This window comes from Natrix helvetica (genome assembly GCF_964273705.1).
Source record: "Natrix helvetica genome assembly, chromosome: W".
Taxonomy (NCBI): Eukaryota; Metazoa; Chordata; class Lepidosauria; order Squamata; family Natricidae; genus Natrix; species Natrix helvetica.
In genome coordinates this window covers 9,133,122-9,277,300 of record NC_138555.1, presented here as the reverse complement: position 1 = coordinate 9,277,300, position 144,179 = coordinate 9,133,122, and the positions used below count along the sequence as shown (strand labels likewise).

General features: G+C 45.9%; 1 protein-coding gene across 1 annotated transcript; it reads right to left on the bottom strand.

Moving 5' to 3' along the window:
• Positions 1-36,791: 36,791 nt before the first annotated feature.
• On the bottom strand, positions 36,792-97,248 carry LOC309400387 (NEDD8-conjugating enzyme Ubc12-like). The gene is made up of 6 exons (XM_081968841.1): positions 96,800-97,248; positions 95,613-95,707; positions 46,179-46,217; positions 43,327-43,430; positions 41,891-41,954; positions 36,792-38,440 (listed from the first exon to the last, which is right to left on the bottom strand). Exons 1-6 carry the CDS (start codon positions 96,906-96,908, stop codon positions 38,300-38,302), a joined length of 552 nt encoding a protein of 183 aa, XP_081824967.1. The 5' UTR covers positions 96,909-97,248; the 3' UTR covers positions 36,792-38,299.
• Positions 97,249-144,179: the final 46,931 nt, after the last annotated feature.

The following is a 144,179-nucleotide window of genomic DNA, read 5'->3' as shown; positions in this document are numbered from 1 at the left end:
ATCCAGGCTGCAGCTGAGTCTGCTCTAACCTTGCCCTTCCCAAGTGCCAGACGCCTGCCTGGCTCAGGAGCTAGGAGGCAACGGCCAGTTCCCACTGCCCTCCAGATTGCCAGCATGAGCGTGGCTCTCCAGAAGCTTGGCAACAACATGACAAATTTTTTTGGCTCCGGTCAGCCAGCAAGAAGAAAGAGCCGCCATCACCACCATCTTCGCACATGCATGAGCATCCCTTGGATGTTCTGTTTTATAAGAAAATGTGTGCCCTGACAGGCACTGCCCTGTGTCTATAAAGTCAATGCCGTATCTGCTGAAGACTTGCTTTAAAAAAAAATGCCACCAAAAATATTTTGGAAGGTTTGAAGATGCAGTGGTAGCAATTCACTCTTAATCTTCACAGCTTCATCCTATTTAGTCTCCGATTTTTGTAGAGTCTGGAAGTTTAGCATCTCCAAATTCAGCAGATAAGGACAGACAGCAGAGAATAGAATATAAACAAAATGTTAACACTTTCTCAAACTACAGTCCCAGTGCTTGGCCATAGACAAGACTAGATTACTGCTGTTGCAAATGAACATTCCAGTTCTTTTGTACAGGTAGTCCTCAACTTACACCAGTTCAATTAGTGACCGCTCAAAGTTACAACTGCACTGAAAAAATGACTTATGAGCATTTTTCACATGACTGTTGTAGAATCCCCATAGTCACATGACCAAAATTCAGATGCTTGACAACTGGTTCATACAGTAGTGGCCAAAATTGTGGAAACCTTTTGGGAAAAGTGTATTTTTGAGATTTGATGGCTAATAACACCACTTTTTTAAAGTAGTACCATAAAAGTATATATCAATGGAAAGATAATTTAATCAAGAATGTAATGCAACAAAGTTTGTTCAATTATCTGTATGCTATGAAAAGGTATAGCGAAAAAGAAAAAGGAAGCACATGTTTAGATTGGTATCAGGTAGCTTTCTTTCATCTGATTGTAGCCAATGAGCATGGGTGGTTAGAGAGCCAATCAGGTGTCATCTTTTTTTGGCAATGAGCCAACTAGATCATAGTAGGATTCAGTTATTGATGTCATGTATTGAAGCTGAGAGGAGGACATTTGTCAGTGTGTTATGTGATCGCTATCAAGTTGGTTGGGGTTTTTTGTGTTCTTTCATTTAGTGAACTTGTAAAACATAATAACATTAAAGTAACGGTGCAAAGAGTTGACTGGTCACCCAGAAAGCGATGTAAAATAGTATTATTAAGTGAACAAGGTACAGTTAGAAAGAAATTAGAAGAAAAATGGGAGGAAACCTAACCAAAGGTGACATTACTAAGTTTTTGAAGAGGTATAAGGAGACTCAGTCACTACAAAACCACACTGGTAAAGGCAGGAAAAGGTGCACTACAGCAAGTGATGGTAGAATTAAGAGACTGTGCCTACGTGACAGAAGAAAATCATCTGGTTGTATACAAGATGAAATGGCGCAATGCAATGTGAAGTTGAGTGCAAGGACTGTTCGGCGCAGACTGCAGGAATTTGGCCTAAAATCTAGAATTCCACGAAAAAAGCCACTTTTATCTCCACTTTTATCTCTCAAACAAAGGTTGAAAAGACTAAACTGGGCTAAAACCCATGTTACCTGGACAGAGGATATATGATGTTATGGTACTACTCTCCCCCCCAAAAAAGTGGTGCTATTAGCCATCAAACCTCAAAAATACTGTACACTTTTCCCAAAAGGTTTCCACAATTTTGGCTACTACTGTATTTATGATGGTTGCAGTGTCCTGGGGTTATGTGATCATCTTTTCCGACCTTCTGACAAGCAAAGTCAATGGGGAAGCCAGATTCACTTAACAACCATGTTACTAGCTAAACAGCTGCAGTGATTCACTTAACAACTATGGAACCATCTTTAAAGCGCTCCATGGCTCAGGACCTAGGTGCTTGCGGGATCGCATCCTACCACACACTTCCCTGCGACCGATTCGCTCTCACAGGGAAGGACTCCTCCGGGTGCCGTCCACTAAGCAATGCCAACGGGCGGCGCCTAGGAGTAGAGCCTTCTCTGTGATGGGCCCAACCCTCTGGAATGACCTCCCCCCCGATGTCAGAACCACCACCGACTTCCGCTCCTTCCGACAAAAACTGAAGACTCACCTGTTCCGTTTAGCTGGCCTGGCCCATTCATAGTTCATTCTACCTCCTGGCAGATATTTTAATTGGGTATTTTTAGGGTTATTTAAATATTGTTTTTAACTGCTTTGCTTTTTGTACAGTTTCTTATTGCCTCCTCTTTTATGTTTGTATTTATGTTTGTATTTTCTATCTTGATGTGTTTTATCTGACTGTACACCGCCCCGAGTCCCTTTGGGGAGAGGGGGCGGTATAAAAGTCTAAATAAAAGTAAAGTAAGTAAAGGAACAAAAGGTCATAAATTGGAGCAAAACTCTCTTAACAATTGTCTCACTTAGCAATAGAAATTTGGGGCTCAATTGTGGTCATAAGTCAAGGACTCCCTGTATGTAAATTTTGCCATGCACAGCCTGCTGCACACCTCCTTTTGCTCCATCACTTACAAAGTTGTTCCTGTCTCTGTCACATATGCATGACTGTAGCACAAAATGCCCCAAGTATAATATTAAGAGCTAACCAGAAGCTTCTGGGAATCTTGAAGGAAGGTGGTAATGACAGCTGACCTTCAACATTGTCTTCTTGGCTCCTAGCATGTGCCATAAAGAAACATGCCTTATACTATCACAAAAGGAGGTGATAAAAATGACAACTGAAAGAGGGAAAGGGTGAGGAAGAGATAGAAAAGTAGCATTTCTGTTTTACCACCAGCAGTTAAGCACCATCTTGATAGGGCTTTATTATGGCCATGGCCTATTAGCTACTGAGACATTCCAAGGCTGAATAGACAAGCATATTTTAGTCTCTAAATCATTTTTATAGGTTAGAGGTTAGAAACATTTTTGCCTTTCTGCAATCCTGAATCCTTAACTATTCTCAAATTATGACATCTCTAGATTAGGTGAACAGAATGTATAGTGGTTCATGGAGGCTAGGTTATAGGCTTAAATTTTCAGATGTATTGCCCACATCTTCAGAACAGAAGCCTAGAAGCTTCACATACATAAATGCTTCAGTCAGCTATCAGTGCAACCCCATGAAAATGGGAACACATCACACCACTTTTTCGCTTGGCGGTTCATTTTTAACAGTTGTTTTAGAAACCACTGGCATAAAACAGTGTTTGCACTGAAAAAAGAAAAGTAAGGAATGCAAGTGAACTGTCTGTTGCCAGAGAGACATTATCTAACAAGGCCAAGTGATGATGAATGTTTTGACCGAAGCAGACAGCTTTTCCCAAAGCAAAAGAACTGAACTCAGTTGGTGAACTATGAACTGTGGGTGGCCTGGAGGGGAGAAGGGGAGTTACCTGTGTGGGTTTTTATGGGTAAAATCCCAGAACTGACTGCTTCTGCTGTGCCTAGATGGATTTTTCAATAAAGCTACACTCTTGGTTAATCTAAAGAGCCGGGAGTTTCTTTTGTTGAATGTGCCAAATGGGACAGTTGACATTAAGTCAGTTCTCACAGTAGTACCTACCTGGATCCCACCAGGAGGCCAAAGACCTGAGATATCAGCAACAGGCAAAGAAATGGAGGAGAGGAAGAAGCCGGAGGAGCCCCTGGCTCAAGAAGCCCTGGTGGTACTACAGACCTGGGCAGGGGTGCAACCAGTAGACACGTGTCCCAAACTGAGGGCTGAAAGGCTAGAGCCACAGTTGGTGAGTTTAAGGGAACGACTGCAGGATGCCCCATACCAGGGATTGAAGACTTGCTGGGCGGTGAACATGGGAAAGGCGACAGAGGCAGAGGACCCCCTAAGCCCCGCGGAAGTTAATGTGACCTGAGGGAGCAAATGGAAGGTGAGGTGGCCGGTTTGAGTGGGATGAGCTGGTCAAGTGGACGCTGCCACCTGCAGCCCATCAATGGAGCAGCTGGCAGAGAGGTTCGGAGGCCTGGAGATCAAGGGAGCAGCATCACTGGGAGCCAAGGCAACTGTGGCTGGGACAGGGGGAGTGAAGTCACTAACAACCCCATCCCCTCCCCTACTGCAGCCAGTGATGCCAGCATCTGCCGGGACGATTGGGAGATTTCACTGTCCTTACTCCCCGCATGGCAGTGAGCAGCCCCGGTGGCTCAAGCAAGGGTTGAGGCCCCTCTGTGTCCCCTCCCGGAAGCAGCAGTGGTCCTACCACCTGGGTACATTGTACATTGTGGTGAGAAACAAGCGACCACTGCCCCTCGTCACCATTCAGTTCAATGGGGACTCAGGCAAACTGGCTCACTTCTTAGCCCAGACGTGGCACCACATGGAGCACTATGGAGGAATGTACCCAGACTATGCAACCCAGATTCATGCAGTGGCATCCAACAAGGAGGGTGGTGCGGCCAGATGGCTGGTGTGCCTGGATGATGCTGGGCACGGGACCTGGGCAACCTAGATGCATTCGTGCAGATCCTGGCGGCCTGGCATGATGAATCCCACATCTTCACCCTAAAGGAGGGAAAACGGCCGGTAGCAGAGTACATCCAGGACTTCTGCAGCCTGGTCTTACTGACTGGCCCGAACACATGTTGGTCTCCTACTTTTGAGGAGGGCTAGATTGAGAGCTGCACCAGAACTGCATACCCCGAGGGGTGCTGTGGAACTTGCAAGCGTCGTTCCGAGTGGCCGGTGAAGTGGAGATCGACCTGATGAAGTTCCAAGAGCACACTACACAGGAAAGCTGGCCCTGCAGAGTGCTGGAGAGATGCCCAGGCTTAAAGGGGAAAGGGGAGAATGCCCTCAGCCAGAGGAGGCAAGTCTCACCAAGCCCCAGGGGCCAATGTTCCCTCTAAGCTGTGCGGGTGCGCGGCCGCGCACTTGACAGGAAAACACCGTGCAGCAGTTTCCAACTGCAGCGCAGTGATTTCTAATGTCACAGCATAACACAGCACAACAAAAACTGCTGCTTGACCTGCCTCCCCATGAAAGCACCCACTCCCAGCCTTCTCCTGGGTGGAGGTGGGGGGGAAGAAAGAACCCGGACAGTAGTGGATCAATGCATAGAAAGGGGGGGAAGAGACATGGAGGATTACACCTCCCCCATCACATATAATCCTTGATATGTGTCCTACTTTTGTGTTCCAAGGCAAGGAGTAAAAGACGACTGCTAGACGTTAATCTTTATTTAAAAACAACAGTAACTGACTAAGCCAAGATACACAATCTCCGGCTGGGAGCAATTTATACAAACGCCGACAGTCGGGGAACCAATAAAAGGAAGGTCTACGCGCGCCACCTACTGGTGGATCGGCTCAGTACACAACACCCCTTTCCCCTGGTTCGCGCAGACGTAGTCCCGTAAATACCCAGGACGCTGGCGCACGCGCAGAGATCTTCGCAGGGGAGGAGTGTCTGTGGTTGACGTAGGAGGATGGCTCGGTCCAGAAGGCAGGCGGAGCGGTTCCAGAGGCCCCGCCCCGGGAGGTGCACCAAAGTTACAAGATAAGTCTGCAGATCTAAACGTGGTGGGGGACACGGGTTCGGAGCTAGCTGCGTTGTTGTCGTTGGGCCGGCAGGCGACGTCGCTAGGGCCTAGTCTACTCGGAGTTGATGGTCTATCCGGAGACCCATCGGCAGTTCGCTGCCGCAGCTGATCTATGTGGCGCCACCACATTCGTCCGTCGCCGAGTAGGACCCTGTAAGAGCAGGGCCCCGTTATGTCCGCAATACTTCCGGGTACCCACTTCGGATCACCCGCGAAGTTCCGTGCAAAAACCCTCTCACCCACCCGAAAAGCCCTAGGAGGGGGAGAGGTAGGAAGAGGGGAAGAGGAATCCAGAGGGTGTAAACGGTCCAGGGTGATCCGGATTTTCCTGCCCAAGAGGAGTTCAGCAGGACTTTTGCCTGTGAGGGGGCACGGGGTGGAATGCTGGGAACGCAGATAGGTAGTAATCCGGGAGGATAAAGGAAGATTAACCATGCGGGCAAGTGATTCCTTGGCGGAACGCACAGCACGTTCAGCCAGGCCATTCCCTGCAGGGTGAAAGGGAGCGACTGGGGCATGGCGAATACCCAAAACTGCAAGGAATTGTTGGAATTCCTGGGAAGTGAACTGGGGGCCATTGTCCGAGACAATGATGTCCGGCAACCCATGGGTGTTGAACAGTGAATTAAGGATGCGGATAGTGGCCGCGGAGGTGGTAGAGGGCATAGGAAAAAGTTCCACCCACTTAGACCAGGCATCTATGACAAGGAAAAAGGAAGTGCCTGCGAGGGGGCCCATGAAATCTATATGGAGACGACTCCACGGAGCCCTAGGATGTTCCCACTCGCGAGCAGGGGCGGAGGGAGGGGCGGGACGGACCTGTTGGCATGGGGTGCAGCACTGCACCCAAGCCGTAATGTCTGCATCCATGGAGGGCCACCAGACATAGCCCCTGCCCAGGGATTTCATCCGGACTATGCCTGGGTGCCCTTCATGGAGGCGTGCAAGCACAGACTGGCGCAAACGGTCAGGAATGACCACGCGATGGCCCCATAGGAGGCAACCCTGAAGCACGGAGAGCTCTGTGCGGCGCCGGTAAAAGGGGAGAAAACGGGGTTCGACAGAGGAGGGAGGCCATCCCCTGCGAACATAGTTAAGGACAGCAGAAATGGTGGAATCAGAGAGAGAGGACAGGGCTATATCGGAGGCGGTAATGGGCAGATGGAGTTCGTCCAGGAGGTGGATGGACTCGATGGGAGCTGGGTCGGAAAGAAGCAGGGGAAGCGGGCAGCGGCTAAGAGCGTCAGCGTGGCCCATGTGGCGGCCGGGCTTGTGAATGAGGGAGTAATTGTAAGCAGAGAGAAATTCCGCCCAGCGCAACATGCGAGGGGAGAGGATGGGAGGAGTAGGGCGATCCCCTGCGAGGATGCCCAAAAGAGGCTTGTGATCCGTAAGGAGGGAGAAAGGACGGCCATAGAGATAGTGGTGGAAACGTTTTACACCCGCAACGGTGGCCAGCGCCTCTTTGTCCAGCTGGCTGTAATTTCGCTCAGGCTTGGACAAAGTGCGGGAGTAAAAGGCAATAGGGGCTTCCGAGCCATCAGGATAAGCGTGGCTCAGAACAGCCCCAACGCCGAAGGGGGAGGCGTCGCAAGCAAGGAGCAGAGGAAGGGACTGATCGTATTTTACCAGGACAGGTGGGCGCGTGAGAGATTCCTTGACAGCCGCGAGCGCCTGCGCTTCACGGCTAGTCCATGTCCAGGCAGCAGAGCTATCTAAAAGCCTATGGAGAGGCTCTGTGAGGGAAGCTTTATGAGGAATGAAAGAGGAATAGAAGTTGAGGAGGCCAAGAAAGGCCTGCAACTCAACCTTGTTAGAGGGAGTGGGGGCGGAGAGAATGGCGTCTATTTTGGAAGGGGAGGGATGGATGCCATGCAGGTCAATGAGGAAACCTAAGAATTCAACAGAGGGAACACCAAGCTGGCATTTGGAGGGTTTAAGGCGGAGGCCAGCTTTACGGAAACGCTGTAGGACGGAGCGAAGAACTTTGGCGAGTCCTGATCGATCCTGAGCAGCGATCAGGACATCGTCGAAGTAGGGAGTGACGCCAGGGATCCCATGGAGCAACTGCTCCATGAGACTTTGAAATATGCCAGGAGCAACACTAATGCCAAACTAGAGCCTTTTGCATTTAAAGGCGCCACGGTGGGTCACGATTGTTTGCGCAAGCGCCGTGGCATTGTCAACAGGGAGCTGCTGATACGCTTGCGCAAGGTCCAATTTAGCAAAAATCTTGCCCTGGCCGAGTGTGTGCAGGACGTGTTGCACAACTGGAACAGGATAGGGATGGGCTTGAAGGGCCTTATTGACCGTTGACTTAAAGTCCGCACAGATCCTCACGGATCCGTCGGACTTCAAGGGGACTACTATAGGAGTCTCCCACAAAGAAAAGTCCACAGGTTGAAGCACCCCCTTGGCAAGAAGCTTATCAATTTCAGCGTCTACCTTTGCCCTTAAGGCAAAAGGCAGACGTCGGGCTTTGAGACGGATAGGAGCAACAGTAGGATCAAGGTTGAGGGAAATAGGAGAGCCCGTATAGCAGCCCAGAGAAGAAGAGAAAACATCAGAAAATTCAGAAAGAAGGGAAGAAAGGTCATCCCCAAGGGAAGAAGAACACCGGGTAGAGTGGATCCCCGAAACAAATAGACCGAGAGCACGGAACCAGTCCATCCCTAGTAGAGAAGCTAGGTTTTTTTTTACAATTAATAATGGCAGACGCCCATTGAAAGAACCGTAGGTAACAGTAGGCGTCGCGCAACCCAGCAGCGGAATTGGGTTGCCCTGGTAGTCTCGAAGACGGCAGCAGGCAGGAGTTAGGTCACGTGTTCGGAAGTTAGGCAGAAGAGAAGAGAAGGTGCTCCAGACCATGATAGAACGGGCAGATCCGGTGTCCAGTTCCATGGAGCACGGGCTGCCTTCGATCTGAAGCGAGAGATGGATCTTACCACGTTCTCCCTGGGAGGAGGAGGAAGGGTCGACGACCCATTCCGGACAAGAGTCGTCGATGTCACCTAGGGAGAGAAAATTTTGGCGCCTGGCAGGGAGAGGCGGCGGCGCTGGCCAGTAGATAGAAGGCACCGTAGCAGGACAGGAACCAGGAACGGTAGAGCGGCAAACATTTGCTAAATGGCCCCGTTTACCGCACTTTCGGCACACAGCAGTGCGGAAACGGCAGGCTGAGCGCAAATGGCGGCCGCCGCAGCTGAGGCAATTCCGTGTATCTTTATGGCTCAAAGATTGCAGGCGGTCAATTGCCAAATCTAAGTCAGTTTGAAAAGAGTTAGAGGCGACAAGCTGGTTGGTGGCTGAAGAAATAGCTGGAGGAAAACGCCTCTGGTCAGGAGTGGATTGACCTGCCATTTCGTAAGCGCGAGCCTCATCGACAGCATTCTTCAACGTGAGGTCCGAGCGGGAGAGAATGCGCCGGTGGAGATTAACATCCTTTAAACCATAGATGAATTGCTCGAGGAGCGCTTCGTCTAGGTCGGCGAATTCACAAGTAATAGCGGCAGCTCTAAGCGCAGCTACGTACTGACTGATAGATTGTCCATCTCGTTGAACGCAGTGGCGAAAGTCTTGGCGCCTGGCAAAACGTGAGGGCGCTGGCTCATAGTGCGTTTTAAGTTTTGCCATGAGAAGCTCCCATGGCATGGTATGAACAGGGGTGGGGGCAGAGAGTGCACTTGCCGTGGCAAACATTTTTGGGCCACAGTAATTCAAAAAAATACCCCTCTTACGTTCAAGCGAGAGATTCAGCAGGTCATGGGCTTGAAGAAAACATTCAAACCATTCCATAAATGCCTCCCAGGATTCGGCCTCAATGCGGAATGAAGCGAAGAAAACTGTATTAGCCATAGTTCTTATGGTGTGAGGTTCAGGTTCGCTCACCTTCGTCGCCAGTTTTGTGTTCCAAGGCAAGGAGTAAAAGACGACTGCTAGACGTTAATCTTTATTTAAAAACAACAGTAACTGACTAAGCCAAGATACACAATCTCAGGCTGGGAGCAATTTATACAAACGCCGACAGTCGGGGAACCAATAAAAGGAAGGTCTACATGTGCCACCTACTGGTGGATTGGCTCAGTACACAACACCTACGTTCCACTCTTTTTAAAGCCTTCTAACTGATTAGTAATCCCTTCCCTTTTCGGAGAAGAAATAAAAGTGGGCTTAATCCGTTTCCTCCTCCCCGGGCACAATGGTTCATTCCCCCTGCAAGCTCTGCCTGCGGCAAACAGCCGGTGCCATTCGAGATGGGGGGGGGGGGAGAAACTACTCAAGGTGTTAATGGGGGGGGGGATAATAATAATCAAGAACTGTGCTCCCCCGACCTTTTAAGCTACTGGAAAAAGTGCTCGGATTGCCTGGTTTCAGCTCCGCTTTGGAAGCGGTTTCCTGCCTGCCACCTGGACGGAACCACTTGACCTGGGAAGCCGGGGGGAGAGGAGGAGGAGGCTAGCTTTGTCTCTTGTACACCCTCCTGGGGAAGCAAATGGTATCGCCTACTCTAGTCCCATTCATTTTTCGCCTCTTTGGCTCCGTCGACTGCTTGAGAGCATCCTCTGTGGAGCTGCGGCCTGGGAATCATGTGCTCTGCACAATCCTGTTATCTGTTTCTAGCATTTAAGCTAGATTCCCTCAGATTTATGGTCGAGTAGGCGTGCATCTATCTCAGGGGTCCCCAAACCTGGCAACTTGAAGACTTGTGGACTTCAACTCCCAGAATTCTCCAGCCAGCATGCTGGCTGAAGAATTCTGGGAGTTGAAGTCCACATGTCTTCAAGTTGCCAGGTTTGAAGACCTCTGATCTATCTACTTGCTTTCCCCTGTCCCCTATGCTGGCTGAAGAATTCTGGGAGTTGAAGTCCACACGTCTTCAAGTTGCCAAGTTTGAAGACCTCTGATCTATCTACTTCCTTTCCCCTGTCCCCTATACTGGCTGAAGAATTCTGGGAGTTGAAGTCCACACGTCTTCAAGTTGCCATGTTTGAAGACCTCTGATCTATCTACTTCCTTTCCCCTGTCCCCTATGCTGGCTGAAGAATTCTGGGAGTTGAAGTCTACAAGTCTTCAAGTTGCCAAATTTGAAGACCTCTGATCTATCTACCATGCTGCACTATTTGGAACCAATTGCGTAAAGCCCCTGCGACCAGCGTGACAAAGTGTACTCGGAATGGTTGTTAAAGACAGAAATGAGAAACTGTAAGATGAGACAGGCTTTCACTGAATAACAGTGTACATTACCGTAAACACTATACAATTATTTTAATATTGCAGACTTGCAGTATTATAAGTGATACTGATATTATATAACACTTTTAATTAAGTGGGTACCTTGAATAAACATAACTTTGAGTTTCAAATAACACTGATTTCGTTGTTGTCTTGGGTGACATCTGTGAAAAAAATTCAGGTGCTCAGGCATGAAAATGTGCCGCTCAAACACTATACTTTTCCGCTCACACTAAAAAAAAATTAGAGGGAACATTGCCAGGGGCCTGCTTTTACTGAGTAAAGGAGGGTCATCGAGCAGCCGAGTACCTCGCACCATGACCAGCAACCACTCCTCTGCCCATCAGCCAACTCAAGAAAAAGAGACTGCCGTAAAAATCGAAGGAGAAGACACGTGTGGGGCACCAATTCTTTGAGTTTTCTCCTCAGTCCAGCGAGGACAGAACTCCAACCAACCCCCCAAAGGGTCCAGTCTTCTACAAGAGTGACAGAGAGGGGGGAGACGACCCTTTGGTAAGTGTCACCATCATCCCTATGACTACCCGGGGGAGATTGTGGTGCCCACGGGGGCAAGGGGAGCCATCATGGCATTCCTGGACTTGGGTTGCACCCAGTGCATGGTCAGCACCCAGGTGGTGGAGAGGCTGGGACTGAGGCTAAGAAAACTGAGGCGACCCGTGGCATTTTCCCAACTAGATGGGTCAATAACAGGGGGTGAGCCAGCCACCTGCCTAACTGAGCCAGTTCGGCTCAAAGTGGGGACTCAAGTAGAGACTGTTAGATTTATTGTAGTCCCCAGGATGACTGAGCCCATGGCTAGCATGGTGGAAACGTGGCACCTCTCTGTGAGCTGGAATATGGAAAAGTGGCAGATGTGAAGGAGAGCCGTTAATTGGCAAGAGCCAGGGGAAGCACATGGAGCCACCCACGCACCTGCAGCTACAAAAGTGAATGCGGAAACCACAAATACACTAAGAGGAGACTGTGGGTTAGAGCGGCTAATTCCAGCAGAGTATCACGACCTAGCCAAGGTTTTTAGCGAAAAAGGAATCAGATGTGCTCCCACCTCACCAACCCACTGACTGTACAATAGAGATCATGCCAGGAGTCAAACTGCCTAAGCCAAAAATGTAGTCTATGACCCCCAGAGAGATTGACAAGCTCCAAGCGTTTATAGACAAGAACCTAGTGAGGGGGTTCATCCAGCCAGGGAAATTGAGAATGGCGGCCCCAGTGCTTTTCAAAGAAAAGGATGGGTCCATTAGATTGTGTGTAAACTATAGGGGTCTGAACTGCATGTGTGTGGAAAACATGTACCCTCTCCCCTTTGAGGGACATGCTAGGCTATTTGGTGAAGGGGATAATCTTCACAAAGCTGGACTTGAGGGAGGCATATTACCGAGTGAGGATTAAGGAAGGGGGCGAGTGGAAACAGTGTTTAATTCCCCCCTAGAATACTATCAGTTCCAAGTAATGCCATTCAGGTTGCCAAGGGCCCCCACCATATTCATGCAACTGATAAATGAGGTCCTGCATGAGCACCTGTACAAGGGAGTCTTGGTGCTCTTGGACTATTAATATACACTGAAACCCCTGAAGAACACCTGAAACTGGTCAGAGCTGTACTCAGGAAACTATTTATTTATTTATATTTATTTATTTATTTATTTATTTATTTATTTATTTATTTATTTATTTATTTATTTATATTTGGTGCTTCTAGACCGCCCCCTCTCCCAGAAGGGACTCGGGGCGGTGTACAGTCCATAGAGAATATCACAAAATACAATAAAAAATTAAATATGTACAGTTTGGAGGAGGTTAAAATGCAATTAAAAGAACTGTACAAAGCTAAATAAATATAATTTTTTTAAAATCCCTAAAACAGACACAACAGATTAAAAAACCCTAAGATAACCAGATAATAATACATTTGCCAGGAGGGACAGTTGTAATTATGCCAGGCCTGCTAATCGGAACAGGTGAGTCTTCAATTTTTGCCGGAAGGAGCGGAGGTCAGAAGTGGTTCTAATGTCGGGGGGGAGGTCATTCCAGAGGGTTGGGCCCATCACAGAGAAGGCCCTACTCCTTGGTGTCGCCCGTTGGCATTGCCTAGTGGACGGCACCAGGAGAAGTCCCTCCCTGTGTGAGCGAATTGGCCGCAGGGATGTATGTGGGAGGATGCGATCCCGCAAGTAACTAGGTCCCGTGCCATGGAGCGCTTTAAAGATGGTAATCAGCACCTTGAAACGCACCCGAAAAACCACAGGTAGCCAGTGCAGCTCGCGCAGGAGAGGTGTTACGTGGGAGTACCTCGTACTCCTCATCACAGCCCGCGCGGCTGCGTTCTGAACCAACTGCAGTCTCCGGGCGCGTCCCAAGGGCAGCCCCATGTAGAGAGCGTTGCAGTAATCTAGGCGGGACGTCACCAGCGCATGAGTGACCGTGCGTAGGGCATCCCGGTCCAGTAGGGGGCGCAATTGGCGCACCAGGCAAACCTGGTGGAACGCCCCCCTCGCCACGGCTGCCACATGGTCATCCATTGACAGCTGGGCATCAAGGAGGACGCCCAAATTGCGCGCCCGTTCCACAGGGGGCAATTGTTCGCCCCCTATGGCCAGCGATGGAATCAGCTGGCTGAACCAAGGTGCCGGTAGCCACAGCCACTCGGTCTTGGAGGGGTTGAGTTTAAGTCTGTTGTCCCCCATCCAGACCCCGACGGCTTCCAAGCACCGGGACATCACTTCAACAGCCTCGTTGGGGTGGTTTGGGGTTGAAATATACAGCTGAGTATCATCAGCGTAGAGGTGATACTCAACCCCAAAACCACGGATGATCTCACCCAGCGGCTTCACATATGTGTTGAACAGGAGAGGCGAGAGGACCGACCCCTGTGGCACTCCACAAGTGAGTGGCCTCGGGGTCGACCTCTGTCCCCCTGTCAACACACATTGCCTCCGGTCGGAGAGGTAGGAGCCGAACCACCGCAAAACGGTAGCTCCGACTCCTATCCCCTCCAACCGGTGCAATAGGATACCATGGTCGATGGTATCAAAAGCCGCCGAGAGGTCTAATAGGACCAGGATAGAGGAACAACCTCTATCTCTGGCCCTCCAGAGATCATCGACCAACGCGACCAAGGCTGTCTCTGTGCTGTGCCCGGGTCGGAAGCCGGACTGGCGTGAGTCTAGATACTCGGATTCGTCAAGGTGTTGTGGAAACTGCTGCGCCACCACATTCTCGACAACCTTCGCTAAAAACGGAAGGTTGGAGACTGGACGATAGTTAGCTAGCTCCATTGGGTCGAGTGCAGGCCTCTTAAGTAAGGGTCTCACCACCGCCTCCTTCAAGGCGGCTGGTAAGGATCCCTCACCCAATGAGGCATTCACCAGGCCCAGAAGCCAGCCTCGGGTCACCTCCCAAGATGCCAGTACCAACCAGGAGGGACACGGGTCCATTAAACATGTGGTGGGTCGCAGCCGTCCACGCAACCTATCCAAATCCTCGGGGGCAACAGAATCAAACTCCTCCCAGGATGGTCTCACAAGACTCGCTGTTGGCGGCCTGCAGGAAGCCCAACTCTATGTGAAGCTGTCCAAGTGTGAATTCCACCAGACCCGCTTAGACTACCTGGGATACCGGATCTGCAATGAGTGAGGGGAGATGGATCCTAGTAAGTAAGTAGTAAGGTAAAGGCAATACTGGAGTGGGAGCCCCCTTGGACCAGGAGGCAACTAGTTTCCTGGACTTCATGACCTTTTACCACCAATTCATCCCCACCTTCGCCCAGATAGCCCTACAAATCACCAATTTGCTAAAGACAGGGGGAGGGGGATCAAAACCCACCCCACTCCTGAATTGGTCCCTTCACTGCTTTTGAAAAGTTGAAGCGCCAGTTTGCTGCGGAGCCAGTCCTGAAACACCCCAACCCAGAGAAGCCATTTGTAATACAGGCAGATGCCAGCAATGTAGCAGTGGGGACAGTCCTACTTCAAAGGAATGCCAAAGGGGAATTACAACCCTTTGCCTACAAGTCTCACAAGTTGTCCAACACTGAAAGGTGCTGAGCTATCTGGGAAAAGGAGGCTTACGCAGTTTGATGGATTTTCCTGACATGGAGACAGTTCCTGGAGCATAGCAAGATCCTCTTCCAGGTCTGGACAGATCATAAAAAACTGGAAGTGCTGAAGGCCCCGCAGAAGCTATCCCCTAAGCAGGTCTGGTGGGCCCAATACTTTAACCTGTTAAACTTCACACCCCAGTATCTGCCAAGGGGAAAAATGTCCTTGCAGATGCCCTCTGTTGCATGCATCATCCCATCCAAGAAGTGCACAGCACTGGCTCTCACCCAACAAGTGACACCCTGGCCAGAGCCAGCACAACTCTTAGCACAACCCTTAAAAAATACCCTAATAAGAGATGAGTGGTTCCAGCAGCACAAAGATGACCTACCTGTGAGGGAGGGGCTGGCATGGAAAGGTGCCAAAATATATGTCCCAGCCAGCCAGCAGACTGGGATTTTACAAAAGAGTCATGACACTAGGGCAACAGGACATTTTGGGTTCATAAAGACCTTGCACCTAGTGAGGAGACAATTCTGGTGGCCAAAGATGAAAAAGGACATAGAAGGTTATGTGGCCAGCTGCCCTGTGTGCGCTTCAACAAAATGAATGCCCAGGAAGCCCCCTGAGTTATTGCAGCCAGTAGCCAACTGATGAACCCCTGGGAGGAAATCTCCATGGACTTTACTGTGGACTTGCCAGAGAGCACAGGGAACACTGTAATTTGGACCATTATGGACTTATTCTCCAAGCAGGCACATTTCATGGCGTGCCCAAAAATTCCCTCCACCCGAACCCTGGCAAAACTGTTCATACAATGTATCTACTGAGTGCATGGAATCCCAAAGTGCATCATCTCAGATTGTGGGGTGCAGTTCACTACAAACTTTTGGCAGGAATTCCTTAAGCTCATTGGTTCCTCACAGGGCCTTAGCTCCACCTACCATCCCAGTACCAATGGAACATGTGAATGGACCAAATCAGTGTTAGAGCAGTACCTGAGGTGTTATGTCAATTACCAACAGACCAATTGGGCCAAACTCCTGCCTTTTGCAGAAGTGGCATATCATAACTCTGTGCATAGTAGCATAGGATTTATACCTTTCAGGATTGCTAGTGGGGTGGAGTTTGTGCAGATGCCAGAGATCACTCAGGGATGACTATCCTCAGTGTCATTAGCTGAGTGGATGGAAACCTTAAAGGAAACATGGGGGGAAGTGTGCAGAGCATTACAGAAATCTAGGGAAACACAAAAGAAGCAAGCAAAACAAAAAGAGGGCACCACAGAGAATTCAAGGTGGGAGATAAAGTGCACCTGTCTCAGTGGTGGGTTTCTGCTGGTCCGCACCAGTTCGGGTGAGCCGGTTGGTCAATGAACCCGGAAGTATGTTCCTGTCCCGCCCCTGTCACTCGCTCACTCGCTCACTCACTCGCTCCCCCCCCACCCATCCAGAAGCCGCTCCATTGCTAAACCAAGCCGCAAGCCTATCCATCGAAAACAGCGCTGAGTGGGGTGGGGAATCCTCCCTTTCCTCCTCTCAGCGATCTTTTGCAAAGGGAAACAGCTCTGAGAGGAGGAAAAGCCTCCCATCGAAAACAGCACTGAGTGGGGTGGGGAATCCTCCCTTTCCTCCTCTCAGCGATCTTTTGCGAAGGGAAACAGCTCTGAGAGGGAGAAAAGCCTCCCATCGAAAACAGCGCTGAGTGGGGTGGGGAATCCTCCCTTTCCTCCTCTCAGTGATCTTTTGCGAAGGGAAACAGCTCTGAGAGGGGGAAAAGCCTCCCATCGAAAACAGCACTGAGTGGGGTGGGGAATCCTCCCTTTCCTCCTCTCAGCGATCTTTTGCGAAGGGAAACAGCTCTGAGAGGGGGAAAAGCCTCCCATCGAAAACAGCACTGAGTGGGGTGGGGAATCCTCCCTTTCCTCCTCTCAGCGATCTTTTGCGAAGGGAAACAGCTCTGAGAGGGGGAAAAGCCTCCCATCGAAAACAGCACTGAGTGGGGTGGGGAATCCTCCCTTTCCTCCTCTCAGCGATCTTTTGCGAAGGGAAACAGCTCTGAGAGGGGGAAAAGCCTCCCATCGAAAACAGCGCTGAGTGGGGTGGGGAATCCTCCCTTTCCTCCTCTCAGCGATCTTTTGCGAAGGGAAACAGCTCTGAGAGAGGGAAAAGCCTCCCATCGAAAACAGCGCTGAGTGGGGTGGGGAATCCTCCCTTTCCTCCTGTCAGCGATCTTTTGCGAAGGGAAACAGCTCTGAGAGGAGGAAAAGCCTCCCATCGAAAACAGCGCTGAGTGGGGTGGGGAATCCTCCCTTTCCTCCTCTCAGTGATCTTTTGCGAAGGGAAACAGCTCTGAGAGGGGGGAAAGCCTCCCATCGAAAACAGCGCTGAGTGGGGTGGGGAATCCTCCCTTTCCTCCTGTCAGCGATCTTTTGCGAAGGGAAACAGCTCTGAGAGAGGGAAAAGCCTCCCATCGAAAACAGCACTGAGTGGGGTGGGGAATCCTCCCTTTCCTCCTCTCAGCGATCTTTTGCGAAGGGAAACAGCTCTGAGAGGGGGAAAAGCCTCCCATCGAAAACAGCGCTGAGTGGGATGGGGAATCCTCCCTTTCCTCCTCTCAGCGATCTTTTGCGAAGGGAGGCTTCTCAAAATGGGACGCCCCCATCTCTTTGCGCCCCTCAATCTGTCTCTCTCTCTCCCTCTGCCCTCCCCCAATGGCTCACCGTGAAAAACTGGGGGGAACCGTGCAGAGGAAAAGGAGGAGGAAGGAAAGGGGGGAGAGAAACGGGGGAGGAAGAGAGAGAGAGAAAGAGTGACACACAAAGGGGGGAAGTTGGGAGATGCTCCCTCTAAATACTGATGCCCTCTGCTTTTGGGGGGAAAGGCAGCGATCTCAGGAGGGGAAAGGAGAGGAGGGTCCTTGGTGAAGCTCTACCCCCTATTCCCCCTATCCCAGTTAAGCCAGCTCGGTTTGGGACCCAGCCTTTCTAACTTCATTTGGGATCTTCTAACATCCAACTCCCACTCGGTCACATGGCCAACAAGCCACTCCCACCCAGTCACATGGCCAACAAGCCACTCCCACCCAGTCACGTGGCCTTCAAGCCACTCCCACAAAGCAGGCCACACCCAGAGTAGGTTCCAAAAATTTTTGAAACCCACCACTAACCTGTCTACAAAATTTATCAACCAGAGGCAGCCTTGTAAAAAGCTGGGTCCAAAGTATATAGGGCCTTTCCCAATTATCTGGATCATAAATCCAGTTACTGTAGAATTGCATCTGCAAAAAAAAGCCTTAGGCCACCCTGTATTTCACTGCAGCCTGCTTAAACCTTTCCACAGTTCGGGATTAAGACCCACTGTGGAAGCGCCGCTTCCTAGTCTGGTCAAAAGGAGAGGAACACAATGAAATTAAGGAGATTCTTAACTCCCAGTACCATAGAGAGAAACTGCAGTATTTAGTATTATGGAACGGCTACCTTGTACCTGATGCAGAATGGGTGGCAGCGACAGATGTGAAGGCAGCTAGGTTACAGGGCAATCATTCTTCTGTAGGGTCGGCATGTCAAACCCGACTCTACTCCAGTTGCCTGTACCTGCTTTCGCTCACAGCTTTGCCAAACAGTGACAGCAGGGAGGTTGGTGAGTTCCTAAGGGTAGAGGGAGGCTATGGAATGCAAGTGAACTGTCTGTTGCCAGAGAGACATTATCTAACAAGGCCAAGTGATGAAGAATGTTTTGACCGAAGCAGACAGCTTTTCCCAAAGCAAAAGAACTGAACTCAGTTGGTGAACTATGAACTGTGGGTGGCCCAGAGGGGAAAAGGGGAGTTACCTGTGTGGGTTTTTGCGGGAAAAATCCCAGAACTCACTTTGCTTCTTCCTAGATGGATTTTTCAATAAAGCTACACTCTTGGTTAATCTAAAGAGCCGGGAGTTTCTTTTGTTGAATGTGCCAAATGGGACGGTTGACAAGTGGGCCAAAATTCCTCCACGTGTGACTGATAGTCATACTGAAAAAGATTACTTTCAGTTATTGCTGCTTAAGGTGGTTCTACGAGCTATTGAATCATACAGTAGTGGCCAAAGTTGTGGAAACCTTTTGGGGAAAAGTGCGTTTTTGAGGCTTGATGGCTAATAACACCACTTTTTGTTTTAGTAGTACTATAAAAGTATATATCAATGGAAAGATAATTTAATCAAGAATGCAATGCAACAAGGTTTGTTCAATTATCTGCATTTTATGAAATGTTATAGCCAAAAAAAGAAAAAGGAAGCACAACTTGCTTAGATTGGTATCAGGTAGCTTTCCTTCATCTGATTTTAGCTAATGACCATGAGTGGTTAGAGAGCCAATCAGGTGTAATCTTGTTTTGGCAATGAGCCAACCAGATCACAGTAGGTGTCAGGTTCCGAAGGGTTAATGAAAACAGCCAAACACAGAAGGTTTGCAAATGCAGTTTCTATTCTTCCTCCTGCACGAATTGACCAACAAAGCACTAAGGCAATGAATAAATTGTCAGAGCTGCCAAACGGTGCTCCCCACTACCTTTTATAGTTACTTGGTAATTAGGATAAACTGCACCCTGCGCGTGCACACACCCATCCCCTTGTGACCCAGAACGAAAACCACCCAGCAATTAATCATGGATTGTTTTCAATCAGTTATCAATAGCTTTGTAGATTACTCAGCTGGACTGCTTGTGTAGTAGGGAAACCTAGTGAGTCTTGGCAGCTGGCCCGGTTTTCTCCCCTGAATGGCAGCTCCAGGCCTCTGGGCTGGCGGGAGCTGACATGCGCCCCCCTACCATGGAGACAGCATTTGGGGAGCTAAAAATTACAGTCAGGAGTCTAAGGACCCCTTCCCCCCGGTTTTGTGGGATGTCTGCAGTGGAATCTCGCTACCAGGTGGGGCGCCCTACAGTCCTTGCTATGAACCCAAGATGTCTCTGACAGGGGGTAACCTTTCCATAAAACAAGGTATTGTAACCGTCCCCTGTGCCACCTGGTATCTAGCATATTTTGCACTACATAGTGCTGTTCTCCATCTACAGTAACCGATATCAGATGCCTGAATTGATCGGAACCGGCTGCAGTGGAAGACTGGATGTGTTTTCCCCAGTAGAGGGGGGAGTCTTAGCTGCACTGTGACTGGGTTAACAACTTGCACGATTGGGAAAGTCCCAATAAATTTGGGCCTGAGTTTCTTACATGGCAACGGCAGCCTGAGATATTTAGTGGAAAGGTATACCCTCTGGCCTATGTGGAAAGGTCCTTGTGCCTTCCGCCTTTTATCGGCATTCTTTTTATATGTGGCAAAAGAGTGACATAACGCATCCCTCACCACTTTCCAAACTTTTTGCATCCGAGCTATCCACTCCTGCAAGGTCGCATCATCTGGGCGCACCTGAGGACACTCAGGAATTGGGACAAACTCCTGCCCTGTAGCCACATGATAGCAACTTCTAAAGCGTTGCCATGACTATTATCAGGTTAGCATTTGAGGGAGGATTCCATGTGTACCTTGGGTGGAGATATGTTAGCTCATTTAAACTTTATGAAAGGAGTTTTCCAAGAGCTACATGAAAAAGAACTTATTTTCTCAGAGTTACATCAAATTTACATCATTCTGTCATCACTGGATGAGTGTTACGATGATTTTGTATCGTCCCTTGAGGTCCTAACCCGAAATGAACTAACATTGACTGACATAACTGCATGCCTGTTGGAAGAGTCCAGAAGAAGGATAGAAAGAGAGCAAATGAGAGTGCAACCACTACAACATGAAGAGTCACCTTCAACTGCCTATACTGTTAGAAAATGTTTTTCTTGTGGGGCAAAGGGGCATATAGCTAGCTTCTGTAAAAATGCAAAACGACAGAATACTAGAAAGGCTAAGAAACATGCTAATGTCAATTTAGGTATGTCTACTTTAACTATCTCTAGAAATGCAACAATAAGCCATGATTCATGGGTTGTTGATAGTGGAGCATCACAGTGCATTACTAGAAATAAGAATTGTTTTATAAAAATGTCTGCCAGCAAGCAACATGTATTTTTGGCAAATGGTTGGAGGGTGAAAGCATCTGGTGAAGGTATGGCAAGGTGTTCAGTTGTAAATGAGCATTTATCCATGTTGTATATACCTAAACTGAAATTCAATTTGTTATCAGTAAGAACTCTAGTTAAGATTGGCTATGGTAGTAACCTTTAGGGGAGATAAATGTCTCATAGAGAAAGCAGGTAAAATGGTTACTGCCAATTTAAAGAATGGTTTGTATGTAATGTCTGATGAAAGTGTAGTTAATTCTGTGTATACAAATGCTAAACAACATGATGAATACATACATCTGCTACATAGGCGTATGGGGCACATTAATTTAAAAATGCTGCAACAAACTGTAAAGTTGTCAGAGGGAGTAAAATTAAAACCTTGCAGTAAGTATTTAAATTGTAATGTATGTAGTAAGGAAGAGCAGGGTTACACCAGCAATCAGATATAATGGGTTTAAAACGAAGGAACCTTTAGAAGTTGTTTTTGCTGATCTAATTGGACCTATAAAACCCAGTTTGGGAGGTGCCTGTTATGTTTTGAGTATCATGGATATGGTTTCTGCTATTTAATGAAAGACAAGACAGAAACATTTCAACAATTTTTTAATTGGCTGAGATTTGCGGAAAGAAAGATAAGTTACTGATAATGGGAGGGAGTTTACAAATTATAAGTTCCAAACTATGTTAAAAACAGCTGGTATTAAGTATAAACGTTCTGCTCCTTATAGACCTCAACACAATGCATTTGTAGAAAGAAGGGGGCAAAGGGTACAAGCTATGACTAGAACCATGTTAGCCAATTCAGGATTGCCTGAAGCATTATGGGGTGAAGCCATGATGTGTGCTAATCATTTACTGAACAACGTAGTAAATAGAATAGAATAGGAATAGAATAAATTTAATTTGTTAGCCGCTCCCTCTCCAAAAGGACTCGGGGCGGCGAACAATAAAAAACCCATACATATATACATATACATACAATACATATACACATACATACAAACACATACATGTATCCGGAGGAGGTAACACTCGTTAAAAGCATACAATAGTAATAATAGAATTAAAATTAACAATTAAAATACCCTCAGTTAAAATTACAAATTTAAAAAGATTGTCAGGAGCAATGGGATAAAACTATGGTTGAGCCAGGCCAGCTAATTGGAAAAGGTGGGTCTTGAGCTTTACACGGAAGGAGCAGAGATCGGAGGTAATCCTAATGTCAAGGGGGAGGTCATTCCACAGGGCTGGGCCCATCACAGAGAAGGCTCTGCTCCTAGGTGTCGCCCCCGACACTGTTTAGTGGACGGCACCTGGAGAAGTCCCTCTCTGTGCGAGCGGATTGGTCGCAGGGATGTATGGGGCAGGATGCGATCCCGCAGGTAACTAGGTCCTGTGCCATGGAGCGCTTTAAAGATCGTAATCAAAACCTTGAAACGCACCCGATAGACCACAGGAAGCCAGTGCAGCTCGCGCAGGAGAGGTGTTACATGGGAGTATCTGGTACTCCCCATAATCACCCGTGCGGCCGCATTCTGGACCAACTGCAGTCTCCGAGTGCATCTCAAGGGAAGCCCCATGTAGAGAGCATTGCACTAGTCTAGGCGAGACGTCACCAGCGCATGAGTGACTGTGCGTAAGGCATCCCGGTCCAATAGGGGGCGCAATTGGCGCACCAGGCGGAACGCCCCCCCTGCCACGGCTGTTACATGGTCGTCCATGGACAGCCGGGCATCCAGGAGGACGCCCAAATTGCGCGCCCGCTCCATGGGGGCCAGTTGCACGCCCCCGATGGCCAGAGATGGAAGCAACTGGTTGAACCGGGGGGCCGGAAGCCACAGCCACTCCGTCTTGGAGGGGTTGAGTTTGAGTCGGTTGTCATCCATCCAGACCCGTACGGCTTCCAAGCACCGGGACATCATTTCAACGGCCTCGTTGGGGTGGTTCGGGGTGGAAACGTACAGCTGAGTATCATCAGTGTACAGATGATATCCCACCCCGAAACCGCGAATGATCTCGCCCAGTGGCTTCATATATGTGTTGAACAGGAGTGGCGAGAGGACCGACCCCTGTGGCACCCCACAAGTGAGGGGGCTCAGGGTCGATCTCTGCTCCCCTGCCAACACACGTTGTGTCCGGCCGGAGAGGTAGGAGCCGAACCACCGTAAAACGGTGCCCCGAACCCCCAACCCCTCCAGCCGGTGCAACAGGATACCATGGTCGATGGTATCAAAAGCCGCCGAGAGGTCTAATAGGACCAGGACAGAGGAACAACCCCTATCTCTGGCCCTCGAGAGATCATCAACCAACGCGACCAAGGCCGTCTCCGTGCTGTGCCCGGGTCGGAAGCCGGACTGGTGCGGGTCTAGATAATCATTTTCCTCCAGGTGTCATGGAAACTGATAAGCCACCACACTCTCTACAACCTTCGCTAAAAAGGGAAGGTTGGAGACAGGACGATTATTATTATTATTATTATTATTATTATTATTATTATTATTATTATTATTATTATTATTATTATTATTGGCGTTTATATACCGCCCCCTCTCCCGAAAGGGACTCGGGGCGGTGTACAGTCCGTATCAAAATACAACAAATTAAAACATAGTAATAACTACATAAATACATGTATGAGAGGAGGATAAAATATGCCAAACTGTACAGCTAAATAAATAAATCGGTACAAAAGTTTAAAATCCCAATGTCATATCAGGTTGAATTTAAAACACTATCCCTCTAAAAACCAGTAAGAATGTGTATGCCAGGAGGTAGACGTTATAAATTATGCCAGACCAGCCAGTCGGAACAGGTGTGTCTTCAGTTTCTGTCGGAAGGAGCGGAGGTCAGTAGTGGTTCTAATGTCGGGGGGGAGGTCATTCCAGAGGGTTGGGCCCATCACAGAGAAGGCCCTACTCCTCGGTGTCGCCCGTTGGCATTGCCTCGTGGACGGCACCAGGAGAAGGCCCTCCCTGTGAGAGCGATAATTGGCTAGCTCCGTTGGGTCCAGGGAAGGCTTCTTGAGTAAGGGTCTCACCACCGCCTCTTTCAAGGCGGCTGGCAGAGACGCCTCGCCCAACGAAGCATTCACTAGGCCCAGGAGCCAGTCGCGTGTAACCTCCCAGGATGCCAGTACAAGCCAGGAGGGGCACGGGTCCAATAAACATGTGGTAGGTCGCAGACGTCCACGTAACCTGTCCAAATCCTCGATGGCAACCGAGTCAAACTCCTCCCAGAGTGGTCTCTCAAGACTCGCCTCGGACGTCTCCACTAGACCACTGAAAGGGACCCATTCCCTCCGGATTTGAGCGATTTTATCCTGCAGATATTTCCCAAATTCCTCTGCCCTGCCCTGTAAAGGGGCTTCCCGCGGCCTCTGAAACAGAAGGGAGCGGGTCACCCGGAACAGGGCAGCAGGGCGGTTATCTGCGGATGCAATAAGAGCGGCACAATGTCGACGTTTGGCCGCTCTCAATGCCACAAGGTACGTCCTTAAGTGGGTTCGTACCTGTGCTCGGTCAAATTCGGAGCAGGAGGATCTCAAACGACTCTCTAGGCGTCTCTTGTGGCGTTTCATCACCCTTAGCTCCTCGGTAAACCAAGGGGCCAGGGTGGTTCGTTGCCGCAGGAGAGGCCGCAAAGGCGCCACTCGGTCTAGGGCCCCGGCAGTCGCATTATTCCATGCGGCTACCAGGTCCTCTACCCGGGGGCGGGTCAGGTCTACAGGAGGTGGCCCAAGCTCCATCTGGAACCTATCTGGTTCCATCAGGCGCTTGGGGCGGAACCATCTAATACCTTCCGGCTCCGCCTCCCCGCAGCGGGGGGTAGCACCAGGGAAGTCATGTCGGAGAAGTGAGTGATCTGACCATGACAGGGGAGTGATAGTTAAATCCCCTATTCCCAGATCACTCATCCACTGGCCAGAGACAAAAACAAGGTCCAGTGTGTGGCCTCCCTCGTGTGTAGGGCCCTGAATCAATTGAGTCAGGTCCATGGCTGTCATGGAAGCCATGAACTCCCGAACCCCCTCGGACGCTTCTCCCACCAACGGCAGGTTGAAATCCCCCATCACTAGAAGTTTGGGGGTCTCAACCGCCACCGATGCGATCAGCTCGCGGAGTTCAGGCAGGGCCGCTGATGTATAGCGAGGAGCCAGGTATACTATCAGCAGGCCCAGCTGTCTCCCTGGGCCCCACCTCACGATAAGGGACTCACACCCGGATGTCTGCGACACAGTGGACTCCCTCGGCTCTAAGTCTTCCCGGATAATCACTGCTACCCCACCGCCCCTTCCCTGGGCCCGAAGCTGGTGGAATGCTCGATAACCTGGTGGGCACATTTCCACGAGGGGTAGAGCTCCCTCGTGGCCCAACCAGGTCTCAGTTATTCCTGCGAGGTCCGGCTCCCCCTCCAAAATTAGATCATTGATGAGGGGGGCCTTATTGACAACGGACCTCGCATTGCATAACAACAGCCTCAGGCCCTGGGTCTGTAGATCCTGACCACCTAGTGTGCGGGGGTTGGTACAAGCGACCGGGTGTGACCAACAACCACGGTCTCCCAACCGACTACGGGTTCTTAATCTGTCCTCGCACCTGCCCCTCCCTACGACCGTTGGTATCAAAAAGCCCTGTATAGGAATGATATCTTCCCTCTCCTCCCCCCTTCCACTCCTTCCTCTCTCGACCACACCTGGTGGCCTGGCTCTATCATCACTCCTGACCTGATCTACCCACCCCCCATCCCTGGAGCCCCTACAAATTCTTAAAAAACGATGAATTAAAAAAACCCTTAATTTACGCTTCCTCCACCTCTCTGGGTTAATAAACCCGTCCTCAAGGTGGGCCCTCGAGAGGGCCGGAGGCCAAACCTGCGAGAGGGGGGACTCCCGCAGCCGCAGTAAATCAGACCTCATGTGCGTGAGAATCATATAAAATCATATAGTTAAAACATAGGGGCAAGATGAATTACAGGTGCTGAAGATGGATCATGGTTTGTCGAAGAATTGTCCTTACCCTGGGTGGAAAGGGTAAGTTGGTGGGCTAGTCGACTAGCTGGATTTCTCTAGGGAGGGTCTCGAGATGGTATAGGAGTCGATAAAGCAAGATGTTAAAAGGCAAAGCCATAGACACGATGATAGAAAAAAATAGATGAAGTTTGAAGTAATGGCAAAGGAGTCAGTACTCAATAAGGGTGGAAGGGAAAAAGTCACGCCTTCAGCAAATGTCCACCTATCCCCCTGGTATCTCTCCTCCATGACCAGGCCCAGGAAAAAATGGACATTTGCCTCCTCGGGAGCCCTGCAACACATCTTCCCGGGGGCTATTGTTCTCAAAACCGAGCCCGCCATGGTTTCCTGAGGCTTTCCAAACCTCCTACAATGGCAGCGCTCTCTAGCCCCCCCGGACCTCGTTCTTCGTCTTATGACTCCCCTGAAGAACCAGGGGGGGTCATGGCGACTAGAGGGTGTGGCGCTCGGCGTCTCCAACAGCCTCCCAGCCGCCGCCAACGCCAAAAAACTCCCGCCGCCTGAGCTGTGTGGATTGCCAGGGTAGTCCTCACCTCCGACATTGATTTTCAGGCTTGCCATTCCAGTCTGCTTTGCTCCGGTGTGCTTTAGTCAGCTCCCCCTCCACCAGCCGCTTCACTTTGCTCTTCCACAAAATGTAGCGGTTCCCCGGCTTTTTGACCAGCGCCCCGGCCAGCACGCCAGCACGCCAGTCACCGCCATGACTCCGCATGCCTCTCCGCTCGTCTCTCTGCTCGGCGCCTTCTCGCCAGCCAGCCGACCACCCAATCACCCTGCCCGACCTGTCATAGCCAGGGCAGAGCCGGGGGTGGTCGCCGACAAATCCCCGACCCTCAGAATGAAGTCGAGGGTCGGCAGCACCTCTCCCGGCTGGGAGACCCCTCCGCAATTCTGCGGAGCTCACACGACGGCCGCCATTCGCCTCGGAAGCTCCTACTCCTACTGGAGATGTACCATTTACTCTTTGGCATGGTAGGAAACCTGATTTGAGCTACTTGCACACGTTTGGAGTTCCTGCATGGGTGCACATTCCAGCACAAAATAGTAAAGATCATCAACCCAGTCACAGTGCAATTGAAACTACCTCGATTGTTGGGGAAGTTACACCCAGCGTTTCATAGTTGCCTCTTGAAACCTGTGATTGGATCCACTCTGAGACCACTACCCTGGGAGACCCCGGGCCCTATGGTCATAGGGGGCCAAACCCATTATGAAGTTCAACGAATCCTCGATTCAAGGTGGCACAGGAGACAACTCCAATACTTAATCAACTGGAAGGGCTACCCCTTATCAGAGGCATCTTGGGTAAAAAGTAGGAATATCCAGGCTGATCGTCTTATAGCGGAATTCCATGCAGAAAATGCAGGCAAGCCTGGTGGAAGACTGCATCCCTAAATTATGTATCTGTACTCAAATTGTCTTTGTGTCACACAGATCGCTTTCAGGAAGTGAGGGGAGCCGGATGTCAACTTCTAAAGCGTTGCCATGACTATTATCAGGTTGGCATTTGAGGGAGGATTCCATGCCTACCTTCGGCCAGAGTTGGATTTCATATTTCTACAACCTAGTTCGTGAATATGATCTATGACACATGACAGAAGGAGGAGATAGAGGAGTAAAGTTCAAACACAATGAAGCGAAAGCCAGTTTAGGCTCCACAGAAGTCCGTGCTAAGATGTTAGTCCTAATAAATGAATGGTTTTTTTTTAACTTTGTCTCGAGGCTCGTAAATTAATTAGATCAGCTCTAGGGAACCTCACACATGAAATGGGGTAAACCCCGTACTTTTGTGCACTGCATTGTTATATGCAACCTCTGTAAAGGAAAGGAGTTCAGTCCAATCAGTTTGTTGGTACTGGACATAACAACTTAAGTAGCGCTCCACCATTGCATTTGCCCTCTCCGCAGCACCATTGGTAACAGGGTGGAAGGCTGTAATAAGTCCCTGTGAAGATCCCACAATTGCCACAAATCTGCACCAGAACCGGGCAGTGAATTGCACTCCCCCGTCTGAAATTATCTTTTTGGGGATGCCATGGAGTCTATAGACATGGGTAATAAACAGTTTGGCCAGCTTCCTAGCAGATGGAAGGCCGGTACATGCTACAAAATGAACCTGCTTGGAGAACAGGTCTATTATTGTCTAAATGACCTTGTTCCCTTGGCTGTCTGGTAAATCCATGATGACGTCCATGGCTATCTGTTCCCATGGCTGAATTGGATTTGCCACCTGCTGTAAAAGTCCAGGAGGCTGGCCAGGCCGGGCCTTCATGGTAGTGCAAACAACACAACACCTTACATATTACTCTATGTCCCTCTTCATGTGGGGCCACCAGAACTGGCAATTTACTAAATGCAGAGTCTTGAGGAACCCAAAATGTCCAGCCGAGCAAACGTGGCAGCGACGCAGCACGGCCACCAGTACCACACTTGGTACGTATAACTTCGACCCCTTCCAGGCAAAGCCCTCTTGCTGTGTTAAAGTTTGATTTTCTTGAAACCACTGGTCCATTGGGAGTGCTGCTTTGATTGCTCTGGAGAGGTCCTTCTCCTGGGCATACAGGTTTCGTGCCGGTGGGGCCTGTTGAGTGGCTAACACCCTAGGTTGTTAGGTCGGGATGATAGACTGTACTAGATCCTCCCTTTTATTATGATACTGTGGTTTGCGGGAGAGGGCATCGGCTAAGAAGTTCTTGCCCCCCGGTATATATTTTAATTGGAAGTTGAATTGCCAAAAATACAAGGCCCATCTAACTTGTTTTGGCGACAATCTTCACAGGGTGTGGAGGGCCTCCAAATTTTTGTGGTCCGACCAGACCTCGAAGGGTATCCCTCCCCCTTCTAGTAAATGCCACGTCAACAGGGACCACCGGACCACAAACGCCTCCTTCTCACAAATGGGCCAGTTGCGTTTGGTCCCTGTCAACTTCCTCAAGGTGTAGGCACAAGGCTGTAGGACTCCTTCATTGTTCTTTTGTAAGAGGACTGCGGCAAACCACCACATCACTGCTGTCTGCCTGAACCACAAATGGCTTAGTGGACTCTGGATGTTTCAGTACCAGCTCTTGTGCAAACAAAGACTTCAGATGCTCAAACGCTTGTTACACAACTGGGCTTCCCGGTCGAGGGTTTGTCGTGAGATGTTTTGTGCGGAAGAGGTCAGTTAGTGGAAGGGCCACTTGGGCAAAGGATGGGATGAACTGGCGATAGAAATTGGCAAACCCTAAGAAACTCTGCAACTGCTTGTGGGTTTTAGGAGCCTGCCAGTCCAACACCGCCTTTACCTTCGCGGGGTCTATCTCCACCCCTTTAGGTGAAATACGGAACCCAAGGTAATCCAGTTGCGTCCTGTGGAATTCACATTTAGACAATTTGATGTATAAATGTGCATCCAGCAGCTTTTAAAGCACTTGACGTACATGTTCCTCCATGGTCTTGGTATATATAAGAATATTGTCTAAATAGATGAGTACTCCTTGATACAGATGCTCATGCAGCACTTCGTTAATTAGCTGCATGAACACAGCTGGGGCTCCTTGCAGTCCAAAGGGCATAACCCGGAACTGGTAACTGCCTAGAGGACAATTAAAGGCTGTCTTCCATTCGTCACCAGCCCGAATGCGTACCCTATAGTATGCCTTCTGAGACCTAATTTTGTGAATATGCATCCCTCTGCTAACCTAGCCAGCATGTCCTTCATTAAAGGGAGAGGGTACAGATGTTCCACACAGACGGCATTAAGGCCCTGAAAGTAAACACAGAGGCGTAAGCCGCCATCCTTTTTCTCTCGGAAGAGAATGGGAACGGCCACCCTTGATCTAGCTGGCTGAATAAAGCCCCTTTTAAAATTCTTTTCTATGTACACCCTCATTTCTGCTAGCTCTTGTGGGGTCATAGAATACATTTGGGGCTTTGGCAGTTTAGCCCCAGGGAGTAGTTCCACTGCACAATCTGCGGGGCGATGAGGGGGTAAAGTATTACATTCCTGTTCTCTGCATACATCTTTTAAGTCTGCATATACCTGAGGGAATCGCTCCTCCCCAGCTGTATGTACCAATGGCACTGTAGCTCGGAATCCCACCGGACCATGGACCATGGTTTGTGCCTCATGAGGAGGGGGGTCAGGACCGAGGCCTATTCTGAGATGCCTACTACCACCACCCCACCACATTGTGGGCCCCCATTTATCCAACCATGCCAGGTCTAGTACAATCTCCTCGGTAATGTGCGGAACCACTACAAAACGCAAGACCTCCCGATGGGGCCCTATATGCAATACCACCTGATCAGTTACATGTGTGGCTGGTTGGCCCCCCAATAACGACCAATCCATCTGTTCAAAATGAATCGGCCTAGCCAACTTCCTGAGGCCCACCTCCAGACTATCAGTGACTGTGGCGTTCATTAAGCAACGATTACACCCTGAATCGATCAGGGCTGTACATTGTCGTTGCCTGGCTGCTTCCACCACTACCTGTATCACAAACGGTTTGATAGGCTTAGTTATCATTGGGTCGGAACCCTCCCCCCAGCTGCTGCCACCAGTACATGGGGCTGCCCTTGGGACGCGCCCGGAGACTGCAGTTAGTTCAGAACGCAGCCGCGCGGGCTGTGATGGGGAGTACGAGGTACTCCCACGTAACACCTCTCCTGCGCGAGCTGCACTGGCTACCTGTGGTTTTTCGGGTGCGTTTCAAGGTGCTGATTACCATCTTTAAAGCGCTCCATGGCACGGGACCTAGTTACTTGCGGGATCGCATCCTCCCACATACATCCCTGCGGCCAATTCGCTCACACAGGGAGGGGCTTCTCCTGGTGCCGTCCACTAGGCAATGCCAACGGGCGACACCAAGGAGTAGGGCCTTCTCTGTGATGGGCCCAACCCTCTGGAATGACCTCCCCCCCGACATCAGAACCACTACTGACCTCCGCTCCTTCCGGCAAAAATTGAAGACTCACCTGTTCCGATTAGCGGGCCTGGCATAATTACAACTGTCCCTCCTGGTAAATGTACTATTAACTGGTTATTTTAGGGGTATTGTTTTTAATTTAATTTGTGTGTGTTTTAGGGTTTAAAATTATATTTATATATACTGGCTCTGTACAGTTCTTTTAATTCTATTTTTAACCTCCTCCATTCTAACTGTACATATTCAATTCTATTTATTGTATTTTGATATATTTTTACATGGACTGTACACCGCCCCGAGTCCCTTTTGGGAGAGGGGGCGGTCTAGAAGCACGGTAAAATAATAATAATAATAATAATAATAATAATAATAATAATAATAATAATAATAATAATAATAATAATAATAATAATAATAATATTGAGCATATCACTCAATGGGCTGGAGTCAACTGGTATAGGAACTGGTTGACTCGTCCCGTGTGACTTCTCCTGGCTGCCCCTCACGCTCATCCTGGCCACCCCCTTTTTTTTCCTTGGTGTGCTCATGGATGCTGTAGGACCAGTCTCATGGCAGACTGCCACTCTATGCCCCAGCCTCCTGCATCGAAAACATGTTATGGGTGGCTGGATGGGCGTTGTCAGTCTAGCTGTCATCGGGGATGGAGGTTGCCCCATGGAAACCGCTGTGGGTTGTGGGGTTTTCGGGGCAACTCTGATACAACGCATCTGTTGCAGTCTTTGTCCTCGCCTACCCCTCTCCCTTCCTGGCTAATCCTCGTGGAACTCTATAGCTAATCCCGTGGTGGCCTGGTACCATGCAGTCAGTCTAGGTGGCAACCCTCTGTAGACGCAGGCCCGGCGTAGTGTTCGGTCAAGACTGGCTTTAAAGTAATGCACCACCAACCTCTCTGGCCACATCCTCACTTTGCTGGCCAGACGCTGGAACTCTGATGTATTCAGCTACCCTTGTTGTCTTGTAGCCCGCAATTCTGCTTCCACCCACTGGATCCTGGTGGTATCTTCAAACCTCTCCTGCAGTGCCATCAGGAACAGACCAATATCCGTGAGTTCCACAGCATGATCCCAATAGAGATCAGCCACCCAGTCAACAGCTTCTCCGTCCATCACTGCCATCATGGCCATCACCATGTCCCACTGCGACGTATACATTTGGCTGTAACGATCCATGTGATTTAACACCTGGCCTGAGAAAAGGGACACTCGTCCTGGGCTACCGTCAAAAGTAGCCTGTATTGCCGGTGGGTCCCAGCATCCCATCACTCCAGGCCCATAACCAGCTGGAGACATCCTCTGGGTAAGGAGAGGGTGAGGTGCATAGCTCTCTCGCGCCACTCGTCTACCTCAGGTGTCTTGGGCAGCTTGGGGTATACCTAGTCCGGGCTGCTGATCTCCTACTCTTGGGGCCCCCTTGGGCACCATACCATTCTGGATTGGTTATGCTGGACTGTCCAACGACTCCCCTGCCTGTTGGGATCCATGTTCCAAGGACCTTGCCGCACTATCTCTCCAACCACTGCCATGTCCATTATCTCGGAAGCCCACTGCCCCAAACCTTTCCTGCAACATCTGTAGAGTTGGGCTATCCACCGTGGTGTTGTAACTCCAATCGTCATCTGAGCTGCGCCTTTCACGCCACTGGGCAAAATGGGGTCCAGAAGAGGTGAGCTGGGGAGCATGGGGTGGTAAGCCTCTGTGGTCCTGAGCTGCTGGCAAGTCCAGACACCAATCCCCTGCATGGGCTTGGTCCACATCGGCCTCTAGAGGTTCTGCTGTAGGCTTGCATGCCACCAAGTGGTCCTTAGACCTTACATCCAATGGTGCCTCTCCTGCTGGCCCTGACAACAGCTTCTAGCACAGTTGTATCAGTTACCACAGCAGACTCCTCCAAGTCCTCAGCCTCCAACCCAAGCACTATACCTTAAGCCATGGTGTGAGCTCTGGTGTGAGCTGACAAAACTGTAGCGTTCCGAAGGGTTAAGGAAAATAGCCAAACACAGAAACTGTTTGCAAATGCAGTTTGTATTCTTCCTCCGGCACAAACTGACCAACAAAGCACTAAGGCAATGAATAAATTGTCAGAGCTGCCACCTGGTGCTCCCCACCACCTTTTACAGTTACTTGGTAATTAGGATAAACAGCTGGACTGCTTGTGTAGGAGGGAAACCTGGTGAGTCTTGGCAGCTGGCTTGGTTTTCTCCCCTGAATGGCAGCTCCAGGCCTCTGGACTGGCAGGAGCTGACAGTTATTGATGTCATGTATTGAAACTGAGAGGAGGACATTTGTCAGTGTGTTATGTGATCGCTATCAAGTTGGTTGGGGTTTTTTGTGTTCTTTCATTTAGTGAACTTGTAAAACATAATAAAATTAAAGTAATGGTGCAAAGAGTTGACTGGTCGCCCAGAAAGTGGTGTAAAATAGTATTATTAAGTGAACAAGGCTACAGTTATAATGAAATTAGAAGAAAAATTGGAGGAAACCTAACCAAAGGTGGCATTTCTAAGTTTTTGAAGAGGTATAAGGAGACTCAGTCACTACAAAACCACACTGGTAAAGGCAGGAAAAGGTGCACAACAGCAAGTGATGGTAGACTTAAGAGACTGTGCCTACGTGACAGAAGAAAATCATCTGGTTGTATACAAGATGAAATGGCGCAATGCAATGTGAAGTTGAGTGCAAGGACTGTTCGGCGCAGACTGCAGGAATTTGGCCTAAAATCTAGAATTCCACGAAAAAAGCCACTTTGATCTCTCAAAGGTTGAAAAGACTAAACTGGTCTAAAACCCATGTTACTTGGACAGAGGATATATGATGTTATGGGCTGCATCTCATTAGACCCAGAGGTATGTAAGAAGATCCTTGTAGGTCAGAGATTAGCTCTCTGAATCAGCGTTGGGTGACATTTGTAAAATGGTTGCTACAAAGCTGAAGCTTCTGGACTAAGCATTTGAGCAGGAGTGGTGATTGGAAGGAGTGATGAGACCTGGTGAGAAGATTTAAATAACCAACTGACAGAAATCAGACTTTGGAAAGGCAAAGAATCTTGTAAGTAGAAAATAACATTAATGGATAGATTGGGATTTTGGCGGAAAGAAAAGAAAGGAGGAAAAAAAATTGTGGTTTAAATCATTAAGCCCAAAGAGAACTGCTTGCTTTAAACAACTTGGAGACAGAAATGAGAATTGACTAACCCATCGAAATACAAACTTTGAATTTGGATCTGAAAAGATTGTGTCTTTAAAAGAGATTAACTGACAATTGGGAACCACACGGGAAAAGGAGGGGAGAACGGAAGCTAAAAATACCAACACCAAGACTTGCTTTGTTCGAGCTTGTTCTAATTTACATATCTTAAGCAACCCTAATCAATGAGAGGTGGAAAGTAACAAGAAAAAAAAATCAAGAAAAAGCATTATTTTTACAGTTTATAATTGTATCTTTCCTGGATTTAAAGCTGGATTTAAAAATATCAAGTTGTATTGCTGAAAATCCTCGAATTGAAAGAATACGGAGCCATTTGCCAGAGGGAAGAACAAGGAAAACGAAGCGTTTAAGGAGGGTTTGAATTTGTGGCTGTGGTGGAAAAGAATAATGTCTCCCCCTTCTCTTTATCTCCACTTCAGCTCAACTGGAATATAGGAGCTGGATCAGAATTGGGAAATAAGAAGAAACTGTAGAACTTAAATTATAATTAACTGTAACTTTCGAACTGGACATTATGGATAGTTGGGAATTTGAAGAAATATGTGAAATTATAAAAAAATATGCAGGAGTCATTAAAATTAAATTTAAATAGAATTTTGAAGTTAGAAATTAAGGAGAAAGAAGACGCGAGGGAAGAAGGGGAAGGTAGTAAAATTACAGAAGCAACAGAAAATAAAAAGCAGACAAAAGATTTCACTGAGTTTGACAGTGGTCAGACAGGAATAGAGAAGAAAGAGAAGAAAGGAGTGATAAGAGAAAAGAGGAAGAGAAGACAGGGAGACAGGATACGTCAAAAGACGCAGCAGTGGGTGATGGAAAAGTTTGAGAAGGAAGAATATATACCCAGTAGAAAGAAAAAGCAGCTTAGAGTTTGGGATAAAAGGCTCACTAGGAAGAAATGGAAAGAATAAGGTGGAAAAAAAGTGAAGATTGACAGGAGAGAGGAAGAAGGGAAACACACACGCACACACATATATATACACAGAAGCACATATATTAATATGAATGACTAGCTAATTGGATATTTAGAAATTACTATGTGGAGAATATAAAGTAGAGGTATGTGATTTACTCCTTTACATCATAGTTAAACTGAGTTGCTAATTGATTGAATATGACAATGAAAAGATAATCAAATATAAGTTAAAATATATGAAATATGGATACATATAGAACTTTTAAGATGAATATAAGTGAGGTGTATATTGCTTGTTATTTTATATAGCAGATCAACGGAATTGTAATAAGCATTGAATAGCAAGGATTGCAATTAAAAGATAATTAAATGTAAGCTAAGTAAAGATATGGAAAAATGGAGGGGGAACTTGAAATATACTTATAATGGAAAATTGAGTTTATAAAGAGAGAACTAAAAATTTGGGGCATGTAATGATGCATAACTAGACAATATTATGATGAGAAAAGCTGGAAATTGCAACCAGGTCCACACTTCGCCCAAAGAATAAGTTGTTTGGGGGGGTGGGGTGTTAAAACTATAATTGCTATATATGTATACTTTTTAAAAGGAGGATATATGTTAAAATTATTAATATGAAAGATGTTTATTGAAATGAAATTACTAACACCATCAACATTAAATGGAGCCCGCTTAGATGCCGAAATACACCATGTAAATGAGATGAAGAGTGTGGAAAAGAGGAGAGGCAAGAGGAAGAAGAGAGGGTTAGGAGAGCGGGTAGAGGGGTGGGGGAGAGGAGAGAAAGAAGGAGTGGAAAGAGGAGAGAGGAGAAGTAGAGAGGAAGGGGAAGTAGAGAAGAGGATGACAGAGGGAAGAAGCAGGGAGGAGGAGCGAGGGAGAAGAAAGTGATGGACAGGGTATAAATATGGTGTATGGAGAGCAGAAGAGCCAATGATAGTTTTTGAGGGTTGATGGTAAGACGAATTGACATATTGAATAATACAAAATAGTGCTGGTTATGTAATGGTATACATGTGGTTATTTGTATGAAAATGAAAAAATAAAAAACTTTAAATTCAAACCTCAAAAATACTGTACTTTTCCCAAAAGGTTTCTACAATTTTGGCCACTACTGTAAGGTTTTTCACACAAGGCTTCTCCATTTTGGCTTTCTTTTAGTAAAATAGATGACATGGTGTAATATGACGTGTGTTGTTCATCTGAGGTTGTATTTACCTACTTTTAACAACTGCTAAAGACTAGGTGATTTTTACTATGTCTTGATATGTAAAACCATAGAACTCACAGTGGGTGTACTTTTTCACATGACTGTATGTGTTTAGAACAAATAGGCAGTATGACTGTTAGGTAGGAAAGTGCATTTTTCTAGAGGAAGATTGTGAAAGGGATCTTGTCAGCAAAACAGGATTATGGTGGAAGGTCAACACCTTTGTTAGATTCTACCACAAAACAGTAATAGAGTCAGTTGTATACTGAGATGTCAAGATATGTATGCAGAGTATTCTGTAATTCTATTAATGGGATAAATGTGTCCAACTAGTGTCTCAAAGTCATGAGTTTTTCTTAAAACGTTTCCATCACCTCAGCACTCACCTCTAGTTCCTTCCATCTAGAAACCATCTCCAGTGATGATGCTATTTCCTGTGACGGCAGTCCCAACCAATACACATCACTTTCCCCTGCCCTCTCCACCAGTGCACCAACCAGGGAAGCTGGAAGCAGAAAATGAGAGGCAAAGGGCAAATTGGATGTGCTAATATTCCTTTAATAACCCGACACAGTAGAATTACAGTGGCTTTATGTTGGCCAGACTTCCAGGAGTCACTGGAAAGGCAGAGTAGAGTTCATTGTTGGCCAGGCCCTCGTAGACAACAATGGGATCAGCAGTGTCCCTATTACTTTTATTACTACAATTAGCATTGGTGGGATTGGTGGTGCAGAATGGAACAACTTGCTGCCAGCACCTCACCATGGGACACCTCGCAGGATAGAGATAAAAGTCCCCAAGCTCAGAATGATGTTTCTGTGTGTGTGTGGAACAATGACGCTTGTTTAGCCCGCCTTTTGGGGGTTGGGGTGTGTGCTGGAAAGTGAGGCAAGGAAGCCTTTGGAGAAGGATTGCAGGTGGGTTATGTGGTGTCATTGTTCTGGGCTGGATGCTTCAGAGGGAAGACCCTTCGCAGCGATGACCGTTGGGAGCAAGTCGCCCTGTCACCCTCCCTGCTTGCCCTTCTCCCTGCCTGGGAGCCGCCAGGGTCCTGTGCAGAATGGGGAAGGAGAGCTCCCTCTCCCCAAGCCTGGGCATGATTGGCAGCTCACCAGCTTGGATGCAGATAAAAGTTCCCAAGCTCAGAATGGTGTGTCTGTATGTGTAACAATGACTCCTGCTTAGCCCGCTTTTCGCGGGATGTGTGCCTGGAAAGCGAGGCAAGGAAGCCTTCGGAGAAGGAGTGCAGGCTGGCAGGAACTTCTGCCTCCCTTATGCCGGGCCAGCTTTGGAAACCAGAGTGGAAGACCCAGGCTCACAGCGAGTTGTCCCTGCGGTGAGTTGGCCAGGCAAGGTGGCAACACCGAGTTGTCAAAGACCCTTGGTGGTGGTGGTGGCTTTATTAGCTTTTACTTAAAAACTGGAAATACAAGGCAGTTGAGCCTAAAAGAAAAAAGGCTGATCCAACCCCTCCCCCTTGAGCCACAATACCTGGGGCCAGGTGGAGGCAGCTGAGCATCTTGCTGCAGCCCTCAAGTGCCTCCCCCATTTAATAGTTGCAGTCAGAAACCTTGGTGCCTAGCAGGAGAGAAAAGGAGAGGCAAGTGGTCTGCAGATCCTGCAGCTGAATAACACTGCAAGCAGGAAATGCCAGAGCACATAGGGAACCTACTGTTCTTAACTGCAAAACCACAGCTCTCAGAAAGACTGATGGGCACCAGGAATAGGGTCTCACAGAGTCAGGACCAGGTGGTTAACCCAACACAGTGGGTGAGACAAAGAAGCAACACTAACCTCACACTTGCCCCACAGCAACACACAGAGAGAGCAGTGATGGAGGTATAAGGATCTGGTGAGACAGTGGCTGCTGAAGACCCAGGCTGACAGGGGGCGGGGGGGGGGAGAAAGAGAAAGAAGATAGAAGGGGACCCCTGACAATTCCTGTGCCCCCCCCCCCCCCCCATGGCAGCAGTGTTAGCAGAGTCCCTTAGAAAAACTAGAAGGGAGATGAGGGGAGGGGGAGCTAATTTGTGCCTGGAGCCAGTCAGTTCTATTTGAGGCAGCGCTCAAAGTAGGTGGAACCAATGTAGCCGCCCCGCATCGAGCGCTGGACATTCTGCTCAAACAGGCGTCTGTTGTTCTGGAGGACTTCAGCAGCCTCTTTGTTCAAGGGGTCTTCAGGGTTTGGCTCCTAGAGAGGGAAGAGAACACCATTAAATGCCAGAGTCTTGTTGCAGTTTAAGGATGAGGACCTTGGATGAGGATAAGGAGTCCATTTTAATCAGGCTGTAAGAATAAGTGACAGCATCTTATTCCTATCTTAGATTCTTTAATTATCCCCTAAAAAGTCAGTTTTCACCCACTAAAATTTTGCCCTGTATTTGCCAACTAGTATAAGCACTACTCTAAAAGGAGGGATCCTTCCTAATTTATTGGGCTGTAAAAGTGAGGGCAGGAGAATTATACATTGAGACTTGTAAGACTGATTTCAGCCTTACCCGGTAGACTAGACGGAAAGTATCACCAGATAAGCTAATTCTATTTTATTGTAAATAATCAATATTCAACCGTTTATTGTCAGAGTACAACATGTGTACAATGAGATTGGCTGAGCCTCCCTTCGTGCTCCCCCACAACACAATACAACTCACACTGAAAGACAAAGAATCCCTAGCCCAGTGAATCCTAACAAACACCCAGTCCTATTGCACCATGTGAACTTACTGCACGTCGTGCCGGCCCCACAAGTCAATCATACTATGTTGTTGTAGAGTTATGTTCTGTTTCGTTCAGCAGTCTGACAGCCCATGGAGAAAAACTGTTCTGCAGCCTGTTTGTGCAGCTGTCTATACTTCTATATCTCCTTCCAGATGGTAGGAGAATAAAGAAGGGCTGACCAGTGTGTGAGTCATCCCTGAGGATTTTCCTCACTCTTCTAAGGCAGAGAGCCTAGTGATCTCATCTAGTGGTGTCAAAGAGCAGCCCACGATGTTTTGTGCTGTGCTCACCACCCAAAACTACATTAAAAGAATCTTGCAAGTCTCAAAGTATAATTTTCCCACAGTCATCTTTACAGCCTGATAATTTAGGGAGGGTCCCCCCAGAGCCTTTTGCTCTGCCCTCTGTATGCAGCTGTGGCTTATGTACCCTCTTTTCTGCTTGTTCTCTAGACAGCTTCTCTTCACCCACATATCATTATACCAATCAACTCAAAATTGTAAGATGAAGCAGACCCCCAAAATATGGAAGTTACCTTTGTGATGAAATAGAACTGCTTTTTGGAAGACAATCTTTCTTTTTGCCAATAGATTAGAAAGTTAAAATCCCAGATGAATTTTTGTACTACTTGTCATATAATATGTACAAGTCAGGCTGTACAAAAATTCAATTTTATACATTTAAAAATACATGTATTGTTTATATTTCTTTTAAAACAACATGGCACTTTATAATAACCTGATTTAAATTATACTTCGATGCTCTATAGATATATCAATACTAAAACCCAATCCATCCATCTTCTTTAAAATGGTGATGAAAGCTTACTTTTATAGGTGAAAAAGGACACTATGTTATTAATACAATAAGTCATTAAACATTAACACAATAGGTTTTGGAGTGCCTTTTTCATATAAACCATGAATATTTAGGCCAAAGGAACACAATCTGTTCTAAGCATTCCAAATTGCATTTCTCAAATTGAAATGACAAAAGTAGAAAGATATTAAATGCATTTGATATAAAATCTTTATTACCGTATTTTTGGAGTATAAGATGCACCGGAGTATAAGACGCACCAAGGTTTTGAAGAGGCAAATTAAAAAAAAAGTAGGTAAGTAGATAGAGGGATAGAGAGGGAGAGAAAGAGAGAGAAATACAGTAGGTAGGTAGGGAGAGAGAGAGAGTAGTTAGGTAGGTAGGTAGATAAAAGCATAGAGAGAGGGGGGGAGAGAAATAGAGTGAGAGTGTGTGTGTGTAGGTAGGTAGGTGGATAGAGAGAAATAGAAAGAGATAGAGAGAAATACAGTAGCTAGGTAGGGAGAGAGAGAGAGTAGGTAGGTTGGTAGGTAGAGGGATAGAGAGAGAAATAGAGAGAGACATACAGTAGATAGGTAGGGAGAGAGTAGTTAGGTAGGTAGGTAGAGAAAGAGAGAGAGAGAAATACAGTAGGTAGGTAGGGAGAGAATGTGTGTAGGTAGGTAGGTAGAGGGATAGAGAGAGAGAAAGAGAGAGAGAGAGAAATACAGTAAATAGGTAGGGAGAGAGAGAGAGAAGTTAGGTAGGTAGGTAAGTAGATAAAGGGATAGAGAGAGAGAGAGAAATAGAGAGAGAGAGAGAGAGAAATACAGTAGGTAGGTAGGCAGGTAGAGGGATAGATAGAGAGAAATACAGTAGATAGGTAGGTGTTTCTGCTGGAACAGCACTTGATCAATGTAATTCTCATCAATCATTTAAGAGCTTTCCAAAAGGGAAAAAAAAGTTTTTGCACTCTGCAAACCTCCCAAAAACATCTCGTTTCCCCCCCAAAAAGGCATGAAACAAAAAGTGGTGTTATTAGCCATCAAATACACTTTTTCCAAAAAGTTTCCACAATTTTGGCCACTACTGTACAAGCAAAATATTTATATTTTGCCCCAGCCCCACTAATGTTTTGGAGTGTGGTCCCAGCATGCCACTTCAAGTTCAAGTGTATTGCACAATCACATGGATATTTACTTCTTATGCCGTAATGAATTACTGTCTGGGTTAATAATTAAAAGTCTCAGTAAGTGGAACATTCTGAATTGTCAAATTTATGATGCCACCTTGGGAATACAGGGTTCCAAATATTATTTCTTTAATTTCTAATGTATTCCATAAAAAATAAATGCAGTGATGATTCACTGAACATAGTGTTTCTTAGTTAACATGCTTAGGATCATGCTAAGACACTATACTGCAAAACAGGAGGGAGAAGACAAAAGGGTTTTGAGATCATATTCTTGGATAATATAGTAAAGTCCCATTTTATTACAAACAAATGCTTTAAGGAGCCGTAATGGTGCATTGGTTAGAATGCAGTATTGCAGGCTAACTGCCCACAGCCAGAAGTTCAATCCTGACTGGCTCAAGGTTGACTCAGCCTTCCATCTTTCCGAGGTCGGTAAAATGAGGACCCAGATTGTTGGGAGCAATATGCTGACCTTTGTAAACTGCTCAGAGAGTGCTGTAAAACATTATGGAGCAGTATATAAGTCTATGGGCTATTTCTATTAATTGTGAGTAGTCAAGTTTCTTCAGGAAATAATAGTATTAAAAAGCTAAAAACTTCATTTAAATCACTCTACTTAAATGCAAACATTCTCACATTAGCTACGCCCTATAAAGTTTTCCAACAGTTTTATTTTGCAGATATTATCAAGTAGTCTTGTGTAGACAGCACATCAGACATATCTTTCCAAAATGTAATGACACAAACTTGATTTTATTTCATTCACTATCCCTCTAACCCAGTATACTAGATTCCTCAGGAGCATGCTGTGCTTTGCCTTCTGTATCATTTCTCCCCCAATCATACATTCATTCTTCCTGCTCAGACTGAGAAGGAAGGTAGTGCTCCAGCCTTAATGTCATTGCTTCACACCTTTCCACATATACTTACCAAGAAGAGATACTGCAGGCCATAAATTATAGAGTTTATTGTTAGTACAGGCTTCCAGTCCTCTCTGTGGGCCAAAAAAATAATGAAAAAAATGAGCAGGGGGTCAGGAAAGTTTACCCAACTAAAAAAAATAACAAAATAATCTTGTTTTAGATTCACATTGTTTAAAAAAAACCTTATGAAGATTGATCCAAAAAAATGAAGTCAACAGTTCTTAGAATCAGACCTTTAAAATATAAGACACATTTTAATTACATTTTCATGGTCCCACTGGCAATATCCCAAAACTAAAATTATTGACAAGCCTCTTTCAGGATTTTTTTCCTTATCGCCCTTTTAATTATGAAGGCATAACAGGATTAAAAAACAAAACAAAACACAAATATGTTCAACATTCCAAAATAAAGTCAGCAGTGTTCAGAAATACACCCACTAGAATGAAAGACTGCCTTCCTTAATCCATACTGTCTACGGCTGAGGGCAGTTCCAGTTCAATACATGCCCTCTTGCAATCTTCTGACAAGCAAAGTCAATGGGAAATCCAGATTCACTAAACAGCCTAGTTACTAACTTAACAAACTAGAACACACAATGTCCCAAGGGACGTTCATGTTAAATTTCTTAGAAAAACCACAAGAGATGAGGTTCTAGGAGCTCAAAGGGGAGGACCATTAAAATATAAGGATAAAGAAATAACCATTCTTAAGCAGATCCCAAAGAAAGTAAGAGATAAGAGAAGGAAACTTTCCTTCTTAGCAAAAAAATTATACAATAATGGGGTTTGGTTCAGGTGGTTGTTACCAGAAGGCATGTTGATTTTTTGGGAGGGCAGTAGAATTAGAATCAACACAGTTGAGGAAGCAGAGGCTTTCATTAAAAAACACAGTGCTCTCTTAGGAGATATGGGGGAGGCTACACAAGAAACAAAGCAGGGAGGGGCGGAGGCTCTGCCAGTGGACAGGGGGGGGGGGGGAGGGAGCAACAACAAGAAGACTCAGATCACAAAAGTGAATTGAAACATCATTGCAATTGTTGTTATAATGTACCTTTATGGAAGTGATAAAAAGCAAAACGATTGAAACATATTGAAGATTTTGTGTTAAACTTAAAACTGCTAATATCTATGTAAATGTTCATAATTTTCTACTTTTTTTTTTTGCGAGACCTGGGGGGGCTTCTCCCCCCCCCCGCACGATGTAGCTGTCAAAATGTTCCATAACCTTTTAACCCCTTTTTTCCTGTAAAACTTTTAAAACCAATAAAACTTGGACAATATAAAAAAAATGCAATGATTCACTTAACAACTGTGGCAAGAAAAGTCATAAATGGGGTAAATTCACTTAACAAATGTTTCACTTAGCAACATACATTTTGGGCTCAATTGTGGTCGTAACTCAAGGGCTACCTGTATTAGAACAACAGAACATGTTTTGTACCTGAGGATATTTAGGCAAACATTGCCTTCTAAATCTATGTTTGGGTGATATACCATAGTCTCACATTTGACTTTTGGGGGGTCATGCGGGTAACCTTGCCCCACCTGCAAATAAAACACAAAACAGAGACACACTGTCAGTTTTTAAATGTTCATTATGGTCCATTCAATATTCTTTCCAAAAATATGGGGCCATCCACATAGCGAACTAAGGCTTTCCCATTCTTCACTAATTTCCTCCCAGTAGATTTTGAATTTTGCCATATCTCAATGGTTGTTACTGTTGTTCAGTCACTAAGTCATGTCCGACTCTTCACGACCCCATAGACCATAGCACGCCAGGCCCCCCTGTTCTCCACTGCCTCCGGGAGTTTGCCCAAATTAATGTTCATCTCAATGGTACAAAAGATAAATTATATTTTAAAGTATACAATGCCCCAAACTAGAATGAGGAAACAGGAGAGGAGTTTTGGCTTCTCTATCTATGTATACAATGTAATGTGTCCAGATAATCGATGTTCACTACTCAATTTTATGAAGATTTCAAAATGTGAAGTATTTGTTTGCATGGCTGTTTCAATTACATTGCTTTCCTTGTTTTAAGAACTTGATTGTAGACCAATACAAAAACAGTTGCTACAACTGAGTTGCTGAGATTATGAGCTCCAAATCCTTATGAGTACAAACACTGACAAGGATCCAAATGACAACCATAGAGTAAAATAATGAACCATGCATACTACTCTGAAAATTCAGAAGGATGCAATAAAAATGCAATTGTTTCAAAGACAGTAGCTTTTTTGCATCATGCCTTAGTGCTAAAGGCAGGAAACTTAAATATTTTCAAAGAATTGAAAGTACTGGGTAGTTTTGAAAAGTTTCCAAGATCTTTCCCATAAGAATCCTTCCCTCTAATCACTTTATTTAAAACTATTTTAATACTTCATTTTTGTCTCTTCTTGGGAAGGAGAGACTTCTGTATGAAATTATCAGCAGAAACTTGAATATTAGACCTTTTCCTTTCTCTTCTGACAAACAGCCCCCCAAAATATCCTAATTTCTAATGATAGTTCTGACACACTGAGCAGATTTTTAACGAAGTTAAGAACTGCCAAAGGCAGAAATGGCAGATGTTGCCACACCGTGAGGTTTTTCTGCTTTCTTAATCTCCAGTTAAAGAGACAGATTTTCTAAAAACTTACACATTCCATTTTGGGCTGTTGGGTGTGTTACATTCAAATACATTTCAACACTCCATTTTTTTCTGCATTAGCATTATTTTAACCCAATTGTCTTGAGGTTTTCATAGAATCACTTTTTCCCCTACAGTGTATACATATTTTACCCTAAGCATTTTTATTAGAAAGATTGGAAAACGTTCTAAGCAATTTTGGGCTGTCCTGTGCTTTAAGCAACCTGCGCATTCAGACATGTATTAATATTCATTACTACTGGATTGTCTTTCAATGAAATCTGAGGCTATTGGGAGGTCAATACATATCTATGAAGTACTGTATATACTGAGGATAGACTAACCTGGATGCAACCAAATCAGTAGAAGGCTATGGAATATCTAGCAAGCAAGCAAGCCTATATTTCAGCCATGCAATATATCAAGGAAGCAATTTCTTCAGGTATTTTTAAGGAAAAAAATATAATTTGTGCAGAAAGTTGTGAAATCACACAGATGGTTGTCACCAAGATGCATCTGCACCTCAGGCCATTTTGGGGACATGTCATTTGAAGCGCAATGATATTTTAATTGTAGCAAACCACTATCAAATAATCCACAAGCCTTAAGTGCTACATATAGCTGTATAATATATATTCCAAACAGAATGTCCATTTCTTTAATATCTAGTTAACTTACAACTAATTTTAAAACACAGTTCACTTCAAATTTCTGAAAATCCATACATAGAAGCTGACCCAATGAGTCTCAGACAGTAACCATTAACAGTTGCTTTCTTCCATAATAGTTCAGTACTATTCCTTATTATTGCTCTTTTCAACATTTGTTTCATTCTCAGCAAATCATTTATTTCATTAACACCCTCTAACAGGCAAAAGATCTAGGACAAACTTCGTTGATGCCTCCTCCCCATCTTTAATCATATTTCGAAGCATACTTGGGACTCTGCAAAATTGCTCATTGAGTAATCAATCTACTGTTTGGAGTCCCAAAAACTTTAGGGACTTTTCCTAGTTCAGGAGCAAAACCCAACTCAGCTCTAGGTAAAAAAGAGTTAAGCACCCAAACACATTTGATTTTTGCAACCTACAGTTCCCAGCCTTTGCTCTGAATTGTTCTTATATTAACTCTTTTTGTTGAGTTGATGCCATTCATCCATATGTTGCTACCCAAATTACACAGAGATGGATGAAATGCGCTGAACAGTATTACCATGTTTTCCCCAAAATAAGGCCTATCCTGAAAATAAGGCCTAGTTAAGACCCCTGCCTACTCCATCCCACCATCTGGGACCTCCCAGGCCCTGACATCTGTTGTGGCACCGGACTTCTGTGGTCGCTTGCGGCTGGACATGTGGTGCACCGCACCGGTGCCACTGCTCACGGCAAGCCATATGGCTCATTGCGCTGGTGCTGCTGCTCGTGGTGGGAGGTCACATGGCACGTTGTGCCGGTGCTGCTGCTTGCAGCAGGTCACACGGTGCATTGCGCCACTGCCGCTACTCACACGTGCAACGGCACAATGCACCACGCAGTCTCCTGCCACAAGCGGCGGCACTGGCGCAACGAATCATGTTGCGTCCTGCTGCGAGCGGCTGCAGAATTAAGGCAGCGGCATGACAGGTGCCATTAGATGTCTTAGAGAAGAGACAGATTGCTTACCTTAAAACTGAACACAAACTTCCCGCCTTTATAGAATCCCTGTAAGGCAAGCATTGGACAGTTTAAGCAAGTATGGCTCCAAACAGAAGGAAATGACTCAGAAAGATCAGTTGTGGGAAAATGGGAGGTGGGCAGCATTAAAGTTACAACAAAGTAATTCACTTTCCAATCCATCAACTTCCCCATGTTTGTCACTTCAGCATACATCTACTTCACACTCCCAAATTCTGGACATACAGTCAGCTACCCAACCTAGAATAGGCTTAAAAGATACAGAAGATGGAGAATTCTTAGCTGCGCTAGCAAAGAAGCAAAAATGGTAGCAGATGGACAGGACATCATACTCAGAAGAGGACAGAGTCTTTATTTGCTAATGTTCTGACTTCTGAGTATCTGTGATAACAAAAAGCCTTGTCTAAAAACGTAAACAAACAAAAAACCCTGGGTATTTGGATCAGGCAAAGCTAGAAAGTTTTCATTGTGAGCCTTGAATGGGATTGCGCTTCGATATTCTGGACTGGAGAGTAATTTGGGAGGGTTTCCTCCCAAGGAAAGCTGTCACACAGATCCACCTTGTGTACATTTTGGACTGAAAAGTCCTCCAGACAATTATTCATGTTTGGATATTCCATGTGAATGTACAAAATGTGCTCAACATGACTTTGCTCTTGAAGACTAATCCATTTTGGACATGCCATGGGGTGCCCATATAACACCTCAGCTCTGTGAACTGCACTGGACACCAGTGGGCTTCCAGATGTTATTCAGGTGTATAGGGCCTACCTATCTGAGGAATAACCCTATAGTGTCTTTGCATCATCTGCACCCCTACCCTACTGGGACTATTACAACGTTTTAATTTATTCGAGGTCTGATCTGCTCCGCCTGCGGGAGGCCCCTCTTTCGCAGGTATGGCCCTTGGCTCTCTCAGGGGCCAGCCTTGATGACGGGTTTGTGAACCCCGAGAGGTGGAAGAAGAGGAAGCTGAGGGGCTTTTTAGCTAAATTTTTTATATTGTTTTTAGGGGGTTCTGGGAAGGGAGGGGGGGATAACCAGGCCAGGAGGGAAGCCAGTGCCAGACGAACAGGTGAGTCCAGGAGGGAAGTGAGCGGAGTGGGGGGGGAGAGGGAACAAGTTATTCCAATAGAGGGTTGTTTGATTACAACGGTCGCGGGGAGGGGGGGATGCGAGGACAAAAGAAGATTACAAGGTCGGTTGGGAGACCGTGGCTGTTGGCTACGCCCGGTCGTTTGTACCAACCCCCGCAACCTAGGTGGCCAGGAACTACAGAGCCCGGGCCTACGGCTGATGCTTTGCAATGCAAGGTCCATAACCAACAAGGCCCCCCTCATTAATGAGCTGATCTCTGAGGGGGAGCTGGACCTTGCAGGGATAACGGAGACCTGGTTGGGCCACGAGGGTGGTTTACCCCTCGTGGAAATGTGCCCACCAGGTTTCCGTGCATTCCATCAGCCTCGGGCCCTGGGTAAGGGTGGTGGGGTGGCGGTAGTTATACGGGAAGGTCTAGAGCCGAGGGAGTTCACTGTTCCTCAGATATCCGGGTGTGAGTCCCTTGGTGTGAAATGGGGCCCAGGGAGGCAGTTGGGTTTGCTGATTGTATACTTGGCTCCTCGCTATACATCAGCGGCCCTGCCCGAGCTCCTCGAGCTGATCTCGGAGACGGCGGTTGAGATCCCCAGGCTTGTGGTTATGGGGGATTTCAACCTGCCGTCGACGGGAGCAGCGTCTGAGGTGGCTCGGGAGTTCATGGCTTCCATGACAGCCATGGGCCTGACCCAGTTAATTCAGGGCCCCACACACGAAGGTGGCCACACATTGGACCTTGTTTTTGTATCTGAGCAGTGGACGAGTGATCTGGGTATAGGGGACTTTGTTGTTACACCCCTGTCATGGTCGGATCACTCATGTCTCCGGCTGGACTTCCCTGGCGCTACCCCCCACCGCGAGGAGGCGGGACCAGATGGTCCAAGCTGGTACCGCCCCAAGCACCTGATGGAGCCGGATAGGTTCCAGATGGAGCTTGGGCCATTACCTGTAGCCCTGACCCGCGCTCGGTCGGAGGACCTAGCGGCCGCCTGGAATAGGGCGGCGGCTGGGGCCTTGGACCGGGTTGCGCCTTTGCGACCTCTCCTGCGGCAGCGACCCACCCGGGCTCCTTGGTATACCGAGGAGCTGAGGGTGATGAAGCGCCATAGGAGACGTCTAGAGAGCAGGTGGAGGTCCTCACGCTCCGAATCTGATCGAACACAGGTAAGAGCCTATTTACGGACCTACCTTGTGGCATTAAGGGCGGCCAAACGTAGATATTGCGCTGCTCTTATTGCGTCCGTGGATAACCGCCCTGCCGCCCTGTTTAGGGTGACCCGCTCCCTCTTGTCACAGAGGACGCAAGGGGCACCCTTGCAGGGCAGAGCAGAGGAGTTTGGGGAATATCTGCAGGATAAAGTCGCTCAGATCCGGAGCGGATGGGCCCCCCTCAGTGGACCGGACGGGCCGCCAACAGCGAGTCTTGTGAGACCATCCTGGGAGGAGTTTGATTCTGTTGCCCCCGAGGATTCGGATAGGTTGCGTGGACGGCTGCGACCCACCACATGTTTAATGGACCCGTGTCCCTCCTGGTTGGTACTGGCATCTTGGGAGGTGACCCGAGGCTGGCTTCTGGGCCTGGTGAATGCCTCATTGGGTGAGGGATCCTTACCAGCCGCCTTGAAGGAGGCGGTGGTGAGACCCTTACTTAAGAGGCCTGCACTCGACCCAATGGAGCTAGCTAACTATCGTCCAGTCTCCAACCTTCCGTTTTTAGCGAAGGTTGTCGAGAATGTGGTGGCGCAGCAGTTTCCACAACACCTTGACGAATCCGAGTATCTAGACTCACGCCAGTCCGGCTTCCGACCCGGGCACAGCACAGAGACAGCCTTGGTCGCGTTGGTCGATGATCTCTGGAGGGCCAGAGATAGAGGTTGTTCCTCTATCCTGGTCCTATTAGACCTCTCGGCGGCTTTTGATACCATCGACCATGGTATCCTATTGCGCCGGTTGGAGGGGATAGGAGTCGGAGCTACCGTTTTGCGGTGGTTCGGCTCCTACCTCTCCGACCGGAGGCAATGTGTGTTGACAGGGGGACAGAGGTCGACCCCGAGGCCACTCACTTGTTGAGTGCCACAGGGGTCGGTCCTCTCGCCTCTCCTGTTCAACACATATGTGAAGCCGCTGGGTGAGATCATCCGTGGTTTTGGGGTTGAGTATCACCTCTACGCTGATGATACTCAGCTGTATATTTCAACCCCAAACCACCCCAACAAGGCTGTTGAAGTGATGTCCCGGTGCTTGGAAGCCGTCGGGGTCTGGATGGGGGACAACAGACTTAAACTCAACCCCTCCAAGACCGAGTGGCTGTGGCTACCGGCACCTCGGTTCAGCCAGCTGATTCCATCGCTGGCCATAGGGGGCGAACAATTGCCCCCTGTGGAACGGGCGCGCAATTTGGGCGTCCTCCTTGATGCCCGGCTGTCAATGGATGACCATGTGGCAGCCGTGGCGAGGGGGGCGTTCCACCAGGTTCGCCTGGTGTGCCAATTGCGCCCCCTACTGGACCGGGATGCCCTACGCACGGTCACTCATGCGCTGGTGACGTCCCGCCTGGATTACTGCAACGCTCTCTACATGGGGCTGCCCTTGGGACGCGCCCGGAGACTGCAGTTGGTTCAGAACGCAGCCGCGCGGGCTGTGATGGGGAGTACGAGGTACTCCCACGTAACACCTCTCCTGCGCGAGCTGCACTGGCTACCTGTGGTTTTTCGGGTGCGTTTCAAGGTGCTGATTACCATCTTTAAAGCGCTCCATGGCACGGGACCTAGTTACTTGCGGGATCGCATCCTCCCACATACATCCCTGCGGCCAATTCGCTCACACAGGGAGGGACTTCTCCTGGTGCCGTCCACTAGGCAATGCCAACGGGCGACACCAAGGAGTAGGGCCTTCTCTGTGATGGGCCCAACCCTCTGGAATGACCTCCCCCCCGACATTAGAACCACTTCTGACCTCCGCTCCTTCCGGCAAAAATTGAAGACTCACCTGTTCCGATTAGCAGGCCTGGCATAATTACAACTGTCCCTCCTGGCAAATGTATTATTATCTGGTTATTTTAGGGTTTTTTAATCTGTTGTGTCTGTTTTAGGGATTTTAAAAAATTATATTTATTCAGCTTTGTACAGTTCTTTTAATTGCATTTTAACCTCCTCCAAACTGTACATATTTAATTATTTAATTTTTTATTGTATTTTTGTGATATTCTCTATGGACTGTACACCGCCCCGAGTCCCTTCTGGGAGAGGGGGCGGTTTAGAAGCACAAATAAATTGAAATTGAATTGAATTGAAATTGCAGTTCTGTTTGAGCTGAAAAAGTTGGCATGCTTCAGATTCCATTGATTAAACAATATTTGATGGGAACCAGAAAGGGCAACTTCTGTGTTGTAGCACCTACCTTCTGGCACAGCATCACCCCAAAGATTTATATTCCTCTTACCCTGTCCTCAGTCAAATGAGCCCAGAGCCCTGGTTGCACAATGGAAGAACCCCGGTGGTGCAATGGGACAATTTGGCACAGCCAGGTCGCTATTGCTGAGTTGCCTCTGCCAACTCACTGCAGGGACAACTCACCACAAATGGCCGGAGGGAGAGCTGGGTGGGCAGAGTGCAGGGCAGCCGCTTCCCATTTTCACACCCATTGCTGCCAATGAGCGGCTCCAGGATGAAGAGGCCTGGGACGGCGATGGTGGCAGGGCAGGTGGCAGCGGTGATGGACAGGATGTGTGGTGGGGGCTTCCCATTTTCACACCCTGCTGCCATGCCCCAAGCCGAAGAGGTTGGGGATGGTGGCAGCAGGCAGGGTGGGGGTAGCCCCATTTTCACAACCCTCAGCGCCACAGCGAGCTCTGGATCAAAAAGGCCAGGGACAGTGGTGGTGGCAGTATGTGTGAAAATGGGATGGCCCCAGCTACTACCACCTCCCTGCTGCCCTCCCTGCCCACCATCGCCGTACTTGGCCTCTTCAGCCCAAAGCTTGGCGGCAGTGGCAGCGGGTGTGAAAATGGAAAGCTCCTGGCTGCTGCCACAGCTCTGCCCACCCACTCTCTTGTCTGACCTACTTTCCCTCCAGCTGCCCACTGCAAGTTGTCCTGCGGTGACTTGGCAGCAATGAGCTGGGCATGCTGAGTTGTCCTATATCTGTGAAGTGGTTAGAATGTAGTATTGCAGGCTAACTCTGCCCACAGACTTGAGTTTAATTCTGACGGGGCTTGGGCTTGACTCAGCCTTCCATTTTATTTATTTTATTTAATTTTATTTAATTAAACTTATTAGTCGCCCCCTCTCCCCACAGGGACTCGGGGCGACGTACACAAGCAACAGTCAACACAGTGTCATACAGAGGAGGTAAAAAATAAATAAATAATTACAATACTGAAAAAGGTTAAAACCTCAATAACATTAATAGTTTAAAAACTAACATTAACAATTAAAAATGACCTAGGGGTGGATAAGTTGTCGAGTTATGCCAGGCCGGCTAGCCGAAACAGGTGGGTCTTCAGTTTACTGCGGAAGGAGCGGATATCGGTTGTTGTTCTAATGTCTGGGGGGAGGTCGTTCCAAAGGGTAGGGCCCGCCACAGAGAAGGACCTACTCCTGGGCACCGCCCTCTGACAATCTCTAGAGGACGGCACCCGGAGGAGACCCTCTCTGTGTGAGCGAATGGGCCGCAGGGATGTATGGGGCAGGACACGATCCCGCAGGTAACTAGGCCCTATGCCATGGAGCGCTTTGAAGATGGTAACTAACACCTTGAAGCGCACCCGGTAGGCCACAGGAAGCCAGTGCAGCTCGCGCAGGAGCGGTGTTATATGGGAGAACCTCGATCTCCCCATAATTACCCGCTCGGCTGCATTCTGGACCAACTGCAGCCTCCGGGTGCACCTCAAGGGGAGCCCCATGTAGAGAGCATTACAGTAGTCCAGGCGAGACGTCACCAGCGCGTGAGTGACTGTGTGCAAGGCCTCCCGGTCCAAAAGGGGTCGCAATTGGCGCACCAGGCGAACCTGGTGGAACGTCCCCCTCGCCACGGCTGCCACATGATCTTCCACAGCCAGCCGGGCATCAAGGAGGACGCCCAAATTGCGTGCCCGTTCCACCGGGGCTAATTGTTCATCCCCGATGGCCAGCGATGGAATGTGCTGGTTGTACCGGGGTGCCGGAAGCCACAGCCACTCTGTCTTGGAGGGGTTGAGCCTGAGCCTGTTGTCACCCATCCAGACCCGCACGGCTTCCAGACAACGGGACATCACTTCAACAGCTTCGTTGGGGTGGTTTGGGGTGGAAATATACAGCTGAGTGTCATCAGCGTACAGATGATATCTCACCCCCAAACCACGGATGATCTCGCCCAGCGGTTTCATATATGTGTTGAACAGGAGAGGCGAGAGGATCGACCCCTGTGGGACTCCACAAGTAAGGGGCCTCGGGGTCGACCTCTGCTCCCCTGTCAACACACATTGCGTCCGGCCAGAGAGGTAGGAGCGGAACCACTGCAATACGGTGCCCCCGATCCCCAACCCCTCCAGACGGCGCAATAGGATACCATGGTCGATGGTATCGAAAGCCACCGAGAGGTCTAATAGGACAAGGATGGAGGAACAACCCCCATCCTTTGCCCTCCAGAGATCATCCACCAACGCGACCAAGGCCGTCTCCGTGCTGTGGCCGGGCTGGAAGCCGGACTGGCGCGGGTCTAGATAATCATCTTCCTCCAGGTGACGCGGGAACTGCTGAGCCACCACACTCTCAACAACCTTCGCTAAAAAAGGAAGGTTGGAGACAGGACGATAATTTGCTAGCTCCATTGGGTCCAGAGAAGGCTTCTTGAGCAGGGGTCTCACCACCGCCTCTTTCAAGGCGGTTGGTAAAAGGCCCTCACCCAACGAAGCGTTCACCAGTCCCAGTAGCCAGCCTCGTGAACCCTCCCAGGAAGCCAGTACCAACCAGGAGGGACACGGGTCCAATAAACATGTGGTGGCTCGCAGTCGCCCGCGCAACCTGTCCAAATCTTGGGTGACAACAGGGTCAAACTCCTCCCAGCGTGGAATCTCAAGACTAGCCTCGGACGCCCCCTCTGGAGTACTGGAGTGGGTCCACCCCCTCCGGATCTGATCAATTTTATCCTGCAGGTATTCCCCAAACTCCTCTGCCCTGCCCTGCAATGGGGGGTCCCGCTGTCCCTGCGATAGCAGGGAGCGGGTCACCCGAAACAGGGCGGCAGGGCGGTTCTCTGCAGATGCTATAAGGGTGGCACAATATTGACGTTTGGCCACCCTTATTGCCACAAGGTAGGTCCTTAAGTAGGCTCTTACCTGTGTTCGATCGGATTCGGAGCGGGAGGACCTCCACTTGTTCTCTAGGTGTCTCCTGTGGCGTTTCATCGCCCTTAGCTCCCCGTTAAACCAGGGGGCCCGGGTCGATCGTTGCCATCGGAGAGGCCGCAAAGGCGCAACCCGGTCCAAGGCCCCGGCGGCCGCACTGTTCCACGCGGCCACCAGGTCCTCTGCCTGGGAGCGGGACAGGTCTGCAGGAGGTGGCCCAAGCTCCGCCTGGAACCTATCTGGTTCCATCAGACGCCTTCCATCCTTCCAAGGTTGGTAAAATGAGGATCCAGATTGTTGGGGGCAATATACTGACACTGTAATCCACTCAGAGAGTAGTGTAAAGCACTATAGAGAGGTAGATAAGTCTAACTGCTATTCCTATTGCTAACGCTAGCCCTTAAAGCCAGGATCTGCCCCAAGGCCTTGGGTTATGTTGACTGTCAGGTCCCTTATGGGTATGGAGTATGGTTGAAAAGCGGTTGGTTTTATTTTCTCAGGATATTTACTATTTTTGTTGTATTGCTGTTAATTTGTTTTTAATATTGTACTCTTCCCAAAGTCATCATTGAGTCAAGCAGCTTTACAAATGTGGTAAATATTTCAAGTTTCTAAATTTTACATATGCAGCATAATCACTAAAAGCAAAACAATGAACTGGTGACTCATCAGCTCAATCTGAATGTACACAAGCCACTGAAAGGCATCTTTCCTCCTATAATATTCAAATAACATGATTCACAATTGACATTTGCAGACATTTTTGTCTCTTGCCTTGAATAAACAAAATAGCAAAAACCACTTTATAATGAACATATGCCAACAGGTTTATGATGCATGTCACCAAATGGCAACTGCAAACTGTCTGCTGAGCTTGATTAACCTACTACTATAGGTTCCTAGATAATATAGGAACTAAATTAGATGTCAGATTCAGTGTCAACTTCAAACAGAACCTGGCAGAAGCAATTTTCTTGGTTCTCAGTTGCCACAATGTATTTTTTGGGGGAGGTCAGAGGCTGGAATGCATTGCCAGACACAACACTGATTCTCTCTCATGGGAACCAAGGTCATCTCCACAGGTGTCGGATGAAGAAGGGAGAGAGTACCTAAGGAGCCCGCCAATTAACTTAATTGGACAATGTGAGTGGTGACACCTGGGGAGGGGACCATTTACTATTTTAATTATGCTGAAATTATGCAGTGAATATTTAGAGTTGGTTTTACAATTGATCATGCCGATATGATGTATCCAATAAAGAAGTTCTTTGAGGAAGATTCTAGTCTCAGAGCTCTGATTTGCTTGGGTTCATTAGTCGGAGCCATGACATTAAACCAACTCTCTTAAAGTTTGCTCTGAAAAAAGGACAACCCTCCGGGATCTTCAGCCCTGGATGCCTACCCGGTTGCTTCGGGAAGATGGAGAAGACTCAGGGAAGATTCCAAGATGGAGAAGAAAGGGGAGGCTGCCAGCAAACATAGCGCAGCCCCAGCTGAGTCCCTCCAGCGGCGGCCAGGCCGAAAGTCTGCACAGAGAGGACCTAAAGGCAAACAGTGTGGGCAGAAGGCCTAGCCACCAAGGGACCTCTACTGAGCAGAGGACACATGGTGAAGGAGAATGCTGAAAGTGGCTGAAGAAGAGTTCCCCTTGGCATCTCCTCAGGTGTGGGGCTTCCCGCCTCCCAAAATTGAGAGCGAAGAGGACAGCTTAGTGGGACGAGCAAGGGGAATGGAGGTACCTGAGCGCCACCCACAGCGTGTCGGTTGAGCGACTGAGAGGTTCAACCACATGAAGATTCAAGGAGGGGAGCCTGTGCGCCAATTTGAGCCGCTAATGGAGACCGCAGCCCGCATTTTTCAGCCACCTCCAGCCCGTCAGAGCAGAAGCCCGAGCAGCTAGCCCACCTCCCCAGCCAGCAGCAGCAGTGAGTTCGGGGCCATAGCAAACCCCCAGCGAGAGCAACAAGCTGCAAGCCAACCTCGTTTCCCTCCTGGGTGGCCCGGGCATCCACCATAGCCTTATTACCCAGGCCTCGGTTGTTTCCCAGGGCAGTGGACACCTCCCCCTCCGTTGGTAGACCCCCCGCCAATGAGAACCACTTTTGACAGGGACCCAAAAAAGTTAGTGTTCTTCCTAAACAAGATGTGGGCTCACCTGGATTGCTATACTCCAGCTGTCAAGCCACCATCCGAGGCTCGCCATACTTGGGGGGGGGGGGGGGGAGGTGGAAAGCCAACAGGGCAGTGCACAGTGGAGAGAGTGGCCGGAAAGATGGGCGAGGTTGCGACTGCAGAACTTCTGTTCCCTGTGCTGGACAGCCGCTTGCCAGCTGTTGCTCCCCTGAACGGGCCTCCGGTCAAGAGTGCTGCCGCTGCCAGATGTGCGAGGGCCCAGAAACATGTCTCCGGTCAGGGGAGGTGCCACTGATGCCAGATACGTGAGGAGGCAATATCGCTGGCTACCAGATGTTGGTTGACCCACGGGCATATTAGGACAGCCGGAGGGCGTGGTCCCTGGACTATACAGTGCGCTGGGAGGTGACATGGATGGGCGATGATGAAGGGGAATAGAGCGCCACAACCGCCCTGGGTAGTTCCACCATGGATATGCTGCAGGAGCGGTTCGGGGAGGCCAGTTTTCAGGACGCTCCCTCCTGGCAGCCATGGGAGACGGGAGCAGAGTTGGCGGCAATGTGGCAGACACAGAGATCAGGACCCCAGCCAGCTCTGGATCTGTAGAAACCGGTTTCATTTGGCTAGCCCGAAGTTACACCTGGACCCAGCCTCCAGTTGTTCCCATGATGCTTTGCAGGTGGGGCCATGGGATCAGAGTTCCTCACTGGCTGATTAGGCAGGATGCCCGGAACAGGCCACAGAGGGGTCAACCATGGTGGGGGACAGTGGTGCCCAGGGCCGAAGATGGCATCCGGGATGCAAACAGCACCATTTCCTGCAGTCCCAGACACACTCCAGGCAGACCAGGTCCTGCAGGGCCCCATATGGCTGCCAGGGTATTGGACACAGCAGCTGGAGTGGGGTCCGCCGCCGTTGCAGGTTTCATTCGATGGAAACCCCAACCAGGTGGCTTTGTTTCTGAGCCAAGCCATTAGCCATTTGGACCACTTCGCCCCGTTGTACCCCTCGCAGTGGGCAATGGTCATGTCAGTGACGGCGGTGTTGGAAGGTGAGTCTGCTGAGTGGGTAGCGGACTTGCACAGTGAGCACACCCGGGAGTTGGCAAATGTACGTCTTTTCTTGGAGGCACTGAGAGTATGGTTCGAGGATGGGTCCCGTGCACAATGGGCGGAAGGAGAGCTATTGCTGGAATATATGCGGGAGTTCCACTGGATCGCTGGTAAGCTGAGGGCGTGGGCGGAGAGATTGTTGATCCATTAGTTCAGGGTGGGTTTGGACCGCGATCTACACCAGGCCCGGGGCAACTCACATTGGCTGCAAGATTGGTTTCAGGTGGTCTGTCAGGTTCCGAAGGGTTAAGGAAAACAGCCAAACAAAGAGACGTTGTGAAAATACAGTTTATCTTCCTCCGGCACGAACTGACCAACAAAGCACTAAGGCAATGAATAAACTGTCAGAGCTGACATCCGGTGCTCCCCACCATCTTTTATAGTTTATTTGGCATTTAGGCTAAACCCCACCCCCGCCCGCACGCACACCCATCACCTTGTAACCCAGAGTGAAAACCACCTGACAATCAGTCATGGATTGTTCTCAGTCAGTTATCAGTTGTGGAATGTTCTCAGTGGAAACCACCCAGCAGTCAGTCATGAAGAGTTATGGAGAGTTCTCAGCTGGATTGCTTGTGGAGGAGGGAGATCCCCAGCTGGCAGCTCCCCCCCCCCCCCCGAATGGCAGCTCCAGGCTTGTGGGCTAGCCGGAGCTGACATGTGGTCCCTCTACCACAGAGACAGCACCAGGGGAGGTAAAAATTAGTCAGTTAGGAGCTGAAGGACCCCTCCCCCTGGTTTTGTGGGATGTCTGCGGTGGAATCTCGCTACCAGGTGGGGCGCCCTACAGTCCTTGCTATGAACCCACAATGCCTCCAACAGGAGGTAACCTTTCCATAAAACAAGGTATTATAATCATCCCCTGTGCCACCTGGTATCTAGTATATTTTGCACTTCACAGTGCTGTTCCCCATCTACAGTGACCGGGGCAGGTGGCCATAACGTGTGTCCTCTGATATCAGATGCCTGAATTGATTGGGTCAGGCTGCAGTGAAAGACTGGATGTGTTTCCCCCAGTAGCAGTGGGGGGGGGGAGCCTTATGTCAACTCTCCGTGTTGACATGCCATGCATACCGTTGGCGGAGCCAGATCTCAGATTACAGTAGCTAGTTTGAGATGGGTGTATCTATTGGGTAACATGATTTATGACACAGACTGAGGGGGGGAAAGGGACGGGGCAAAGTTCAGAAGCAGATAAACAAAGCAAAGAAATGGCTGCGAATAAATGTTGCCTAATGAATAATGCCTAATGAAGGTGTTAATAAATCACTGGTTTTTGTATTAAAACATTGACTCCATCATTATGAATCATCGTTAGGAAACTTTACACCAGTGGTTCTCAACCTTCCTAATGCCGGGATCCTTTAATACAGTTCCTCATGTTGTGGTGACCCCCAACCATAAAATTATTTTCGTTGCTACTATGTAATGGTAATTTTGCTACTGTTATGAATTGTAATGTAAATATCTGATATGCAGGATGTATTTTTATTGTTATAAATTGAACATAATTAAAGCATAGTGATTAACCACAAAAACAATATGTAATCATATATTGCGAAATATTTATTTCTAATTACAAATAAATGAAATATTGTCTTGAAGCATGGTGTAGCACAGGGGTCGGCAATCTTAAACACTCAAAGAGCCATTTTGATCCGTTTCCCACAGAAAACACTGGGAGCCACAAAACCTGGGTGGGCGTGGCCAGCTCAACATCACTCCCACCCAGTCACATGACATCCCCCCCAAGACATGCCTACCCAGGTTTCATGGCTCAGTGTTTTCTGTGGGAATAGGGTCTCTCTCTCTTCTCTCCCCCTCCCTCTCATTTCTGTTTTTCTCTATTTTTCCTCTCCCTTTCTCTTCTTCCTTTCTTTCTTTCCTTCCCTTTCCCTCTTTCTTTTTCTTTCTTTCTCATTGAATACAATAGCAAATCCAAAATAAAGTTATTAATTGTAGGAAATTGCTTCTCTGTAATCTTTTCATAGTGAACTCTAAGTTGATAGAAGCTGGCAAGATTGTACTAACAGCAATAGGATATATATTTGGATTTCTTTTGAGTTTGACGATATAATACGTTATCCAAAATTATAAATAATCTTATTTTCAGATGCATTTTTTTTGCCATCTGTTATTTTCTTTTTTAAAAATCAGACTTGCTTCCAATTTGTGCCTTCTGGCAAATTGCAGTTTTCTTGGCAAGAGATCTAGCTTGCCATTGCTTTTGTCATAGGTCTGAGAAAGTTTGTTTCTTTGTTTCTTTCTTTTTCTTTCTTTCTTCTTTCTTTCTTTCCTCCCGATTTGTTTCCCTCTCTTTTCCCTCTTTTTCTTTTCCCTCTATCTCATTCTCTCCCTTCAGCTCTTTCATTTCTTTCTCCCTCTCCCCCTTCTCCCTCTAATTTGTTTCCATTTTCCCTCTCTCCCATTCTCTCCTTCCAGCTCTCTTTGATTTCTCTCTCTCTCTTTCTCCCTTTTTCTCTTTCATCTCTTTCTTGCGCGTGCAAGCAAAATACCTGCTGTGTGGTGGGCATTGCTGGCATGGCAGCATCTCTTGGAGGGGGCCAAAGAGCCATTCGAGGTCTGGACAGACCACAAGAACCTTGAGGCACTCCAAACTCGTTGGTTGTCCCTGAAGCAGGTCCAGTGGGTGGGCACAGTACTTCCAATGGTTCCGTTTTACTCTGAAGTACATCCTGGCAGGTAAGAACTTCCTGGCAGACGCTCTGTCATGGATGCCCCAATACAACAGCTGCCAGGAAGAAGTAAACCACGCCATTGGTTCTCCCAAGGCCTGAGCTCAGCGTTCCACCCCAGCACAAATGGTGTAGCAGAAAGAACAAACGCCATGGTGGAACGGTATCTGAGGTGTTACATCACTTATCAACAAAAGAATTGGGGGGGGGGCGAAGTCACAACAATACGATGTGCGATCTGAATGCTCTGAGATAGCAATCGACACTTTTGCCACTGGGGGGGTCCAAACGGATCTAAACTGTCCCGTAGAGACAGTGAACAGGAAGAATAAGTCTTGCTGAACTCAGGGATATCGCAAAATCCCTGAAAGAAGCAAGAGAAATTTCTTCAAGCCGGTGACAAAAAATCCAGCCAACGCTGATGAAGTCGGGGCAGCCCCAAAACGGAAGGAATGGAAAGTGAAAGTGTTTCAAGCTGGTGAGGAACATTCATTGTTTTAAAAGAGAGACTGCCTATAAAAACTTAAAAATTGATTTAAATTGAAGAATAGAAGAATCAAGCGGCGAAATTAATCTTGCAACGGTTCTGGACAGTGGTTATCCCATTTTTTTAAATGCTATCTTCATGGATGAAACCTTTACAAGCTTTTTAAAATGGACGGATTAAGTCTTCTTTTTCTATCTTTTTTTTCTGTGACTCTCAGTGATTTATAGACCAAAGCTTTCCTCTTTCATCGCTGTATTATTATTTTTTAATTCATGTAAAGACTGGACCTCTTTTTCTAATTTGAAAAATAAAACAGATATATTCAATTTCAATTTTATTTGATTTCTAGACCGCCCCCTCTCCCCGAAGGGACTCGGGGCGGTGTACAGGAACCACATTAAAAAACCATATACATAATAAATACCCTTAAAATCAAATTAAACCTTAAACCCTGTACAAATTGATAAAAATTAAAACTCGGCCTAAAACCAACCCATAGAATTTAAAAATGCAGGCTTGAGGTGGGTAAGCTGGGATTAGGCCAGGCCGGCTAAATTGAACAGGTGGGTTTTAAGCTTCTTACGGAAGGAGCGGAGGTCTGCAGTTGTTCTGATATCAGGGGGAAGGTCATTCCAGAGGGTCGGGCCCATCACAGAGAAGGCCCTTCCCCTGGGCGTCGCCCGCTGGCACAGCCTAGTGGACGGCACCCGGAGAAGTCCCTCTCTGTGTGAGCGGATCGGCCGAAGGGATGTATGGGGCAGGATACGATCCCGCAAATACCTAGGTCCTGTGCCATGGAGCGCTTTAAAGATGATAATCAACACCTTGAAACGCACCCAAAAAGCCACAGGTAGCCAGTGCAGCCCGCGCAGGAGAGGTGTTACGTGGGAATACCTAGCGACTCCCGAAACTGCCCGCGCGGCCGCATTCTGAACCAACTGCAGCCTTCGGGTGCATCTCAAGGGGAGCCCCATGTAGAGAGTGTTACAGTAGTCCAGCCGGGACGTCACAAGCGCATGGGTGACTGTGCGGAATTGAAATTGAATTGAAAATTGAAAACAGATATAAAAAAAGAAATATTTTAAAAGTGCTACGTGCCGGGAGGTTTTGTTGATTGGAGCTTGTGTATTCAAGCGGAACTTTTCCCTTTCTTCGTGGTTTGTTTTGATGGCTCATTACAGAGCGATAGGGGTAAGCCAAATGTCCCTTTGAAGTGGTTTTCAACCAGAGAAGAGGGGGGAAAACGGCTTTTGTGAATCCATGTTTTCACTTAAAAAAACCTTCCAAGCGAGAGCTCTTTGTTTAAGATGGCAGAGTGTCAGGAAAATGGAGAGATTGTAAGCCTGCAGACAATATTTTCAGAATTACTAAAATTAACAAATACATATGAGAGGATTGAACAAAAACTGGAACTTTTGGAACAGTTAACAGAAAGATGTGATCAAAAATTTGATGATGTTCACCAAATGCAAAATGAGGGGATTAAAATTCAAAGAATTAAAGTGGAAAATGAATATAAAGCAATTAAACTTGCTGACATTTATGGAAATTGGTTTGTTTTTGAAAATGCAAAGAATGGAATACTGAAAGAGGAAATAAATGGAGAGGAAACCTATTTCAAAGGGCAAGATATAGAAGAAGAAAAAAGTAAAGAATTTATGGACTATGAAACATTAATGAAAATATGGATAACACTGCTAACAACTAAAGACAAGTGGAATAAAGAAGCAGAAAGAGGGCATCAGGATTATATGAGAGATTTTACAAGCAAGGAGTTACTAGGACTAGTCCATACAAAGCTGATTAAGAAGAAGCTTAGAAGATTGATACCACAAATGGCAAAGACATAAGATTGTTTTGTTATTGGAAAGATACAGGTTGATAGATGGAAGAGTATAATTTAAAACTACTAGCTAAACTTGTGATAATAGGTATAGTTAAATAAAAATTGATAATGATAATACTGTATACAATGTGTAGTGTTATGATAAGCAATAATTGGATATGAATATTGAATGATACCTGAGATTATATATAAAGGTTAATAATAATAATAACAATAAAAAGAAAACTAAATAGACACAGTTAAGTTTTGATTATTAGGGGGTAAATGTTGTGACATAGAATATAGCCAAATAAAGAAAGGATAATAATAATAATCTATATATATATATGTATGGGTATAATATAAGGAAATTGGATGTAAATTGTAAACAACGATTTGGAAAGGAGGATTAGAAAACTTCGTTATTAAATATTATGGATGTTTAGCTAGAATAGGATATAAGGATTTAATGTTAATGGAGGATTTTATAAATAAGTAAATGAAATGCCAGTATGTGGCTATGTATTAAACTTTGCTGTATTTCATGATGGACGTTTAAACAATTATAGTCAAATAAAAGTGGAGGTATGATGATGGTAATATGTATAAACATTTGAGTTAAGATACTAGAGTTAATATGAATTATACTTGATGCCATAATTCTGTGCACCTTCACCCTGCGCAAGTGTGCTTGCCAATTTCTGGTGGGCCCAGAAGGCACAAAAATCAGCTGACTGGCACATGGATGCACACTGGAGCTGAGCTCACGTGCCCACCAATATGACTCCGTGTGCCACCTGTGGCACGTGTGCCATAGGTTCACCATCACGGTGCTAGACTCTTGACTTCATAGGGGCAAACTGCAATATTTGGTATGGTGGAAAGGAGGCGGGGCTAGCTGCCAGCACGAATGGCTGCTTGAACGGAGAGCTCCATGAACCGTAAGACTTTCGTAAACCGATAATTTCCTGAAGAGAAAACTGAAGGTTGGTTTGGCATGACCATAGGACGGCAGTTTGTGGTCTGGGCTTGAAATCTCCTTCACAACCCCGGGTGTGGAAGAGGGCAATCTGTAAAGGGCATCCTAGAGTGCTGACAGTTGTTCAAAGCAAGCGAGGATTTAACAGAGCAAAGCTACAGGAGTTGCGAGTGACTTATCAGATTCCTGATCTTGGTGGAAGGTATTTTATTCCAAAATAGCCCAGGACGCTGAGGGGCTCGAAGCTAGGAGTGGGGGTGGATTTTTCCTTTCTATCTCTCCCCCCTCCCCCCGTAGCGGCGAAAGGAATGTGCTGAGCGAAATTGCCGGCAAACAAGAAGATTGGATAGTCGAAGCAGTAACTGGAGACATTTTCTTTTCTTCTCTGATCTGTCTGGGGAGTTAACATAACAAGGGCTGGCTGTGAATAACTCTGATAACATGGACGCCTCCAGGGGCAAATAAGTTAACCATTGAAGGTCTGAGAAAGAAGTTAAAATGGCTTACACGACTGTGCACTGTGTTAGTCTGCACCTTGATAGCTGATGGAAGAGTGACATCTACTGGTGAAATCTGGAACTTTCCCCTAGGGTATACTTCAAGAGAAAGCAGAATATTTGGTGACTATACCCCTTGGATAGCAGAGGCCTGACTATTGGAGAACATTGATGATAACCTTTGGACATTATTAAAAGAAACGATTGGAGAGAGAGAAAGAAGATTAAATGGACTAGGGATTCAGAATATTTATATAACTACTTAACATAGGAGGGTCATATGTAAGGTTGAACTTAAGGGTTAGGAATTAATGTTATAATACTACTATCAAAGAAACATTGTTATTGTCATTGTTAGTTTTTGCTATAAGATTATTAACTACTGTTCTTGATATTATTGGCATTATTATTAATGAGATGGATTGATCACAATATAATTAATAATTATAAGAAATTCACTCTTAGAATTTACTCTTAGATTAATAGAAATATAGTAATATTACAAGATTATGTATGTATGTATGTATGTATGTATGTATGTATTTGTGTTACAACCCATGGTATGACTAAATATGGGAGGAAGGTCACTACTCCCTCTTTCTGTCCTTCGGCTTATCACAGAAGACCATGCAGGCAGAAAACCATATTTTTTATTTTTAATGTTGCCTTTTTATATTTGTGTTGTATTTGTACTGATAAATAAATAAAGGGAGACTAGTATAGATCTATTTCTGGCTAAGACTCAGATGCCACCTGGTGGCCAACAGGCCTCTCTAGTTCCTGCTCTGACTCCAAACACCCTCCAGAGTCTTCCTCATCCTCCAGAGCAGTCCCATAATGGTCATCGCTGTCAGAGTCCACCAACAGCTTAGCCGGACGCTGCTGGGCCACAACATATACCTAGTGATAAATTGATAGGTCTCTCTCATTCTCTTCCTATCCTCTGATAGCTGTTTACATATAGTATACTAATCTACTGACTTATAGATGATACTATCCCTTATTTGTCCTTAAAATTAATTATTGAGTAGAGGAAGAGGGAGAAGTGTGGGGGGGGGGGAGGAAGGAAGAAAGAAAGAAGGACTGGGGAAAGTTACCAGTGAGAGAAGAAAGTGGGAGTTCTGGATAATAACTAAATTAGGGATCCAATTTTTTTTTAAAAAATGACAAGCGTTACAAATCTAACCAAAATTGGCATGGGGAGGAAGCCAGCATCCCAGATGTCTTTAGCAGCCGCCAGCCCCTCGAACCAGAGATCCTCTTGAGGATATGCTGCAGAGAGAAAGATCTAATTCAATGAAGGATCTGCAGATGATATTACAGCCTATGCAAGAAACAATGGTTAGAAACCATGAGGAATTTAAACAGGATATCAGAGAAGTAAGAAATGACACTGGGGAACTAAAGGAAAAAATGCAGACGATGGATGATAAATTTGAAAAGTTTCAGGAACAGATTAATAAAAACAAACAAACAATAAATGCAATAGATGGAAGGATGGAGAAGGAAGAGAAAAGAATGAAGGAGCTGAGTTCTAGGTTGATCCAGGCGAACAAAGAACTTGAGACGGTCCTCACGTTAGAATCTGAGAAAGTGGCCCAATTTCTACGGTTTCAGAACGTAAAGGAAGAAAAAGGCAAGTATCTACTGGATATGATGGCAGATCTTATGGCAAAGGCTTTGGGAATAGGAAAGGATGAGATGGCAAGTGAGATCGATGAGACGTATAGAATCCAGACAAACTACGCCAAAAAAACCCCAATCTCCCAAGGGAAGTTCATGTAAAGTTTGTTAAGAAATCAATACGCCACGAGGTGCTGAATAGAACAAGAGATGATCCGATAGTACACAATCAATGACAACTAACAGTCCTAAAACAGCTACCGAGGAGAATCAGAGAACCAAGAAGGCCCATCAATTTTTAACATCAGTGCTGAATAAATATGAAATTAACTTCAGATGGTTGATGCCGGAGGGCATACTGGTAACTTGGAGAAATAGAAAATTAAGAATAAACACGGTGGAACAAGCAGAAGAAATCTACAATCAACTTGTTGGTCAGGAGGATGAGGAAGACGAAGGAGAACTGTTGGAAACAAGGATGCAAGGACTTAGGGCAGTGGTTCTCAACCTTCCCAATGCCGCGACCCTTTAATACAGTTCCTCATGTTGTTGTTACCTCCAACCATAAAATTATTTTCGTTGTTACTTCATAACTGTAATTTTGCTACGGTTATGAATCGTAATGTAAATATCTCATATGCAGGATGTATTTTCATTATTACAAATTGAACATAATTAAAGCATAGTGATTAATCACAAAAACAATATGTAATTATATATTGTGAAATGGTTTGCTAATGAAAAATATAATATAATTTATATAACATAATATAACATAATATAATAATAATAATAATAATAATAATAATAATAATAATAATAATAATAATAATAATAGTAGTAGTAGTATAATAATAATATAATATAATTTTAGGAACTTTGGCCTGCCACACTATTATTTCATTATGCTGTTTCATTAGTGTAGTAATTGGGAGGGGGAATAGAAAGGAGTAGAATTGTGGAATGTGTTGTTGTCATTCCTTTCTAGAAGCCCAAGGTCATCTTTTGTCTCCGCACCTCTGCACCTGACCGGAACCAGCTGGGTGGAGATGCCAGCATGGCCGAAGAAGATTGGACCATGTGATGGATTTATGGGTGTGGGGATAAGATCATGAAATTTCAACTGGGTGGAATCCCAGGAAGCTCTTCAGAATTGGGATTTCCACAGTACGATGCCAACATGTCTGTCTTATTAAATTGGAACTTTAAGGATAGCTCTGCCTTGGACTCTGATTTAATTCTGCATGATATTTGGAACTATGACATTATCCCAAATCTCTCTTTAAAATAAATCACCAGCACCCCGGCACGGGGGCTGGTAAGGGGTGCTGACTTCCCAACGGTGACTGGGTCAGCGTAAAATATCAGCAAACAATTATGAGAAAGCCTTTTGAGATAGACGCTTCTCTGCAAATCTTCAAAGGTGAAGGAATTTCTGTTTCAAGATTTATAGCATCTGGGAAGAGGCACAGCCTGAGTGGGATGGAACGGAGGGGGCTGGAAAGGCTTATTCTACACACAACTAGAGGATGGCCAGAAGATCTGATGAATGGAGATCTCAGCCACCCTCACGCAGTCATCTCTGATGGGCTTTTCAGACCATTTCGGACAACTAAATGTGAGTGCATGCTCCCCCTCCTTCCCCCAGCCAAGGCTTGGGAAAAAAAACTGGAGTGGAGATTTTGACTCCTTCCAAACAGCGATAAATAAAATGACCCATTACAATGCAACTGAGTTGAAGACATATTCCCTATCAAAATGGGAAATTCAACCCAGCCAGCAAGAAGGGATTTGGCCAGCATCCTTCACTAACCAGCCACTGGAAATTGGGCTGCAGCTTGTGAATGAAGCACCACCAAATTGGGCTTTCTTCCCAGAGTATGGATGGAAAAGATGCCAGTGGGCACCTGCTTGGCCATCAGCATGGGAAAATCCTCCAAGCCAACAGAAGGGGCCTTGGCCCATAACTCCTCCAAGCCAGCAGAGTGGGCCTTGGCACACAACCCCCCCACTACAAACCATTGTTGGCTGAACTGCAACCTGTGAATCAGGAACCCCCGGGATGGGTCTTAACCCCAGGTCAGGGATGGAAGGGATGCCAGTGGGCACCTGCCCTCCCTCAGCAGATGGCACCATGGCAGATAACTGGGCAGTGGCCAACTGAGGGATTGACCTCCCCACCAGTTCCAGTCTCCCCTGCAATGCCCCAACAGGTTCTTACCCCACCTTCCTACAAAGAAGGGTTCTTGACAAAGGAAGAAGGGATTACCAAGGGGGAAGCTACAGGATGGATAGCGGAACAATGTGATGAGGCGGTTCCTAAGTTTAGAGATGTAACTAGGTTCCTTTCCTCATGGGGGCCAATAAAATGTCACCGTTGCTGTCAACTTGGCCACAGAGCATCAGAGTGCTTGGCTCCAGCCCCAATGCCACAAACGTGCACACCAACCGCCACGGCGGTAAAGAGAAGGCCCCAGATGCCAGCAGAAAAGAGTCATCTGGGCCAACAACCTCTGGAAGAGGATCCCCAACCTAAGGTGACAAAACGTCCTACCAAGGGGGAGGCCTCGGAGGAGGAAAAGGGCAAACAACCTCTGGAAGAGGATCCCCAACCTAAGGTGACGAAGAGTCCTACCAATGGGGAGGCCTCGGAGGAGGAAAATGCCGAAGATGACCCAATGGTGAGTGCACCCATCCACCCCTTTGCCTTCCAAGTCAACTCCCAAGTACCTGAGACGGGGGTGGAAGGGGAAGTTGAAGCAGTTGTGGACACAGGTTGCACTCGATGCTTAATCAGCATGTTGATTGTCAAGCAACTAGGCATACGCACAAGACCTCTAGCCTGTCCCATTCGGGTTGAGCAGGTAGATGGAACGCTATTTGGAGGGGCCCCAGCCACGCTAATAACTGAACTGGTGAAGTTACAAGTGGGCCGCCACTATGAACTTCTCAGATTCATTGTGGCTCCAGAGATACCAGAATCAATTATCTTGGGGCTTGCATGGCTTGACAAGTGGAAGCCTACGATAAAGTGGGAAGACGGTGGTAGGAAATTGATGATTGCGTTAGGGCCGCTACCACCGGTGGAGGAAAAGGGACAGCCAGGGATGATTGAACCCAAGAGCCCAGAACCTGCAGCACCTGCAGCAGAGACAAAAACCCCAGGGGTCCAACAAGTACCAAAAAACTTGTTGGGGGATGTTTTGTCGAGAAAACCGCAGGACGACAGTAAGAAGGGAGAAGTTGTTCACCCCATCATTTCTTCCTCCCACCAAAAGACAGCCAAAATCACTAACCGAAGCCAGGATAAGCTGAGGACAGCTATGAAATTGGCGCTCCCAACAGACCAGTGGCTCAACAATAACCAGGAAATCCTAACAATGGAAAATGGATTAGCCTGGAAGGGGTCCAAACTGTACCTCCCCGCGGGGTTGAGGCTGTAAGTTGTACAGCGAAGCCATGAGGCGGAACTAGGAGGCCACTTTGGATTCCAAAAAACGCTCCACCTCACCAGGCATCAATTTTGGTGGCCAAAGATGGAATCAGAGGTGGAAGATTAAGTAAAAAGCTGTGCTACTTGTGCAACGATGAAACCACTGCCGGAGACGTCCCCTGGACAACTACAGCGAGTGGCCAGACCTAACCGACCATGGGAAGAGGTCGCGATGGACTTCATCATGGAACTCCCAGACAGCAGTGGGAACAGAGTAATCTGGACAGTTATTGATTTGGTTTCCAAGCAGGCGCACTTCATCGCTTGCTCAGGGTTGCCGTCCGCAAAGAAATTAGCGAAAATGTTTGTGAAACACATTTATCGCCTGCACGGAGTGTCCAAGAGGATCATTTCAGACCGCAGAGTCCAGTTCACAGCTACTTCTGGAGAGAGGTTCTGAGGTCCATTGGGTCCACACAAGAACTGAACTCAGAGGTTCATCCCAGCATGAACTGCGCAGGAGATAGGGCCAATGCGATGGTGGAACAATACATCCGGTGTTATGTGGACTATCAGCAAGACAACTGGTCGGACTTGCTACCCTTCGCCGAAGTGGCGTACAACAATGTGGTCCACAGCAGCACTGAATTAACTCCTTTCCAGATTACCAGTGGCATGGAATTTGTTGCCATGCCTGAGCTGCCTAGAGAACCTCCCTCCTTCATGTCTCTGAAGGAATGGATGGACAAACTAAAGAAAGGATGGGAAAATACGAAGAAGGTTCTAGCAGATGCGGCAGAAGCCTACAGGAAGCAAGCTGATAAACACCGCTCGCTCCAAAACCCCTTTCGTGTGGGGGACAAAGTTTTTGTATCTACCAAATACATGAGATTAAGAATGCCTAGCAAGGAATTTGGTCCAAAATTTCTAGGTCCATTCTCAATAGTGAAGATAGTTAACCCAGTTACAGTTCAACTCAGTCTACACAGAAGACTAGGGAAAATTGACCCAGAATTTCATTGTAGCTTGTTGAAGCCAGTAATTGGGTTCAGCATAAGAGCATCCACCCAAGCTTTCTCTCCTCCTGTAGTGATAGAAGGGGAAACACAATCTGAGGTGGAAAAAATTGTAGACTCCAGGCTGAATAGGGGTCGCTTACAGTATTTAGTGCATTGGAAGGGTTACCCTTTGTCTGAAGCTACTTGGGTGAAAAGCTGGAATCTAAAAGTGGAGAAGTTAGTAAAACAATTCCATGAGAAGTTTCCCGATAAGCCAAAGGGTCCCTCTGGGCGGGGGGGGGAGAGGTGGTTAATTTTGGTATGTTAACTTTTATGTTATTCTCTTTTCAGGAAACGTTTTTCTTCTGAGGAGAGGCCACCTGTCAGGCCTGCAGTTATATTCCTTTTTAGGTTCTTTGGCCTGCCACACACTCTATTATTTCATTATGCTGTTTCATTAGTGTAGTAATTGGGAGGGGGAATACAAAGGAGTAGAATTGTGGAATGTGTTGTTGTCATTCCTTTCTAGAAGCCCAAGGTCATCCTTTGTCTCCGCACCTGACCGGAACCAGCTGGGTGGAGATGCCAGCATAGCCGAAGAAGATTGGACCATGTGATGGATTTAGGAGTGTGGGGATAAGATCATGAACTTTCAAGAGGGTGGAATCCCAGGAAGCTTTAGATTTGGGATTTCCAGAGTTTGTTGCCAACATGTCTGTTTTATTAAATTGGAACTTTAAGGATAGCTCTGCCTTGGACTCTGATTTAATTCTGCATTATATTTGGAACACTGACAATAATATTATAATATAATATGATATATGATATATGATATAATATTATAATATAATATAACCTCTAACCTTGTTACAAAAAGTCCATGAAACATTTCAGTTGGTGGTAAAATAAAAATAAAACAGAGAAGAAAGTAAAAAAATGGGTCAGAGAGAAATACAGTACTAGGTTGGATATCCCCTCCTATTTTTCATCTTGTCCTACTGGTTCTTTATGATTTATCAATTGTTGTTTGTAACTGATGATTGTAACTATTATGACCTATGACCTATGACTTGCTGTTTATATGTACACTGTGAGTTGGTGCACTGGAGACAAATTCCTTGTGTGTCTTATCACACTTCACCAATAAACATTTCTATTTCTATTTCATTCTATTCCTATTTCATTCTATTCCAGCGATGGCGAACCTTTTTTGGCTCGCGTGCCATAAGTGGGGGGAGAGCAGGGGGGTCGTGTGCGGGCGTGCCCCATCCATAATGCAATGCGCGACCCCCAGTGTGCATGCACGCACTACAGCCGCTCCCCCTCCCATTTTTACATGCTTTTTTTGCCCTCCCCAGGCTCCAGAGGCTTTATAGGAGCATGGGGAGGGCGAAAACAGCCTCCCCCGCCCCCCCGGACGCCCTCCGGAGGCGTCAGGGAAGCCTCCGGACGGTCCCTGAAGCCTTCGGAGCGCTCAAAACGACCCTCCGAGCAAACCGGAAGTCACTTCCAGTTTGCTCAGAGGGTCATTTTAAGCATTATAAAGCCTATAAAGCCTCTGGAGCCTGGGGAGAGCGAAAAATGGCTTTAAAAAAGGGTGAACTCAGCTGGCAAGTGCGCGCATGCCATAGGTTCGCCATCATTGTTCTATTCTGTTCTGTTCTATTCTATTCTATTCTATTCCCATTCCCTTTCCATTCCATTTTCCTATTCCATTCCATTCCATTCTAAGCATGGAAGCTTAAAACTTAAAACTAAAAAGATGTAGTGCTTTATTTTTTTTCAAAGCGGCTGCTGAAGATGTTTTGTGACGGCTAATCCTGGAATCCTCTCGCTCCCAAGTTTTCCAACCACTCATTCATACATAGATATCGCGGGAAGGAAACGAAGGTGCGCCTCCTTGTGAATGGACAGAAGTTTTTACAGAAAAGGGAAAACCCAAACGTCTGGAGCCAAATGCTGCAGAGCTCCTGCGTGAACGTCTGAGTCTCCGAGGAGGAGGAGGCTGCGGACTGAATGGATGTCGTCGCCATCCTTTCCGCCTCAGTTCTCGGCTCCTCCTTCCTGGCATCCCCTCCCCTCGTTGCTGGGAGATTGAGCCCGGCCCGGCCACCTCTCAGGGCGCTGCCTCGCCCAAGCTCGGGCACTCCATTCTCACCCCTCCTCTCGTCAAGCGCACCCATCAGATCCGCCCGCTGGTGCCTCTCATGTCACAATTGTCTTGACGCTGGCTGTCCTTGCGCTGCCACACCTGTCAGGTAGCGCCTCCCTTTTGCAAGGCAGCACCCTGCCGCCACTCCCCTGGTTCCAAACACTGGCACGGAGGTGTCTCGGTTCCTAAGACCATCAAAAATATGTGTTTTCCTATGGTCTTAGGCGACCGCTGTGAAAATGTTGTTCGACCCCCAAAGGGGTCCCAACCCACAGGTTGAGAACTGCTGACGTAGGGCATAGATAAGAAGAGAAAAGGAACTAGGGGAGACAAGAAAGAAGAAAGAAGCTCCTTTAGAGAAAAAAGTGGAGGAACCAAAAGAAACAAGAGAGATAAGGGCAAAAAGAAGCACACGACCTAAATACACATACAGGTGAAACTCAAAAAATTAGTATATCGTGCAGAAGTTCATTTATTTCAGTAATGCAACTTAAAAGATGAAACTAATATATGATAGACTCATTACATGCAAAGCAAGATAGTTCAAGCCGTAATTTGTCATAATTGTGATGATTATGGCTTACAGCTCATGAAAACCCCAAATCCACAATCTCAGAAAATTAGAATATTGCATGCAATCAATAAAACAAGGATTGGACATAGAACAATATCGGACCTCTGAAAAGTATAAGCATGCATATGTACACAGTACTTGGTTTGGGCCCCTTTTGCAGCAATTATTGCCTCAATGCGGCGTGGCATGGAAGCTATCAGCCTGTGGCACTGCTGAGGTGTTATGGAAGACCAGGATGCTTCAATAGCAGCCTTCAGCTCTTCTGCATTGTTCGGTCTCACGTCTCTCATCTTTCTCTTGGCAATGCCCCATAGATTCTCTATGGGGTTCAGGTCAGGCGAGTTTGCTGGCCAATCAAGCACAGTAATCCCACAGTCACTGAACCAGGTTTTGGAGCTTTTGGCAGTGTGGGCAGGTGCCAGGTCCTGCTGGAAAATGAAGTCAGCATCCCCATAAAGCTCGTCTGCGGAAGGAAGCATGAAGTGCTCCAAAATCTCCTGGTAGACGGCTGCGTTGACCCTGGACTTAATGAAGCACAGTGGACCAACACCAGCAGATGACATGGCTCTCCAAATCAACACAGACTGTGGAAACTTCACACTGGACTTCAAGCATCTTGCAGTGCGCCCCTCCATTCTTCCTCCATACTCTGGGTCCTTGGTTTCCAAATGAGATGCAAAAGTTGCTCTCATCAGAAAAGAGGACTTTGAACCACTGAGCAACAGACCAGGTCTGTTTTTCTTTAGCCCAGGTAAGACGCTTCTGATGTTGTTTGTTGTTCAGGAGCGGCTTGACAAGAGGAATACGACATTTGAAGCCCATGTCCAGGATCCGTCTGTGTGTGGTGGCTCTTGATGCACTGACTCCAGCCTCAGTCCACTCCTTGAGAAAGTCCCCAACACTTTTGAATGGCCTTTTCCTGACAATCCTCTCCAGGCTGCAGTCATCCCTGCTGCTTGTGCACCTTTTTCTTCCACACCTTTTCCTTCCACATAACTTTCTATTAATGTGCTAATGCACCTTTTGAGGCTTTCCCTCCTTATGGAGGGTGTCAATGATGGTTTTCTGCACAACTGTCAGGTCAGCAGTCTTTCCCATGATTGTGATTCAATACAATACAATACAATACAATACAATAGCACAGTTGGAAGGGACCTTGGAGGTCTTCTAGTCCAACTCCCTGCCTAGGCAGGAAACCCTATACCCGTGATGGCGAACCTGTGGCACGCGGAGCCATTTGTCAGGGCACGCGAGGCGCTGCCCTGTCAGCTGGCTAGCGCGCATGCGCGCGCTGGCCAGCTGAGTTCACCTTTTTAAAAGCTACTTTTCGCCTTCCCCAGGCTCCAGAGGCTTTATAGGAGCCTGGGGAGGGCGAAAAGAGCCTCCCCCCCCCCCCGGAGGCTTCAGGGACCGTCCCTGAAGCCTTCGGAACGCTTAAAACCACCCTCCAAGCAAACCGGAAGTGACTTCCGGGTTGCTCGGAGGGTCGTTTTAAGCGTTCCGAAGGCTTCAGGGACCATCCGAGGCTTCCCTGATGCCTTCGGAGCGCTTAAAACGACCCTCCGAGCAACCCGGATGTCACTTCCGGTTTGCTTGGAGGGTGGTTTTAAGCGCTCCGAAGGCTTCAGGGACTGTCCAAGGCTTCCCTGATGCTTTCGGAGCGCTTAAAACGACCCTCCAAGCAACCCGGAAGTCACTTCCGGTTTCTCTGAAGCCTCCGGAGGGCCTCCGGGGGGTCGAGGGAGGCTCTTTTTGCCCTCCCCAGGCTCCTATAAAGCCCCTGGAGCCTGGGGAGGGCAAAAAAAACCATGTAAAAATGGGGGGGGGTCACGCGTTGTGCGCGCATGCGCACTGGGGGGTCGCGCGTTGCATTATGGGTGCGGCATGCCCGCACTCGACCCCCCTGCGCTCCCCCCACTTGTGGCACGCGAGCCAAAAAAGGTTCGCCATCACTGCCCTATACCGTTTCAGACAAATGGCTATCCAACATCTTCTTAAAGACTTCCAGTGTTGGGGCATTCACAACTTCTGGAGGCAAGCTGTTCCACTGATTAATTGTTCTAACTGTCAGGAAGTTTCTCCTCAGTTCTGTTACTTCTCTCCTTGATTAGTTTCCACCCATTGCTTCTTGTTCTACCCTCAGGTGCCTTGGAAAATAGTTTGACTCCCTCTTCTTTGTGGCAACCCCTGAGATATTGGAATAATGCTATCATGTCTCCCCTAGTCCTTCTATTAAACTAGACATACCCAGTTCCTGCAACCGTTCTTCATATGTTTTAGTCTCCAGTCCCCTAATCATCTTTGTTGCTCTTCTCTGCACTCTTTCTAGCGTCTCCACATCTTTTCTACATCGTGGTGACCAAAACTGAATGCAGTATTCCAAGTGTGGCCTTACCAAGGCATTATAAAGTGGTATTAATACTTCACGTGATCTTGATTCTATCCCTCTGTTCATGCAGCCTAGAACTGTGTTGGCTTTTTTGGCAGCTGCTGCACACTGCTTCCTCATATTTAAATGGTTGTCCACTAGGACTCCAAGATCCCTTTCACAGTTACTACTGTTGAGCAAGGTACCACCTATACTGTACCTGTGCATTTCGTTTTTGTTGCCTAAATATAGAACCTTATTCTTTTCACCATTGAATTTCATTTTATTAGATATACTATAGGGTTTCCTGCCTAGGCAGGGGGTTGGACTAGAAGACCTCCAAGGTCCCTTCCAACTCTACTATTGTATTGTAAACACCGTATGACATCTAATTATACATGTACTAACTGCGGCACGTATAACTTATGCACAGTATTGGAAAAAAGAAAATACACCATCAGAGTTAGATATATTCAGGAAAATTTTGGCCTGTGCGGAAGCAGATAGGCTCACCCTTGAACTAAAAAATAAAGAGGAATCAGAATACTTTGAAATCTGGAACAGATTTCATTATTGGTATAAGACAGTGGGTCTCAACCTTCCTAATGCTGCGACCCTTTAATACAGTTCCTCATGTTGTGGTGACTCCCAACCATATAATTATTTTATGTTTTCCGCATTTTTTCAAAAATATGTGTTTTCCAATGGTTTTAGGCGACCCCTGTGAAAGGGTCATTCACCCCAAAGGGGTCCCGACCCACAAGTTGAGAACCACTGATATAAGACAAGGTGACAAGACTGGAACAAACTGTAAATAATGTGATTGGATAGGATAGATAATGTATTAAGTAGGCTAATAGTTAGTGGATGAGGGGGAAAAAAGGATGCCCCGCCACTGATGCCGCCTGTGTGGCAGACCAGGATGTGAGGGCTGCACAATTGCTTAAGTGGTTCCACAGGAAATATCCCCACAAACTGGGAGGGGGGGAGGCAACAGAGCAGCGCACAACAGAGAGCAGTCAGAGAGACGTGAGAGGCTGTGGCTGCGATGGCAGGACTTCCGAGCCAAAATCAAAGCGGAGCCAGGAGAGGCACCTGTTCGGACAGTGGCTCGCCACAACTACGTCCGCCAGCTCTCCCACCACCTCTATTGGGGGTCCCATCAAATGCTTCCAATGTGGCCAGGAGGGTCATTGAGCAGCCAAATGTCTAGCACCTCCCACCACCACCCCAGCCAAGGAGCAAGCCGCCTGCCTCGATAAAGCTAAAAAAGCCGCAGCGGAAGGGTCAGGAGAAGTCAAGTTTGGCGTGCCAGGCCTTTGCGGTCTCTCCTCCATCAAACAAGGGGGAGAGAAGTCCAACCAAAGGGGACCAGCAACCTGCCCCCTATGACAGGGTGAAGGCAAAAACAACCCGATGGTAAGTGAAGCCATCTGCCCCTTTGCCATCCCTGCGAGAATCATGGTGCCAAAGTCAGGAGCCCGGGGAGATGTGAATGCCATAATTGTCTCAGGCCCCAAACTGTACATCTCTAGCACCCTCCGAGCCCAGGTCCTGCACAGAAGCCATGATGCCAAGCAAGCTGGCCACTTTCGATTCTTAAAAACTTGACACCTGGTGAGATAGTTTTGGTGGCCAGGAATGAAGGACATTAAAAGCTGTGCGATGTGTGCCGCAATGAAAAAAAAGGCCAGGGAAACCTCCTGGACTGTTACAAGTAGCCGAGCCATCCCAACCCTGGGAGGAGCTAGCAATGGATTTTATAGTGGAACTCCCGGAAAGTGGGGGAAATGCCGTAATTTGGACAGTGATTGATCTCTTCTCCAAGCAGCCTCATTTTATAGCCTGTGCCGGTCTTCCTTCAGCCAACAAGCTGGCAAAACGGTTTCTGAAACATGTTTACCAACTGCACAGAGTACCAAAGATAATTATATCAGATAGAGGGGTTCAATTTATGGCCAAATTCTGGCGGGAGTTCATAAGGCTAATTGGGTCTTCCCAGGGGTTTAGTTCAGCTTTTCATCCAAGTACCAATGGGGCGGCAAAACGAGCAAATGCAATGGCAGAACAGTACTTGAGATGCTGTGTCAACTACCAGCAAATCAATTGTCTGGATCTACTGCCTTTTGCCGAAGTGGCGTACAACGATGCCATGCACAGCAGCACAAGGCTTACTCCTTTCAAGATAGTCACAGGGGTAGAGTTCGTCCCCACGCCTGAGTACCCTCAGGAGCCTCCTTCATCAGTGAGTCTGACAGAATGGGTAGACTCACTGCAGAGTGCTTGAGGAAATGTGAAATGAGCATTAACAAAAGCCACAGAAATCCAAAAAGAACAAGCAGACAAAAAGCGATCCCCCCAGAGGCCGTTTCATAGAGTCTACCTCTCTACCAAATACCTGAAACTGAAGATGCCTTGTAAAAAACTGCCCCCCAAATTTCTAGGACCTTTCCCCATCATGAAGATCATCAACCCAACTCTACTATTGTATTATTGTAACCCAGTCATGGTGACGCTGAAACTCCCATGTCTGCTAGGGAAAGTGCATCCAATTTTCCACAGTAGCTTATTGAAGCCGGTAATAGGATCAGAGCTGAGACCAGTAGCTCAGGTAGCCCCAGGTCCTATCGTAGTGGAAGAGGAAACCCACTACGAAGTAAAAAGGATCCTAGACTCTAGACAATATAAGGGAAGGCTGAAATACCTAGTGCAGTGGAAGGGTTACCCCCTGTCAGAAGCTACCTGGGTGAAGAGTAAAGACCTAAGAGCAGATAAGCTGGTCCAGAAATTCCATGCAAAAAACCACAGAAGCCAAAGGAACAACCTGGTGACGGGAGGGGTGGCTAGTAACCTGGCAGAAGCCATTTTCTTGGTTCTCAGTTGCCACACTGTAAAGGGGGGGGGGGGGAGGAGGCTGGAATGCATTGCCAGACATACCACCAATTATATCTCATGGGAACCAAGGTCATCTCCACAGGTGTCAGGTAAAAGAGGGGAGTACCTAAGGAGCCTGCCAATTAACCTAATTGGACAATGTGAGTGGTGACACCTGGGGAGGGGGCCATTTACTATTTTAATTATGCTGAAATTATGCAGTGAATATTTAGAGTTGGTTTTACAATTGATCATGCTGATATGATGTACCCAATAAAGAAGTTCTCTGAGGAGGGGCGGGGCCCAAGTCGCGACGATACGATGTGCGATCTCAATGTTCTGAGATCGCAATCGACACTTTTGCCACTGGGGGGGGGGGGGGGGTCCAAACAGATCTAAACTGTCCCGTAGAGACAGTGAACAGGAAGAATACGTCTTGCTGAACTCGGGGATATCGCAAAATCCCCGAAAGAAGCAAGAGAAATTTCTTCAAGCCGGTGACAAAAAATCCAGCCAAGGCTGATGAAGTCGGGGCAGCCCCAAAATGGAAGGAATGGAAAGTGAAAGTGGAACCTTTATTGTTTTAAAAGAGAGACTGCCTATAAAAACTTAAAAAATGATTTAAATTGAAGAATAGAAGATTCAAGAAGCGAAATTAATCTTGCAAGGGTTCTGGACAGTGGCTATCTCATTTTTTATGTGCTATCTTCATGGATGAAACCTTTACAAGCTTTTTAAAATTGACGGATTAAGTCTTCTGTTTCTATCTTTTTTTCTGTGACTCTCGGTGATTTATAAACCAAAGCTTTCCTCTTTCATCGCTGTAAGTATTATTATTTTTTAATTCATTTAAAGACTGGACCTCTTTTTCTAATTTGAAATACAAAACAGATATACAAAAAGAAATATCTTAAAAGTGCTACGTGCCGGGAGGTTTTGTTGATTGGAGCTTTGTGTATTCAAGCGGAACTTTTCCCTTTCTTCGCGGTTTGTTTTGACGGCTCATTACAGAGTGATAGGGGTAAGCCAAATGTCCCTTTGAAGCGTGTTTTCAACCAGAGAAGAGGGAAAAAACGGCTTTTGTGAATCCATGTTTTAACTTAAAAAAACCTTCCAAGCGAGAGCTCTTTGTTTAAGATGGCGGAGTGTCAGGAAAATGGAGAAATTGTAAGCCTGGAGACAATATTTTCAGAATTACTAAAATTAACAAATACATATGAGAAGATTGAACAAAAACTGGAACTTTTGGAACAGTTAACAGAAATGTCACTACGTTTTTTGTTTGCCAGCTGTGCTTGAACTCTAAGACATACGGTAGACTGATATGACTCGTATCACTAAGCTCACTACACATGTCCACATTTTTTTTTGTTCGCCTGCCAAGAAGGTAGGCAGGAACACTGCCTAAATGTAATCATTAGCTAGTAAGTTTTGTTTTCATTTTCTTTACAATAAAATGTGTTTCTTAGAATATTTCTCGGGTTTATTTTTCTTAATTTTGAAGTATACTTCAAGGAAAAACCATGGTTCATCCCTCATTAAATACAATTACCCCAGGAGGGGAACAGGGATGAAATTCCACCCTGACAAGACAGACTTGAATATTTTGAAATGGCCTCTAAGCAGGCAAAATTCAATGTTTCCAAAAGTGCTGGCAGTTCGCCAGCGCAATCGCAAAAGTTGCAATCTTTATTACCTCCGGTGGAAACACAATCACAAACCCTGACACTGGAGGCTCTACAAAATAACTTACAAAATGCATTAAAAGAACAGGCAGTTGTCTTGGAGGGGAAAATTACAAGTGCCTTTAAAGATGTCTCTGATGAAATATCTGGAATTAAGGATTTAATCCAAACACGTAACTAAGAGATAAGGGAGGATATAGTTGAGGCACTTAAAGGATTATTTGGCTACGTAGCATTTTTCGATGAGAAGGTGGAAGAAATTAATGAGGCTAATACAAAGTTGGACAATAAACTTATGGAGGCACAAATTAAAATTGATAAGTCGGAGGTGGAGCTTACAATGATGCAATATAGAACAATGGAATTTGCCTGAGGATAAGGGGGTTGAAAGAACATAGCCAACAAAATTTAAGAGAGATTTTTGCAGACGCTTTCACTCAATTAACTGGGGAACCAAAGGTTGAATGTGCCTGGCAAATTGACAAAATTTACCGTGTTAATTCATGGATTGCCAGACAAAGACAACTGCCAAGAGATATCGTAATCTATTTTGTCACCAGGAAAATTAGGAATGAAATATTGCAAGCAACCTATAAAAACAAACTGCAAGTGGCAGGTCAAGATGTGACAGTATTGAAGGAAATCCCCCCCAAAATGTTGAGATCTAGAAAGGTCTAGAAATATTGAAAATAAATAAGAAATAAATAAATAGTGGACGAATTTAGAAAGCGCCAGATTCAATACAGATGGGAGACCCCAGCCGGATTGGTCTTGAACTACCTGGGAGAAAGACATCGCCTCAACTGTCTGAAAGGCAAAAGATTTCTATAGCATAGTACTAAAGGCAGGATGCCCTCCATCTCCAGGTCCCAAAGAAAGAAAAGAGACAGAGGACCCCAAGCAGCAAGATAACCAGGCACAAACTGGGGTTGTGAGTTTGTTGCAGGAAATAGAAGGAATTATGGAACAGAGACAAACCCGTGAGGCTACTAAACGTAAAAGAACAAGAATTAAAGTCTCAACAAGCCCAGATGACAATCCAAGATAATATAAACACGAGCACAGAAGCAGTGGGAGGAGCTAGACCGAAGGTGAAATCCCAGCAAGATTTCCAGGCAGCTCTTAAAAAGCTTCAGGGTGCTAAAGATGACAATTAAATTTCTAACATGGAATGTCAATGGCTTAAACTCACCACAAAAAAGGAAAAAAATATTTCACTACTTGAAACAATTTAAAAATGATGTAATTTGCTTACAGGAAACACACATTAGAACACAGGATCAGAAATACTTGATGAACGCAAGACTGGGATCGCATTTTGTAGCATCTGCTCCGGAGAAGAAAAACGGTATAGTTATATATTTAAGAAAAGACTTAAAGTCTGAATTAATTGAAGCAGATCCTCAAGGTAGATATATTGCAATTGAACTATTAATAGAAGGAAAGAAAATACTCTTAACAGGAAGGCTTTTGCAAAATACCCAAACACGAACAAGATTACCTAAATCCTTTTTTGATATGATGGATGACTTTGAATTGAGAGATATCTGGAGAGAACGGAATGTTAAAGAACGCGGTTTCACTTTTTTTTCTGATAGGCACCTGTTGTGGCCCAGCAGGAGCCGTTGGAGTTGCCACCAGACTCCGACAGCGAGGTGTCCTCTGAGTCGGCTCAAGAGGAGGTGGGGGACCCTGGACAGGGTTCCGACGCTGAGCAGGGCGCAGAGAGGCTGGTTGGCCACCGGGGGGCGCCTGAGGCATGGAGCAGTGGTGAAAGCCAAAGGAAGGGGGCTCCTGATGTCATGCCTTGGAGCAGTGGGGAGGAGTCACAGGACAGTGAGTCAGACATCAGCAGTGAGCTATTAGATGCTCGTTACCGGCGTGCTACCGATCAGCTGCTGATCATTAGACTCCTCTCCAGACTATAAAGGGACTGCTTGTGGACACACCCTTTGCAGGAATCAACTGATCATTGGAGTTGGAGAAGCTCAGATCTGTGTCGTACTTTGGCAGGCTGGATTGCTGCTAAAGGGTTTACCTGGATTACTGTCAATCTGTTCCCTGGACCTTGGCAGGCAGGAGTGCTGCTAAGGTGATTATCTGGAGCTTGGTAGCTGGATTGCTGCCAAGGGGTGTCGCTGTAGCTGGATTGCTGCCCAGAGTGCTATCTTGACCTTGGCAGGCTGGATTGCTGCCAAGGTGGAACCTGTATGTCAATAAACATCTTTGAAGAGACTTTGTTTCGGAGTGCCTTGTTTTACAAGAGGAGGGGGGGTCAGAACAGGCACCAATCCCTTTCCAGAATTGATTTTATACTAATTACAAATGATTTTTTTTCCAGGGTAAAGAAGACTAAGATATGCCCGAGAACTTTAACAGATCACAACCCGGTCTGGATGGAACTTGAATGTGGAGACTGACCCAGGAGGTCTTGGAGAGTAAATGAAAATCTATTTAGATATGAGAAAAATGTTACGGAATGTAAAAAACTATTGAAAGAATATTTTGCTTTTAATATGCATAAGGTGATATCTATGGAAATGGTTTGGGACGCAAGTAAAGCATACATGAGAGGCGTTTTAATAAATCTGAATAATGTTCATAGGCGCAGACAAAGGGAGAAACAAAGGGAATTAGAGGAAGAGATTAAAAAAAAAGAGCAGGAGTTTATGTCTAAACTAGATGATAAGAAGACAAAAGAGATAATTACTTTATTGCGAGGGCAGTTCAATATGTTAATGTCGGACCAGATAGCCACTAATTTTCTATATGCTAAACACAACACTTTTTGCAATGCCAATAAACCAGGTGAATTTAGCATATATTTTAAGGAAAAAACAAAGATCCCATAATATAGAGAAAGTAGAATATAAAGGGAAAAAAGTTTTTCAACAGGATATGATTAAAAAGACTTTTTTGGAATTTTACACCAGATTGTATGCTGGTGACACAATAAAAGGGTCAGACATAGACAGATATTTGGAGAAAGAGAAAATTCCTATACTTACAGATGAGCAAAGGGGAAGATTGAATCAACTTGTAACTACAGAGGAAATCTTCCTGGCAATTAAGCAGTTAAAAATCGGCAAAGCTCCTGGCACAGATGGCTTGATGGCAGTTTATTATAAAAAATTACAACTAGAAATGATGGAACCTCTTAGGGAACTATTTAATAAAATCCAAATGGAAGGCAGGGTTCCACCATCCTGGAAAACAGCTTTTATTTCATTGATTCCAAAAGAAGATCAGGATCCTACCCAGCCAAAAAATTACAGGCCTATTTCATTACTTAATACAGATTATAAAATTTTTGGTAAAATATTGGTAAACAGGTTAATGCCAATTGCGCAACAAACGATTCACAATGATCAGTCTGGTTTTATACAGGGGAGACAAATGAAAAGTAATGTAAGACAAATCATCAATATAATGGAATATTTGGGAAAGTATAACCAAGTCCCGGCAGTGCTTTTATTCTTAGATGCGGAGAAAGCATTCGATCAAGTCAATTGGCAATCTTTAATAAAAATACTACAAAAGATGCAGTTCGGAGAGCATTTCATGCAATCTATCAAAGCAATATACCAGAAACAGACAGCACAAATTATAGTTAATGGAGGCTTAACAGAATCTTTTAAAATTGAAAAAGGAACAAGACAGGGGTGTCCCTTGTCTCCATTATTGTTTATCTTAACCCTGGAATTGTTATTGAACAGAATACGTGGGTCTGACGAACTACAAGGAATTAAGATTAGGCACTACGAATATAGAGTGAGAGCATTTGCGGATGACTTGGTTGTAACTTTAACCCAGCCGGGGGAATCAGTTACAGGTTTAATGAATATAATTAATCAATATGGTCAAGTATCTGGGTTCAAAGTAAATCTAGGGAAGACAAAGATGATAGCTAAAAATATGACTACGAACCCAAAAAAAGAATTAGAAAGAGTAACAGGATGTGAGATAGTAAAAAAGGTTAAATATTTAGGAATTTATATTACAACTTCAAATGGGAAATTATATAAGTACAATTATGAACCATTATGGCATAAAATACAGATAGAAATGAATAAATGCAAAAAAAACTACAATTGTCTTTGTTGGGAAGGATAGCAGCAGTTAAAATGAATGTTTTGCCCAAGTTTCTATTCTTCTTTCAAATGGTACCAATACTTTAAAAAGACGCAAATTTGGAAGAATGGCAGAAAGGTATTAACAACTTTGTTTGGGCAGGAAAGAAACCGAGAATAAAACTTAAAATAATGCAAGACATACGTGAAAGAGGAGGCTTAAAAATGCCCAACTTAAAATTATACTATGAAGCAGCAGTTTTAACAACAATTAGCGATTGGATTAACCTAACAGAGGATAGAATATTGAATATTGAGGGTTATGATTTGGTATATGGCTGGCATGCTTATTTAATATATGACAAGAAGGCCGACAAGATATTTAAAAGTCATATTTTAAGGAATGCCTTACTGCGTGTCTGGAATAAATATCAATATAGGCTAAACGACAAGATACCTATGTGGGGGGTGCCTAGACACGCTATAGAGAACATAAGTATAGAACAAAAACAAGATGTAACTACATATGCAGAACTTCTTAGTATGGATAGAGGTGTACCACAGTTAAAATCTTTGAATGCATTAAGAGACGAAAGGGTAATTCAAACCTGGTTTCAGTATTGTCAGTTACAGGCTAGATGGAAAAAAACCCAGAAAACTGGTATCATCCAAAATGAGGATAATTTGATAAAACAAATTAGGGTCCAGGGTCAAATGCACATAAAAAGGTTGTATAATGTATTGATAGAAATAGACTCAGAAACAGAATTAGTTAAAGATTGTATGATAAAATGGGCACAAAATTTTGAAGAACCAATAGTGATGGAAACATGGGAAGAGATCTGGGTAAGAAATGTAAAATTTACACAAGCTCAGAACTTGAGAGAGAATTTTTACAAGATGCTGTACAGATGGCATTTAGATCCAAAAAGGCTAGCCTGTATGTATCCGAATCTTCAATCTAAATGTTGGAGATGTGACTGTGTTGGTGCCATGTATTACCATATTTGGTGGACTTGTAAAAAAGTTAAAGCATTTTGGATAAAAATATGGTGGGTTATTCAAAATATTTTGAAAAAGAGGATAAAGTTCACACCTCAGTTGTTTATGTTAGGCATAGTTTCAGATTGTACTGTTATAGAGACTAATTTGATCTTGAACCTAACAACGGCATCAAGATTGTTGGTGGCGCAATACTGGAAGAAGGAAGCGTTGCCCACTATCCAAGAATGGACGTTAAAAGTAGTAAACTTAGCAGAGATGGCCAAAATTTCAGCGTATCTGAAGGACCACTCAGATGAGAAGTACAAACTGGATTGGAGAAGATGGATTGACTATATTCAAAACAAATACCGGACTAAAAAATTTCAGTTAGCTTATGAATGAAAGCATAAGGAATGTTACAATTTATTCAAAGTTAGTTTAATAAAGGGGGAGTTAAAGCACAAGAATAGTAACATGTTAAAATTAGCTACCTTATGTTAGCATATGGTTGTTATATGTTTATACCCTGTATTTTGCTCTGGGAGGTCGGGGGGAGGTCGGGTGGGAAGAGGGAAGGGTAAGGGGGGTGATAATTGTAAAATTTATTTAAAATTGTTAATAAAAAAAGAAAAAGACGTGATCGAAAATTTGATGATGTTCACCAAATGCAAAATGAGATTAAAACTCAAAGAATTCAAGTGGAAAATGAATATAAAGCGATTAAACTTGCTGACATTTATGGTAATTGGTTTGTTTTTGAAAATGCAAAAAATGGAATACTGAAAGATGAAATAAATGGAGAGGAAACCTATTTCAAAGGGCAAGAAATGTGCCCACCAGGGTACCGTGTATTCCATCAGCCTCGTGCCCGGGGTAGGGGTGGTGGGGTAGCGGTCATTATACGGGAAGTCCTGGCACCGAGAGAATTCACCGTACCTCAGATATCCGGATGTGAGACTCTAGGTGTGAGATGGGGCCCAGGGAGTCAGTTGGGCCTGCTGATTGCATACTTGGCACCTCGCTATGCTTCAGCGGCCCTGCCAGAGCTCCTCGAGGTGATTGCGGAGGTGGCAGTGGAGACCCCCAGACTATTAGTCATGGGGGACTTCAACCTGCCATCGACGGGTGAATCATCCGAGGTAGCCCAGGAGTTCATGGCTTCCATGACAGCCTTGGACCTGACCCAAATAATTCAGGGCCCCACACACGAGGGAGGACACATGCTGGACCTTGTTTTTATCTCTGGTCGATGGAAGAGTGATCTGGGAATAGGGGATCAGGTGATCACTCCCCTGTCATGGTCAGATCACTCGCTTCTCCGGCTGGACTTCCCTGACGCCACCCCCCCATCGCGGGGAGGCGGAACCAGAAGATCTTAGATGGTTCCGCCCCAGGCGACTGATGGAACCAGATAGGTTCCAGACGGAGCTTGGGCCACTTCCTGTTGCCCTGACCCGCTCCCGGACGGAGGACCTGGTGGCTGCATGGAACAGTGCGGCGGCCGGGGCCTTGGACCGGGTGGCGCCCTTGCGGCCTCTCCGGTGGCAGCGAACCACCCTGGCCCCTTGGTTTACCGAGGAGCTGAGGGTGATGAAGCGCCACAAGAGACGCCTAGAGAGCAGATGGAGATCCTCTTGTGCCGAATCTGACCGAACACAGGTAAGAGCCCATTTACGGACCTACCTTGTGGCACTAAGGATGGCTAAACGCCGATATTATGCCACCCTTATTGCGTCTGCAGAAAACCGCCCTGCCGCCCTGTTTCGGGTGACCCGCTCCCTCCTTTCACAGAGGTCGCGGGAAGCCCCTTTACAGGGGAGGGCAGAGGAATTTGGGGAATATCTGCAGGACAAAATCGCTCAGATCCAGAGCGAATGGGTCCCCCTCAGTGATTGTGAGGAGACACCGGAGGCGAGTCTTGAGGTATCTATCTGGGAGGAGTTTGACTCTGTTGCCGCTGAGGATATGGACAGGTTACGCGGGCGACTGCGGGCCACCACATGTTTATTGGACCCGTGCCCCTCCTGGCTTATACTGGCAGCCTGGGAGGTTACACGTGACTGGCTCCTGGGGCTGGTGAACGCCTCGCTGGAGGAGGGGTTCCTACCAACCGCCTTGAAAGAGGCGGTGGTGAGGCCCCTACTTAAGAGGCCTTCCCTAGACCCAGTAGAGTTAGCCAATTATCGTCCTGTCTCCAACCTTCCCTTTTTAGCGAAGGTTGTAGAGAATGTGGTGGCACAGCAGTTCCCTCGACACCTGGAGGAATTTACTTATCTAGACCCGCGCCAGTCCGGTTTCCGACCCGGTCACAGCACAGAGACGGCTTTGGTCGCGTTGGTGGATGATCTCTGGAGGGCGAAGGATGGGGGCTGTTCCTCCATCTTAGTCCTGTTAGACCTCTCAGCGGCTTTCGATACCATCGACCATGGTATCCTATTGCGTCGACTGGAGGGGATCTTTACCTTACCTTTATTTCGATTTTTATACCGCCCCCTCGGTGGTGTACAGTCAAATGAAATAGATAAAATGGACTACAAACATGCAAACATAAAAACATAGAAGAGGAGGCAATACAACACTGTACAGGTAAAGCAGATAAAAACAGTATATAAACAATCCTAAAAAATACCCAATTAAAATTACCCAGTTAAAATATATCTGCCAAGAGGTATAATGAGGTTATGAATGGTCCAGGCCGGCTAAACGGAACAGGTGAGTCTTCAGTTTTCGTCGAAAGGAGAGAAAGTCGGTGGTGGTTCTGATATCGGGGGGGGAGGTCATGCCAGAGGGTTGGGCCCATCACAGAGAAGGCTCTACTCCTAGGTGTCGCCCGTTGGCACTGCCTAGTGGACGGCACCCGGAGGAGCCCCTCCCTGTGAGAGCGAATCGGTCGCAGGGAAGTGTGTGGTAGGATGCGATCCCGCAAGTACCTAGGTCCTGAGCCATGGAGCGCTTTAAAGATGGTGATTAACACCTTGAAACGCACCCGAAATACCACAGGCAGCCAGTGCAGCTCGCGCAGGAGCGGTGTTACGTGGGAGTACCTAGTACTCCCAAAAATAGCCCGGGCGGCTGCGTTCTGGACTAGCTGCAGTCTTCGAGCGCGTCCCAAGGGAAGCCCCATGTAGAGAGCATTGCAGTAGTCCAGCCGAGACGTCACCAGTGCATGAGTGACCGTGCGTAGGGCATCCCGGTCCAGTAGGGGGCGCAATTGGCGCACCAGGCGAACCTGGTGGAACGCCCCCCTTGCCACGGCTGCCACATGGTCATCCATTGACAGCCGGGCATCTAGGAGGACGCCCAAATTGCGCGCCCGTTCCACAGGGGGCAATTGCTCGCCCCCTATGGTCAGCGATGGAATCAATTGACTGAACCGGGGTGCCGGTAGGCACAGCCACTCAGTCTTGGAGGGGTTGAGCTTGAGTCTGTTGTCCCCCATCCAGACCCCGACGGCTTCCAAACACCGGGTCATCACCTCGACAGCCTCGTTGGGGTGGTCTGGGGTGGAAATGTACAGCTGCGTATCGTCAGCGTACAGATGATACTCCACCCCAAAACCACGGATGATCTCCCCCAGCGGCTTCACATATGCGTTGAACAGAAGGGGCGAGAGGACCGACCCCTGAGGCACCCCACAAGTGAGTGGCCTCCGAGTCGACCTCTGCCCCCCTGCCAACACACATTGCGTCCGGTCGGAGAGGTAGGAGCCGAACCACCGCAAAACGGTGCCTCCAACTCCCATCCCCCCCAGCCGGCGCAATAGGATACCATGGTCGATGGTATCAAAAGCCGCCGAGAGATCTAATAGGACCAGGATAGAGGAACAACCCCTATCTCTGGCCCTCCAGAGATCATCGACCAACGCGACCAAGGCTGTCTCCGTGCTGTGTCCGGGCCGGAAGCCGGACTGGTGTGGGTCTAGATATTCGGATTCCTCAAGGTGTCGTGGAAACTGCTGTGCCACCACATTCTCTACAACCTTCGCTAAAAAGGGAAGGTTGGAGACTGGACGATAATTAGCTAGCTCCATCGGGTCAAGGGAAGGCCTCTTGAGTAAGGGCATCACCACCGCCTCTTTCAAGGCAGCAGGAAAGGACCCCTCGCTCAAAGAGGCGTTCACCAGGCCCAGTAGCCAGCCTCGTGTCACTTCCCAGGATGCCAGTACCAACCAGGAGGGACACGGGTCCATTAAACATGTGGTCGGTCGCAGCCGTCCACGCAACCTATCCAAATCCTCGGGGGCAACAGACGCAAACTCCTCCCAGAGTGGTCTCACAAGACTCACTGTTGACGGCTCCTCTGGTCCACTGAAGGGGGTCCATCCGCTCCGGATCTGAGCGTTTTTGTCCTGCAGATATTCCCCAAACTCCTCTGCTCTGCCCTGTAGAGGGGCTTCCCGCGTCCTCTGTGATAAGAGAGAGCGGGTCACCCGAAACAGGGCGGCAGGGCGGTTATCGGCGGACGCAATAAGAGTGGCACAATGTCTGCGTTTGGCCACTCTTAATGCCACAAGGTAAGTCCGTAAATAGGCTCTTACTTGTGTTCGGTCAGATTCGGAGCGTGAAGACCTCCACCTGCCCTCTAGGCGTCTCCTATGGCGCTTCATCACCCTCAGGTCCTCGGTGAACCAAGGAGCCCGGGTGGGTCGTCGCCGCAGGAGAGGCCGCAAAGGCGAAACTCGGTCCATGGCCCCAGCGGCCGCCCTATTCTAGGCGGCCACTAGGTTCTCGGAGCGAGAGCGGGTCAGGGCTACAGGGAATGGCCCAAGCTCCGTCTGGAACCTATCCGGTTCCATCAGGCGCCTGGGGCGGTACCAACTTGGATAGTTTTGTTCCGCCTCCTCGTGGTGGGGGGTAGCGCCAGGGAAGTCCAGCCGGAGACATGAGTGATCTGACCATGACACGGGAGTAATGGTTACATCCCCTCTTCCCAGATCACTCGCCCACGCTTCAGATACAAAAACAAGGTCCAGAGTGTGGCCACCTTCGTGTGTGGGGCTCTGAATTAATTGGGTCAGGTCCATGGCTGTCATGGAAGCCATGAACTCCCGAGCTACCTCGGATGCTTCCCCCATCGACGGCAAGTTGAAATCCCCCATAACCACAAGCTTGGGGGTCTCAACTGCCGTCTCTGAGATCAGCTCGAGGAGCTTGGGCAGGGCTGCTGACGTATAGCGAGGAGCCAAGTATACAATCAGCAAGCCCCACTGCCTCCCTGGGCCCCATTTCACACCAAGGGACTCACATCCGGGTATCTGAGGTACAGTGAACTCCCACGGCTCTAGACATTCCCGTATAACTACCGCCACCCCACCACCCTTACCCACGGCTCGAGGCTGATGAAATGCACGGAAACCCGGCGGGCACATTTCCACAAGGGGTAAACCACCCTCATGGTTGGGGGTGAGGGGCACCGTTTTGCGGTGGTTTTCCTCCTTCCTCTCCGGTCGGACGCAATGTGTGTTGGCGGGGGAGCAGAGGTCGACCCTGAGGCCGCTCACGTGTGGAGTGCCACAGGGATCGGTCCTCTCCCCTCTCCTGTTCAACACATACATGAAACCGCTGGGCGAGATCCTTCGAAGATTCGGGGTTGAGTGCCATCTATATGCAGATGACACTCAGTTGTACATTTCTACCCCGAACCACCCCAACGAAGCCGTCGAGGTGATGTCCCGGTGTCTGGAAGCCGTGCGGGTCTGGATGGGCGACAACAGACTCAAACTCAACCCTTCCAAGACGGAGTGGCTGTGGTTACCGGCGCCCCGCTTTAGCCAATGTGTTCCATCTCTGGCCATCGGGGAGGGAACAACTGCCCCCAGTGGATAGGGTACGCAATTTGGGCGTCCTCCTAGATTCCCGGCTGTCGCTAGATGATCATGTGACGGCCGTGGCTAGGGGGGCGTTCCACCAGGTTCGCCTGGTGCGCCAATTGCGCCCCTTACTAGAGCAGGACGCCCTTTGCACAGTCACTCATGCCCTAGTGCAGTGATGGCGAACCTTTTTCGCCTCGGGTGCCAAAAGCACATACGTGCGCGCTATCACACGAACTCGAGTGCCGACCCACATAACGTAATGTCCCCGCTCACCTGTGTGGACCGTGCATTATTGCACAAGGCTTCCTCGCCACTCCCTGCTCTGGCTGCTTCCCCTTGGCTAACACCCAGTGAGGGGAGAAGTTGCTCTGCCACTAATGGGCAGAGATTGGGGTGGGGGTGGGGGGATGCTCAAGTGTGCTCCTGTGTCAAAAAACCTTCCCTTATCATTCTCCTGTGTAAAGATTGGGCCCTTTTTACAATGGCAGGTGTGAGTCCAGTTGCTAAATTCTCCCCTTCTATTAAAGAGGATCCTGGGCACTACAGTCAATAGACAAATGAGGAAGGGAGCTGCTGGCACAGGGAAAAGAAAAGCAGCAAGAAAAGAAGAAAAAGCAGCTTTTTCCCCTCAAAGTGGCTGCTCTGTTCCCCCCCCCCTCCCCCGTGCTAGCACAGAGGATCCTGCCTGGTCCCTGCAATCCAAAGGGAAATGAGGAAGAGACCAATCTGCATGAGGGAAAGACAAGTAGCAAGGAAATAAGGAAAAGCAGCTTTTCCCCCCTCAAGGTGGCTCCTCTGTTGCCCTTTTCTCCATTTCAGCACCACTCCATGGAGCCTGCCCCACCCCCCATCGCCCAGGTCCTCGCTTCTCCCAAGCATTTCTTTGCCTATTTAATTTCCCCTCCGTAGCATTTTTCCATCGTGTTTCTTGCCGTTTTGGACAGGAAAACAAAGTTTGTGGGACTAAAAAAAACTCCTTTCAAGCAATCAATTCCAACTTTGCGAGATCTCTTCCCCCTCCCCAAGTTGTAATTGATTGAAGTTTTTTTTAGTCCCACAAACTTTGTTTCTCTGCACACGATGGCAAGAAACGCGATGGAGCTGGAAATCAGGTAGGCAAAGAAATGTTTGGGAGAAGCGAGGACCTGGGCGATGGTGGGTGGGGCAACCTCGATGCCCTAGCACTGAAATGGAGAAAAGGGCAACAGCAGCCACGTTGAATGAAAGAAGCCTCTTTTCTTCTTTCCTTACTAGCAGGGGGGAGGGGGGAATACAGCAGGCAGCACGGGGGAAAGAAGCCTCTTTCCTTGCCGCTTGTCTCCCCCGTGCTGGCAGCTCTCTCAGCGATCGGGCAGGATCCTTTTTAGTAGCAGGGGGGAGGGGGGAACACAGCAGGCAGCACGGGGGAAAGAAGCCTCTTTCCTTGCCGCTTGTCTCCCCCGTGCTGGCAGCTCTCTCAGCGATCGGGCAGGATCCTTTTTAGTAGCAGGGGGGAGGGGGGAACACAGCAGGCAGCACGGGGGAAAGAAGCCTCTTTCCTTACCGCTTGTCTTTCCCCGTTCCGGCAGCTCTCTTTGCATTGGGCTGTTTTTCGCCCTTTGGAGGCTTCAGGAAATCCTCCGGAGATTAAAAAAAACTATCGAAAATCAGCTGGCCAGCGGGTGCATGCGCACTGGAGCTGACAGGGCAATGCCTCGCGTGCCCTCAGAAATGGCTCCGCGTGCCGCCTGTGGCACGCGTGCCATAGGTTCGCCATCACGGCCCTAGTGACTTCTCGCCTTGATTACTGTAACGCTCTCTACATGGGGCTCCCCTTGAGATGCACCCGAAGGCTCCAGCTGGTTCAGAATGCAGCCGCGCGGGTTATTATGGGGAGTACTAGGTACTCCCATGTAACACCTTTCCTGCGTGAGCTGCACTGGCTACCTGTGGCTTTTCGGGTGCGTTTCAAGGTGTTGATTGTCATCTTCAAAGCGCTCCATGGCTCGGGACCTAGATATCTGCGGGATCACATTCTACCCCATACATCCCTGCGACCAATCCGCTCTCACAGAGAGGGCCTCCTCCGGGTTCCTTCCGCTAAACAGTGCGGGCGGGCGGTGCCTAGGAGTAGGGCCTTCTCTGTGATGGGCCCAACCCTCTGGAACGACCTCCCCCCCGATATTAGAACCACCTCTGATCTCCGCTCCTTCCGCAAGAAACTCAAGACCCACCTGTTTCGAGTAGCTGGTCTGGCCTAATTATAATCGTAATTGTATTTACAAAGGGAACATCTATCACTAACTTTCCTGGATGGCTTTTTAAATTTTATATTGGGGTTTTAAACGGGTTTTAAAATTGTTTTTAATTATTTAAATTGGTTTTGGGGTTTTATATACAGACAGTATGTGTGTGTTGTTCTGTTCAATGTCTTATGTTATGCTTTTGTTGTTTTGATTTTGAACGGTCTGTACACCGCCCCGAGTCCCTACGGGGAGAGGGGGCGGTCTATAAATTAAATAAACCTTAAACCTTAACCTTAAGATATAGAAGAAGAAGAAAAAAGTAAAGAATTTATGGACTATGAAACCTTATTAACGAAAATATGGATAACACTGCTGACAACTAAAGACAAGTGGAATAAAAAAGCAGAAAGAGGGCATCAGGATTATATGAGAGATCTTACAAGCAAGGAGTTGCTAGAACCAGTCCATACAAAGCTCATTAAGAAGAAGCTTAGAAGATTGATACCACAAATGGCAGAGGACATAAGATTGTTTTGTTATTGGAAAGATACAGGTTGATAGATGGAAGAGTATAATTTAAAACTACTAGCTAAACCTAGTGAAACCTAGTGATAATAGGTATAGTCAAATAAAAAATTGATAATGATAATACTGTATACAATGTGTAGTGTTATGATAAGCAATAATTGGATATGAATATTGAATGATACCTGAGATTATATATAAAGGTTAATAATAATAATAACAATAAAAAAGAAAACTAAATTAGACAGAGTTAAGTTTTGATTATTAGGGGGAAAATGTTGTGACATAGAATATAGCCAAATAAAGAAAGGATAATAATAATCTACATATATGTATGGGTATAATATAAGGAAATTGGATGTAAATTGTAAACAGCGATCTGGAAAGGAGGATTAGAAAACTCTGTTATTAAATATTATGGATGTTTAGCTAGAATAGGATATAAGGATTTAATGTTAATGGAGGATTTTATAAATAAGTAAATGAAATGCCAGTATGTGGTTATGTATTAAATTTTGCTACATTTCATGATGAAGGATGTTTAAACAATTATAGTCAAATAAAAGTGGAGGTATGATGATGGTAATATGTATAAACATTTGAGTTAAGATAGAGTTAATATGAATTATACTTGATGACGGTAGAAGAGATGCACAAAAACCGTTTGTAACCAACTGATACACTTTCTACAGGATGTAAAGAAGGAGGATTTTTATGTTTGTTTTAAAAATTAAAAATAACTAAAAAAGTTTTTGGCAAAAAAAAAAGTTCTCTGAGGAAGATTCTAGTCTCAGAGTTCTGATTTGCTTGAATTCGTTAGTGGGAGCCATGACATTCAGTGCTTTATCATTCTAACAGATCAAAAGCTCACTTAACTCTCAAGTGGTGAGATGAAAGCTGCTCCCCCAAATGTAGTGAATGCAGCCAGAAAACCTACTAAATTTAAATTACATATGAATTAAATTCAGTTGATAATAATCACTCACTCTCCAGTGTTGTATTTAATGGTGTTCATTTCAGCCACATCTAAAATTACAACATAACCATTTTTGGAGGTCTCAAGGTCTGTAGCTAAGACTTTCAGAAGGTACATATAATCTGGTAAATTAGGTTGTGCATCTCTATTTAATGGTCCAAAGAGACCTATGCTAATTGATACTCTAATTTTCCCCCTAACATCTCACACCTTTGAACTATGACAAGGTAGAATTATGATACCAATACACAAATGAATTGATTAAAAATAGAATACGTTGAAGTTCTCCTTACTCTCTTCTCATGCCAATCCTCTCCCCACTTTAAAATAAGGTATTTTGCAAAGACATTTTAGCCTACCTTCAGAGCTAATTTATGTACAAAATGGACCACACTGCATTCAAAATGTGAAGAATTTTAAGCAATAATGGACAGACTTAAAGCACAAAAGTAAAAATATCACAGACATACTGTATACTGATATGTTAAAATCACATGAGACATTGGCCTGGTAAATCACTCCATTCATGAAGTCTCCCCCACCCAAAGTAACCAGCTATGGATAATTTTCTACTTAAGACCATGCTTCTGAACAGGTGACACATTCATGGGGTGTGGCCATAGCCATTTAGATTTTTAAAAAGCCACCCTGCCTTCTGAACAGGTAAATTCAAAATTCAAACATAGCAAATAGACAATTTGGGAAAATATTTTACTATAATTATCCTAAAAACAAAATATAAGAAAAGCTCAGCAGACAGGTTTAGTATTTATGGTGCAGTGACAAGCTAAGAAGGATACATATGAGAAGTAAATAAGAAATATGGCAGGATGCAATGAGAAAAAAAAGAGGGAATATCCCAGGACACTCAACCCTTCAACATGCTACAGGTAGTCCTCAACGTACAACAGTTCATTAGTTACAATGGCACTGAAAAAACTGAGTTATGACCAGTTTTCACACTTACAACACCCCCATTGTCACATGATCAAAATTCAGATGCTTGGCAAGTGGTTGTGGGCTGGCTGTCGGCAGAGCATACAACCATAGAGCGTACGCTCAGAGCGGCCACTGCCAGAAGACTCGGTTTGGAAGCTGCCGAAAAAGCCATGCTGGGATGGCGGTGGCGGCAGCAGCGGAGCAGCTCTGGCTCTGCAGGGAGAGCTGGGCCAGGACATCCTGAGGCTGGGAGGCGTGTGAGCGAGAGTGGAACAGCCACTCGCACAACCCCCCTCTTCAGCCGTGCAGAGCGCCATTCACTGGCATTTTGAAGGCACCAAGCTGCGGGAGCCGGGCGGCGGTGAACAGGCGCTCACGCGGTTTGGCAATACCCCTAGGTCAGTGAATGGCGCTGTGCCCGGCTGGAAAGGGGGTTTGCCAGGTGGCTGCTCGTGAGCGTGGCCGCTTCATGGCTGTTGTGTTGCGCTGCTGCAACAGCGCAACACAGCCATTCGCCCATGAGGCTGTGCCCGACTCTTTGGGAGCCCGCTCGCAAGAGAGCAGCTGCCCGGCAACCCCAAAACAATAAACCCTCCCCTCATAATAAGGCCCAAGCCATATTTTGTGTGTAAAAAGAAAATAAGACCCTGTCTTATTTTCGGGGAAACACGGTATTTATGATGGTTGCAGTGTCCTGGGGTCACATGATGCCCTCTTACAATCTTCTGACAAGCAGTCAATGGGGAATCCAGATTCACTTAGCAACCAAGTTGTTTCACTTAGCAACATAAATTTTGAGCTCAATTGTGGTCGTAACTCAAGGACTACATGTACTCTCTACAATTTCAACTACAAGAGCCCTAATGATTAAAGCTATTTTCAATAAGTATTCCCCAAACCAAGTTCTATCAATCATCCCTTATAGAGAAAAAACAGCACTGGACACAGCCTACTAATACACTGATTATGGGGCTCAGAGATTCAAACAGCACAGTATGTAAGTACCATGTTAAACAGTTCTTTCCTATCACTTACCTCATCAGGGCAGATAACTAGCTTGAAGTTGAGAAGATCATCCTGGTCTGAAAAGTCTATTTCGCATGTCTTTGGCAAATTAAGTTCATTTATATCTGGCAGGAAAAGCAGAAGTAATTGTCAGTTTAGAGAAGGCAGCTGGTTAGAGATTTGTGACCAAATCAATAGAAAAGCCTCTAATTCCCAAACCAAAATATAATTCCTCTTTATGTTGATCATTAGCTCAACACTGATATATTTCTCTGAAAAGTTTTAGAAAAGTGGGGGGAAAGTCAACAGTTTCTTGACCACAAGACAGGAAAATAAACTGGCAAATTTGATCCAATCTCATGATTTTCTTATCTTCCTAAAATGGCTCCAGGATAGCTTGTTGGAAATTTTGGTTCACTGCATATCCTACAAAAATGAAACGAAATATATGTATGTGCACAAGGAAAACTATTAAGGGACAATCAAGTTACTGTAATGTAATGAAAATGTAAGTTATAGGCATGGATTATTCTGAATGAGGAGATATTTTAAACAGGATATTTGAAATTATAAAAGACTGCATGTGTCCAAGATTACGGTAATAGAAAACACCTCATAGCCTAGTCTAACTCAAATTGTTTATAATAAAGCATAAAAATGGAGATGTTCAATAGCCAAAACTTTGTGGAGGAAGGACAAGGAACAAAAATCAGCAATATACAGTTTTGGGGTTTTCATGTATCCACAAGTTACTTTAGCCTATTATAGTGTTTATAACTCATCCTATGAAGAAAATCAGACTACCATTGGTTTGTGAGTTTGAAAAGCCAGAGTAAGGTCCAAGAGAGTTCTGGAAGTAAAAGGAATTAGGTAAGACCTGCCTAGTTCAATGATTTGTCAGGAAGGGCTTTTCCAGTCTGCTATGAAGATCACTGGATAAATATATCGAGAAAAATCGAAGCACTAAGGCACCACCATACGAAAATTGGGGGGGGGGGGGCGACACGTGATGTTCATCAACGGGGGCAACTGAGACAGCAAGCCCTCGGTGGACAAAGTTTTAATCCTGTCGTCGACAGGAGGTACCTACAATACTACCTGATTCTTGCGGCACGGAAGAAGAAACAGGAGCAGCACTGCCCTCACCAGCCCGGCTTTGTTTCTTTCCCCTAGAAATAAACGCAGCTGCCCATCTATCTCTCGACCTTCCCCCTAACCTTTCTGGATGCGGAGCTGCGCGGCAGACGCTTTCTTGGTGGAGCCTTTAGTGCCGCCAGCCGATTCCTCTTCCTTCTTTTGCTGTTTCAGCGAGAATAGCTTGATCATCTTGGCTGGCTCCTGGTGCCTTGGCTAACTGTTGTTTGGCCCTTCCGGCCCCGGCCTCTCCCAGTGGTTACCGCAGCCAGGCCCAACACACTACTGCCCGGCTCTTGAGAAAAGAGAGGGAGGTTAATGGGGGGGACGGCGACTCCCGCGGCCTGGCCTGTCTTGGCCGGCCGAGAGAGACGGGAGGATGAGGGCGGGGAGGCCGAGCCAGGGAAAGGACCAAGCAACCGGGGGAGTCCCGCCTCAGAGCGCCGCCGCCGCCGCTTTTCCTATTGCTTGCTCCGTGTGTAAGTCTGATTTAAACACACAGTCGTTTTCGGCCCTTCCCGGAAGAGCGTCGGCAACTTCCGCCATACACTCAAGCTCCGCCTACTTGCCGACTCTCCGAAAGGACTTGGCTGCCTTCGGTGAAGAAAGGTGACGCTTATAGAAGCTCTCGGGCTTTCAAGTTCAGGGCTCGGCCTTCCTTTTAAAAAATATATTTTTATTTATATATTTTTCTTAACATATATAAGTATTTAGTAAACAGTGTATTGTCTGGGTCATTTTACATATACATAATTCTAGTAACAATAATATTCTTTACTTGTATATTTGTATTGTATTCTTCCAATTTCTAATTTCTGCCTTTATTGTCTAACCATTGATCAAACAAATCCCAACTTAAAAAGTATTCTGTATCTTCTTTATCCTTTATCTTTAATGTTAACCTATCCATTTCCACACAGTCTAGTATTTTTTTGATTATATCGTCATCTGTAGGAGTTTCATTTTTCCAGTATTGTGCAAATACAATTCTCGCTGCTCTCAAAACATGCAATATTAAATATACATTCCTTTTGTCGTAATTTTCTGGCAATATACCTAACAAAAATATTTCTGGCTTTAGCTCTATATGTTGTTTTGCCATTTTCTCTAACCATGTACGTATGTTTGTCCATTTTTTTTTTTTTGCTTTTGGACATGTCCACCAAATACGAACCTGGTGTCTGCATTTCCAACATTTGGTGGACATATCTTTAAACATCTTTGCTAGCCTTGCCGGTGGCAAATGCCACCTGTAAAACATTTTATACAGATTTTCCTTGTAAGTAGTTGTCATTGTCAATTTATAATTTCTATCCCAAAGTTTCTGCCATTTATCTAGTTATATAGTATATCCAAAAAAAATACCCATACTATCAATACAATACAATACAATACAATACAGTACAGTACAGTACAATACAATACAATACAAGAGTTGGCTTTTGATAGGGGTTAATCTCGTGGTCCAGTATGATTGCAGTGGCGTACCAGTCTTGGAGACGTTCTGGGACCCCCCCTTATGCCACAAGCTTCTTTCAGTTTGGGATCTAAGGCCTTTTTGAATGTGTAGACCAAGAGTCTTTCTGGCCAGTATCGTAGTCTTCCTGCTATTCTCCGGAACTACCAAACTAATTCTTTAACAGGATGACCAGCCTGTCGCAATGCCTGGATCTGGTCTTCAGCGTCCATGTGTTGGCCCACATTGCTAAATCGGGCACGCATCAGTTGGATGAACCCAGTTACATCATCTAGCTCGATCAGATGGGTATTGTGGGCCTACTTGATCAACATGCTGTCAGGCCTGTAGTTATGTTCTTTTTAGGATCTTTGGCCTGCCACACTTTCTTATAATTTTCTATGCTGTTTCATTAGTGTAGTAGTTGGGAGGGGGGAATAGAAAGGAGTAGGATTGTAGAATGGATTGTTGACATTCTTTTGTAGAAGCCAAGGTCATCTTTTGTCTCCGCATCTCGACACCTGGCCGGAAGAAGATGGGTGTACATGCCAGCGTGGAAGAATATGATTGGAACATGTGATGGATTTGTGGGTGTGGGGATAGATGATGAACTTTCAACTGGGTGAACCCAGAGGATGTAATTCCAGAGTTGGAATTTTCCATAGCCGTGCTAAATTGCCTGCAGAATAAATTGGACCTTTAAGGATGTTTTGCCTTGGACAATGATTTATTTCTGCATGGTATTTAGAACCCTAACACATGCGCCCATACTTGATTCAGGAAACAAGCCCGGTGGTGGTCCCAGTCCCTGGTTCTGCCCAGGGGCAGTTATCTAGAATGGTGCCATCTGCTGGGAGGGGGCAGGCGTCCATTGGTATTGAGCCCATCCATGACTCAGGAAGAAAGCCCACCCTTGGGGTTGCTTAATTCATGGGCTCGGAGCCACCCCTTTGCAGCTGGGGGGAGGTGAATGTGTTCCAGGCCCCTTTCTGCTGGCTGGATTGAATTTCCCAATTTGGTGGGTGGCCTGGCTGCACTCCAGGAGGGAGGGGTGCTGATGTGACTGATGTTGGCTTTACCCCACCAGCAAGAGGTTGGTTTGATGCGCTGGTTGCTGTGTGGAAGGAGCCAAGATATCTACTCCACTGCGTGGCAGATTCTCTGCTAGGAAAGGAGAATGTGGGCTGTCCCAGATTCCACTTAGGTGGTCCTGAAGGGGCAAGGGGGTTGATTCCACTCACGTTTAACCATCCGAATTGGTTTTGGAGGGCTATCAGAGAATGACTGCGTGAGGGTGGCTGGGATCTCCATTCATCAGATCTTCTAGCCATCATCCAGTCATCTGTTGGAATTTCCCTGGCGGCCCTCTCTCCTTCTAGCAGGCATTCTTTAGAAGCCATAAATCAATACAATACAATACAATAGCAGAGTTGGAAGGGACCTTGGAGGTCGTCTAGTCCAACCCCCTGCCTAGGCAGGAAACCCTATACCGTTTCAGACAAATGGCTATCCAACAACTTCTTAAAGACTTCCAGTGTTGGGGCATTCACAACTTCTGGAGGCAAGCTGTTCCACTGATTAATTGTTCTAACTGTCAGGAAGTTTCTCCTCAGTTCTAAGTTGCTTCTCTCCTTGATTAGTTTCCACCCATTGCTTCTTGTTCTACCCTCAGGTGCCTTGGAGAATAGTTTGACTCCCTCTTCTTTGTGGCAACCCCTGAGATATTGTATTCGCAAATGTGGCCACCATGCAAGGTTCACCCCTTGGTTTTGTAATTCCTGTTTAGTTTTTAATTCTCCTTTCTCATTTAAAGTATCTTTATATGTCACAGTTTTTTCCAAATTTACAACATTTTGGTGTATCAGTGCTTCCATTGTGGAAAGCCAGACTGGTATTTTCATGTAGTTTTTTGCCCTAACTTTTTCCCAAACTAAAAAAAGAGCATTTCTTATGTAACGTCTTTGAAAATATCTATGTATTTTGTTCTTTTCATACCACAGAAAAGTGTGCCATCGCAGTTGAAGATCGTGTCCCTCCAACAATAGTAATCTTTTATGTCTAAGATTGATCCATTCTTTCACCCAAGAGTGTAGAGGCCTGGTAGTAAAGCTCCCAATATGGGAACCCAAAGCCCCCATTATTTTTAGTTTCTTGCAGCATTTTCAGTCTTATTCTTGCCCCTTTTCCTTGCCACACGTATTTCAAAATTATTGTTTTTAGTTCATCAAAGTATTTTTTTCTCTAGTTTTATAGGAAATCATTTGAAACAAAAAGAGTAAGTTTGGCAGGATATTCATTTTTATGGCTGCTATTCTTCCTACCATTGATAGTTGCAGGTTTTTCCAATTTTCCAGATCCAGTTTGATTTGTTGTTTTAACCTAGTATAGTTATCTTTTTTAATTGTTGCACATCTTGCCGTTAAATAGATTCCCAAATATTTTACTAGCATCATTCCATGTCAAGTGGTCTGGGGCTCCCAGCTCAACCATCACGGATTTTGATGAAATTTGGTGTAAACATGTACACACATTCCCAATGAACATTGGATAAGTGTTACATTTGCCCATGCAATACTTGCGGACATATAGTCATTTGTTTGTCCCCAAACCGCAGCCTTCAACAGTATGACTGAGATCTTGCAGCATCCTGCTTTCTTAAATTTCTTCCTTTGGAACGTTTATATAGGTGAAACTCAAAAAATTAGAATATCGTGCAAAAGTTCATTTATTTCAGTAATGCAACTTAAAAGGTGAAACTAATACATGAGATAGACTCATTACATGCAAAGCAAGATAGTTCAAGCCTTTGTCATAATTGTGATGATTATGGCTTACAGCTCCTGAAAACCCCAAATCCACAATCTCAGAAAATTAGAATATTGTGAAAAGGTGCAATATTCTAGGCTCAAAGTGTCCCACTCTAATCAGCTAATTAAGCCATAAGACCTGCAAAGGGTTCCTGAGCCTTTAAATGGTCTCTCAATCTGGTTCAGTAGGAATAAATGGGGAACTCATCAAATTTGCAGATGACACCAAGCTGGCAGGAATAGCCAACACTCCAGAAGATAGGCTAAAGATACAGAAGGATCTTGACAAACTTGAACATTGGGCACTATCTAATAAAATGAAATTCAATGGTGAAAAGAGTAAGGTTCTACATTTAGGCAACAAAAACAAAATGCACAGGTACAGTATAGGTGGTACCTTGCTCAACAGTAGTAACTGTGAAAGGGATCTTGGAGTCCTAGTGGACAACCATTTAAATATGAGGAAGCAGTGTGCAGCAGCTGCCAAAAAAGCCAACACAGTTCTAGGCTGCATGAACAGAGGGATAGAATCAAGATCACGTGAAGTATTAATACCACTTTATAATGCCTTGGTAAGGCCACACTTGGAATACTGCATTCAGTTTTGGTCACCACGATGTAGAAAAGATGTGGAGACTCTAGAAAGAGTGCAGAGAAGAGCAACAAAGATGATTAGGGGACTGGAGACTAAAACATATGAAGAACAGTTACAGGAACTGGGTATGTCTAGTTTAATAGAAGGACTAGGGGAGACATGATAGCAGTATTCCAATATCTCAGGGGTTGCCACAAAGAAGAGGGAGTCAAACTATTTTCCAAGGCACCTGAGGGTAGAACAAGAAGCAATGGGTGGAAACTAATCAAGGAGAGAAGTAACAGAACTGAGGAGAAACTTCCTGACAGTTAGAACAATTAATCAGTGGAACAGCTTGCCTCCAGACGTTGTGAATGCCCCAACACTGGAAGTCTTTAAGAAGATGTTGGATAGCCATTTGTCTGAAACGGTATAGGGCAGTGATGGTGAACCTTTTTTGGCTCGCGTGCCACAAGTGGGGGGAGCGCAGGGGGGTCGAGTGCGGGCATGCCGCACCCATAATGCAACGCGCGACCCCCCAGTGCGCATGCACGCACAACGCGTGACCCCCCCATTTTTACATGGGTTTTTTTGCCCTCCCCAGGCTCCAGGGGCTTTATAGGAGCCTGGGGAGGGCAAAAAGAGCCTCCCTCGACCCCCCGGAGGCCCTCCGGAGGCTTCAGAGAAACTGGAAGTGACTTCCGGGTTGCTTGGAGGGTCGTTTTAAGCGCTCCGAAAGCATCAGGGAAGCCTTGGACAGTCCCTGAAGCCTTCGGAGCGCTTAAAACCACCCTCCAAGCAAACCGGAAGTGACATCCGGGTTGCTCGGAGGGTCGTTTTAAGCGCTCCGAAGGCATCAGGGAAGCCTCGGATGGTCCCTGAAGCCTTCGGAACGCTTAAAACGACCCTCCGAGCAACCCGGAAGTCACTTCCGGTTTGCTTGGAGGGTGGTTTTAAGCGTTCCGAAGGCTTCAGGGACGGTCCCTGAAGCCTCCGGGGGGGGGGAGGCTCTTTTCGCCCTCCCCAGGCTCCTATAAAGCCTCTGGAGCCTGGGGAAGGCGAAAAATAGCTTTTAAAAAGGTGAACTCAGCTGGCCAGCGCGCGCATGCGCGCTAGCCAGCTGACAGGGCAGCGCCTCGCGTGCCCTGACAAATGGCTCCGCGTGCCACAGGTTCGCCATCACGGGTATAGGGTTTCCTGCCTAGGCAGGGAGTTGGACTAGAAGACCTCCAAGGTCCCTTCCAACTGTGCTATTGTATTGTATTGTATTGTATTGTATTGAATCACAATCATGGGAAAGACTGCTGACCTGACAGTTGTGCAGAAAACCATCATTGACACCCTCCATAAGGAGGGAAAGCCTCAAAAGGTGCATTAGCACATTAATAGAAAGTTATGTGGAAGGAAAAGGTGTGGAAGAAAAAGGTGCACAAGCAGCAGGGATGACTGCAGCCTGGAGAGGATTGTCAGGAAAAGGCCATTCAAAAGTGTTGGGGACTTTCTCAAGGAGTGGACTGAGGCTGGAGTCAGTGCATCAAGAGCCACCACACACAGACGGATCCTGGACATGGGCTTCAAATGTCGTATTCCTCTTGTCAAGCCGCTCCTGAACAACAAACAACATCAGAAGCGTCTAACCTGGGCTAAAGAAAAACAGACCTGGTCTGTTGCTCAGTGGTTCAAAGTCCTCTTTTCTGATGAGAGCAACTTTTGCATCTCATTTGGAAACCAAGGACCCAGAGTATGGAGGAAGAATGGAGGGGCGCACTGCAAGATGCTTGAAGTCCAGTGTGAAGTTTCCACAGTCTGTGTTGATTTGGAGAGCCATGTCATCTGCTGGTGTTGGTCCACTGTGCTTCATTAAGTCCAGGGTCAACGCAGCCGTCTACCAGGAGATTTTGGAGCACTTCATGCTTCCTTCCGCAGACGAGCTTTATGGGGATGCTGACTTCATTTTCCAGCAGGACCTGGCACCTGCCCACACTGCCAAAAGCTCCAAAACCTGGTTCAGTGACTGTGGGATTACTGTGCTTGATTGGCCAGCAAACTCGCCTGACCTGAACCCCATAGAGAATCTATGGGGCATTGCCAAGAGAAAGATGAGAGACGTGAGACCGAACAATGCAGAAGAGCTGAAGGCTGCTATTGAAGCATCCTGGTCTTCCATAACACCTCAGCAGTGCCACAGGCTGATAGCTTCCATGCCACGCCGCATTGAGGCAATAATTGCTGCAAAAGGGGCCCAAACCAAGTACTGTGTACATATGCATGCTTATACTTTTCAGAGGTCCGATATTGTTCTATGTCCAATCCTTGTTTTATTGATTGCATGCAATATTCTAATTTTCTGAGATTGTGGATTTGGGGTTTTCATGAGCTGTAAGCCATAATCATCACAATTATGACAAATTACGGCTTGAACTATCTTGCTTTGCATGTAATGAGTCTATCATATATTAGTTTCACCTTTTAAGTTGCATTACTGAAATAAATGAACTTCTGCACGATATACTAATTTTTTGAGTTTCACCTGTATGTGTATTTAGGTCGTGTGCTTCTTTTTGCCCTTATCTCTCTTGTTTCTTTTGGTTCCTCCACTTTTTTCTCTAAAGGAGCTTCTTTCTTCTTTCTTGTCTCCCCTAGTTCCTTTTCTCTTCTTATCTATGCCCTACGTCAGCAGTTCTCAACCTGTGGGTTGGGACCCCTTTGGGGGTCGAACAACATTTTCACAGCGGTCGCCTAAGACCATAGGAAAACACATATTTTTGATGGTCTTAGGAACCGAGACACCTCCGTGCCAGTGTTTGGAACCAGGGGAGTGGCGGCAGGGTGCTGCCTTGCAAAAGGGAGGCGCTACCTGACAGGTGTGGCAGCGCAAGGACAGCCAGCGTCAAGACAATTGTGACATGAGAGGCACCAGCGGGCGGATCTGATGGGTGCGCTTGACGAGAGGAGGGGTGAGAATGGAGTGCCCGAGCTTGGGCGAGGCAGCGCCCTGAGAGGTGGCCGGGCCGGGCTCAATCTCCCAGCAACGAGGGGAGGGGATGCCAGGAAGGAGGAGCCGAGAACTGAGGCGGAAAGGATGGCGACGACATCCATTCAGTCCGCAGCCTCCTCCTCCTCGGAGACTCAGACGTTCACGCAGGAGCTCTGCAGCATTTGGCTCCAGACGTTTGGGTTTTCCCTTTTCTGTAAAAACTTCTGTCCATTCACAAGGAGGCGCACCTTCGTTTCCTTCCCGCGATATCTATGTATGAATGAGTGGTTGGAAAACTTGGGAGCGAGAGGATTCCAGGATTAGCCGTCACAAAACATCTTCAGCAGCCGCTTTGAAAAAAAATAAAGCACTACATCTTTTTAGTTTTAAGTTTTAAGCTTCCATGCTTAGAATGGAATGGAATGGAATAGGAAAATGGAATGGAAAGGGAATGGGAATAGAATAGAATAGAATAGAACAGAACAGAATAGAACAATGATGGCGAACCTATGGCATGCGCGCACTTGCCAGCTGAGTTCACCCTTTTTTAAAGCCATTTTTCGCTCTCCCCAGGCTCCAGAGGCTTTATAGGCTTTATAATGCTTAAAATGACCCTCTGAGCAAACTGGAAGTGACTTCCGGTTTGCTCGGAGGGTCGTTTTGAGCGCTCCGAAGGCTTCAGGGACCGTCCGGAGGCTTCCCTGACGCCTCCGGAGGGCGTCCGGGGGGGCGGGGGAGGCTGTTTTCGCCCTCCCCATGCTCCTATAAAGCCTCTGGAGCCTGGGGAGGGCAAAAAAAGCATGTAAAAATGGGAGGGGGAGCGGCTGTAGTGCGTGCATGCACACTGGGGGTCGCGCATTGCATTATGGATGGGGCACGCCCGCACACGACCCCCCTGCTCTCCCCCCACTTATGGCACGCGAGCCAAAAAAGGTTCGCCATCGCTGGAATAGAATGAAATAGGAATAGAATGAAATAGAAATAGAAATGTTTATTGGTGAAGTGTGATAAGACACACAAGGAATTTGTCTCCAGTGCACCAACTCACAGTGTACATATAAACAGCAAGTCATAGGTCATAGGTCATAATAGTTACAATCATCAGTTACAAACAACAATTGATAAATCATAAAGAACCAGTAGGACAAGATGAAAAATAGGAGGGGATATCCAACCTAGTACTGTATTTCTCTCTGACCCATTTTTTTACTTTCTTCTCTGTTTTATTTTTATTTTACCACCAACTGAAATGTTTCATGGACTTTTTGTAACAAGGTTAGAGGTTATATTATATTATAATATTATATCATATATCATATATCATATTATATTATAATATTATTGTCAGTGTTCCAAATATAATGCAGAATTAAATCAGAGTCCAAGGCAGAGCTATCCTTAAAGTTCCAATTTAATAAAACAGACATGTTGGCAACAAACTCTGGAAATCCCAAATCTAAAGCTTCCTGGGATTCCACCCTCTTGAAAGTTCATGATCTTATCCCCACACTCCTAAATCCATCACATGGTCCAATCTTCTTCGGCTATGCTGGCATCTCCACCCAGCTGGTTCCGGTCAGGTGCAGAGACAAAGGATGACCTTGGGCTTCTAGAAAGGAATGACAACAACACATTCCACAATTCTACTCCTTTGTATTCCCCCTCCCAATTACTACACTAATGAAACAGCATAATGAAATAATAGAGTGTGTGGCAGGCCAAAGAACCTAAAAAGGAATATAACTGCAGGCCTGACAGGTGGCCTCTCCTCAGAAGAAAAACGTTTCCTGAAAAGAGAATAACATAAAAGTTAACATACCAAAATTAACCACCTCTCCCCCCCCGCCCAGAGGGACCCTTTGGCTTATCGGGAAACTTCTCATGGAATTGTTTTACTAACTTCTCCACTTTTAGATTCCAGCTTTTCACCCAAGTAGCTTCAGACAAAGGGTAACCCTTCCAATGCACTAAATACTGTAAGCGACCCCTATTCAGCCTGGAGTCTACAATTTTTTCCACCTCAGATTGTGTTTCCCCTTCTATCACTACAGGAGGAGAGAAAGCTTGGGTGGATGCTCTTATGCTGAACCCAATTACTGGCTTCAACAAGCTACAATGAAATTCTGGGTCAATTTTCCCTAGTCTTCTGTGTAGACTGAGTTGAACTGTAACTGGGTTAACTATCTTCACTATTGAGAATGGACCTAGAAATTTTGGACCAAATTCCTTGCTAGGCATTCTTAATCTCATGTATTTGGTAGATACAAAAACTTTGTCCCCCACACGAAAGGGGTTTTGGAGCGAGCGGTGTTTATCAGCTTGCTTCCTGTAGGCTTCTGCCGCATCTGCTAGAACCTTCTTCGTATTTTCCCATCCTTTCTTTAGTTTGTCCATCCATTCCTTCAGAGACATGAAGGAGGGAGGTTCTCTAGGCAGCTCAGGCATGGCAACAAATTCCATGCCACTGGTAATCTGGAAAGGAGTTAATTCAGTGCTGCTGTGGACCACATTGTTGTACGCCACTTCGGCGAAGGGTAGCAAGTCCGACCAGTTGTCTTGCTGATAGTCCACATAACACCGGATGTATTGTTCCACCATCGCATTGGCCCTATCTCCTGCGCAGTTCATGCTGGGATGAACCTCTGAGTTCAGTTCTTGTGTGGACCCAATGGACCTCAGAACCTCTCTCCAGAAGTAGCTGTGAACTGGACTCTGCGGTCTGAAATGATCCTCTTGGACACTCCGTGCAGGCGATAAATGTGTTTCACAAACATTTTCGCTAATTTCTTTGCGGACGGCAACCCTGAGCAAGCGATGAAGTGCGCCTGCTTGGAAACCAAATCAATAACTGTCCAGATTACTCTGTTCCCACTGCTGTCTGGGAGTTCCATGATGAAGTCCATCGCGACCTCTTCCCATGGTCGGTTAGGTCTGGCCACTCGCTGTAGTTGTCCAGGGGACGTCTCCGGCAGTGGTTTCATCGTTGCACAAGTAGCACAGCTTTTTACTTAATCTTCCACCTCTGATTCCATCTTTGGCCACCAAAATTGATGCCTGGTGAGGTGGAGCGTTTTTTGGAATCCAAAGTGGCCTCCTAGTTCCGCCTCATGGCTTCGCTGTACAACTTACAGCCTCAACCCCGCGGGGAGGTACAGTTTGGACCCCTTCCAGGCTAATCCATTTTCCATTGTTAGGATTTCCTGGTTATTGTTGAGCCACTGGTCTGTTGGGAGCGCCAATTTCATAGCTGTCCTCAGCTTATCCTGGCTTCGGTTAGTGATTTTGGCTGTCTTTTGGTGGGAGGAAGAAATGATGGGGTGAACAACTTCTCCCTTCTTACTGTCGTCCTGCGGTTTTCTCGACAAAACATCCCCCAACAAGTTTTTTGGTACTTGTTGGACCCCTGGGGTTTTTGTCTCTGCTGCAGGTGCTGCAGGTTCTGGGCTCTTGGGTTCAATCATCCCTGGCTGTCCCTTTTCCTCCACCGGTGGTAGCGGCCCTAACGCAATCATCAATTTCCTACCACCGTCTTCCCACTTTATCGTAGGCTTCCACTTGTCAAGCCATGCAAGCCCCAAGATAATTGATTCTGGTATCTCTGGAGCCACAATGAATCTGAGAAGTTCATAGTGGCGGCCCACTTGTAACTTCACCAGTTCAGTTATTAGCGTGGCTGGGGCCCCTCCAAATAGCGTTCCATCTACCTGCTCAACCCGAATGGGACAGGCTAGAGGTCTTGTGCGTATGCCTAGTTGCTTGACAATCAACATGCTGATTAAGCATCGAGTGCAACCTGTGTCCACAACTGCTTCAACTTCCCCTTCCACCCCCGTCTCAGGTACTTGGGAGTTGACTTGGAAGGCAAAGGGGTGGATGGGTGCACTCACCATTGGGTCATCTTCGGCATTTTCCTCCTCCGAGGCCTCCCCATTGGTAGGACTCTTCGTCACCTTAGGTTGGGGATCCTCTTCCAGAGGTTGTTTGCCCTTTTCCTCCTCCGAGGCCTCCCCCTTGGTAGGACGTTTTGTCACCTTAGGTTGGGGATCCTCTTCCAGAGGTTGTTGGCCCAGATGACTCTTTTTTGCTGGCATCTGGGGCCTTCTCTTTACCGCCGTGGCGGTTGGTGTGCACGTTTGTGGCATTGGGGCTGGAGCCAAGCACTCTGATGCTCTGTGGCCAAGTTGACAGCAACGGTGACATTTTATTGGCCCCCATGAGGAAAGGAACCTAGTTACATCTCTAAACTTAGGAACCGCCTCATCACATTGTTCCGCTATCCATCCTGTAGCTTCCCCCTTGGTAATCCCTTCTTCCTTTGTCAAGAACCCTTCTTTGTAGGAAGGTGGGGTAAGAACCTGTTGGGGTATTGCAGGGGAGACTGGAACTGGTGGGGAGGTCAATCCCTCAGTTGGCCACTGCCCAGTTATCTGCCATGGTGCCATCTGCTGAGGGAGGGCAGGTGCCCACTGGCATCCCTTCCATCCCTGACCTGGGGTTAAGACCCATCCCGGGGGTTCCTGATTCACAGGTTGCAGTTCAGCCAACAATGGTTTGTAGTGGGGGGGTTGTGTGCCAAGGCCCACTCTGCTGGCTTGGAGGAGTTATGGGCCAAGGCCCCTTCTGTTGGCTTGGAGGATTTTCCCATGCTGATGGCCAAGCAGGTGCCCACTGGCATCTTTTCCATCCATACTCTGGGAAGAAAGCCCAATTTGGTGGTGCTTCATTCACAAGCTGCAGCCCAATTTCCAGTGGCTGGTTAGTGAAGGATGCTGGCCAAATCCCTTCTTGCTGGCTGGGTTGAATTTCATCTGTATATTTAAGTCTGTGAATGTTTCACCATGTGATTTTGTTTCACCAAATCACCATGCGATGGAGTTGGCGGCATGACTAAACATTTGGCTGCTTGAGCCAGCCTCCAGCAACCAACCGACCAAATACTGACACTGACAGATCTGTTCAACTTTTGCGACAGAAACATTCAAAGTTGATTCAAATTCGATATCTGTCAGCAAAGTTTCAAATGACATGATTAACTTTGTGGCCAAAATGTCCAATACTGCCAATCTGAATTTAAAATTGACTGACATATTTCCTGGTTGTTATGTTGCCTGCATTTATGACAAAAAATGGTGGTTAGGCAACATCGTGGACATTTCGATTGAACAAAATGGTGCTGGTAAAATTTATGCATCCGTGAGGCCCTGCTCATTCATTTTATTGGCCTGAAAGACAGGATGTTTGTTGGGTTCCAGAACCACATCTTACTTGCGTGCTTCCAGCACCTTCAGTTACATTGTCAGGTCGACAGTATCAATTCCCAGAAGTAACGCTAAAGAATGTGGCGCGTAAATTCAATAATAAACGATCGTTGGAATTTGGCAGTTCATACGAACAGTACGGACTTTGGCTTGGGAACCATATAAGCTACCCACTTTAGGCTTGGGAACCAGACGGATACCCACACAAGGCTTTGGAACCTCGAGGAGGAAACCAAACTACAGGTTTGGGATCCTGAACCAAGAAACCCACCCATGGCTGGTATTGCATGGCTATCAGGCGTGCCCTGTATGGCGATGGGGTTGCTGGGTCAAGTGCCTGAACTGGTAGTGACAATGTCACCATGGACCAATGCAATATAATAGTAGTAATGATGTCTATATAAAACAAGACGAAACAATAGAATGCATGTGACACTGCCATAGAACGTACTCCACTTTGTCCCTATTTTTTAGGGCTTTATACGTCAGCGATGAAACACCAACTCCACTTTTTTAGGGGGGTTGAAAGATGCTCTTTCTAATGAGAATGATTTAACAGAGTTTCCAGAAGGTCTTTTTTTGTAAAAGCGGGCTGAAAATACCCTATTTTTGGTGTTTTTACAAAAAACATCAAATTTACACTCAATTTGTGAACTATTGGAAAGCAGTAGGAGAATGAAATATATTTGGAAACCTTGTGTTGCTAAGTTATTACGCACACAGTTTCACATTTCTCATACATTTCCTTCCAGAGATATAAGAAGCCAAACTCTACCCTTTTTTCACGCCTCAGTCATTTGTGGCCAACTTTGCTCCAAGTTCTAGATGGCGATCGCTCATGAGAATGTTTTTATTATTTTGTTCAATAGAGCAGAACAAGTTGTACAAGATGGCCAAGTTTTGTTTCTCTCAACAAAATATTGCCAGAGATATTACCCGTATTTATTCGAGTATAACGCGCACACGTGTATAACGCGCACCCCCTAATTTTCGATTAAAAATCGGTATAAAATTTTGTTTCACACCAAGCATTGTAATTGACAAAAAAACGTTGTTGAACACGTGCGGCCATGACTATTGCCGCCGCTGCTGCCGCCGTTCACAGGACCCGCCTCTCACCCTCTTCCTCCTGCTGACTGGAGGAAGAGGGTGAGAGGCGGGTCCTGTGAACGGCGGCAGCAGCGGCAGCAATAGTCGCAACTCGGCGGCGGGCCGCCCCGGCTGGGAGACAAAGGAGGGGAAAGGCGGCAGGCAGCTGAGTTGCGACTATTGAGCATGGCACGGCGCCGCCTGAGGCCGGGATCGAGGCTGCAGTCCGGAAATTTACAATTTACAATTCGCCTGCGCCCTCAATGGACCGGCCGCCACTGCCACCCCACCCCACCCCTCGTTTATAACGCGCACCCACACTTTGATTTCTTTTTTTGGTAGAAAATTTTGCGCGTTATACTCGAATAAATACGGTATGTCTCAAAGTTGCTGAAATCTCGAGTCATACTGTCGAAGGCTGCGGCTTGGGGGTCAAACAAATGACTATCTCTGCAAGTATTGCATCGGCAAACCTACCACTTATCCAATGTTCATTGGCGATGTGTGTGCATGTTCACACCAAATTTCATCAAAATCCGTGATTGTCAAGCTGGGCACCTCTCTGAAATCAGACCACTTGACATGGAATGACCCACTATCTTAACTACCTGGAGGTCTAACTTCTTTGTCAATTCATTTTTCTGCTTATCTGTGAGGTTTTTGACTTATATTTTGTTTTTTTTTCTTTATTTATTTTCAATCCTGCAACTTCCCCATATTCTTCTATTTTTCCCATTAGCTTGGGGCCGGTTTCCAATGGCTTCTAGAATAAATACCAGGTCATCCGCAAATGCTTGGAATTTGTTCTTTTCTCTTTTTATTTCCATACCTTTTATTTCTGGGTCATGTCTAATACTTCTGTTTAGTACTTCCAATGTTAATATGAATAGTAATGGGTACAGTGAGCATCCTTGTATTGTGCCTTTTTTATATCAAAATTCTCCATTGAGGGCTCAACCTTCCTTGACGAGTCTATGGGTTTTCCAATTCGGCTTTGGTTTTGGTCTCCTCGGGGTTCCGGCTGACGAAACTGTGGCAGGAATTTCTGGCTCTTAAGTTAGACTTCTGGGACTCCCAAGAGTTACAGGCGTCATAGCACTTTTCTAAGATGTCAGGTTCCCAATTGAATATGGCAATATGCGGAGCAAGCGATGTTGAAAAAAAAACAATATTGAAGTTTCATTTCAGTGTAATTGTTTAAAATCTCATCTCAGTAAATGTCCTATGAATTCTGGAAAAGGAGCAAAGATACTTCTCTGAGCCACCTTTTGCACAGGGTGTTTGACCCTGTAGGAAGCCCCCCCCCCCATTAAAATATTCTTTATTCTTAATATTAAGAGAGGCAGGATAGAATATTTCCTCAAAGGAGAAATGGAGAAAACATGTTCTTAAAGGCAGAAAGCAGCCCCAGTCTTTCTGCATAGTAAAACAACCTCCAGCAGATGCCTGAAGTCTTTAGAGATGGATATTTTGTGCCCATTAAGAAATCCAGGCCAACCTATTCATAAACAAAACACCTTCAGCCCAGTTCCCCCAGAAGGGATTAAAGGTAGAAAAACAAAGACTCCTAAAATCTACACCACCACCCAAATTCTAAGAACAGGACATGACCTCTAGGTCATAATAGATTTAACCTACCACCATTAGAATAGCAAAAGGCACAAGGCCCACTACATTGCACAACCCCCTGGAGCATCTCAGAAACCTATAAAAATCTTTCCATTCCTAAACCAAGGGGTCAGCCACACCAGAAACATTGCTGCTGTCACTGAAGTTTCTGGTATCCAAATAAACAGAGTCCTTCTTTCCAATCAGCCTCCATTTTAGTTCCAGCATCTTTCTCCTGGCTTGGAACTGGACTGAATTTTTCTTCCAACAATTTGGCATGCCAGATGGGACTCCAAGTTAACCTGACCAACGGCCCTGGCCTGGATAAGCCTCCATCTTGCTGGCAGCAGACCCATTGCGTCTGTGGGTGGTTTCCCCGGACCGTGCCCATTTGGAGCAAGGGTAGTAAAAAGGGAGTTTTGAGTATTGAGTTCAATGGCTGCTTGGAAAGAAGGTGAGTACCTCTAAATTTGAACTTTTAAAGTCCAGGAGAATGAGAGAAATGTGTGTATGCCTGTGTGTGTGAGCGAGAGGACCCTTCTCCCAATCACAGCTTGATCCTGCTCCCTCTGTGCCTTTCCTAGCTGCAAACAGATCTGTTCAACTGACAGACCCTGGAAAGCAAGGGGGTTTGGCCAGAGTGCAGAACCTTCTGTTAAGAGAAGGGAGAGAGTGTGTGGGGAAGTGGTTGAATGAAAAGTGAGAGGTTCACTCCTGGGCAACTAGCTGAGAATTGTTGAGCCCTATTCTGGAAAAGGAGGTGCCCATACTCTGGTTACGGTAATTTTGGTGGACAGAGTCCTCCCAGGCCATTTGCCTGAAAACACAGGGCGGCAGATCACAGGCTGAAAGGTACCTTCACCTGACGTAGTTTTGTGGAAGACCCAGGATAGGAGCCTTGGAGTCTCTCTGTGGGTGGTGGGCGACCCAAGGAATATGGCCCAGAAAATAGGGAACGCAGGATCAAAGATCCCACCGAGATCTCCCCTAGGGAGATGGACGGAGGCTTGGGGACTGAAGGAATTGCCCGTCCAGCCAGGCATGAAATTAAGATGCACACACAGATTGTGTGAGAAGTGGACTCTGCTCAGGGATGAAGCTGGATAACCAATTTGGTTAAATAAAGGCACTTAAAAATGTTTTCTTTCTCTCCCCCCACCTCTCTGTAAAAGTCTTTGTGTGTTAGATAAATGTAACTGTTACATGTCTCTAATTCCTAGGGTTCTAAATTCTGTCACAAAAAATGACAAACATAAAAGGAAAAATACCTTCACCCTAGTTTGCCTGGCCAGCAAAACAGGGTGAAGAGAACTGTGCTCCCCTTTCCCTCCTCCCCTTTCTGTACCTTTAAAAGCAGCCCAAGGTTGTCAGGAGGGAATCTTTAAGCTCATTTAGAAGAAGTTTTGTTTGTTTTATTTGTGCATTTTCTGTATGTGTTGTAAATGGGTTTTATCTGTCTATCCTTTTCCCGAAACATGGGATTTGTCCATCCACAATAGCCTGTCAAGTTTGCTTGTGTAGGGAAATAACCTTTTCTTATTAAGATACTTTTCCTATCCTATCAGTAGTCAGTAAAATTACTATGGAACTAATCCTGGAACATATAAGCATTTATCAAAAACAATGTGGTCTTTTCATCTAAACTGTGTATTGATAATACTGAGCCAAATGCTGTCAGGATGTTTAGATATTGTAAAAAAATGTTAAAGGTAGACTCTCCATGCCCCTGACAAATTGTACACATTAAAATACTAGGCTTATAAAATTATTTGGAACTTTCAGCATTCTCAAGCTGCTCAGCACTCTCAAGCTGCCAGTCCTTAAGTCCTGTTTAATATGTGCTTTACAAAATGTATGCATTTGTTCATTTTCAGAGGTGGGACCCTTCATCTTTTCTTGTTCTCTTTCATCACCAGACTTCATTTGCCTTATTACCAGAATCATTTTCCCCCCTCATCCATGGTGTCCCCATTTTGTTGTGACTGGTTTTGTTTTAACCTGGCTCCCAAACATGACAAGCACACTGTGTTTTAACTAAATGTTCCCTTTATTGGAAGTGCCAGCAACCCTGGCAAAGAGTCTCTCTCTCTCACAGCAGGCTAATGAAATCTCTAAGTGCCTGTGGAAAAGGAAACTGTAATGTTAACTGATGTCTTTTCAAACCCTGCCTGCAAACTATCCACCCCATTCCACCCCACCATCTCTTATCCTCTGTTCTCCATTCCTCACAATGCCTCTTCTGGGAGGGTCACCCACAAAGGGAGAAAGGAAGTCTTGTTCTCATATCTTTCAGCCCTGCACAGATGACTCCACAACCTGTGGAAGCAGAGCACACTGACCCAGACACTGCCTCCAGAGGAGATGCGCCATCCATTTGAGCCAGGGAATTGGGTTTGGATCTGGTCATCTACCAGAAAGTCACCACTGCAACCAGAGTGGAACAGACCTTCCCAAGCCTGACTGACCAGCCTTAGCACCAAGCCAAGCCAAACACCACCCATCAGACTTAAAAGAGAGAACCCTGAGATGGACAAGTGGAGACTAAAATACTCTCTTTGAAGCTTCAGAAGACAACTGGAGAGATGGGGGCGGGGGGATAGCAGAAACTCATTGTAAGGTTTTCTTTCTTTGCCTCATTTACCTTGTAATTAGTTAAATGGATTCATGGAGGGATGGCATTCGGGAGTGGTTGGCAGAGCAAGTCCTCATACTTGTCTGGTGGGAGGGAAAATTGTCAAGGATGTTTGTACTACATGTCTTGTAGGAATAGCTGCGCACACACACACCATTCAGAACCACACTGAGGCTATCCTCTTCACCTACCTCCACATAAAGCTTCCCCTAGGTTGGTTCTTGCTCTGTGGCACTAACCCCTATGCATGCATACTTCCCTGCAAATTCCATAGGGTGGGCATGCCCCCTCAGGTGATTAACAAGCCATATGCCCTCTGTCAGGCCTGCAGTGGTTCCTTTAAGAATCTTTGGCCTGCCACACTCTCTCTGTCTAGCTTCATCTTTAGTATGCCTTTTCATTAAGTGGGGGAATAGAAAGGGGTAGAATGTTTTGTTTTCAACCAGCGGGGTGGAGATGCCAGCATGGAAGAAGAAGATTGGACCATGTGATGGATTGGTGGGTGGTGGACAAGATCATGAACTTTCAACTGGGTGGGAATCCCAGGAAACTTCCAGAATTGGGATTCCCACAGATGTGCCAACATGTCTGTATTATTAAATTGGAACTTTAGAGATAGCTCTGGCGTGGACTCTGATTTAATTCTGCATGATATTTGGAATGCTGACATTATCCCAGTTCTCCTTTAAAATTATTTTTTCAGCTATCCCAAGCTGGGAAGCTGTTAGGGGTACTGAATCCCAGTTCTGACCCAACCCTAGGCAGTACGAAATTTCAGTGAAGATGGAGGAAGAAAAGAATGCAACAGAGAAGGCCAAAGATAACGGATCGCCTGTATTTGTCGATACTATCTATGTGCCTTCTAAAGAGATAGTCGAGGCTGCAGAAGCTAAAGAAAAGGAGTTTCAGCTGGGAGCCCAGCGAAAGGAACCAACCCCCAGACTTCCCTCGCAGACAGAATTAGACCTGCGAGATGAAGCCTCAGGATTGGGGGACTGGAGACTAAAACATATGAAGAACGGTTGCAGGAACTGGGTATGTCTAGTTTAATAGAAAGAAGGAATAGGGGAGACATGATAGCAGTGTTCCAATATCTCAGGGGTTGGCACAAAGAAGAGGGAGTCAAACTATTTTCCAACGCACCTGAGGGTAGAACAAGAAGCAATGGGTGGAAACTAATCAAGGAGAGAAGCAACTTAGAACTGAGGAGAAACTTCCTGACAGTTAGAACAATTAATCAGTGGAACAGCTTGCCTCCAGAATTTGTGAATGCCCCAACACTGGAAGTCTTTAAGAAGATGTTGGATAGCCATTTGTCTGAAACGGTATAGGGTTTCCTGCCTAGGCAGGGGGTTGGACTAGAAGACCTCCAAGGTCCCTTCCAACTCTGCTATTGTATTGTATTGTATTGATTTATGGCTTCTAAAGAATGCCTGCTAGAAGGAGAGAGGGCCGCCAGGGAAATTCCAACAGATGACTAGATGATGGCCAGAAGATCTGATGAATGGAGATCCCAGCCACCCTCACGCAGTCATTCTCTGATAGCCCTCCAAAACCAATTCGGATGGCTAAACGTGAGTGGAATCAACCCCCTTGCCCCTTCAGGACCACCTAAGTGGAATCTGGGACAGCCCACATTCTCCTTTCCTAGCAGAGAATCTGCCACGCAGTGGAGTAGATATCTTGGCTCCTTCCACACAGCAACCAGCGCATCAAACCAACCTCTTGCTGGTGGGGTAAAGCCAACATCAGTCACATCAGCACCCCTCCCTCCTGGAGTGCAGCCAGGCCACCCACCAAATTGGGAAATTCAATCCAGCCAGCAGAAAGGGGCCTGGAACACATTCACCTCCCCCCAGCTGCAAAGGGGTGGCTCCAAGCCCATGAATTAAGCAACCCCAAGGGTGGGCTTTCTTCCTGAGTCATGGATGGGCTCAATACCAATGGACGCCTGCCCCCTCCCAGCAGATGGCACCATTCTAGATAACTGCCCCTGGGCAGAACCAGGGACTGGGACCACCACCGGGTCCAGCCCCCCCCCCCAGCAATGCCTCAACAGGCTTTGGCCTAACCGATGTGTGTGGCCCAACAAAGGGGCTTACCACCCCAGGGGGCCGGCCAACAGGCTGCCCCTGTTCAATGACCACCGGCCCCTCCTCCCACACCCCCACAGTTTCGAGCAACATTTGACGGGACCCCACATAAGCTGGCTTGTTTCCTGAATCGAGTATGGGCGCATGTTGATCAAGTAGGCCCACAATACCCATCTGATCGAGCTAGATGATGTAACTGGGTTCATCCAACTGATGCGTGCCCGATTTAGCAATGTGGGCCAACACATGGACGCTGAAGACCAGATCCAGGCATTGCGACAGGCTGGTCATCCTGTGAAAGAATTAGTTTGGAAGTTCCGGAGAATAGCAGGAAGACTACGATACTGGCCAGAAAGACTCTTGGTCTACACATTCAAAAAGGCCTTAGATCCCAAACTGAAAGAAGCTTGTGGCATAAGGGGGGTCCCAGAACGTCTCCAAGACTGGTACGCCACTGCAATCATACTGGACCACGAGATTAACCCCTATCAAAAGCCTGTTACCGGAACCCCTGCCAGGAAACCTTTGGCCCACCGAACGCAGAGGCAGCGAGCTGAAAAGCCTCCACCACCCCCTCGTCCCTCGGGGGGGCCTCATAAAGTGCTACAGATGCGGTCAGCTTGGCCACAGAGCATCAGAATGCCTGGCTCCAGCCCCTGTTCCACAACCGCGCCAACCACCTGCCAGCGCGATGAAGAAAAAGCCCAGAAAACCACCAGAAAAGAGTTGTTTGGGACAACAGCCAACGGAGGCGGAGAGCCCTGCCATTGAAGAAGCCCCTGCCACCTCGGAGGAAGAAAATGCAGAAGATGACCCAATGGTGAGTGCACCTGCCCTCCCCTTTACGATAAAATCCAAACTCCAAGTGCCAGAAACGGGAGTGGAAGGGGAAGTTGGGGCGATCGTAGACACCGGCTGCACCCGATGCTTAATCAGCATGTCAATAGTGGAGCAGCTAGGTATATGCACAAGACCCCTAACCCATCCTATTCGGTTTGAGCAAGTGGATGGAAGCCTAATTGTGGGAGCTCCAGCCACGAAGATCACTGAGTTAGTAAAGTTAATAATAGGCCACCACTATGAGTTCCTCAGATTCATCGTGGCCCCTAGAATTCAGGAGTCAATTAACTTGGGACTTGCATGGCTGGACAAGTGGGTACCTACTATAAAGTGGGAGGACGGCGTTAGAAAATTGATTATTGGCTTTGGGCCATTACCACCGGTGGAGATTAAAGGCCACCCAGGAACGATTGAACCCAACAGCCCAAACCTCCGGGGATCCAACAAGTCCCAAAGATCTACTGGGACTTGGCAGAGGTGTTCAGTGAGGAAGATGGAAACTACCTTCCACCTCACCGCCCTACAGATTGCGCAATAGACTTCAAACCTGGGGCTACCTTACCAAAGCCAAAAATGTACTCAATGACTCCCAAGGAGATGATTGAATTAAGGAAGTACATTGACACCAATTTGAAACGGGGTTTTATCGAACAAGCGAAGTCGAAAGTAGCGGCTCCAGTGCTCTTCAGAGAAAAGAAAGATGGCGGAGTTCATCTCTGCGTGGATCTGCAAGCCCTGAATGCGGTATGTGAAAAGAACACCTATCCCCTCCCCCTCATGAAGAATATGTTGAACCACTTGGCTAAAGGCAAGATCTTCACCAAGCTGGACTTGAGAGAGGCGTATTACCGCATATGAATCCGAAAAGGGGATGAGTGGGAGACCGCTTTTAACACTCCCCTGGGCAGTTTCTAGTACAAAGTCATGCCTTTTGGACTACAAGGAGCACCCGCAGTCTTCATGCAGTACATAAATGAAGTGCTACATGATAACCTGTACCGCGGAGTACTCGTTTATTTAGATGACATCTTGATTTTCTCTGAGACCCTGGAAGAACATGTAAAATTGGTACGGCAAGTCCTGAAAAAACTTCTAGCTGCCAAACTATACGCAAAATTGTCAAAGTGTGAGTTCCACAAGACCTCGCTAGATTACCTGGGTTATCGTATCTCCAATGAATGGGTAGGAATGGATCCAGGAAAAGTGAAAGCGGTGTTAGAGTGGAAACCTCCAAGTACTCACAAACAACTACAAAGCTTCCTTGGATTTGCAATTTTTTTTAAAAAATTTTTTTTTCAATTTTATTAACAAACATGTAAGATACACACACACACACAACTTAAGACGTACAACACATTTACACAATGCAGTAGAAACAGGAGCTTCCTGTTCTTTCTAATAGCAATTATCAATCGATAACGCTCACCTTATATTATTTCCCCTTCTATTGTATTTCATTTGGATTTCACCATTCTTAACTCTCTTATTTTACTCATAACTATTATTTTTGAGTTTTGTTTTATTCCTTCATTGATTCTTGTTTCTTTCCTCCATCCACCTATACCATTTATCCCATATCTGATAGAATTCTGATTCTTCTTTTCCCTGAATTTCTTTAGTTAATTTGTCCATTTCAGCACAATCCATAACCTTTCTTATTATTTCATCTTCGCTTGGAGTTAGTTTGTTTTTCCATTTCTGGGCAAAGGCAATCCTTGCTGCCGTAATTATATGTAGTATTAAATACTGGATTTCTTTTTTGTATTTCGCAGACATTATTCCTAATAAAAAGATTTCTGGTTTCCATTCTATTTTAACCCCCGTTATTGCCTCCAGCCAATTTTTGATCTTTTTCCAAAAAATTTTAGCCTCCTCACAGGTCCACCATAAATGGTAATACGTTCCGTGTATTGATTCGCATTTCCAACATTTTGGGGAGGTATTTGTTGAGATTTTAGCTAACCTTCTTGGTGCCAGGTGCCATCTATAAAACATTTTTTACTGGTTTCCCTCCAGAGATCATCAACCAACGCGACCAAGGCCGTCTCTGTGCTGTGCCCGGGTCGGAAGCCGGACTGGCGCGGGTCTAGATAATCATTCTCCTCCAGGTGACGTGGGAACTGTTGGGCCACCACACTCTCTACAACCTTCGTTAAAAAAGGAAGGTTGGAGACAGGACGGTAATTGGCTAGCTCCGTTGGGTCCAGGGAAGGCTTCTTGAGTAAGGGTCTCACAACCGCCTCTTTCAAGGCGGCCGGTAAGAACCCCTCGCCCAATGAAGCGTTCACTAGCACCAAGAGCCAGTCTCGTGTAACCTCCCAGGATGCCAGTACAAGCCAGGAGGGACACGGGTCCAATGAACATGTGGTGGCTCATAGTCGCCCGCGTAACCTGTCCAAATCCTCGATGGCCACCGAGTCAAACTCCTCCCAGGATGGTCTCTCAAGACTCGCCTGGGGCATCCCTCCTAGCCCACTGAGTGGGACCCATTCCCTCCAGATTTGATCGATTTTATCCTGCAGATATTTCCCAAATTCCTCTGCCCTGCCCTGTAAAGGGGCTTCCCGCGGTCTCTGTGAAAGAAGAGAGCGGGTCACCAGGAACAGGGCGGCAGGGCGGTTATCTGCAGACGCAATAAGGGCGGCACAATGTCGACGTTTGGCCGCTCTTATTGCCACAAGGTATGTCCTTAAGTAGGTTCGTACCTGTGTTCGGTCAAGTTCGGAACAGGAGGATCTCCATCAGCTCTCTAGGCGTCTCTTGTGGCGTTTCATCACCCTTAGCTCCTCGGTAAACCAAGGGGCCAGGGTGGTTCGTTGCCACAGGAGAGGCCGCAAAGGCGCCACCCGGTCTAAGGCCCCGGCAGCCGCATTATTCCAGGCGGCTACTAGGTCCTCTATCCGGGGGCGGGTCAGGTCTACAGGAGGTGGCCCAAGCTCCGTCTGGAACCTTTCCGGTTCCATCAGGCGCCTGGGGCGGAACCATCTAGGACATTCTGGTTCCGCCTCCCCGCGGCGGGGGGTAGCACCTGGGAAGTCAAGTCGGAGAAGTGAGTGGTCTGACCATGACAGGGGAGTAATAGCTATGTCCCCTATTCCCAGATCACTCGTCCACTGGTCAGAGACAAAAACAAGATCCAGTGTGTGGCCTCCCTCGTGTGTGGGACCCTGAATTAACTGAGTCAGGTCCATGGCTGTCATGGAAGCCATGAACTCCTGAACCACCTCAGATGCTTCTCCCACCGATGGCAGGTTGAAGTCCCCCATGACCAAAAGTTTGGGGGTCTCAACTGCCATCGTTGCGATCAGCTCGAGGAGCTCAGGCAGGGCCGCTGATGTATAGCGAGGAGCCAGGTATACAATCAGCAGGCCCAACTGTCTCCCTGGGCCCCATCTCATGACAAGGGATTCACACCCGGATGTCTGTGGCACAGTGAACTCTCTCGGCTCCAAGTCTTCCTGGATAATTACCGCTACCCTACCGCCCCTACCCTGGGCCTGTGGCTGGTGGAATGCTCGATAACCTGGTGGGCACATGTCCACGAGGGGTACACCTCCCTCGTGGCCCAACCAGGTCTGTTATTCCTGCGAGGTCTGGCTCCCCCTCCAAAATCAGGTCATTAATGAGGGGGGCCTTGTTAACAGCGGACCTCGCATTGCATAACATCAGCCTAAGGCCCTGGCTCTGTAGATCCTGGCCACCTAGCGTGCGGGGGTTGGTACAAGCGACCGGGTATAACCAACAACCACGGTCTCCCAACCGGCTGCAGGTTCTTAGTCTGTCCTCGCACCCACCCCTCCCCACGACCGTTGGTATAACAGAGCCCTGTACTGGAATGCTATCATCACTCTCCTCCCCCACTCCGCTCCCTCCCCTCCCGACTACACCTGTTTGCCTGGCTCTACTTTCCCTCCTGGCCTGAATCCCCTTCCCCCCTACCCTGGAACCCCTTAAAACTGTTAAAAAATGATTAATTAAAAACCCCCTTAATTTCCGCTTCCTCCACCTCTCTGGGTTAACAAACCCGTCATCAAGGTGGGACCTTGAAAGGTCTGAGGGCCATACCTGCGAGAGGGGGGACTCTTGCAGTAGTAGTAGGTCTGACCTGGAATATATAGAGTTCATAGGTTGTCATAGGGGCGAGCTCATTTTCGGGTGTTCTCACAGAGAGGGACTTCTCCGGGTGCCGTCCACTAAGCAGTGCCAAAGGGCGGCGCCCAGGAGTAGTGCCTTCTCTGTGATGGGCCCAGCCCTCTGGAATGACCTCCCCCCGGATATTAGGATTACTACCGACCTCCGCTCCTTCCGTTCAAAACTCAAGACCCACCTTTTTCAACTAGCAGGCCTGGCTCAACCATAGTTCCATTTTATTCCCCCTGGCAATTTTTTTAAAACTTATAATCTCTATTGGGGTTTTAATTTAACTTATTTTAATATGTATATGTTATTATAATATTGTATTATGTTTTATACCTCCTCTGTACAATGTGTACAATGTGTAATTCTTATGTGTTTTATTTATTGTACGCCGCCCCGAGTCCCTTTGTGGAGAGGGAGCGGCTAACAAATTTAATAAAATAAAATAAATAAATAAATAAATAAGTATGCAACTGATAATGTCATTTTTAAGTTTGTTCCCCAAAACTTTTCCCATTTGTCTAATTCAATATTATAGCCAAAGTTATGCGCCCATTTTATCATTTGTTCTTTCACAATTTCCTCTTCCATTTTATACTTCAGGAGAAATTTATATATTCTCCCTATCATCTTTTTATCTGAGCTTTGAATAATTTTATCCAATTCGTGTGGTTCTGTTTCAATGTCGTATAATTTGGTATCTTTATTGTATTTAGAACTTCCTGTGGTGATGTCATTGTGCTTGGAGTTGAGGAACGGGAGTTCTCCTAACCTCTAACTCTAACTTCCTCGTTTGGGCTCATTTTTGACCGCTGTGGATCCTGAAGGGACCAGCAGATTAAGGGGGAAACTCTGAAGACGCTGGAGTGATAAGGCAAATCCCCCAGCGGGTAGGAGAAACCCACTAAACGGACGAGGATCTATCCTGCCACTTGGTCAGGACTGGAGCGATGGCGACCGCATAAGAAGGAAGCAGAGAGAGAAAACTTGACAACCCAAAGAAGAGGAGGACAATGCGAAATTGGCAGAGAGGGTGAGCTGGAAAGAAGGAGGCTCTGGGAAGGAGATTTTTCAGATTTTTTGCCGAAAAGTTGTGAGAGCAGAATCACTGAGTTGGAATTGATGACGTAAATAAATTGAACTAAAGTGGCCAGAGAGAGAATGAAAACCCAGCATGAACAACAGGAGTAGGACATAGTAACTGCTGAGAAGACTTGCAAAGCACAGAAAAGGATTATTTAACAGTTGGGCTGGTTGTGACATTTTCCCTCTTGCTCTTTTGGAACGATTAGAGGGCTTTGTTACCCCCCCCCCCTCTATTTTCCTCTGCTGCTGGACTTGTGACATTACCTGATTGACACTAACAGTGATACTGAAGAGAGGGTAACACCTAGTGGATCAAAAATTTGAACCGTGAAATCTGATGCAAGGAACGGTGAAATAAGCTAATAAAGTTCCGGTGGCTGACGGCGACGGGCAGAGACTGCTCGCCCCGCGCATCCCCGGTGGGCTCCCCACCCCTTGGGGGGCACAGGACGCCCCGAAGAGGCGTTCTGCCGGAGGAGCGGCGCGGCGGGAGGACCCCTGCATCGGCGGCGGCCGTCGGGGGGCTCTCGCTTCGCTCCAGGCACCGAGGAGCGCGAAGGGGAGGCGCGCTGAAGCGTCTTCGCTGTGAGGCTGTCCGGAAGAAAAAAAGATACTTGAAGGATGCAGCGGCGGTGCGGTGAGGCGTAGACTCCCTTCATACCTATTACCAATCCTAAAACTTGTCAGTGGTGTTAATTGGAACTTTTGTTTAACTTGGAGAAGTGCGGCTGGAGGGGAGGGGGATTTCCCCCCCCCCTTGGACAAGCGGCTAGAAACAAAAGTGCTCGTAGCCCCAGGGAAGGAGGAGGGGGAGAGCCAAACCAATGAGGTCACACTCCAACTAAATGGATCTTCAGACTTAACCCTTTCAAGAAAATGTGATCTTTGGGAACTTTGAATCCTGAAAACTTTATTTGTTGCCTCAGTTCTCGAAGTTGGCAGGGCAAGATGGCACACTTCTGTTGTCTTCATTAAAGCTGAACTTGACTCCACCTTTTAACTTCAGGCTTCCGGTCTTTGTCTCCGTGTTATTTGGATACTTCTCTTGTGGATTGTTTGCTTTTGAACTTTCTGGAGTGAAAAATGTCTGTTCCCTGCCAGGGTGATTAGAGAGTTCCCTTGTGCCTGGTCTCTCTACCCCCCCGAACTCCCTTGGCTGCTCTACCACTCTGACTGATTCTTCTCTATACTGACTGGACTCTTTATTACTAACAATGAAATCTAAAAGAACACCTCCTGGAAAGTCCGGCTTTGCTGCCTCTGCCCCGACATCTGCAACTTCAAGTCCAAGCACACAATCAACGCTGACAGCTTTCAAACAAGTTAAAACTATGGACTTGGAGTTTCATCAAATGTTTCAACAAATTCTACAGGGACAAGAGGAAATTAAGAAACAGCTGAAGGAGATGAAAGAAGAAATTAGAGGGAACCAGGAAAAAATTGATAAGAACTCACAGAGATTGGATCACTTGGAGCAGGGGGCGGCTGAGATGAGGGGGGGGTGGAGGGCGTGCAAAAGGGAAACAAAGAGCTTGACACCCAACAAATGAAAATAGAGTTTGAGAGAATGTCCTTTTATCTTAGATTTCAGAATGTGATGGAGACAGATGATGAAAACATTAGGGACATCATGACAACTATCTTGGCTGAGTATACCCAGAAAGAAAAACAACAGATGGGGTGGGAAATAGACCTGGTCTATAGAGTGAACTCCACATATGCTAGAACACACAATGTCCCCAGGGAGGTGCACATTAAATTTCTTAGGAAAAGCACAAGAGATGAAATTCTGAATACACAAAGGGGACAAGCCCTGATATACAAAGATAAGGAGATAACCATACTGAAACAGATCCCCAAGAAAGTGAGGGAGAAAAGAAAATATTATTCGCAATTGGCGAATAAATTATACCAGAAGGGGGTGTGGTTTCGTTGGTTGCTGCCTGAAGGTATGTTAATATTCTGGGAGGAGACAAGGGTCAGAATTAACACACCCATAGAGGCGCAGGCCTTTATGGAAAAAAATAAATTACTCCTAGAAAAACCAGAAGACATCCCAGTAGATACACAAGACACGGGAGGGGCCGGAGCACTGCCAATGGGGGGAGATGGGGCGACATCAAGAAAGCTCAGATCACACAAATAAGTAAGAAAATCCACATGATACAAATTGATTGAAATTATTTTTGAATTTACCACACTGACTATATGTTATTATGTAATATTTGAATGCTATGCAAATGTACACCATGAGTCTGGAGGGGGCGTATACCTACCGCAGTTTGCGGCTGCCACAATTTGTAACCTTCCCCATACCTTTTCCTTTTGCAAAACACCCAAAAACCAATAAAACTTTGTTTTAAAAAAAAAGAAATAAGCTAATAAATATGCATAGAGAGAAACTACCTATATAATTGATACAATTGAGAGACATCTATTTGTATAAGATAACAGTGTGATAAATAACTCTAGGATATATAATAATTAAGGATCAAAAATAGAATAGAATAATACATAGGAATGTGTAGATATTGAAACGTGATATTAAGGAAGGTTAATTATTGCTAAATATTGAGATATATAATTATTGATACTATTGATATTGCTGATAAAGTAGAAGTAAAGTAGAATTTACATGCAATTGTGGGCAAGGATAAATAGGGGGATAAGAATGGCAACTTCAGCAAAGTTAGTAAAAAAACCCACACCCAATATGATTTCAGCAACACCCCCCTCCTCAAACCAAAGATCAATTGAGAGCGCATTGGGCCTGGAGAATGGCGGAACGATGGCAGGAACAATGGGACCAGCACCAACAATGCAGAGTATGCAATTGATGCTCCAGATGATACAAGAGACACTGATGAAAAACCAAGAAGTGACGGCTACAAATCATGAAGAGACAAGGAGGAATCATGAAGAAATGAAAAATGAAATGGGAGAATTGAAAGGAAATATCAAAACCGTTGATGACAAAATTGAAAAGATACAGAATGCCTTAGCAATTAACGAACAGAAAATCCAGAACATCGAAACAAAAATAGAACAAACAGATCAGAAGATGGAAAAATGGAGCTGGAATATAGACAAGTTAATAAAGAATTAGAGTTAGCAATAATCCGACTTGAAAATGAAAGAGCTGCATTCTATTTAAGATTCCAAAACATACCAGAAGAGAAGGAGGAAGACCTGAAAGGAAAAATGATCGGAATCTTCACTGAAATTCTACAGAGAAAAGAACAAGAGTTGAGAGGGGACATCGATGAAGCTTACCGTGTGCATACTAATTATGCCAGAAGACATAGGCTCCCAAGAGAAGTGCACGTAAGATTTGCCAAAAAAAAAAACAAGTAGAGATGAAGTATACAAAAAAAAAACAGAGAAGGGACCATTACATACCAGGGAAAAGAGTTGATCACGCTTAAACATATTCCACGGAGAATTCGTGAACGACGTAGACAATGCCAATTTTTAACAAATCAGTTAAATAAAAACAGAATAATGTATAGATGGTTGGTACCAGAAGGGGTACTGGTATCTTGGCAAGCAAAAAGGTATAAGATAGAGAATATAGAAGAAGCGCTGGAATGTGATTCTACTTCCTGTTTCTGTGGACGACGGACATGCTGTCCGCCGCTCGCCCTCCCGGTGGGCCCCCCTGATCTACGGGGGGGCACAGGATGCCTTGTAGGGGCGTCCTGCCGAGGGGGCGGCTTGCTGGAGCCCCCTGGAGCAGCGGCGGCTGCAGGGGGGCTGCCAGCTTTGCCCTAGGCACTGGGAGGCTTTTGGGGGGTGCGCCTGCCACGCGCGCTTTCGTCCGGAGGAGATCGGAAGAAAACGCTCCACTTGAAGGCAACAGCAGAAATGCGGTGAGGGGGGAACCCCCCCCCCCGGTGTCTTTCTTTTTACTTTCTTCGAACAACCAAGTAAATGAGGATTAGCAGTATCCTTAAGACTCTTTGATCTTTGTGAAGTGTTAAGATTGGAGAGGGGAGTTTGTTCTCCCCCCCCTCTCGGAAAAGCGGCTCTACACGATCTTTCTCTCTCTCGGAGGAGAGAGGGTGAATTGGAGGGAAAAAACCCTTTGATATTCACTTCTTTCAAGCAATGGGTTAACGACCCTTTTTAACAATTGCGGAAGAAAGAAAGTGAGCTGACCTAAAAAGCTATGAATGGAAACTTTCTAAATGACTGTTCTCCGATCCCTGGGGAAGGCTGAGGCAAAATGGCGTTTCTTCCCCCGTTTCTGTTGTCGTTACAAATGAACTGTCGTCTCTGAAAAACGTTTTGGGCTGGAATTATAAAACCCGGGTGAACCCTAGAGGAATCTCCTTGTACAACTCTTCCTTGGATTGGGAAAAATTGATCTTAACCAGAGGGGAGCTGTATTGAAGATCGATATCCCACACTGGACTTTCAAATTCAAATTTCAATTTTTTTTTTTTAAATTTAACGTTGCCTGTCTCATGGGCCCCCCTGACAGCGCGCTCCTACAGACACCATCTTTTCTGCTTAGACCTATAACTTTTTCTGAACTTTGAAATGCCTGCAAAAAAGCCTCCACCCAAACCAGCCTCGGCTCCATCTTCTGCTGTCTCAAGCCCGGTTCCCCCGCAAACGCAATTAACTTCTTTTTTGCAACCAACAGCTCCCAAGGGGGAACAGCAGTCTCAAGATACATTCCACCAAATGTTTCAGACACTCTTAAAGGGACAGGATGAAATAAAAAAGCAGCTGGCGGACTTAAAGGAAGAACTCAGACAGAATCAACAACAGACTTTACAAAATAGTCAAAAAATAAATGCTCTGGAGGAGGGTGCTGTGGGGGTGGGAGAAGAGATGAAGGCTTTACAAAAAAAATGTTGGATTTGAGAGCTACATGGAAAAAATGGAATTTGAAAGGATGTCTTTTTTTCTTAGATTTCAAAATATACCTGAAACAGAGGGTGAAGACATAAGAGAGACCATGATAACAATGCTAGCAGATTATATTAAAAGAGATAAACAGCAGCTAGGGTGGGATATTGACCTGATATATAGAATCAATTCAGTATATGCTAGAATACACAACGTTCCAAGGGAGGTACATGTTAAGTTTTTTAGAAAGACTACAAGAGATGAGATTCTAGGAGTTCAAAGGGGGGAACCTCTAAGATATAAGGATAAAGAAATAACCATTTTGAAACAGATACCAAAAAGAATAAGAGATAAGAGGAAGAAATTCTTCTTTCTAACTAAAAAGTTATATGAAAGAAATATCTGGTTTCGGTGGTTAATTCCAGAAGGCTTGTTGATTTTTTGGGAGGGGGGTAGAGTGAGAATTAACACAGTGGTGGAGGCAGAAGCCTTCATGGGAAAACATAAGGACCTCCTAGGTGAAACAAGAGGCGGCACACAAGACATGAAGGGGGGAGGAGCCTTGGCTCAGCCAACAGACAGGGGGGAGGAGACAGCAATGAAACTAAGGTCACAGAAATGAATTAAAAACATATCACAATTGCTAATATAATGAAATGTAGAAGTGATATAAAGTATGGTTGAAGATGTCAAAGAATTGAGTAAAATAACTGCTAATATGAATGTAACAATGATATTTTGATATATATAAAATATGAAAGAGATGCAAGATTCCTGGGAAGTACCACCTTCCGTATGATGTAGCTGTCAAAAAAATTTTCCCACATTTATGTACCCTTTTCCCCAAAATATTTGAAAAAAACCAATAAAACTTTTGTTATAAAAAAAAAGAAGAAGCGCAGGAATGTGAAGGAGGGGGAATTCCCCCCTAAAATTAATGAGGTGTTGTATCTTGGCATTCCTTGTAGCATATTTTCGAATAAGCAGAAAAATAAAACCCGGGGCATGTTCTAATAAACAACTTTAATATAAAATAATAATACAAATCTTACTATCTAAATCTTACATTTTGGCAAGAGCTATGTTGCCCACTTCCTTCGGAAGGCAAACGGAAGATCAGAAGGAAAGTAAAGAATGTGTGACGTATTATGAGACATGCGCATTAATCATTGTCAGATAAGAAACAATCCATTCTACTGTATAACTCAGAATATAAGCACAAGTAGGCAAACCAATTAACGCAGTGACACCCCTTCTTTTGTCACTTGGGCTGATATCATCAAATCATCAAATAGGGCACATCTTCTTTCGCAGAGACTCGTGTTGAGCTGCTGGAAGTGGTTTGTTGAGCATGTCAGCAATTTGATCATGTGTAGATACATATTGCAATTTAACAAAACCTTGTTTAACTAATTGCTTTATGTTTTGATAACGGATGTCAATGTGTCTGGACCTAGAACCTGTGAAGTGTGACTCAGAAATATAAACCACCGATTCATTATCTTCCATCACGGTGATCGGTCGAATCGGACGTGTCCAGATATCTGTGATCAAAGCATCAAACCATGTTAGTGAATTACATGCATCTGAAACACAAGGATATTCAGCTTCAGTAGATGAACACGAAACAAAACTCTGTTTTCTCACTTGCCAGTAAACAGGACATCCATTCAGGAACATCATGTAACCTGAAGTACTTTTGCGTGATTTTTTATCACTTGCCCAATCAGAATCTGCATAACAACATAATTCTGCATAATCAGTATGTGTTGGTTCTAGCAATAACTTCATGTGTTTAGTGTGTTTCAGGTATTTCAACAACTTCTTAATGCATGTCCAATGAAATTGTGTTGCCATACCTATGTGTCGTGATAAAAGATTAACACTAAGTGCAATGTCGGGTCTGGTCCAACTACTAATGTATAACAGTGAGCCAATGACTGAATGATAAAGTGTTTGATCCTCGAACTCAGGACTTGGTTCATGTGTTAAGTTGTGAAAATCTGTTTGCATGGGTGTCTTTATTGTGTTAGCATCTTTCATGTTGCAATGATGCAGAATGTGGTCAATTTTCTCCTCTTGTGGAAGACTAAACCCCTTCTGGGTTTTGTCAATCTGAACACCTAAATAAGTGCTTATGTGACCTAAAGATTTCAATGTGAAGTATCTCTGCAAACTTTTAGCAAAAATCTCACTCGTTTTCTTATTTGGACCAATATAAACAATATCATCAACATAAAAAAGAATTATCTCATATGCATTGTTAGATCTTTTTGTGACTTTTTGGACTTAATAAAGCCCATTGAATTTAGTTTGTCAGTAAGACATAAGTACCACATTAAACCTGACTGTTTCAGACCATAAAGACTTTTGTTCAGGAACCAGGTATCCCCTTCTTGCTGTCGGAATCCTGGAGGGCTTCTCACGTAGATCTCTTCATCTAGGTCAGCATGTAGATAAGCCGTGTCCACATCAAACTGGAAAACTTCTAAACCAAGAATAGTTACAGTGGTTAAAGCAATTTTTACACTCTCAGTTCTGACTGTTGGTGAGTAAGTGTTTGTGTAGTCCTCAGGATAACGTTGAGCGAAACCCTGAGCTACAAGTCTGGCTTTGTACAATGACTCACCATTCGGTTTCTTCTTGACTCTGTAGACCCATCGAGTGCCAATGACTTTTTTGTTTGCTGGAGGTTTTGCAGGTGTAAATACATTAAGTTTCTTTAAACTGTCCATTTCATCCTGCATTGCCTCATACAATTTGTCTTGCTCCGAATCAGGAAGCTGCTTGATTTGTATGAACCTATCAGGAGGAAGTGTAACATTGCAAATCAAAGGCAAGGGTGTTTTTGTCAGTTGCCACGAATATCATTGTGGAGGGATTCTTTTTGTGACCCTCTTGGAACGTCTTGGAACAACAGTCCATTCTTCTTCTTCTTCTTCATCATCCTCGTCCTCACATTCATCGCTAGCATCAGCATCTGTGGCTTGCGAAGACGGAACATCAGGTTGTGAAGAACTGGTAGAAGGAATATCTGCCTGTGAATCTTGGACATCAGGCTGCGTGGCATCTGCAACATCATCTCTACGAAAATAAACTCCAGGATCATTGGAATGAATCCTGGACCAGTCAATATCTTCCTCAAAATTAGCAGAGTGTGAAATCACAATTACATGTTTAGGGTCAATAAATTTGCTCCATTTTGAATTATCATCAATACCCATAAATCTCAGTCTCTTTGCTGCTGGACCTCCTTTTCTTCTTTGAGCTAAGGGAATGTTCACCATAGCGTATGAACCAAAAATGTGGAGGTTCTTGAGATCAGGCTTGTAGCCATACATCATGTAGAAAGGAGTTTGATTTATTACACTGCTCCAAGTACAGTTGACAATGTAATTTGCATATTTGAGAGCTTCACCCCAGTATATGTTACCGAGATTGGCATCTTCTAGGAGACAACGCATCATGGTTTGTAGAACCCCTTGTCTTCTTTCTGTGACTCCGTTATGAGCCGGTGTATATGGAGCGGATGTCTGATGAAGAATTCCATTCTTACGCATCCAGTCCTGGAAACGCTGAGACATGAATTCGGCACCACGGTCACTCTGGATTCTGGCGATGCGAACTTGATATTGGGTAGAAACAAATGCTGCAAAGTCTTTAAAGATCTGAAAGGTCTCAGATTTCTCTCTCATAGGATATACAAATCCGTATCTAGAATGATTATCTACAATTGTTAGAAAATACTTTCTACCACCAATTGTTGGTGGGAAAGGACCCACTAGGTCAGTGTGTACCAAATCAAAAATGCGTGTTGACAGGCGTGTAGCGTGTTTGGGAATGGCAGCTGCTTTGGATTTAGCTTTCCTGCAAACTGCACAATCCAAAAACACCTTACACCCCTTTAGATCTAAACCTTTTGCGAACTCCGTCATTTTTCTAAGAACACGGAAACTGGTGTGCCCCAATCTTCTATGCCACTTGTGGATACACCTGGAATGCAAAGGTTTACCAGTTATTGAATTTTCAACATTAACAGTTTCATGAGGAACCTCAGGCTTGCTCTGAGCAACCTGCTTCCTTTTTCTCTGTTTGTTGGCTTTAGGAGCCTTTGGAACAGTAACGGGTTCTCTCTCTGAACCAACTCCCTCTGGGCCTGTGCTGTCCCTTTTTGGAGTTTGCATACTTGCCTGTGCTCTTGGCTTTAAGTAATAAACACCACCAATCAACATGGTTTCAGCAACAATATCTCCATTTTTAACTATGTAACTTGCTTTCTCGAGGTGGTGAACCTGGAACTTTAACTCTCTAGACAAGTGACTTTGACTAAGCAAATTACTGGTTGCTGAAGGTATGTAATAAACATCAGGGATGAATGTATTGAGCTCTTCAACGTAAAGAGTTCCTTTTTCCATGACCTTACAAGTGTGGTTGGAGAAGGAGTACAGTTCTCGATATTCGGGCTCCGGATCGCTCATCTCTGTGAAAAGTTCCTTTCTGTAGGTAACATGTAAAGCTGCGCCACTGTCCAAAGTCCACAAAAGATGTCTGTCGTACTCTGGATGAGGTTGTGGAACGTTGGTTATGGCCAATGTGGCAAGTGGAGCTTGTGGATCACGCCTTGGACCACGTCGACCTTGTCTTCCGCCTCTACCTCTGCCTCTGGAGTCTGTTCCTCTGGGCTGGTATGTGACGGGAGCTGGAACTCGTTGGGGACAATCCCAGGTGTCATGTCCCATACGGTTGCAGATGTAGCATCTTGGCGTCCTTGGAGCGTAGACTCTTCCTTGGAAGGTATGTCTAGCTGGAGCTCTTGACGCTGGGGGTCGTTGCAAATGAGGTGTAGCTAATTTGATAGCTTCCTCCTCAAATAAAAGTCTGCATACATTATTAACAGTGCGTTGAGCAATAGGCACGTGGTTAATCTTTGCAATGGCATCTTTCCATTCATAATTCAATGAGTTAATGATGATGCTGATCATTTGGATATCATCAATAACATGGCCTCTTTCTCTCAATTCACTTCTCATTCCTTTCAGTTTGGTCAAATGCCCACCAATTTGTTCACCAGGTTTCAACTTCGAACCATGGAACTCAGACATGAGCTAACATGAAGATTCAATTGAAATGGGCCTGTAGCAATCTTCCAAATTAGCCCAAATTTGTTGGGCTGTTGCATCAGGTGGAAAAGTAACCTGCAATTCAGTATCCATGGACATCAATAATGTTGTGCAAGCCCTAGTCTCTAGGTCTCTTATTGCAGGAGTCCATGGTTGGGCAGGAGGATTAAACACCATACAATGGGTACCTTCTCTGCGAAGCAAAAGTGCAATCTCACTGACCCAGGCTTTATAATTCTGTCCTGACATCTTTAATTTGGACTCACCAGTCAAAGGAGTGACAGAAAATGCATGTTGAGGGATATGCTGTGCAGGTAAATATGCTGGTTGTTGAACCAGGGGGCGCTGTAATCGGACCTGTGGTCTCTGTATTACAGGTGCATTTGAAGCTTGTGCAGCAAAATTAATTTGGCTTGCTTGAGAGACTGGCATTTGCCTTTGCTGCATTAAGTATTGCCTTGTTCCATCTAGGAAAATTACAACACCACCAGGGGGCGCTGAAGATTGAGCCTGTGGAGGCATTTGCATTGCAGCTTGGACATCTGGACGAGCTACAGATATATTTGACCAAGACTGCTGTAGTGCCTTTAACTGCTGCTGTAATGTAACATGTATATCTGCTCTCTGCATTAAACTATTTCCGCCAGGAGATGGCGGTGCAGCTTCACTTTTTGGCTGCATCATTTCTGCCTGCGTGGCATATGCTGAAGAACAAAAGAGATCACGTGGCCTCTGTGACATGTACATATCTCTCTGTTCTGATTTGCCTGACACAATATCCACCAGGGGGGGTGTCTTAGGCTGTGAAGAAGGCAAGATGGCGTCCTCAGACATTTTGAAAATGGGGAAACCCCTCCTACTTGCCTCTAATCTTTCATAGTCTTTTTTGGCTTGAAAAAGCTGATTTTCGAAAAAATCTATCTGGTCACGATAGCTTTTCATATCTTGCTCAGGGCTTGGGAAGAATTTATAAGTTTTTCTTTCTACGTGGGGGTGAAATTCTTCTGCCAGCTGTTGCTGCGAGAGCTTTGGCCAAACATCAAGCGTTTCATAATCTCTAAGAGTTTGGGAGCATGCATAATCAGAAGAGAGTATAACTGACCTCGGTCTGTTTGCTTCATCTCCTGGAGCAGCTCTGTCTTTGTGAGATCTTTCTCCCATGGCAGATTCTCCTCTCGGCCCGGTTGCTGAAGTTTGGAGACTTGGAAGCCAGCGTGAAAAATCCTCCACCTCTGTGTCAGAGGGGAGGGAACGTTCGTAATGTGCTTCATTTCTGCCTTTCTTCTTTTTCTTGTTCGGCATGGTTAGAAAGTGGGTTTTAAGCGTATCTCAATAGCTATAAATCATTCTTTCTAATTAGGCTAGTCGTTTATCTCTTGGAGATAGCTTAACAAGGAAGAAAGGCTGTAAATTATAAAGACCAACCTCTGCTTCCATTTGTTGAAGGAGGGGAAGTTTCCCCCCACCTTCGATTAATGAGGTGCGGACCGTCAGCCCTTCCAAGAAGCATATCTCTGAATAAGCAGAAAATAAAACCCGAGAACATGTTCTAATAAAACAAACTTTAATATGAAAATAAAATAAATCTTACTATCTAAATCTTACATTTTGGCAAGAGCAATTGTTGCCCACCTCCTTCAGCAGGCAAACAGAAGATCAGAAGGAAAGTACAAGAATGTGTGACATATTATGAAACATGCGCAGTAAATCATTGTCAGATAAGAAAACATTTCTACAGTATAACTCAGAATATAAGCTCAAGTAGGCAAACCAATTAACGCAGTGACACTGTGGTCTCTGTTGTATTACAGCTGGAAAGGGAGCTTGTGCAGCAAAATTAACTTGGCTTGCTTGAGGGGCAGACATCTCCCTTTGCTGCATTAAGTACTGCCTTGTTCCATTTAGAAAATTATTTCTGCCAGGAGATGGAGGTGCAGCCTCACTTCTTGGCTGCAATATTTCTGCCTGCGTGGCATATATTGGAGAACAAAGGAGATCACGTGGCAATTGTGACGTGTACACATCTCTCTGTTCTGATTTGCCTGACACAGTATCCACCAAATCTTACTATCTAAATCTTACATTTTGGCAAGAGCTATGTTGCCCACCTCCTTCGGCAGGCGAGCGGAAGATCAGAAGGAAAGTAAAGAATGTGTGATGTATTATGAGACATGCACATTAATCAGTGTCAGATAAGAAACAATCCATTCTACTGTATAACTCAGAATATAAGCACAAGTTGAGAAACAAATTAACACATTGATAAGGAATTCTATGAGAAATACTGCACAGGGGAAGAAGAACAAGGAAGTAAAGAGGACCTAGAAAGTAAAGTCAAGAGGAAGAAACATCAGAAGACAAGGAAAGAAACAGGAAAGAAGAACAGAGGCAAGAAAGAGAGGGAGCAGAAAAGGAGGGCGCGAGAGGGAAAAGTCAGATACAAACCAGAAGCAACAAAAAACACCCCATCTAAAGATGGACCAGGAAATAACAATTATTTCAATAAACTTGAATGGGCTGAACGCACCAAAAAAAAGAGCACAGATGTTTAATAAACTTAAGAAACTGAAGGTAGATATAATCTGTATACAGGAAGTGCATATTAAAAGGGAACAGAAGAACTTACTGGAAAACAAAAAACTAGGGAAATTATATACAGCACTAGCAGATAAAAAAAAAAGAGGGATAGCTCTTCCTCAAGATACGTTCCTCAAAATGTCCATTGTGTAGAGAGTCGACTTCCGGTCCCTGCAGGCGACAGACGTTTCGTCTGCCGCTTGTCTTCTCGGTGGGCTCCGTTCAGGAGCACAGGGGGCCTTGGAGGGGTCCTCTGCTGTAGGGCGGCTTGATGGAACCCCCCAGACTTGACTCGTGCAGCCGGTGGGGTTTTTTCCAGCTTCGCCCCAGGAGCCAGGGAGCAGAAAGGGGGGGGCATGCTTGCCCCTTCGCCGAATGGGCTCCGGAGGAAATAAGTTAATTAAAGGAAGCGTGGCTGAAATGTTGGTTGTGGAGGATCCTTCCTAATCACTTCAACTATCGGTAACGGATAAGCAGCAGGCTATCGTAAGTTTCTGTTCAATCTATTTAAAACCGAAGATTAGAGGGGGGAGGTTTTTTTTCTAAACCCCCCTCGGACAAAACGGCATTCAAACTCTCTCTCTCTACTTTGGAATGGAGAGAGAACAAAGGCTGACTTGCCACTTGAATTAACAATGTGGGAAAGACTGAAATCACAGTTGCAAGAGTGCTTGCTGAGCTGTTTTTAAAAATAAAAACTTTTGCAGAATATCATTTCTGAGATTTCTCTCAGTAAAGTATATCACAACATCCCTTGGTAGTTGCCTTTGTGATGCAATACGTGAATTAACTCTGTAAATTTTGTCAATCCTTGCAAAAATCTCAGAAGAATCCTGGATCTTCAATAACGTGGCCAGAGCATCAGCACAAACTTTTCTTAAGTCCTCTCTAGGGTTTTCTCTGATACCCCTCAGTCTAACAGCGTACTCCATAGATCTAAATTGCATCATGATAATCTCCTTATCCATCCTCTGCATATTCCCCTCCATTTCAACAAATTTCAAATCTGTTTCCTTCGTTTTAGTTTCCAAATCCAAAGCCAGATAATCAACTTTGCTGTCCACCTTAAGAACAACTTCTGACAGACCTGTGGCTAAAGTGTGTAATTTTTTATCAAGTTGATCATGTTTTTTAATGGTATCCTGAACCATTTCTTTAACCTCCTTAATTTCTTTGCGTAAAAAAGCATTTTCTTCCCTTATAAAGTCCTTGAGATCCTGATAATTTATTGTAGCACCCGGTGAAGCTTTTTTTCCCGTTGCCATAATTAATAATTCTTACAGCCGCCTCTAGCTGTCACCATTCAATTAACTTTCGTTTTCCTTAGGTATTCAGCTGTAAATTAATACTTGCAAATGTTTCTTTCTAAGTTGCTCGAAATTAAAACTTTGACATTTAAGTAGTTCAGGTTATGTAAACTGGCTTAAAGATTGTTAATAGTTAGGGTTGTTTCAGCCGTTCCGCCTTTACTGCCCCGGCTATCAGCAGGTAATTAGCTTTCATTTTCTGTAGGTTTTCAGCTATAAATCAATGCCATTTTGAATCCTTTGTTCTAAGCCCACGCCTCTCAAACTCAGCAGTAGCGTTCTTTTCAAAGAGATTTTTTTTTTTTCTTCCCCCAATTAAAACTTAAAATACTTGCAAAAGTCTTGCTTCCTTCTTGGGATGTTAAGATGTTAAGATGTTAAGGCTGTTCCCGGCGACTGGCCCTGCTAATTAGCAGAGGTTATCAAAAAGGCAGGAGAATACAACAACTGCGAAGGGGGGCAAACCTCGTCGGACTCCGGACTCCGGAGGGTACACGAGGGCTCAACCCAGCAGCTGAATCTCTCCCTCATAAATTCCAAGAATTTACGAGTGTCCGAGGTGTTAAAGATCGTAAAAAAACACCTCTAACTGTCTCTTGATCTGACAGGCTCAAAAAACAAGCCTGCCATCGGCACCAGGAACAACCGGAACTGTTGTGTTCCTTCTTGGAAGAAGGACCTTCTAAGTCTCTCACTGAAATGCCGATACTTAAACCTGTCGAACAACGTATTACCAGATCCACGACTAGACAAATGTTAGAATCTCACAAGCGCGTCGACCCTCAAACACAATGTGCTAAGAAAGAAGCTAAGAAGCAAACCGGAGCCATGGGAGGAGCAGGGCCGAAGATTGGTCTTGTGGAGAAAGATCTTCAGCAAATGCTTTCAGCGCTCCAGACCAGATCTAAAGATGCTTAAGCTATTATCTTGGAACGTGAATGGAATGAACTCCCCACAAAAAAGGAAAAAAATATTTTATTATTTGAAGCAATTTAATAATGATGTTGTTTGCCTTCAAGAGACTCATATTAGGCTGCAAGACCAGAAGTACTTAGTGAATTCAAAACTGGGAACATTTTATGCTGCCTCTGATTTGGTAAAGAAAAATGGTGTGGTGATATATATAAATAAAAGATTTTCAACTAAAGTTATAGAGGCAGATGACGCTGGTAGATATATAGCAATTCAATTTGATATAGACTTTGGTTCCATTTTGGTGCTAGGAATATATGCTCCTAACCAACGCCAAGAAAGTTTTTATAAGATGCTCCATTTAAAAATTTTAGACTGGAACTTTAAAAGTATTCTAATAATGGGAGATTGGAATGGAGTGATTTCTCCAAAGATAGACAAGAGTACAAAGACGAAATTCACTACCAAATTACCAAAGGCTTTTTTTGATTTACAAGACGATTTGAAATTAAAAGATGTTTGGAGGACGCAACATCTAAATGAGATGGATTTTTCTTTCTATTCAGATAGACATAAATCCTTTTCAAGGATTGATTTCTTTTTGTTAACACCGGATCTAATTCCTAAAGCCAAGAAATCCAAGATTTTCGCCAGGACACTTAGCGATCATAGTCCGGTGTGGTTACAAATTGAATTAGGGATGAGGCCAAGAAGGTCTTGGAGAGTAAATGAAAATTTATTTAGATATGAAAAAAAATGTTGATGAACTTAAAAAACATATGAAGGAATTTTTCAGTTTTAATATGAATAAGGGCACTCCCATTGAAATAGTTTGGGAGGCAACTAAAGCTTATATGCGTGGGGTCCTGATACATATGAACTTTAAACATAAACAAATTAGACAGAAAAGGAGAATGGAATTGGAAGATGAAATAAAACGCAAAGAACAGCTGCTTATAATAAACCCGAATGACCAGGCGCTCCAGATGGCGCTAAAGCTGTTGAAAGATTAATTTCAGATGCTTATAGCAGAACAAACAGCAACCAATTTGCAATTTGCTAAACATAACACCTTTGCCAACGCTAATAAACCTGGTAGATGGTTAGCATATACTTTGAGAAGGAATATGAATGACAGAATTATTGATAAAATTGAGTTTCGAGGGAAGATGGTATATCAACAAGAGTTGATTAAAAAATCATTTGTGGACTATTATACTAAGCTATATGTACAGGATAATATACAGAACAAGTTAATAGATGATTTTTTGGAAGGAAAAAGGGTTGCAAAAATTTCTGTGCTTCAAAAGGCAAATTTGGAACGTCTTATAACCGCTGATGAGATCACTTTAGTTATAAATCAACTTAAATTAGCTAAGGCTCCAGGGACTGATGGTTTGACTGCAATGTATTATAAAACTTTACAACTGGAAATGATTGAATATCTTACACAACTATTTTGTAATATACAACAAGGAGGTAAAATACCTCCCTCATGGAAAGCGGCTTTTATCTCATTGATACCTAAAGATAAAGAGGGCCCTAAGAAACCAGAGGATTACAGGCCGATATCTCTTCTGAACACAGATTATAAAATATTTGCTAAGGTACTAGCCAACAGATTGATGCCGGTTATTCAAGAGATTATTCATCATGATCAAGCAGGATTTATTGAAGGCAGACATATGAAGGAGAATGTAAGGCAACTCATAGATTTAATTGACTATCTTGATAAGAATAAGCAGATCTCGGCAGCGCTGGTCTTCTTGGATGCAGAGAAGGCCTTCGATCGAGTGAATTGGAACTTTCTAACCAAGACTTTGGAAAAGATGGATATGGGACCACGATTGCGGCAGGCGATTGGAGCAATTTATCAGCAACAAAATGCACAACTTATTATTAATGGAAATTTGTCAACAACTTTCGAGATACAAAAAGGCACAAGACAAGGTTGCCCATTATCCCCATTGTTATTTATTTTAACTTTGGAAGTCTTGTTGAACGCAATTCGGGACTCAAAATCCTTAGATGGCATAGCTATCAGGCAAAAGGAATACAGAACTAGAGCATTCGCCGATGATCTGGTTGTTACCCTTTCACATCCTTTGAAATCAATAATCCAGATGAAAAATATCATAATAGAATTTGGCATGGTGTCTGGGTTTAGACTAAATCAAAACAAAACGAAAATGATGGTTAAAAACATGACAGAGACTCAAAGAAAGAGACTTGTAAGTTTAGCAGGTTTTGAAATAGTTTCTAAAGTTAAATATTTAGGAATACAAATTTCAGAATCAAACACAAAACTTTTCTCAAATAACTATGAAGTGTTGTGGCAAAAGATACAGAAAGATCTTGAAGCGTGGAAAAAGTTACAATTGTCTTTGCTTGGAAGGATCTCAGCAATTAAAATGAACATTCTACCTAGATTTATCTTTCTATTCCAGATGATTCCGGTGCTTAAGTCAGATAAAACCTTGTTAAATTGGCAAACAACATTAAATAAATTTGTTTGGAAGGAGAAAAAACCGAGAGTAAAGATGAAGATTATGCAAGATACACGTGAAAGAGGCGGCCTCAGACTCCCAAACCTTCGATTGTATTATGAAGCTGCGGTATTAACGCATGTAGCAGATTGGTTCGGGAAAACAAAAATGGAATTGCTGAATATAGAAGGCCATGATCTTGTTCTGGGATGGCATGCATATCTTTTTTATGAAGACAGGGTGGATAAAGTGTTCAACAACCATGTTCTCCGTAGTGCCTTGATGAGAATATGGAAGAAGCACCGGCCCAATTGGGATTATAAAATACCGCTTTGGTTGGATCTTGCAGACACCATGGGGATTATGAATATTAAGTCACTCGGGGGTTGTTTATATAAAGATGTGCTTATTGCTGATGGGGGCGAATGGAAGTTAAAAACTTTGGAACAGCTGTTGGAAGAAGGAATTACTTTAAATTGGTTACATTACATACAGCTTCAGAAGAGATGGGAAGAAGATTGTAGGGTCGGTTTTATGGATAAAGAAGTGGAACTGATTAAGCAGATAAAAGAGACTGGTCCAAAACAAGTTAAAAGAATATATAATGTACTGTTAGAAAGAGACTCAGAAAGTGAATTGGTTAAGGATTGTATGATTAAATGGGCTCAGAATTTTGGTGAAGTGGTTATGTTGGAAACGTGGGAAAAAATATGGGTTCAGAATGTTAAATTTACACAGTCACAGAATTTAAGGGAGAATTTCTATAAAATGTTTTATAGATGGTATTTAGATCCTAAAAAATTATCATGCATGTACCCAAATGTTCAACCAAAATGTTGGAGATGCGGGTGTCTAGATGCTACCTTTTTTCATGTATGGTGGACTTGTAACAAGGTTAAAGCTTTTTGGATAAAAATATGGTGGGTTATGCAGAATGTATTTAAGAAAAGAATACAATTCACTCCACAAATGTTTTTATTGGGTATAGTTAAGGATTTTACCAAAGGGGAAACAAAATTGGCCTTGTATATGGTTACAGCAGCTAGGTTGTTGATTGCGCAACATTGGAAAAAAGACTTTTTGCCGACAATTGATCAATGGATTCAGAAGGTGGCGGGGTTTGCTGAAATGGCAAAAATTTCAGCTTTCTTAAAAGCTCAGAAACAGGAGGATTACACACAGGAATGGGCAAAATGGATTGATTATATACAGAATAAATACCAGACTAGGAGTTATTATCTAGCCTTTAGGTAAGAATGTTTAGACCGATAGATGATCAGAGTAAATAGTATATGGGATGTTTGGAATTGTTAGAGTGGTATACAGCGGAAGTCAGGGGGGTGGGTTTGTGTGGGAGGTGGGGGAGGGTTAGGGTGGAGGATGGGGCAATATATATGTATGAATAAATTAGAAGATGGGACTAATGAAACATTGTTAGGCTAGGAGAAATTTATATTAAGAGTTATAGATGTTAAATTAGCTTAGAAAATGATCAATGTGTTATTATTAATTTAAGAGAAATTTATATAGTGTTTGTTGGGAGGAGAGGGGTTATGAGTAATCTATTTTAAGATGGGGGGCGGGGGGGTTGGGGGGTATAGCATTTGTATGAGATTTATATTGTGTGGAGGGGGGGGTGAAAAGGGGGAAAATTTGTTTGTACAAAACTCTTTTAATAAAAATAAAAAAAAATAAAAATAAAAAATAAAAACTTTTGCTCTTCTCCCTGCGAAAAGGAGGAGTCAAGATGGCTCCCCTCCGTTTCCGTTTTTGTACTTATAAATGAAGTCTGCCTTTTGAAACCACCCTGGGGGAAAAAATGATAATTTCTGGCATCTTTTAATACCTCCCTTGAGGGTGCCCCGGATCTCTTCTGCTTCGTGGACTTTCTGGATTTGATTATTTGGTTTTTCCCTTCCTGGTGTACCTCTGTGTCTTGGAACAGTGAAGGAGAATTAACTTTTTACTTTCGGATTCGCCTGCTACCTTGGACCAGCCCAGCTGCGCACTCCAGTGGCGCCATTTTCTTTGTAAAAGACTTACCATCTCTGAACTTAGATAATGGGGCCTAAGAAACCACCAACGGGCAAGTCATTTTCAGCTCCTGCCTCAGCGAATTCCAGTCCAAGTACCCAGCAGCTGAAAATTACTTCATTGCTACAAAAAGAAGCGGATGGAGAGAGCTCAAAAGAGCTATCTGTCAACCAAATGTTTCAGGAAATTATGAGAGGTCAAAACGAACTGAGGAAGGAAGTGGCAGACCTCAAAGATGAACTCAGAGGGGTACAACATAACACAACAGAAAATAAACAGAGAATTGCGGTGCTGGAGGAGGGGGCAGCTGGGATGGAGGAAAAGGTTAAGGAGGTCCAAAAGGGAAATTTAGAACTGGAAAATTTTATGGCCAAAATAGAATTTGAAAGAATGTCTTTTTTTCTCAGGTTCCAGAATCTACCAGAGACAGAAAATGAAGATCTTAAAGATATTATGAGCACAATTTTAGCAGAATACCTTAAGAGAAACAAAGAGCAGATGTGGTGGGATATGGACCTGGTCTATAGAATTAATTCAGCATATGCCAGAACCCATAATGTTCCAAGAGAGGTACACGTTAAATTCCTCAGGAGGACCACGAGAGATGAGGTGCTAGGGGCCCAAAGGGAGGGACCTCTAAAATACCAAGATAAAGAAATTACCATTCTAAAGCAAATTCCGAAAAAGATTAGAGAAAAAAGGAGGAAGTACTCTTCCTTATCAAAGAAACTATACAATAGAGGAATTTGGTTTAGATGGTTATTGCCAGAAGGAATGCTGATTTTCTGGGAGGGAAGCCGACAGTGCCTGTAGTTCGGATCTCCTCCTGGCAGAGGTTATGGCCACCAGAAAGGCCACCTTAAGGGTCAAAAACTTATGCAAAGCAGTTCATAATGGTTCAATGGAGAGCCTGTCAGAGCGTCCAATACCTTGTGCAAGTCCCAGGACGGGCACCTGTGTACCGTCGGTGGCTTTAGGTTGGATGCCCCCTTGAGGAATCGCCTGACCACAGGGTGGTAAGTCAACGCCTGAGCCCTTCCCCACAGGAGTAACAATGAAATGGCCGAGACCTGTCTCCTAATTGTATTGGGGGCTAAACCTCTGTCCAGACCCACCTGGAGAAAGTCCAGAAGCTGTGGAACAGCGATCCGAACCGGATCGTGACCCCTGGAGGTGCACCATGTTGAGAAGGCCCACCATGTAGCGCCATAAATGTGCTCTGTGAGGGTCTGCGGGCCACCTGGATGGTCAGTATAACCCTAGGGGAGAAGTGGTCTTCCCTCAAGCGCCAAGCGGTCAACTGGAGCCACTGAGGGTCTGGGTGCTCCAGCGACCCCTGGCTGAGGGAGATCCTCTCCTGGGGGATCTTCCAGGGCCTGTCCACCGAGAGAGATTGGAGATCGGCAAACCACGGCCTCCGGGGCCAGTGTGGGGCAATTAGCACCACCTCTGCCCCCTCCCGAAGGATTTTTGTATGACCTTGGGAATCAGGGGCAAAGATGGATAGGCCTAGAGTAGTCCTTGGACCCATGGGCATCGGAGGGCGTCCACCCCCTCCACCCCTCGTGTCTGGTACCTGGAGTAGAACCTCGGGAGCTCGGTGTTGGGAGGAG

Excerpts from the sequence above, each read along its gene's own strand:
- LOC309400387 (XM_081968841.1), bottom strand. The coding sequence starts at position 96,908 with ATGATCAAGCTATTCTCGCTGAAACAGCAAAAGAAGGAAGAGGAATCG. Across the intron at positions 46,218-95,612 it reads TAGTTATCTGCCCTGATGAG|GGATTCTATAAAGGCGGGAA; the intron begins GTAAGTGATAGG and ends CTTGCCTTACAG. Across the intron at positions 38,441-41,890 it reads GCCTGCAGTATCTCTTCTTG|GAGCCAAACCCTGAAGACCC; the intron begins GTAAGTATATGT and ends TTCCCTCTCTAG.